The sequence below is a fragment of the Athene noctua genome, chromosome 5, assembly GCF_965140245.1.
Source record: "Athene noctua chromosome 5, bAthNoc1.hap1.1, whole genome shotgun sequence".
In the NCBI taxonomy this organism is placed as follows: Eukaryota; Metazoa; Chordata; class Aves; order Strigiformes; family Strigidae; genus Athene; species Athene noctua.
The window spans coordinates 31,485,542-31,591,527 of record NC_134041.1 but is presented as its reverse complement, the minus strand read 5'-3'; the positions used below and the strand labels follow the sequence as shown (position 1 = coordinate 31,591,527).

At 45.0% G+C, this 105,986-nt stretch overlaps 4 protein-coding genes across 8 annotated transcripts; 3 read left to right on the top strand and 1 right to left on the bottom strand.

Moving 5' to 3' along the window:
• Positions 1-12,528: 12,528 nt before the first annotated feature.
• SOAT1 (sterol O-acyltransferase 1) lies at positions 12,529-42,330 on the top strand. Of its 5 annotated transcripts, none has more exons than XM_074906951.1 (16): positions 12,529-12,590; positions 15,934-16,067; positions 24,166-24,224; positions 28,526-28,674; positions 28,766-28,825; positions 29,252-29,359; positions 31,177-31,459; positions 32,512-32,590; positions 33,267-33,348; positions 34,044-34,089; positions 35,161-35,290; positions 35,701-35,798; positions 36,274-36,372; positions 36,928-37,063; positions 37,865-38,010; positions 38,840-42,330. In XM_074906951.1, exons 2-16 carry the CDS (start codon positions 15,944-15,946, stop codon positions 38,894-38,896), a joined length of 1,656 nt encoding a protein of 551 aa, XP_074763052.1. In that variant the 5' UTR covers positions 12,529-12,590; positions 15,934-15,943; the 3' UTR covers positions 38,897-42,330. The 5 variants fall into 5 exon arrangements, with proteins under 5 accessions (XP_074763052.1, XP_074763054.1, XP_074763053.1 ...); XM_074906953.1 differs by having other exon boundaries at positions 12,549-12,590; positions 15,938-16,067; XM_074906952.1 differs by having other exon boundaries at positions 12,576-12,628.
• Positions 42,331-44,689: 2,359 nt separating this feature from the next.
• On the top strand, positions 44,690-64,911 carry AXDND1 (axonemal dynein light chain domain containing 1). Its single transcript, XM_074907572.1, is given in 22 exon segments — positions 44,690-44,729; positions 46,303-46,381; positions 47,490-47,555; positions 47,628-47,656; positions 47,659-47,723; positions 48,442-48,563; positions 49,053-49,172; positions 49,608-49,755; positions 50,392-50,505; positions 51,089-51,190; positions 51,761-51,929; positions 52,785-52,855; positions 53,303-53,537; positions 56,226-56,451; positions 57,044-57,137; positions 57,823-58,031; positions 58,612-58,708; positions 59,535-59,555; positions 60,917-61,048; positions 62,242-62,333; positions 63,200-63,351; positions 64,742-64,911. Coding segments are annotated over 22 exon segments (2,553 nt in total).
• Positions 64,912-67,573: 2,662 nt separating this feature from the next.
• On the bottom strand, positions 67,574-74,693 carry NPHS2 (NPHS2 stomatin family member, podocin). Its single transcript, XM_074908288.1, has 8 exons — positions 74,417-74,693; positions 72,647-72,750; positions 71,648-71,720; positions 71,258-71,340; positions 70,262-70,465; positions 69,492-69,547; positions 68,555-68,633; positions 67,574-67,852 (listed from the first exon to the last, which is right to left on the bottom strand). The coding sequence occupies exons 1-8, from the start codon at positions 74,691-74,693 to the stop codon at positions 67,574-67,576; spliced, it is 1,155 nt and encodes a 384-aa protein (XP_074764389.1).
• A 2,612-nt stretch (positions 74,694-77,305) lies between these two features.
• TDRD5 (tudor domain containing 5) lies at positions 77,306-95,215 on the top strand. The gene is made up of 13 exons (XM_074908287.1): positions 77,306-77,316; positions 77,786-78,024; positions 79,030-79,434; positions 80,255-80,385; positions 83,182-83,402; positions 84,319-84,525; positions 85,981-86,047; positions 87,001-87,201; positions 88,415-88,576; positions 88,721-88,729; positions 90,584-90,724; positions 93,119-93,335; positions 94,142-95,215. The coding sequence occupies exons 1-13, from the start codon at positions 77,309-77,311 to the stop codon at positions 94,339-94,341; spliced, it is 2,208 nt and encodes a 735-aa protein (XP_074764388.1). The 5' UTR covers positions 77,306-77,308; the 3' UTR covers positions 94,342-95,215.
• Positions 95,216-105,986: the final 10,771 nt, after the last annotated feature.

Sequence of the window (105,986 nt, the reverse complement as noted above, 5' to 3'; positions counted from 1 at the left end):
ACTGTGCTGAGGTTTTGCAAGAACTACACCCATCATGGTATAACTCATAACCTTTTCTCAGCCTCCATCAGAGTGAAGCCAGAGGTAGGGAGACGCAGAATAAGCAGTTTATAGGACTTCTTCACTAATTGTTTTCCTGTCTGATACATTTCTGCAAGCACTACAGCTGCACCACCCTTCCCAAGCATCAGTTTAAGGCACAAAAGGTTGTGGAAGGGTATGCTAATAAGGACATTAAGAATGTTGTTTATTTGCTTTTTTCCATGGAAAATGTTGCCTTTACCAAACAAAAACGATGACAAGTCTCTGCATCTGCTGGGAATTGTAAATTAGTACTCAGCTTGCACAGTGTGATCACTGATAAAGTACATTTGCTGGGGTAATATGAGGTCCCTCAACAGGGCTGGTGATGATTCAGGCTTTTAGGCATTTGTCTGCAGGTGGGTCAATAGGAGTGTTTCTCCACCAGAGTTCCTGGGTTGCCTTAATTCATGTTCAGGAACCTAATGTTTTTTGGTTGAGATCTTACTAGCTCATTGGACAGTGAGAGGGTTCTCTAGTTTGCAGATGGAAGCATTTCTTCCCATGTTTTCTCTCCCTGAGAGGTTTGTAGCCAGAGAGCTGACATTTAGATAAGGCATAGCAAATGCTTCAGAGCACCCTACTATTCTGTGGTACCACCATCAATGCCTCTGAGATCGACCTCATCCCACCTTAGATTCCTCTGATGACTACTGTACTGTATTTGAATTAGAATAACTGCCATGATAGTCCAAAACAAAATAAAGGCTACATTAGCCAGAAAAAAAAAAAATAAAAACAACAACAACAAAAAACAAACAAACAAAAAAAAAACAACCAACAAACCAAACCTTATCTTGTTTCTGTAAGACATGCAGCTAAAATAAGATGAAATTAGAATCATAGAATCATTTAGGTTGGAAAAGACCATTAAGAATCCAGACTTAGCAGTGCTTCCTCTCCATGCTCTTTGCTTCATGTGCTAGTTTCCCCTTATACCTCCTTCACCTCTATCTTCTTGCCTTCTCAGACTGTCACTCATGCTCGGAGTGTTTTGCCAGTCAGTGAGTTCCCGGCACCCTCACTTCCCTTTTCTAAATCATTCTGAAAACTGTTGCCTTCCAAAGTTGCCCTTGTTACAATAATTATCTCTCTGTGGTTGCACTCCTGGTATTGTTTTGAGTTGCACACACTTACGAATTTAGTCTTTGATCTCGTAAGGAAGCTTGAGGGTATAACTTCTGGCAGGACTGGTGCTTTGTGTTATAAGTTTAGGATGGCCTTGTTCTGGACCACTTTGATAAATGCCCTGGCCATGAATGATGTCACGCTCTATGCAATGGTCTTAAATAATTAAATCACTTCTAAAAGTCAAAGTTTGGTCTAAAATATTGTTATTGTTTCATTTTATAAAGTCCAGATCGATTCTTCCTTGGAAGGCTTTTTTATTTGATTATGCAAAAATGCTGATTATCTTTTGAAAGACATCATGTTCCTTCTTCACAGTTATATAGCATTAAATGTCCATGCTTTTCAGCTTCCAGCTTTAGTGTTATTTCTTTAAAAAAATGCTCAGTAGCATGAAACTACTCTAAAGAACAATGTAATTGTACAACTGAAGCAGGAGAAAGCATCAGGGTTTTGTAAGATGTTTCTGTGAATGCGTATCTATGTGTGTGTGTGTGTGTGTGCACAGAATAGACTGGTACCCAAGAGACCAGTATATACACTTGTAATGAAATCTCACTTAAATTTAAAACTTGTTCTTTCTGTTAAGCATGCAAATATTGCCATTCTCTTTGCAAATTCTGCCTCTCTGCTCATTAACAAATCTTTCAGAAAAGACGTAAGCCAAAATCTTCCTCTGATCAGTCTCTTAATGTGTTTTGTGTGGTCTTTATTTAGACTGTAAACTTGCTGAAGTAGGAAATGTCTTATAAAAACCCAACTACACTGTTTCATTTCACATCCAAATTCTTCTCCCATACCAGCTGTGTGTGTTTGCCTAGCAGCAAGTCTTCTGTTAATGAATGACTTGCTCTCATTAGTTTGTCAGGCTGGATACGTAGCCTGTAGTTTCCACTCACACAGAGCAACGCTTGTTCCCTTGTAGCTTCTGGTAAATCAAACAATGAGATATACAAAGCCTTGTGTCTCTGAGTTTGACCTTTGTACTTGTAATCATTAACTAACACAGAATGCCAAAATAATGTAACTAGCTGCTGGTTAACTGTGTTTAACATAAGCAGAATCCTGTGGACTACCTGGTGTGGGGATTGTTGCAGGCTTTACCATCGGCTGCCACTTCTAAGCCTTCTTTAAAAGAGGGGAAAATTAATTCCTTGATCAGCAGAGCCAAATTTGTTGCACTCGATACATTTTTTTTGTGAAGCTCAGGTCTGGAGTGGATTCTCTGACACCTTGGAGGTTTTCAAAATGAAGCCCTGAGCGGCCTCATCTAACTTTGAAGCTGGCTGTGCTTTGAGCAGGAGAGACTGAACTAGATGAGCTTGAGTGATCCCTGCCAACTTAAATTCTTATTCTAATAAAAATTGAGTTCATCTACAGGTTTCCTCCATTCAGAGCATTAATTAAGACTCTGTCCTCTAACTAGGCTGAATTTTTCACAAAACTCATAGGAACTTCTGTCTCTGTCTGATTTGCATAAGATTGGCCAACAGGTTCAAAAGTTACTGTAAAAGCTGTAGAAGACAGCTGGGGCAGACAGACAGACACTTCCTTCCCCACACACGTGGGACAACTGTATCAGCCTTGTTTTCTTAAGAAAACCTTTCTTCCCTTTATGTTTGTGCAGAAAACTTGTCAAGTGTGCATCTAATAGGGCCTGAAGTCATGCTACGTACTCCCAGCTGCAGCCAACCTGAAATAATGCCTCCCCAGAGCCAGCAGCACATTTCATATAGCTGAGGCATTTACTGTGCAATCTGAACTATGCAGAGAAGTTGAGACATTTAGGAGTGAAACCCAGGCATCTTCTTTCTGATAGTCAGAGATTATATCGTTATGCTCGCACGAGCGTATGTTTAAGTCTGCCTGGTGCCTTGTCCGTCTCTGCCAGCAGACACGGGGTGTATGTCTGTTACCTCTCTGTATCGTCCTCAACTTTCTCATACCCGAGAGTGACAGAAAGGGGAATTTGACCTCAGTCTGCTAGAGACCGCCTGGCTGTCTGCCTTTCCCTTTTTGCCTACTCTTTCTTAGGATGCAGTCACACTACAAAATTACCTTGAGTCATCTGTCTTGGAAGTTTTTCCCATGGGTTGCTTGTGATAAAGGGCAGACATACTAGGTGCATTATAATCTGTGCTGCTAGGGGAGACGCTGATATGGTGCAAATCCACTGTGGACTGTACGTGTGTTTGAGATTTCTGTCTACCTGAGCCAACTTCATATCCCTTCCCAACATCTCTTCGGCAAGAGACCAGTTCTATAGCTTCAGTCCACAAAGCCTGCCTGATCAGCCAAGAGACTCTTTTAGCAGCCATGGCAGCAGATTGTTCTGTTTCCCTTTCTCCCACTTTGCAGCAAACACACCTATCTTCCTCTGCTTTTGATGTCTCTGGAAAACATTACTTCTGTGTTCCTGGGAAAGAGCTACAGAGCACTTCTATTTTCTGCCTCACAGGGAAGCAGAAACTGTGAAATTATCAGCATCCTCTGTTTGTATGTTCCCTGGAGCTGTTATACTGCACAGTCTGAAATAGACATCCGGCCCCAGGGATTTGCTAATGATGCATTCAATCTCAGCATGGCACATGTTCATTCCTGGGGAGTTACTGAGTTAGCATTTATAGTTCGACACTTTTCCTCTGAGTAGATGAAACTGTCTGATTTTCCCTCAGCACTGAGGTCTTGCATGTTGGATTCTCTCCTCATGACAGCTTAGTTGGAACACCACCAGAAAGCTTTCAGCCTGGATCTTTCCTCTTAAAATCATAGACTGCAGTCGCATCACGCCAGTGATTCTCCCATAACTTGGTGCCTGATCGGGAGGTAATGGAAAAATGGGGTCTTGTTAGAAACATTTTCAAAATAATAAAACAAAGACTTCTGCACCGAAGATGGGTGTTGGTTGTTATGGGCACTGGAAGCCTTTGACAACTGAGTGAATAAACTCACAGGGAAGCAAGGAGCAAACAGTCAGTGAGGAAAGCTCAAGTGGAAAAACTGCGGGGAGTGAGCATTACTGGTTGTTCAGATGGTGCTAACATGGGTCCTATAGAGAAATGGCAGTGGTAAAGGACAAAGGGAATTCACTCAAGGTCTACCCTGTTTTCTGGTAGGTTTGTCAATTCATGTTTCTCCAGCCACTTTATGCAATGAGGGAATTTTTTTGTGTGGGCAAGGGTTGAACTAACAGGAACACTCTTACTATATTTCATATTAACTTGCTAGTGAAGACAAGACCTCTCTTGCATGGCCTACATGCCTGAACCCAGAATCCCTCTCCTGGGCCTGCCATCTTCAGATTTAAATCCTTTAAACAAGCTCAAGTTTTCATCTCCTCATCTGTATTTCCAAAGCACGTAAGACTCAAGGCACTAGGCCAACAACGGAATAGTGCTGAGCACAAAGATGTTTTTGTAACCACATCAACTCAGCCCAATGCAGATCAACTGCAGCAAACCCTGCAGAATGCTTCACCTCCCAGTGTAGTTCCATTATAACATTCCATTTTTGCTAGTCCTCAGCTGATAGCAAAAGCTCCTTTTTCAGCTTTGTAACTCTGACTTATTTTTTTCACTTTCAGTGAAATGCTGTTGAAAGCTGCCAGAGACTCAGCCGTGACACAGATCTATCTGAATTCAGGGTTTTGGAAGCATTCCTTCATGCTTGTCATCTCCTTCAATAAGCACTGCATTGTACCAAGTCTGTATGTTCTTTACTGCTCTACTTGTTGCTAAGGCCAAAGGTGCCAAGTTTCACTCTGATTCTTTTGGGAGACTAGAAAGAAATCTGGATTTCCCTTCCTTACTCCCTTCCTCCCTCCCTTCCTTCCTCCCTCCCTTCCTTCCTCCCTTCCTTCCTTCCTTCCTTCCTTCCTTCCTTCCTTCCTTCCTCCCTTCCTTCCTTCCTTCCTTCCTTCCTTCCTTCCTTCCTTCCTTCCTTCCTTCCTTCCTCCCTTCCTTCCTCCCTTCCTCCCTTCCTTCCTCCCTTCCTTCTTCCCTTCCTTCTTCCCTTCCTCCCTTCCTTCCTCCCTTCTTCCCTTCCTTCTTTCCTTCCTCCCTTCTTCCCTTCCTTCTTCCCTTCCTTCCTTTCTTCTTTGTTTATGTTCCTGGCCTCTACAGTGTTCTCCCTTACCATCACCCAAAACTTCTTTCCAAGGCAGGAAAGTTGGAAGCCACTGCCCTCACCAGTCCCTCAACTTGTGTAATCAGCAGCGGCCCCTCCTTGGCCGCTTGTTTCAAACACTGCAGCAGAGAGTGAGCACATGGATGGATTCCCTCTCTAGCCAGGTGTTTCCAAAATCAGGGAGAAGCAGAAAGGGGCAGGTGGGAATGGCCCCCTTCCAAGAGGGAAGTTTTTGGCAGGGGAGCTACAAAAGCATGGTATTGTCAGTCCATATCAAGCTTGGGAAGGACTCTCACAGAAGGGAGAGCATCAGGATGCACTGCCTCATTGCCATGGGAAACTGCCAAATAGCTGTCTGGGCAGATTTAGAAATGTCTCCTGCTTGGGACAACTTTGGGTAGGTATCATCTATCCTTGCAGAGATTAAAACAAGCTGGAAAAGAGGAAATGTCCAACACTGTAAACTGAAAACATGTTTTCTTTCTTAGTTTATAACAGAGAGTCAATCTTCCATGGCTTTATGAAGACATTTGTTTCTCCTCCGAGTACTATATCCTGGTTTCACCATATCCTCATATTTTTGGGAGTCTTTCACTACAAAGATTTAACCATTTTGGCATTATACTAGCTGCCATTTCAATGCTGCCAGACTTCTCCATGGTGTTCCCCATGTGCCTTGCAAGTATACTGGCTACCTACATGACATTCCTCTGTAAAATCTCTCCTTGATGACCCTAATGATCTCATACTCCCTCAGAGAGGCTGATCTCTTCTCTACCATAGAACCTCAGTGGTTTTTTCCCCACACCTTTCAAGTCCAATACCTTTCCAACAGCCTCATAATGTTGGTTTTGAAGACAGTCTAAAAGGTTACCAAAAAAAAAAATAAAAATTACAGCTTGTGTACAAAAGCCCTGCCCTAAGAACACATTTCTGTTTCTACAGCTGGGGAGTGGAGAAAGCTGTGGGAATCTCCCACACTGGAAAAGTGAAAAAGTTGATTGCTGCACATAGGAAGTTATTAGTCCCCATAACCTGCACTTTGCAAAGTACAGAATAGGTAGGACTGCACAATTACCCACAAACAACTGTCTTGGGAATCATCCTGGACGAGTCATTCTATAAGTACTAATTCTCTTCCATGCCCATCAGCACATTTATACTGTAACAAATAAATGGGAGACAATTAAATGTTAGAATATACTGGCTTACACTGTTTTCTCCACCAAAGCACCTTAGCAGCTATGAGGAGAGCAAACTATTTTATATTTACTTAGGAAAAAGAGAAAGGATGCACGTTTTTATGAAATACAGAGAGGAAGAGATTACTACTACAGTAAAAGCAGTAAGCAGCCATTAAACTAGGTGTAAAATGTCTACTCTTCCACTTGCTGTGTCTTACCTTCACAAGGAGGGGTCCCAGCTGTGTAACGCAGCTGGCAATCTGTGGAGTCACAAGGAACATCTGCAGTTGCTGCTGTAGGAATGGGAAGGAGACGCTGGCCAAGTTCAGTGCTGCATTTCCACAAAAATATTTAGGAAGCCCTTATACACAGGAGAGTCAATACTAGTAACTAGACCTGTTTGTTCTGGAACTAATCTCTCTGAAGTCACCCTTCCAGGGCTGACTGCACATTTAATGCCATGTATTGCTGCTGAAACAACTTCAGAGACCCTTTCATTGAGGCAGTTCAATATTTTCATGCAGTTTTAATAAGCAACAGAATATGCTGCAAAATAAACCTGAGATTCGTTTGAGCTGGTGTCACAAGGAGAATGATGATAATATTGTTAAACTGTTGTTGGGACACAGGTGAAATTGTTTCTGAGCCTAGAAGAAAGAGAAAGCTGGTATGTCACAGATGTTAAAGAACAGTTTCAGAAAACAGTTCAGCTTATCAGGGTTAGACAGTAGTTATACCTATACGGATTCAAAACCTTTCATCATTTGATGTTTAGCCAGATTAGAAGGATCTTCTCCTTTTGAAATATACTGAAGAAATAACCTTCTCAATTTAAAGAAACAAAACCCCAACTGTTACACCAGCCCAGCTGTCAAGATTCATTCTTTTACTTCAAAAAGGTAGGTAAAGGAAAAATTTTTTGCTCTTCAGAAAGTAATGCAAGTTTCCCTTTTCAGCAGTGGAATCACGGCAATTAAGTTGACTGTTGCACCTCCTGCTTGGTCGTGGCAAGAAGCTCAACACTTGAATTTCTGAGCTTGGAGAGGAAGCCAGCAACCAGCTGGCTGGCAGTAGGGCTTAACTTTTTTTTTAAAGGATGATTTCAGTTCAGTAGCAAAAAGTGATGTGATGTTTGAGTAAGGATACCACTGCCCTCTGTCGAGAGACATGAGATTGTTTCTTTCTGTTTCATCTATCAGCAAAACCAGCAATTTCATTGCTGGGAAAGTAACTGAGCAATAAATTCTTGCTGAAGTCGGAGTTTATTTCCTGCTGCTTCTGTGTTTTCTCCGAAGTTTGCTGATCTAAATCTCTTTCACCAAATATTTTGAAAACTCTACGCCTCATACAAAGTAAAGAGGAGCAGGGTAATCATATGCAAAGTCCTGACATGATAGAAGGAACTGTGAAAACATGAACCAGAGTTTTTAGAAGGCAGTCTTTACAATTTATAAACACTTCAGGCATCCTCAACAATGTGATATCTGCTGGAGTTAGTTTTCAGTTTTCCTGCCAAAATTCAATCACGCATCATCAGATTAGGCTGAAGTCCTCCACAGTTTCTTAAATTTATTTTTTTTTTTTTAAACTGCAGCACTTGCCTGACTGAGTTTTGGCTTCAGTCTTACATTCACTCCATTTTTTCTAGTTATGCAAAAATGGAAACTCATTCATTGCTGCATTTATAACCTGCTTTACATTATGTATCTAACATTACTGTCATTTTGGGGATTTTTTAGAAAGAAAAATATTTAAGTAAAACATGTAACAATATATTTAACCACTTGAGGGAGCTCTTTCATTTCTACATTAGGATGTTACTACTGTGCACACATATTGGGAAATTATAAACCATGCTTTTAAACAGTTTACTATAGGACATACTACACCTTATTAAAATAAGTGGAAAGTATTGAATATGTGGAAGTATTGAGGCTCTTGGGCGACTGACTTTAAAACCAAGATAGAAGTTTTAATGGAATTAATCATTCTGATCAATAAATGCAGGCATCAGAAACAGCCACAGCTACATACTCCCTGACCTGACTGACACCAAAAATCTTGAAATAGAAAATAGTTACACAGGATTAAAAGCAGGCAGCATTAATCACATCCATTTTGAAGGCGTGCCAAAAATGACAGGAAGGAACAGGACCAGGCACAGATTTTATAGGGGACTTGTGAAAGCCTCAACCCTCTGCCTTGCCTTCCCCGCCGCCCCCACCTCTCCCTAACACTGGTCTGTACAGGCCACGCTGCTGTAACCCCAGTGCCTCCCCTGGGCAACACAGGTCCCACCGGTCACCATGTGATGTATCCATCCACTCTGGACAGAACACAGGCCTTCACAGCCAAGGCTTTTCTTTCTATATATCCCTCTTGAGCTGATGGGCATAAGGCAGGTTCAGCCAGTGACAGCTGCACCAAGCATGTCTGCAGTCACCAGCCACAGTGATGGTACATAATGTGCATGTGAGGGCTGTAAATTGTTATGCAGACTGCCTGAGAAGGGGTGGAGAATAGAGGAACACAGAAGAAAGAAAAGAAGACAGACAGGAAAGAAGAAAAGGAAAAGGGAAAGGGAAAGGAAAAAAAAGGAGAGGAGAGGAGAGGAGAGGAGAGGAGAGGAGAGGAGAGGAGAGGAGAGGAGAGGAAAAGGAGGGGAAAAGGAGAGGAGGGGAAAAGAGAAAAGAAAAGAAAAGAAAAGAAAAGAAAAGAAAAGAAAAGAAAAGAAAAGAAAAGAAAAGAAAAGAAAAGAAAAGAAAAGAAAAGAAAAGAAAAGAAAAGAAAAGAAAAGAGAAAAAACAAGCACTGCTGTAGGAGTCAAGTTGCTGCCTGGCACTGGGTAGGTGAGAGCAAGTGGAACTGAAGCAAAAAGTTGCTGTGTCAGGGCCACAGGTTCCCATGTCAATAAATAGGAACGACCACGCAGTGAATCATGCAGGAGTGTTCAGGAGTAGTTGTGGTTAAGCAATCATTGAGCAATGCAACCCATAGGATTAATGTAAAACACTCTAAAAATCAGGATTGCAAGCAGTGTGGTGACAAGCAGAGTAAATGATGTAGCTGATGAAACAGTGCAGCAATTTGGACTGGTGAAGACAATAGCAAATAATGGGCATGAGTGGCAGAAAGCAGAGGTGGCAATGCCTTCTTCCAATTTCTTGTGTAAAGGGAGGGAAGAAAGGTAACAAGAGCTTCACTTTTCACCCTTGAGCTGCAGGTCAACAGCCTCTACACAGAGGGGAGGTAGGCTGTGAAACAGCTCTGCTAGGAAAAGGGCAAGAGACCACTGTGCTGCTTTGGCATGGGAGATTGGTCAAGAGGTGCTAATAAAACCTGGTGGCACCTATCACAGCCTCTTTAAAGCCAAAATAAGAAAAGCAAACTAACTAGCTCTGAAGGTTAGATGCACTTTTCTTTCTGTTAAAGGTATCTCATTTTTCTACCATCCAGAGTTAGGGTTTTACTAATTTGATGAAACAGTTCCATCAACAATTTTTTGAACTTTAGGAAACTTTTGGATGTGGGGTTTTGGGGTTTATTTTTGCTTTTCCACTTGCTCACCCAGCTGATGTTGGCACCACAAGATGCTTCAGTGTAAATAGCTAGCACAGCATTTTCAGCATGAGGGCACGAGTGATCATGTATAGCCTGACTTGAGAGTATCTCTAAGCAGCATTGCATTAAAATTGACTTCTTAAGAACAGGGGCAAAGTTATGTGACAATTCCTGGTGTTATCACCCATGCAGCTATTTGCATTTAAGCAATGAAAGGATTTTTTTTTTTTTCTTTTAATTTTTACAGAGTTTTCTTATTAAGCAGCATGAAAGATGGGTGGTAGGATAATAGTGTGAACACACATTGCAGACTAAATCAGTGTCAGTCAGTGACTCTGCTCTGAGTCCCCACAGATTATCTGAACCAACTTCTGAATAGCTCCAGCAGTTACACATTTAAAAGAGCGTGTCTTGAGCTTGTGTTGGTCAAAAAAAAATTTGTTTTATTAACAGGTCTGATAAAGTGAAATGTGATAGAAATGTTTTAATACCTCACTGCAGCTTCGTACCCTGATTTGGGACAACCTTTCAAGGTGCTCCTGAGTATGTATCATTGACATGCTAAGGCTTGGCCCAAGCCAGAGCTGACCTACAGATCAATCCTGTATATTTTATAACTGAAAACCATTGTGCTAGTAGGTATTGTACTAGGTTATAACAACCCACTTATGCTGATGTAAAAAGTGCTAAAGCATTGAAATATTGAAGCCTGAACAACAGGCCCCAAGCCAAAGCTGCTAACTTAGTATGTAATTATTAACAAAGTATGTAAGCTCGCTAGTGAAAGATGTGGCCTAGAATATAATCAGTAGTGAGGACGAAATGCTGAGAGAATGCATCCAACTTCCCTTGTTTAGCCTCGTTCAAGGCTGAGAACCCACATATTTGGCCTTGTTAGAAACTCCTTTGGTTTCTCCCCCTGAGCCCTGTCCAGGTTTTGGGTGGAATCCAACAGGAGAATGAAATCAGAAATTTTCCGCTCAAAACAACGGTGCCAGCGATTCTGACTTGTTGATCTGTCGTATATAAGGCTGGACCTGCTCACAGTGACTTTGGAAGCCTCACCTACGGGTGGAGGTGCTGTGCAGGACTTCCCACTTGCCGGGACAGGCTCTCCAAATCCTCGCTGTAACCGGGGCTGCCCAGCGACTGCGGATCTGGATGATGGTAACGTATGCAAGTGGTGAGGGATCTTTCTTAATCACTATTCTCTCTCTCATGTAGTAATGATTTGATGCATTACCCTGTATTTTCCTATTTGTTGCTTTAGGTGCATTATTCTGCCTTTTCTTACTGCATGTTTTACTCTGTTACATTATTTGGTTATCACCAGTAAAATACACCTACTCTTTTCACCCTGGTGTCCGAGTTTAATTGGTATCCTTAATCAGAAAACCAATCATGTATAGCACAGCCCTGAAGTCATTAGAAGGAAAGACACATACTCGCCAGTAGGAAATTAGTGGCTTAGTTCTCCTGACTTTAGGAAAACTTTCCCATTTACACGGTGAAGTGCAGCTACCAAGAGGTTACTAGAGTTTGTTTGCTGGTGATGTGTTCTTGTGACTCACTGTCTGTCACAAGCCTGTGTCTGCCTGGGGAAAGAGAGAAGGCGAGGGTGGAAACCCTAGCCTTTCACCCAGATTTTGACCCTCTGGAATGCAGGCTGGGACTGGAAGGAGACCTCTCCAGCCAGGCCCCCTTCTTGGCTCCCCCCTTACCACTGAGCTGCAGCTCACACTCCCCAGGGCCAAACTTGTGAGGGTCAACACCCCTTGCCACAAACCTGCCCTTCATGGGGGGCAGGGGGTGCTTCCCTTTAAGAATATTTGGCCTTGCTGAAGAACCTCGCTGGGGAGGACACATGTTTGTAGCAAACCCCGGGCACCAGGGGAAGCGGTTATTGAGCAACCCTGCCTTCCTTCTCAAGGACGAGGACAGATAAAGCCACCGGGTCCTCCGGGCCTCCCAGCCTTGACTTTGGTGTCCTCCCAGTTCCTTGAAATAAGTTTTCCTCGTGCTGGGGGAGAAGGGGGAGTGTGTGGGGAGTCCTCAGGGCGAGGACATGCCTGCCCGTGGGGGCTGACTGGGCCCGCCCAGGGCCGCGGGCTGGGCGTTCCACCTCCCCGGAGACAGGGGCACCTCTCCCTCTCTTTGCTTTCCGCCTCAAGAGCACCGGGATACGGTGGCGGCGAGCGGCCCCGTCCCGCCCCGACACCTGACAGGGGAGCCCGGGGTGGGGGGAAAGGCAGGAAACTCGGGGGGGCGTTGGGGGGGAGGGAGGAGGAGGAGGGGGGGGTCGCGCCCCACGTGCGCCTCACGTGCCACCTCCCACCCGCCTTCCCGCCGCCCCCGCGCCGCGCGCCCCCGCCCAGCTCCTCCCAGCCAATGGGCGGCGGCGCCGCTCCCCCTCCCTCTGCGCGCTGACGTGCGCGCGCCCCGGGAAGAGGCCCCGGGCGCGAGCGCGTGGCGGAGGCGGGAAGCGGCAGTGTGGAGCCGGCGCGCGCGGAGGTAGTGGCTCGGTCGCCCTGAGGTGACGCTCCCGCGGGGTGAGGGCAGCCGGGCCCCCTCCCTCTGCGGGAGCCGCTCCGCTCCGTCCCGCCGGCGGCTTTAGGCCCTGCCGGCTCCCGGCGGCACCGGCGTCCCCCCGGCGCGGTGCCGCTGAGGGGGCGGAAGCTGTGCCCGGGGCCCTTTCTCTGGGCCGTGCGGCTGGGGGGAGGGGGGCAGCGCTCCGCAGGCCGCCGGGCGCCCTCAGGGCCTGGGGCTTGGGCGGGAGGTGGGGGTGGGTCTCGTCGCTGACAGTGGGCTCCGTCGGATGAGGCTTCCGCGCTTGTTTCCAGGGAGTTAGTGCAGAAGGGAGCTGACTTGGTGGTCTCAGAGCCTCGGCAGTGCTTTAAGCAGCTTCCATTGTTATCTGCAGGTTTCCGTCGTGGTTTGGTGTTTTTTTAGTTTGTTTTTTTTTTTTTTTTTTTCCTTGCTGACTGTTTTGCGCGTTGCGGGTAAGCTGTGGAATGACCTTAACTTTGTTTTGTACCTGCCTGGCTCGTGAAGAGCTCTACTGATACCGAGGACGTAGCACACGGGATCTGCTAGTTCGTGTGATGCCCAAGGGCCGAAGGAAAACCTTGGAGATCCGAAAGGCTGGGATAAGATTGTTATTATTAAGCATAAGCGGTATTGGAGGTAGAGGATGTGCCCTCGCTGTGCTACCAAGCTGTTTGAAATGCAAAGATGTACTTCCTACAGGGTGTTGCCTTTGTCCTAAGGCATGCTTATAATTGCCGATGTTTCGAAAGGGAAGATGGAGAAACTGAAGGGTTTTTGAGACCTTTCACGAGTACCATAACGCAATCATGTCTATAGAATCAGGGAGTTTCTGTTGGGAAATCTGATAATGGGACACATTTGTGGTTCTACTTGTCCTGCAAGTGCCCAGAGTGGGGTGAACGGAGTGACTTTACCAATTGTGAGAGATTTCCTTTTTTGAGGGGATAGTGAATGTTTTGGAGTTTTCCTGGCATGATTGATTTAGCTCTAGCAGAGATTAGAGGACTGGCCTGATGCCCTCTTTACGCATTAATGTGCTGGTAGTTGCTTAGGTACTGTAATGTTACACCTCCCTTCATATGGAAACTAGTCTAGGAAAATGTTTGTTTTCATGATTTCCCCTAGCACAGTTCTTGTTTTGGTGTAAAAAAGGCTTTGTTGTGATCACTCAGCCTATCTGAATTCGGTTATTAAAAAGTTACTCAACCCTTTTAAGTTAATTGCTTTAACTTTTTTTTTTTTTCTCCTTGAAAAACATGATTTTTCCTTCCCCTAACCTGAAACTGATTCCCTTCTGCTAGCCTTTCAGTGAGTTACTCTAACCATGTTGCACTGGAGAGGAAGGAGTGCCTTCTTCACCTCTTAAAGAAGAAGAAAAGTGTATTGAGAAAATAATTATTGATAAAATTGTAGTCTTCTGTTAGACCTGGAAAACCTGAACCTTTAAGGACAGATGTGGCTCACAAGAACAACTTAACTTGGATCGGGAGGCAGTGGAGAGGCTTGCTAGTGGCCCAAGGAGTAGTTTGTCAGTGTACAAATTTTTAAGGCAGCTTCATTTCCCGCTCCACTGTTCTGAGGGCCCTATTGTGTGATCGGAGTGATCCATTCTTATCCTTCAGTAGGGTTTTGGGCATCTCTCTTGTGTCAGAAGAGAAATATTGACATGTTTGCCTGTCCAGGGGCTCCAGGTGGACAAAATGGTGATGTGGCCGTGTCTGTACTGGGAACGTTGTGGGAAGGCTGGGAGGGGGAAAGAGTCGTGTCTTCATGATGGTGACTGACTTGTGTTTAAAGGCAAGAGGGTTATTGAGGAGGGTTACAGCAGTAACAGAGCTGCTAGGTAAGTGGTTATGTCCTGCCAGCCACCTTTCTCTGCTGGTGAGTGTAGTTACTGTAGGAAGATTTACAATATTCTTGCCTGGTTCCTGCTGTTTTTCAAGTAAATGCTTTTTGCATTATGTAAATTATGATAGTATGAGCTATCAGGTGGTGTACAAAGCCAGCTGGGATCTTTGTCATTTTGATGGTCTTTATTTTACAGCTTATAGACCTGGCTGTGATCTCTTGAGGCAGCGCTAGGAGAGGCAATGCTGCAAGAAATAGCATTGGTGATTGAATTAGTGATTTGATGTTTGGTGTTGCAGAAGGTTTTTTCCCCCCTATATGCTGTGATGCCTGAAAGGACAATTGTCCAACTAGAGGGACAAACATAGGAAGCTGAGTTCTGAAAACATTGGATCATAGTCTTATTTCCCTTTTACAGAAGTGCCAGCCTTAGTATTCTGAGGAAATACATCCTTAAATAACAATGTTCTGCCTTCTTAGTTTTTCTACAAGTGCATGAGTTTCTCTTGCCTGTCTCTAACAGCTCATCTGTGCTGGTGTGTGTATTCTGTTCACGAGTAATGTAACACATCTATTTAAGAGTTTGTGCCAAGGTGAAAATATATATATAAAAAAGGAGAAGTGTTTGTTTGAGAATGTGGTTTTATACATGCCAGTGTGGTTTTCTGGGAGTCCAGCTCTGAGAATTGTCTCTGGTTGTAGCTACATCTGAGAGCTTCTTGAGCTCAGGGAGAGTGTGCTGGAGTGTCACTTCATGACCAGATTAAAATCTGCTTCTCCCCTTGTCAATAACAGAGAATTTCTTGTTTTCAGCCTGGCTATGGTGGTTCAGATGTTCCCTGCTAGCAGCTAGCTCTATCCCCAGCAATGACCTTTGTCATTGAATCTGGCGTAGTTCAAACCTGGTTCTCTCTTCCTGTTTTTCCGAGGTTTGCAATGCAACTGTTGTCTGGCCAAACAGAGTACAAGGATCTATTGAGGAAGCTGCTCTTTCACTAAGAGCTGAAAACTTGACAGTAAGGGGCTTGGCTTAGGAAAAATAATGCAGGTGATTCTGTAAAGCAAACCTGCCAGATCTCTCAGAAGACAAATTTTGCTGTCTGACTGACTATCAGAAAGCATTGCATGGGCTTTTTGCCTTTTAAAAATTTCACAAAGGCTTAAGTAACTCTAAATGCTTAGAAGTTCTATAGGGAGAGGAGGGAGGTGAGGAGATCCTTTGGTAGTGGTAGGGGAGCTTGTTTGTTCTTACTGCTTGCTGTAAGGGAGAGAGTGTGTTCCACAGTAAATGACTAATACGAGTGTGTGCTTTATTTCCCCTATCCTTGCTCTGAATTCATAACAGGGGGAAGAACGTCTAACTTTAGTGTAAAGAAGGCTATGTAAATTTATTCTTGAGCAATGTAAAGAGTAAATTAGTTTTCTGTCATTAACTATCTGCTATTCTTTTCTGGTCTAGCTAGGCAACAATGGCAGGTGAAGACTGTGTAAGAAAACGCCAGTCTGGCTCCACTACAACCTGCAAGACCCCTGAGAATGAAGAAACGCAGAGGAGACCTGAGAGTGAGAGGTCGTTTCAGAATTCAAGCAATGGTGAGACTCTTTCGCTTGGGGGATGGGTTGCATCTCTGGCATGTGATCTCCTCTAAGGTGTCCTTTCTAGCTCATGGTTCTTGCATCTTTGCTCTTTCATTTTTGTGCTTGTAGAAAGGCTGCCAAGGTGGAGCTCCCTGTGTACCTGCTGCTCTTCTTCAGAGGTTTAGGTTGTTTGGGGTGCTGTCCTGCAGAGCTTCTCCTCAGGGGCTGTATATTGCAGTGCTTACAGGGATCTTGCTCTGTAAAGAAAGTGATTAATTGTCACAGGACAGATGTGTGTGAGGAGATGCTTTAATGCTTTAAGTGGTACAGATGCATCTTGACAACTCTTTTGAGTAATCCTGGTAAATGCTTTTTCTGGAGACTTTATCTTGCTTCCTTTACAAGCTTTAAGTATGTGACTTCCTCAAGATTGAACAAAATGGTCTTTGACATACCAGGCTAAGCTGGTGTATACATCCTGACAGACAGATGGAGGTAGGATGCCACAAGGAATGATTCTCTGCTCCTGTGAAGCTCTGTTAATGTCAGAACAGCTTCCTTCTATCCAGTCTCAACCTTGGCTGTAATAAAATAGAATGGTAAACAGTTGGGCTTGTATTAATTTGTATTGCGGTCACCTTAAAAGTTATGTGGCTTATAGTTGGCTTTGTAGAATCACTGCTGCTGCCTGTGTCCCATTCCTTGAGTTTCAGGGGTAGTTGTGTGGCAGTATAAGTGGTTTTGCCTGTGGACTCTGTGGACACTGTAACTATCTCTAATTCCTGGGTTATGCCATGCCACACTCCAGCCCAGTGATAAGGAGCTTAGCAATGAAATTGCAGCTTGTTTCCTTTCTCTTCAGGAGACAGAATAAGCAAAAAAGCTAAATTAGTTTATCACAATGTTTCACATGAGTTTCAGTTCCAAACCCGGGTGCCAGTGACTCCAGGACATAATTCTTACTGGTATGCTTCTGAATATTGTCACTATTTCCTAGTACTTCTTTCAACTGAAACAGGAGTTGGAGCAAATTTAAGTTTAGGACAGGTCAGATTTCTTCTTGAAAAAAAAAAAAAACATTGGAAAGAAAGCCATCCCATAAACTACCTGGAGAACTGGGATTTTAAGCTGTTGGTGGTACCATCATTTTAATTGAATCAAATGGGACTGTTCCAGTAATGCTGTTTTTAGAACATTGCATGGAGTTGATGGCTACTTCAGTTATGATTGGTTTAGAAGCAGACTTTGACGTTTTCATCTGTGGAAACACCTTAACTGTTATGCATGAATTTGAGTTCTTGCAAGCTTCTGGGTAAAGAATAAACAGAGCTGTGATAATTAGCACATGATAGATGGGGGTGCCTGTCTTTAAAAGCCTTTCATTTTAATAACTCTGAAATGCAACATAATGTCACTGCAGGTGAGATACTGTGGGTGCATAGCAAGTAAACATTCTGGGGTATATCTCTTGAAAGTGTACTGAGCTTTCATGTGCGTATGTGTGCCTGGTGCATTGGCTTAGACCAGTGCAGTGTTTTAATACAGTACAAACTGCAGTGAAGGTCAGTAAGGAGAGTGGGGAGGAATCCTGGCTGGGTAAGATCAGGTGCCTCTTACCTTCCAGGGTTGCTGCCAGTTCAGCAGAAGTAACACTCAGGTCTTTGTGACACCAGTTTTTGCAGACTCTTTGCTCGGCACAGTGATGGGGGGACAGCAGGAACGCCACAGGGAGGTAGGAGACATGAGTCTGATGCCTGACCACATTATAGGCCCGGGAGGAAGATGCATCCCTCTGGTCAGGAATTCCTCTGTACAGTGGGGTTAGATCAGCATCTCTGTGACACAAAGGTTGAAGCTTTACAAAGCTGAAGTGTCCATGTGTTCCAAGTAGTGGCCTCTGTGAAGGCACAGCTGAGGTGGAAGAATTTCTAAAAAGAAGTAGCTATAGAGTTCTTTTCTCACTTTCTTATACCCAAGCTATTCACTTCTGAATATCGGTTTCTAAGGCATTAGTCCTGATGAGTACAAAGGCAGCGTGAAGCTAATGATCTGCTGTCTGGCAATGTCCTTTTTATAGTATAGCATCCTAACACTGGGTGTTGTGTAGAATTTTAGGCAAGATACGTATTTATTGTGGTCAAGGGATTCTGACCAGGTCAAGATGGTATCTCATATGCGAGTAAATATGTAATGTCTTTGTGGCAATTATTTGTGTGGAAAAATTAAATCACTAATGTGATTTTCCACCCTTGATCCTTCCTGATTAGCAAACACAATCTACTTTTCAACTTAAGAGTTAACATGTCAAGGGCCACTTGACTTGTTTGCAGATGTGTGAACTTTCTACAGAAACTTCTAGGCCACTAATCCCTTTGTCATTAAAACTCAAATCCATTGGCTGATCGGAAATTGCTCAGAGGAATAATTTTAATCTATGTATTGTCTGTAGAGTTACATTAGGTCTGACTCTTCCATTTGTATAGTTTAGGTTATTTTTTTTTCCTTGCCTCGGGAGTGCTTCTGAAAACTGCCTCATTGCTTCAGTTCTAGTTTGGACTTGGGTACTCCTAAATTTATAGCAATGTGAGAATATTCATAGCTTTGAGATTTGCCAGAAAAATTCTTCTGTCCTTTGATGTGTTTGTATCTTGTAATCATTCTGCCTATAATTTCACTTTGACAGAGTAGCTGAACTCCAGTCTTGTATATCACTTTTCCTCCCTCGGTTGGCTCCAGTGTCATAATCAAACAACTAATTTGGTCCTGGCATAGAGTCAACAGGTGATCTAGGCAGCAATAATCCCCTGTCAAAAGCTGGGCTTCTTTAATAAGATTAGTTTTAGGTGTTTTCAGCTGGAGATACCTAAAGAAATACAAAACTGTTCTGCTTAATGGTTTGTTGAGTAGTACCAGTTGCAGGAAAACTTACCTGGAAAGAGCATAATGGAAACTGAGGGTCTTAAAAGGTTTGAGAGGACATGGCTCTTAAGCCTGTATTGGAGTGCCTCTAAATTGTGAAGATTAGACCATCCAAAACAGAAAACTGATGGGTTTGGAGTCTGCCCTTGTTTCCTCAGAAATCAGAAAAGGATTAAAAGTGTCTCTGGGGACTCATCTGCAAACAAGCTATGTGGCATATCTTTGTCTGGTGTGAGTAAGCCTGTTTGGCAACGTTGATCTTAGAAAAGGCTTGTTATCTTCCAATGAAGAGGTTACTATTGATCATTCTCAGTGCAGAAGTTCATGACGCTGCATGAATTGTGTGTGCCTGCTGATAGATGGAGGAGGAGAGAGTTCTGAAACAGGGAGCAGTTTAGAAAGCTTTAGGATTGCTGTATGACTCAGCAATAGGTGTTCATTGTATCAACAGGCTCTTTCTTATGGATTAGTGAATTTGGGATTAAGCTGCTTGAATTGAGTATCTTGGATGTGTTTCCAGGAGGTGGATCAAACACAGCGGTCTTGTCTGAGACGAGCTGGATTCGCGTAATTCTAGGCACTCTCATGTTTTGCAGCCTGTAGGGTTGGGCAAGACTGAGCAGTTTCTTGTAAAGAGCCTGTGGACATGGTGGCATGATGTAGAGAATGCTGGTGCTTCCTCCTGCTAGTAAAGAGGCTGCTTGAGTCCTGTGTCCTTACAGAAACAGCTTTTTAAACTGAATGCCCAACTGCGGCACGGTGGCTTATGGCCAATGCATTCTTTAAGCAGATCGGCTGAGTTGTGGGGGGCAATCTAGTCATAACTTGCCTCTATCTGCTGAGTGGCCAAATAAATTACCATAAGTAAGAATAAGGATTATTAGCATCAAATTATTAACATACGTTGTATTGTAGTAGGTATGGAAGACTTCCCCTCTACAGTAGCCTTGCACTAGGTTGGCTTTAACATTGCTTTCCTTCAGATAACATTTTTGGTGTCTTTAGAGGGACGCTTTGAATCCAGGTATCTGACAGTAATGAAATCCTTCTGCCTGTGTTGCTTTAACCTTTTGAATTGTAAGATGTCTGATCAAGAAATAATGAAGATAATATTTTTAAACCCTTTTAAAGAAGGGCAGTACTGGGTACAGTTTGTATCTGTGACTTTCCATGAAGATCCTGAAGCTAAACAGATCCTGACATCATTAGGGGAAAATGCTTCTGAACTGTGGGTGGTGTGCTTGGCTGTGTCTTTTGAAGCACATGTGGCAATAAACTAAAGTTTGTTCATGTGCTTTTCCTAGCTTTTCTGTGAAGAGGCGTTTTTGTCTTGAATGCTGTTCAAGGATTTAGATAGCAGTAGTCCCTAGGGGTTGTTCTAGATAACTGCTCAGTAATAAGCTTATTGCCACAGTGCAGGAACAGTTTGAGTGGCAATGGCTCAGAGCACTGGGCTGCAGGCAACTTCTGTGGCTGGTGAAGTCACTACAGGCTGGAACTGTAATGCTGCACACGAACCACAGATTTACTCAAATGACTTATTCCCATTTGTGCCCTCGGTGGTAATTGCAGACTCTAGCAGTTAAATAAAATGAATGCTTTTTAACACAGTTAATTTTTGAGAGCTTGCTTAGTAGAGCACTGGCAAGTGTCTTGCGTGGAAGCTGGTTTTGTTGGATCGCAAGCTGCAGCACTAACAGATCGTATGAATGGGACACTTCTCTAGACATCTCAAATGTTACTTACCTGTAACATGTACAAGAGTAGGTTGAAAAAGGGACAGTGAGATCCTTTAAGAAAGATAGTTTGTAAATCTTTTGTGAAACTTAAGTTGCTCAATTTTTCAACAGTAAGAAGTTTTCTCAATCTTCAGGTGATCTTTCACTAGCCTGGTTTCCTATGGAAACAAAGTTTACATTTAAATTGCGAATTTTTAAATTTCTGACTCTTGAACCTGCTTGGAATTTGGGATGTGCAGAGGTGTCACATCCTACAAGGATCGGTTTCTACAAGCCCAAGACAAGTGGTCAGCTAAAGATCTTACCAATGTCTTCTCGGATGGGAAGAGAACACAACTCCCATTAAATTAAAACTCTCCCTTTTAAAACAAACCCTGCTTCAGTCTCCTGTAAAGTTAGCTGCTATTTCATACTAGTCTTCAAAGAAGATTTTCTTCCTTATGACTTTAATTACATTTCCAGTTTTCTTAAGGCACATCCCATCTTGGTTTAAATGCAAAGATGTGCTTGCTTGTCTTCTGCAGCCTCGAGTCCATTTTTGCAATGATGTTGCAACGCTAAAGTGATACAGGGGGATCCAGTGTCTTCAGTGTCAAAGGAAAATCAAGATTTAGATTCTCCATAGTGCACAATTCCTTTTAGACTCGAAATCATGTGATGATTCTCTTCTCGAATGACCTCACACAACAGTAGCAGCTTGCACAACAGAAGATGAATGATTCACGAAGATGATGAGTTGTGTTCTCTGGTTTCTGCCTTGTGATGCAGCTTGAGTATATGAGGTGATGCAACACAGCAGAATGAGTTGTTTTGGGGTGGGATTTCTTCTACAGGAGACTCTGTTCTGGAGAAGAAGCAGTAAGCTTACACGTGGTTTTACTTTGTTATATGAGGTGCGTATACTAAAGACATAGAGATCTTGATTTTTAAAGCCTTTTAAAAGATGCTGTGTTTCTAGTCTAGTCTGTGCATACACACTGGTGTGTGGGTGAATAAAGTGATAGTAGGGACACTGCATACAATTTAGCAGTTATGTCAGCAGATCAGAGGCTGGTCTTGTTCCCTGTACAACCATTAAAGCTGTACATTAGGTATCTGTAAAACTGTAGCCTTCTTTAGGGCCTTGTCACTTAAAAAGGGTGTTTTATTTCCAAAGTGAGTCCCTCTTGGGTAATTATAATAACAGAGGCTCCAAATGAAAGATCTGACAGGAAATACACGGTCAAAGCAGTGGTTATTTATTTTTAGCTTAGCTTACAAAGGAAATAGTGCAGTCCCTTAAGTTTCATGTGTCCTGTCCTCTTTGACCATGTTGGACATTTTCTAGCAACCTTGATAGTCTTTAAGACAGGCAGCTGAATAAGAGACACAAAGAAGAATTTGTGTAGGAAAAGGCTAGTTGTGCTTTGAGTACAATTTGTGTAGGGAAAGGCTTTTTGCAGGAGAAGGCTAGTTGTGCTTTGAGCTCAACAGCTCTGTCTGGTCTGTTTTCTAGCAGGCAAACACAAGGTGGTTCTTAGGGTAATAGTAACGGAGGGAGGGGGCTTTGAATACAATTGTGAAGCAGTGCAGTGAGGAGAGGTGATAATACGAAGGGGATACAGTTCTGCTGCTTGTGGAACAACTTGATTTTTTTTTTTAATGTACTGGGGGAGAGGTGGGGGGAATCCACTTGAAACCAGCAAAGTGCACGAGCTGAGTGGGACAAGGGACTTAGTGGCATCTTACACTCTTCTCTCAAAATGTTTTCCAAAATGCTGCTTTTTAGCAAGTGTAACAGCATGAGGAGCTTAAATGCTGAGGTAATTTTTTTGTCTTGGAGGTGAGATGCTTAGCAACCAGGAATTTTATTTTTGTAAAAACGGATCTTTGCATGCAGCCAAAAACACATGGTGTTAAACAATTTGTTTGTTCTTGCATTACAAGGCTGCTAAGTAATAGGCTGTTTTTACTGGTCTGTTCTTAAGTCTATAGCTTCTGTAGCAGTTTTTATAGACAAAAAATGATCTTCCTGCTTGATGGAGGGGGGGTGGGGGTGGAAATTAATGCTAACATCTGAGCATAACTTCATTGAAGATAGTCCCTTGTTTCATTTAACTCGACTACAGTTTCAATCCTGGAGAAATCTCTAAAGCAGGTTGCACAGCTGGTTGCTCATAGGAGCACCTTCAGACTAGTGTGTATCACAGAAGCACTTGCATTTATTAAAACAACACATTGCATTTTGTGTGTGTAGGCTGTGCACATACAGGGAGGGTGCATTATGAACTGTGATACTGCTATGAATCTGTCTTCTCATCACACAGCAGTGCAACATTGACACCTCTACTGCAAATCTGTTAGCTCGTGCTTCACTGGAAGTCTTACTAGAGAATCAGTTCAGTACCCTCTTTTTCTAAAAGTGGTGATGTTGTCTTAGATACTGAATGTGCAAGTTGTAATGCTGGCCATGTGTTACTGTGTAAGGTACTGTTGTGGCTATAATATAAAGGACATGCACAAGGTAAGGTTTGTTGCTGTCCTTTCACCCTGACTAGTATTTAGGGGGGTGATACTGCTGCTTTAATCTTGCTTTTTCTTAATGTGCAAGACTGTTTTCAGTAACTTTATCTTCTGTGTTGTTGTTCTTACTGGATAAGGGAAACACCAGCTGGCTTGCCAGCACTCTACAACCATTGCAGACATTGTCTTAAAACTGAACTAGTCTGAAATTTGTTTTGTGTATGTTCAGCTTGATGTAATAGAGGCATCTCAGATGTGTATGATTCTTTACATAAAAGAAAGGTGATATTTGAGGCTTTACATACTAGCCAGTGGTATTAGGAATGATAAAAGTCAGATGCTGTTCACAGCATGGTTAGACCTAACTGTTTGCTTAAGTGATGAAACATATTGAGGAGTACAGTCAGACATGTGTAGCCCTTTTGGGGGATGAAAGGGTTGGGAGTAGCCAGGTTTTAACACAGAACAACTATCCAGGTTGCCATTTAGGCTGCCTTCAGAGCTGGTTACTTTATTTTACAGATAGTCTTGACTTGACTGCCTTGTCTGTTGGCAATGTAGAGACCTCCAGACAACCTCATCTTACACCTAGTTCACTGTGCAGAAGATAAGGCTCTGATAAAAGATCAGCCTTGGATATGACCTTCTAAGGGTTGTTCTAATTGCTGCTTCAAGGCTGAATATGTTTAGGGACCTTGGGAAGATTTGCAGAGTTGCTGATGGAAAATAAAGCTTTCGAAAATCCAGCACGTTATCAGCTGCTAACACTTTATAGTGGTGTGATACTCAATGGCTATTTAAAATACTTGGTCATAGCTTATGAATTTAGAAGTCAGAAGCATGAATAAAAAAATCAGTCACTAAAGTACTGTATATTGTGCTTTCTGTGTTTTCAGACATGCAGCTCGCATCACTGAAAATGCAAATGTTAAATATTTGCTTTCCTTCCTTAGGCCGGGTTGATCTTGACCATGTGATAACAAGAAAAATGCAGCTAATAGCAGAAGCTGAGGTAAATATACTCTAATGCTTGCTTGTGGGGAGGAGTGGGATAATTGACCCTGAATGTCTTTTGGAGAGTCACTACTCCTGGAACACAAATATCCCTATTCAGTCATAAGCTTGAGTGCACTGACTTTTATACAGCCCCTCTTTCTCTTCCTCCTCGCTTTTGACTTTGCACGAGAGTAGTATTATCAAATGGAGTTTGGTCTTACTTGACCCCCAATAGGTTGAAGTCCAAAGATAAGAATGAACGTAAATGCCTGTAAATAAAATGAACTTCCTTCACCACTAACTTTTGTCAGTGTGATTGTCAGCTAGCCTGCTTGCATGTTTAGTCTTTAAAATGCTCTGTGTCCCGCTTTCCCTTGAATAATAGGTGGCATGTAGCCTGTATCCCACGGCTTCTGTTGCCCTGCCTGCGGAGGTGACCTTCCTGAGCTTTAGTCAGTGAGCAGTATCTTCAAAGAAAATAGCGCTGGGTGTTTCTAACATAATCTGCGTCTGAGCTGCCATTGTCTTAGGTTATGTTAAGATGATTTATGCCCAAATTAAATGAAGTTAGCTCACAGTGAACTGCACCCTCCTTGTTAACCGTTGTTTGGTAGCACGCATGTTCTTCAGGGCAAATTGTCCTGCACTCTTGCTTCATTTTATTGCAGAGGATTACAGGGTAAAGATGAAGTCATCTAATTGTGCCAACCTTATGTGATTATTAGGGAGTGGATGCTTATAACATGGAGAAAAATTTCTTGCATCTTTGGGATGTTTTTAAATGCCTTTTGCAACAGGTGTGCTGCTTTTTGTGGTGAAGCTCCTAAAATTCAGCACGTCAGAGGGATAGCCAGCTCTGAATTTTATTTCAGATGTTGTCTTCTCTGAATGATTCTTACTGAGGACATGACAGAGCAACCTCGTATCTTTTCTCTGCAGACAAATCAGCCACTGCTAGTCACTGTGTTGGCAGCAGATGGTTGCATGAGAAAGCTTTCACGGTTAAGCAGTTAGCTTAGTAAGCAGTTAGCTTTGTAAGTTCCAGGTTCCAGGGAATGCTAGTTGGTTGCAAGGGGACAATTTGATCTAGGGTTTCTTTCTTCAGGAATGTCTCTTGTTTCTAAATCTTTTTTTCTGGCCACCAGCTTTGAGACATACTAGTCTGTTGACAGAGTGATTTCTTATCTACAAAGAGAATTGAAGAAAACCAGCAGTAGTGCTTTAATTACTGAAAAATCTCCCAAAACACAGAGTTCAGGTTTTAAGCTCTTGAGTTAGGCAGCTTGCAAATTTGTTTAACATGCCTCAAAGCTACAATAATAGCCATAAGGCTAAGTAAAAGCCTCCATCTACTGTAAAATTCCTGAGAATTTGGAGCACCTGGCCCTTTTGCTGTGTGAGCCATGGAACAAAGACTTGGATTGCACTTTACCTCTTAGGTTATAGGTATCTGAGGTCTGGAAAGGTGCTTGACTTCTGAAAAGGGCTGGTCACTGACAACGCCCACTGATTTAAGTGAGATTTATAGATGCTAGGTGTTGCTCATGCACAGAATGTCTCATGCATCTGTCTGAAAATCTGATTCTTTATTCATCCTAAACTGCGTTGAGAATGGTGTGTCCTGTCACTTGATCAGGGCTGGATGTTGTCATATTTCAGTGACTGAAATTACTAAATCTGTTTGAATGTGTAAAATTCTGGGGAACTTTTGCAACTTTATAAGTAAGCTACAGGGTTACCTCCCTCAACTTTCTCTGCCGTCTCATCAATTATTGGCCAGCTTTTTATGGCATAGTATTCTTCTCATGCTTGACCCCCTTTTTTGGTTTTGTAATGATCTGATTCTTTTGTTTAAAACTTAATGGTGACAGCTGATTGGATCTGCCCAGTTCCTTGTCTGAGACTTCAGGCATCCTTTAGGAAACTCCTGCTGGTTAAGTGCTCTCTCTTGGGGGAAGCTACAGCGAGGTCATCTGTGTATACGTGCCCTGTCGTAGTTGAAGGCTGGTGGGAGGTGTGTTCTCTTAAGTTTCATTTCTTTGGTGAGTGAGTGGAATGCACTTGGCTTATTGATCACTAAGAGTTAATCTGGCAATTGCTCAAGTAGATAATTGCCCTTTGAATGGCAGTAGTAATAGCTGATAATATAGCACAATCTGTGCAGTTCTGCTGTACAGAATTGCAGTTACTATAGGGTCTATGCTCTGGTTGTATTTTAATTAATGTAATGAGAACTCATGCCCTGCTCTCCCAATCCAAACACATGTGTCTGATCTCAGCCCTGGAGGGTTGTATTAGGAGGAGGCAATCTCAGCTGAGTACTAACTAAAAGGAAGATGTATCTTAAGGAAGTAATTCTGTTAAACTCTTGCTGAGAGATTAGGCTGAAAGAAGGGGGAGAGACTTTAAAAAAACAGACGGGGTTTTGGTAGGAATTAATGATGCTTTGTTTGGCATGGAAATTTGAGTGCTCCAAGAGGAGCAGGAATTTCTGTTTGACTTCTTTAGTAGGGATAGGTGCATGCATGCTGTAAAAGCAGGCTGTACCAGATTGCTCGGGAGTCTTCTGTTACTGGTTATAGTTCCAAAGAACTTAGTGTTGGTTGTTTTTTTCTCTCCTGTTTTTAAAGTAGCAAGACCACATTTCTTGTGGAGACGATCCTCCTCTCTGCCTCCCAGAAAAGCTAAGAGTAGCAGCTCCTAAGAGCTTCTGCTTCATTAAGGACTCGTGAAGCTTGTTTATTCTATGCTGGCAGCTGCCAAATAGGGCAAGAGTGTTTTTATTAAGTTAAATATTAATCTGCTCCTTCCCCCCCTACTGCAGCTTCAGTTTCAAGAGATCTCTCTGGATCTGACCACTATGGAAAGGAGGAGTGTAGAGTTCTGATGCATCTTGACTTCAGGGTCTTCTGGTTTTATGTGGTCTCATTTCACATTGTCTTGTATTTCCTGCCAGAGAGGTAAACTTGCTTACTGGGCTGTTGTCATGTTATGCAGTAGCTTTTTGTAAGAATACATGATCTGTTAATATATTTTGTTAGCCTACAAGTTTTGCTTCTAGAGGGCCTTTTAACTTAGGTTTTTTGGGTGTTCTACTGTGTAAAATCAATCCGTGTGTGCTTGGAAAATGAAGGATATATCATGGAGGATAAGCATCCATCAGTGGAAGTAGACCCCTTAAAACAGTTGTGGAAAGAGGTCCATGTAGGAAGTAAGCATATCACTGCTGCAGCTTAGAGCTAACAGCCCCTTTTTCAGTTATCTGGCTTTTCCTTCTTTTCTTAGACCTCATGCATATTCCTTTTTAGCAAAATTTCTTCTCTAGCTTTCTTTAGCATAACAGTTAGGCACTGAAACATAAACACCTACTGACAAATGAGCTCAAATGTCACAAATGCCTTTGAGGAGGCAGAAAGCAGAAATACATTTCTCGGGTTTGTTGCTTTTCAGCCTTAAAAATTAGAAAGGAGGCAACAGTTGGGAATCCTGAAGGTGACCAGGGAAACATATCTGTTTAAGTGGCTCATCAGTAAGAAGACTGATGAAATAACATGTAGTTATCATGTAGGAAGACTTGGACCTTGAATCTGTAGGCAAACTTGAAAAATCCCAGGCAAAAGGATGGTCAGACAAATGTTGCTAGTAGACACTTGCATAAAAAACCAAAACACAGTATGTACTTAGATTTGAAGTTATTTCTTGAAACTTGCCTATTTCCTGTGCTGAAGATGTTGTCTACCCTGTCAGAGCATTCTCAAAAGGCTTATGGTTCAGTAACTCAGGGTTAACTTTCAGCTATGCTTCATCACCAGGCTCAGGTATTGGGAAAACCATTTGGCGTCTGAGGACTTGACGTTAAGGAACTGAATTCTCAGAAGTCTTACAAATCACTAGTGGTCTTCTGAAGTGCCAGAGATCTTAAGATTTTTAGATTCCTAAAGCTCTGACTGAAATACAGTGAATGCCTTTTTCTTTCCTTGAGGGAATTCACTTTGCATGCTTTTTTCTAGTCATAAGAATAATGTGAAATGCCTGCCACTCCAGACATGTATGTATATATATTTATATATGTATATGAAGATCAGTGTGTTTACTTTGCTCCTCTGTGTTGCATCTGTTAAAGAAGGTAAACATTAGTCAAAGTTCTCTGGCCTGAGGTGTGTGAACAGGCCAGATAAGCTCCTGATCTTGTCCAAGTTGGCCCTAACTGTAGGCAGATGTTTTCTTGATGCCCTGCTCTGGGATAAAAGTGAATATAAATATTTTATTAAAATGTATCCAGAGAGTTAAATAACTTCTCTGTTTTTACTCTGTCAGCAATTGAAGCCAGCTTTTATGAAGGAAGTAGACAGTCACTTCACAGAGTTTGTTAACAGTTTGGTGGCAAAATCAGCACTCCTGGATTCCTCAACTTCAGCTTCTCACTTCCCAGCTTCCGGCTCAGAGAAGGAACAGCACAAAGCCAAGTCAGTCAGTTTTCAGCTATCCCTAAAACAGTGTTACATTTCCTGGAAGTCTTACTAGCTTTCTTATCTCAAATGTTCTCTTTGTTTGCAGGACCTTGAGGGCCCCTCCAGAACACGGGAAGATCTTTACTGCCAGGAGGTCCCTCTTGGAGTGAGTAACTTCACATTTTCCATTAAATTGACTGAAAATACCCTTGACAGCAAACTAAGTAGCCTTTGCTTTGAGGTATTCTCACCACCACCACCCACAGTCTTATGTTCAAACCCATGTAAACTAATTGTTTAAGCTTCTCTGTTCCTTTCTAAAACACCTCTACTACAGCTTGCAGGCGTCCCTGAATGTAAACTTTAATTACAGTTCTCTCAGTACCACTGAGATAATGGCTAATTATCCTTTGTCTGAGGATGAACTGAGGAGGTGTCGGTGTAGATTGGCAGCCAAATTGTACGTTAACTTCAGCCTCATGAATTGGGACAGCAGTGATGTCATCTTACCTTACTGTGAAACCCTTGGAAAGCTAACATACTGGTGATGTGCTGTGCGAATGGCCTGATAGCATTTGAATCTCTCCCTTAGTGAGCTGTTTGAAGTGAGTCACATCAGGACGATCTACCACATGTTCATCGCTCTTCTCATCGTCTTCATCCTCAGCACACTTTTAGTAGACTTCATTGATGAAGGAAGGTAAGCACCCTTTGGAAAGAAAGGGACCAGGGCTGGGAAATGCTTGCTTCCAGAGCACCAGCGGTACGTGAAACCGCAGAATGGTGCAGAAGAAAGGGGGAGTCCTTCTTTGGGCTGTTGTTGGAAAGGGGGTTTTCAACTTGACATACTTAAAATATATGCTGGGATTCCTGTTGAGGGGATATGGTCATTGCTAGATATAAAAAAAATTCTACAGATTGGTGTATTCCATGAGAATTATGGCCAACACGGTTTGGCCTAATGTGCTGTGTTCATCACAAGGCTAGCAAAAGAGAGGGGTCGTCACTGAACGTGGACTGCTTAAGCTGAATATATTTAATGAAACAGCAGCTTTCAGCTGCTTGTGTTGCTTGAAGGAGGACTGTGTTTAGAAAAACTTCAAATACTTCAGCAGTCTTTCTTCTGTTTAAAAATAACAGTTCTGGAACACAGTACTTAAACAAAAAGGTTTATTTTTATTTTTCTTGAGAGGAAAAAAAATCTTAAGGATATTGGCACAGTCTCTATTAAGACTGTGCTTTGCAGGTAGCCAGTTGTGAGCGAGATTGCAAAAGACTGCTTTCCTCACACTTTCTTATTGCTTTAAATAGTATCTTTTTGGCAAACTGTATCTCATGTACACAAGTAGGATTACATGTTTATCTTGCTGATGATCTAATCTTCAGTGTAAAAAAACCAAAACAAACAACCCAAACCCAACCAAAAAACAAAACCTCTAAACAAAACCAAAAACTAGAGCTGTGTCTTGATTATAATCACTGTCCCTCTTGTCTAGGTATAAGAACAGGCTCATGCACTATTAAATATCATTTAGCTGATCCTAACTTAATAGTGTATGGACATTGGGGAAGAATATGTATTTACCTCTAAAATCAACTAATAGGGCTGTATTCTCTGATTAGTTGAAAAAAAAAAACCCACATTAAAAAAAATCTTTGCTGTATTCTCAAGTAGATCTGATAATTTGAATCCAGTTTGCAATTGAGCCTCTACATAAGAAAAAATAAATTACGTTGGTGTACTCTGTACTACCTTCTCTTCTGACCTTAGAAGAGCTGCTTATGCATAGGAGTAAGCTCTGGTGACTTTGATAGCCAGTAAGATTGAACATCCTTTTGTTTGTGTCCTTATGTTTTAAGTTTGATTAATGAACTAAGGAACCTGGTGCACACTAGTTGGGCATATTTGGACTGACCACCTAATCACCCAAAGCATTTTGAGTGACTCCTAAACTGAATCCACATGGAATACCTACAGATTTCACAAAGTAGAATTAAAGTAGGTTTGTGTGCTAGATGTTAAAATACCTTATGCCCATAGAGGTGGTGAAAAAAACCTCTTCAGGTGTTAAACTCCTGGGAAGAACTGATTCTTAATGTAATAGTGATGATGTCCTGGGAGTGTTCCCCAGAAGCTCTTTTGAACCCTGGTTCAGCCATGGATCATTTAGTCACATGTTTGTTCTCAGCAGGGATAAGCTTGAGCGTACCTTAAAGCACATTCTGATTTTAAAGATGTGCTTAAGCCCTGTGGGATTTGAAGGTAAACTGCCTAACAGCACTGATGGCATGAATCCTTCATCTCTTTTATTTTCTGGTGTGCTTGAGTGTGGTCACTTCAGTCTGCCACAGACAGCACTCTGTTTCTGAGCTGGAGATTGCCCCAATCACTTCTGTCTAAACCATCAAACAGTTATGGTCTGGAAGCTTAGCATTTTGTAGCCACTTTGTGAAGTAGAAGTATTTCTGATGAAACAATGGACACTGAATATTGTCTTTTTTCCTTGTGCCTTCTAGGCTGGTCCTAGGATTTGATCTCTTGGTCTTTGTTTTTGGGAAGTTCCCAGTCGTCTTCTGTACTTGGCTGTGCATGTTCTGTGCCACGGTTTTTGTTCCATACAACCTTTTCATCTGGTGGGCTCAAGGTCACTGCAGTTCCTCCCATCGTGTACTCCGCTCTCTTTTCTATGGGATGTTGTTCACAGTCTTCCAAACAGCTGGGCTTGGATTTGGACCAACCTATATTGCTGTATCATACGCCCTGCCTCCCGCTTCCCGTTTTATTGTAATACTGGAACAGGTAGGTCCCTACCCAGTATCTTCAGAGATACTGACTCTTATGCTCAAAATGGAAAGGGTCCTTCTTCCTAAGGAGTCAAGTGTGGCTTTTATTCATTAAACTAAGCCAGGCCTGTGGAGTTTGTCTTTGACTTGGAGAGACTTATAGGCCACAAGTCTAATAAGAAAAAGTAGTAAACTTCATTTTGACCTGGAAACCACTTGGGTTTTTACCCTGTATTTAAGATTTTACTGTGGGGTTTTTCTGAATGGATTTCGTAGCTGAAATTCTCTTTATTTCTAGTTGTTTTGTGGATGCTGAATGCTTAAAGCCAATTTTAAGAACCTGTTGTGCCATAGTTCACAAGGAAGCTGTAACATTTTTCTTTCTTTTTAAAAAAAAAAGAGTAAGTACATAGTCAACAAGTAGTTCCAGTTTTCCTTTCTGTTCCCAAGAAGCAACTCTTTGTCTTGTAGGCAGAACTTTACTGAAAGTGGAATTTTCTTTTTGGGGGGAAGAGTGCAAGAGTGTGGATGACTGCTCATACCAGTCAGATGAGAGTGTAGGCTTGAAGAATTAACTTTGGACTAGCTCTCCTTTTGGTCCTTCAGTGTTAAACAAAAATCCCTGCTCCACAGTAGTGCACTATTTATGTGGGGAACCACCTTATTCCAATGTAGTGGTAATCAATTCAGGGTGTCAGTTTTAAGACTTTGGAACATACGGACCTATTGAAATAGAGGGGTTTTTGCTTCAATGTTAATATTAATTTGTTAGTGACTTACTGGTGTGCTTCAGAGTCTTTGCATATGCTGTGGTACTGTGAGTGTAAATAAGATGTGTTTTGACTTTCCTGAGCTGTGATTGTTACTGTATGTTTCACCTTGCAGTGTTTTAAATTCAAGTCAGTTAAACAGGTTGATGGATAGAGAAAGCAGCCCTTTCCTTGTAAAAGAAGTAAACTGGAGAGAAGAAAAGATGTTGAAGGTGTTGCCTTAAAATGCTTGATCCAGTCTTTATTGAGAAGTTGGGAAAGTAAGAGTATTAAGCTGATATCCTCTTGGTCTTTACAGGTTCGTCTTGTTATGAAGGCTCATTCATTTGTCCGGGAGAATGTCCCCAGAGTCTTGTCCTCTGTAAAGGACAAGTCCAGTGAGTAATTTGCCCTACCTTTTTTGCCAGCAGTGCATAACCAGCTCTTGTTTTCCCTCCATTGCTTTGAGCTTCCCTCATGAATTGGAGAGGTAGGATTTGAGTAGGTGACTTTGGTTAGGCAGGTGATGGGTTTCTAGGCTGACCTTCTGCATCATCATTTCAGCCTGAACCTTTTCATTTGGTAATAGTCAATGAGCTAGACTGTTGTTCAGGTCTAAGTCATCTCTGTGTCTCAAGTCTTGCTTCAACAGGACTCTTTATTTCTGCTTTTAGGAGAAAAAGGTGTGTAGTGGCTGCCTGCACACCCTCAGTGAAATGGCGGCAATTGTAGAAGCACAGAAGCTCTTTAAGCAAGGCATGCCAGAGCTGAACATGACCCCACGTGTTGATATAGGCTTTTCAGCTTCCCTAGGAGGAAAGGAAACATGATATCAAGGTGTTAGCACTGCACTGCCTGTTAGTCACCCTCACTTTTTATCTATGCTTCATGGTGGGGCAAGTTCATCTGATAGGCATAGTTTGTTTTATTCTCTGCAAATCCCACATCTTTAGTTCCAGACTAAGGTTTTTTGAGGTGATAAGGGTTCTGTGTTGTGAAAGGGTAGTGGGGAACCCAAACCATCGGTAAGCAAAAAGATTGCAGTGTTGGTTTTTTTTCTCCTCCCTCTTCCAGGCACAGTACCTATTCCCAGAATTTCTCAGTACCTCTACTTCCTCTTTGCTCCCACCCTCATCTACAGAGACAACTATCCCAGGTAATGCGAGCAACAGAGCAACACCAATAGAACATTAGTCTAAAAACTGAAGCCAACATTAAGCATCCCTGGATGTGATCTATTCAGTTTCTAAGTTAGAGCTTTTATAAAGATGTGGTTAAGTCAGTAACCTGGCAAGGGTAGGACTTGATGAAAACTCACTCTAAATCTAATAGTATTTTTGCCTTTACAGTTCTGGTTTTATTTCTTTGGGAAGTGCACAAATTTAAGAACTTGCTACTGAGTCTAGTGATAGCACAGTTCCTGCAGTAGGCTTGTGTGTTGTTTGATTTGGTGCTAATAAGCAGCCCTGTCTCTTGAGTCTGACAAAGTAGGCTGAAGGCTTTAAAACTAGGAAGTCCTAAACTTTCTGTACTTTGCTGGGTTGCAATTTGACAGTGTCAAGTCAGCAGCCCTTTACGTGACTATCAGGCAGATCGCCACCACCTACGTAACTGTAATGCTGTCCTCCAGATACTTTTCCATTTATGGAATTGCCGTAGTTCTGCTGCTGTAGTTGAAAGTGAGGAACCAGCAATCTGGGCAGACATCTCTTGGATGTCAGGAGATTAAGAACTCGGGAATTCAAAACCCATTTTTTTTCAGAGTATAGGTCACTAAAATCAATAATTGAAGGAGGTTTTTGCTGCTTTGAGGTCCTATTTAAATATGATACCATGTGTTCTTTTTCCTAGGAATCCCATGATAAGATGGAGCTATGTGGCTACCAAATTTGCCCAGGTGAGTAGTGCAGCTTTCTGAAGAATGCATTGTCAGAGGTCATCTGAACTGTGTTGCTGAACAGTTCTCCCTTTGGCATTAAATCAGTTTACTTGATGTAGCCTTACCAGAAAAGAATACTTTAGTGACTAAAAAAACCAGTGATCTTGTCAAAGGGAAAAAAAATAAAAATCCTTGCTTAAACAAGCCTTTAGACTCCCTTCCATACAAACAAAAGCTGCACGTGGTGGGGAGCGCAGTATCCATGCTCTGGCCCTCTTTTGTTACACTGGTGTATTGTCATGCACTGGCACAGCTACCTGTTGGCAGATATTTGGACCAGTTTTGAAATAACAATGCCTAGAGTCCAAAACTTCAGTGCTTATTTGAGCTTAATGTAGACCTGATCCTCATATTTCTAGACTTGAGTTTCAGTAGCTTCTTGCGGATGTGTTGCCAACTACTGGCTTTGTGTGACTGAAACTTTTACTGTCACACGATGCATTCATATTTTAAAAAGCAAAGCAACTGAAAATAATAAAAAAAAAAAACCCAGAGCGTGAAAAACCCTTTGGCTGCTTGCTCTTTCACAAAAGAGGCTGACAAAGCGCACACCTGGCTTACAGCAGTTGGAATATGTAAAGCAGTGTCTTGCATTTTAACCTCAACTTCTAGAACATGGGTTCATGCTTCAGAGAAAGGCTTAGATGGCTTGACCTGTGAACATCTCCTTTGGGATATTAATCAATTATTTCTGCTCTTGTCTTGGACCTAACCACAGGGTACTTTCTTCACTTACTTTGGCATTGGCTTAAATCTTTTGTCATAACTTTTGAGTTGATACAACTACGAGAAACTTAGAGCTACTATAGTAAAAAAGATAAGTTGATTTTGCTTCTGCCTGTCAACATGCTACAGATATGGCTGTGGCTTACTTTCTGCCTGAACCCTTAGGGAAGTTTATTGGCAGCAGTGTAAAATAAATTGTTGGCTTGTGTTGACAGCGCTGTTCCCCTCCTAGAGCTGTCAAGTGGTGATGTGTTAATTGTGCATTTCTCTTGTGGAGTCAGACTTCTTTTTATGTTGTTCCAGGTGCTTGGTTCACTTTTCTATGCCTACTATATCTTTGTGAGACTCTGCATTCCTCAGTTTCGCAACAGTAGTCAAGAAACCTTCAATCTTCGAGGGCTGGTCCTCTGTATCTTCAACTCCATTCTGCCAGGTAAGACACAGATTCAGGAGTGACTATATCTTTGTGAAAGAGACAGATGGGAGGGGAAGTGCTTCATATGAGATGCATTCCTGACAGGCACAGATCAGCAAAGGGGGTCTTCTGGATAGACTTCAGCATTACAGTGTTAAACTTTAAAATCAGCAACACAAAATAAAAGCTTGGATTTGAATTTAACCATCTTCTAAGTCAGGTTCTAGCCTCTGCAGCAGCCTTGCTATTGACCTCTGGGGTAAGCATGACCTGGTGTGGTGAGAAACTGAAATGCTTTTACTCTTTGTTTAGGTGGCACAAAGCTCATCTGTGTCAGTGCCTGTAACAGTTTTGACTGTGTTATATGTTGCTGCTTATAGCTGAGAAAAAAACACTACAGAATAGGTCTGATTCTACCTTGTTTCTAGGTGTACTGATTCTCTTCCTGGTTTTCTTTGCGTTCCTTCACTGTTGGCTTAATGCATTTGCTGAGATGCTGCGCTTTGCAGATAGGATGTTCTACAAGGTAAGAAGCAGGAGTTAAAATTTACAAAGCTTTTAAAATTTGTTTTCCTAATGAAAGAGAAGTAAGCTGAAGGTTATTTTTACCAAACAAAGCACCCACAGTGTTTTGCTTGTTTTATGCTTTTAGGGCTTAAGTTTGTTGCTGTGCTGTAGAATAGATCTGATTTCTACTTGGCAGTCTGAATTGTTTTTAAGGTAATATACCCTGCAGACGAACAGAACCAGCCACCAGACCTACCCAATAGCTCTGTTAGCACTATTTTTATGCTTTTATCAGCCACTGCAGTTTGGGATAAAATCAAGCTTTGATAGACAGAGTGAAATGTAGAAAGTGAAATGGTATGCATTATTTTGCAGTGCAACTTGTTATAGTAGCTTGGTGTTATTCTGGTCAGTAGTTCTTAACTTGATATCCAAGAATCCTGTAAAATGTTTTATGCTTAATTAGACTTTTACTGTTTCAACTGTGCTTTCAGGACTGGTGGAACTCCACTTCCTATGCAAACTACTACCGAACGTGGAATGTGGTAGTACATGACTGGCTCTATTACTATGCCTACAGGGACTTCCTTTGGGTGAGTAACAAGCAGATGTATTTTTTTGTTAATTAAACATTTAACCACCGAACAAGACCCTACATTTGTCAAGATGCAGCATCACTATCCACTGAGAAGCACAAAGATGTCTTATCTCAGCTGCTGTGGGTAGCCACTGTGCTTTTTAGGGATCCAGTGCTCATTTCCAAGACCTTACTGTGCACAAAATATGGGTCTGAAACATAGCAGTGTCAGGATTGACTCAACAGTATGAACTCCTGTTGCGCTATTTTGAGCTATGGTAGATATTTCATGAGTGGACTCAACCCGAGTATTTATGCAGGACACCAGAAATATGCCTGAAGAAAAACACCTAAAATCCAAGGTACTCTGTAAAGCACTTAGCATTTCATGTATGCATCTTGGCTGGAGCAGCCACCTCTTACCTCAAGTTAAAAAAACCCTAACCAACCAAACCCAAAACAAAACAAACCCCAGCCCCCCCCAAACCACCACCACCACCAAAAAACAATAAGCGATCTTGAAACAGCTGAACTAAAAAGTTACAATACTTGGTATTCTTCTGTCTTCCAGTTCTTTGGTAAGAAGTTCAAAGCAGCAGCTATGCTATCTGTCTTCACAGTATCAGCTGCTGTGCACGAATATGTTCTGAGCATCTGCTTCGGCTACTTCTATCCAGTCCTCTTTTGCCTGTTTATGTGCTTTGGAAGTAAGTTCCCAGGAGAGAGGAGTTGGGTTTGTGGATTTTGTGGCTTTTTTGTTTTTTTGAACAAGTATGCTTTGCTCTTCCGATGCCAGTTATCCATTAGGCACTAGCACGCAGAACTGTTTCTTGTCCAAGAGTTGTAATTGTGGGTCCAAACTTTGTGACTGGATTTTTGCAGCCAAGTAGCTCAATAGCTGTATGTATATACACAGTGGGTTTGCAGGCTTGGAACTTAGAGGAGCAAGGTATGGATGGGGAGGAAGACAGACTGACCACTGTTCATGTGACACTGTACGTATTTTAATAGCGCTGCTTCCTCTTTGCCAAGCTTTAGTTGAATTGCTGCATGTCAGCAGGCTGGAAGTATTCCTTTTTAAAGTCATAGTGTAAGACAAGTTTTGCTTTGCTACTGCAGCGAGGGAGAGAGCCCATTTAGAAGTTAGAGCTCTTGCATTTCATTCTGGATTTTGAGCTAGAATGAGTTATAGGGCTCTAATAAACTCTAGACCACCTCTGCCAGCATGTCTTGGTCACCAGCATTAATACTAACAATACTGATCCCCAGAGGCATACAGTTGGGCCAGGTTGTTGGCAGTCTTATTGGAAGGAAATGTCCGAATCAACTCACAGTATTTGCTCTAATGCCAAGCATAATCAGATTTTCTGGCACTATACTGACCTCATGGAGCAAAGGTTGCTCCAGAGATGAAGTGAAAGGAGGGAAAGATCATGTTAAATCAGTTGGTCTTTGTTTCTTTAATCTTGAGGTTTTTCTGAACAATGCTTCTCGTTTCACCCTTCCAGTGGTCTTCAACTTCATCCTTAATGATCGTCGGAAAGGGCCTATCTGGAACGTGATCATGTGGACATCCCTCTTCCTGGGCCAAGGTGTCATCATTTGCCTCTATAGCCAGGAGTGGTATGCCCGCCAGTACTGCCCTATGGAAAATGTGAGTGGCTGACCCTTTCTGTGGGATAACTGACCACGCAAGTGGCTTGTCCTCTGCAGAAAAGGGCAGAAGTGGCATGAGCCTTTCTGGCTGTATGCTGTATCAGTTCATTAGGAGTTACTTAGTCTAGAAAGTGTAGAGAATCTAGGAAACCTTTTTCTAACAAAAGTGCTTTCATTTGTGCTCTTCTTATGCTGGTAGTACTGAAACTGAGGGTGTTTTTCCCACATTTCTGAGGACATAACCTCACTACTTGAGAGTATGCTAGGCCATTCAGGCTGCGTGAATGGAACTGCAGCCCTTGGCCAATGAGGTCAGGAGAAACTTCTCTAGGAGGCCCACAAAAACTGAGCCTATTGTGTCTCTCCCAAGCTAGAGTGGGTGGCAGTGAGAATTGGTTGCCTATAAATGGTCAGTTTGGGGTTTTGTTGGTGTTAGTTTCTCTGACTTACAATTAATTTTCTTGGCACCAGATTCTGTTGTACTTAAAACTTCTTCTTGTTGTAGTTGATTTAACTAAAGGTATCCTCAGGCAAACTCTTACTTGAAGTTTGATTCCCCTCAGTTAAAAGAGTTTGCCATGGTAAATGACTGGCTTCTTGATACAACCTGCTACTAGACACATTTACCTGATGTATTAGAACTGGGGGAAAGGGCAGGCAGACAGCTTGTGGCTATCACCACACTGTTTAGGGAGGATAAGAATAGGGTTGCAGGATGTGAAAATGTGGTTTGATCTTTCCTGTTAGGGAAGTTTGACTTCAGCAGACCACACCACAGCGGGTGCTGTTTGCCTGTGACTAATTTACTGCCTCTCCATGTTTTTCAGCCCACATTCCTGGACTACTTAAAACCACGCTCATGGTCATGTCATATGAAGATGTAAAAAATAGTATGCTCTGGCTGTGTCATCACAGAAAATCAGTTATCCTCCAAGTATTTGGACCAGTGACCTAACTCACTATGGACTTTTTCTAAGGGAAGTTGTGCCTCCTGATTATTGGGGAGAAACTGTAATTTTTTTAAACATTACTGAGGCAAACCAGTTGACCTGGATTGCAACAGGCTTCATAGGCAGCATCTACTACATGCTGTCCCACTTCGAGCCATTTCCATGCCAGTAAAACATTGAGCTGAAGGTGGAGTCTACTGGAATCCTACTCATCCAGGGATCCCCCAAGCTGCTGCTCTTCTGGACAATAGATAGCCTAGTCAGATTTTTGCTAGTAGCTCATTGTTGGCCTCCGTCCATCTTCCTTAGCCATCCCTTTGCAATCTTTTTTTTCTCCCTTTTGGCAATGGGATGTCTATAATACAAAACTTACATTCTTTGTGATCCTGTCCGCTGCTATGGTGCGGACAAGTGGCAGAGCAACAGGATATTTGCCTCCTTGCTCTGAAAATAGCCAAAGTATTCCTGGATGGTTTTGAACTGTATCTATGTATGTTGGCTGCCTACAGATTTAAAATGGGCAGAGGAAGAGGGGATTATCAGTTTACTTGTGGCTGCATTGGAGAATCAGGTTCAGAAGCAGGGCACAGCATGTGCAGTCCTCATATGACTTTTTACACTGAAAATTTATGTTTTTTCTGTATTCATTAAGTTTCTAACTGACTTAAAGCTATTTTGTTCTCTGAAAGCCTTTGAGACTTGAGGAATAGATTTTATTCTAGCTTTTCCTTTCTCTTGCTCCAGGTAATCACTTTGTTTAACACAATTAACTTGTAAAAGAGCTTTTGTTTTGATTTGGCAGGTGCTTTAAGGTGTACAAGTTGTTAAGGCTTTCTTTAGTGCGAAAGATTTGAAATGCTGCAACCCAACTGTAAGGAAATGCAATCGACTTCACAGGTACATAGTGTGTTCTCATCTGAAATCGCTATGTCCTGTTCAATAAGCCAGGATGTCCTGCTGCCTCTCGCCAATGTGTGTTGTAGCAGCTCCTAACGCAGTCGGTGGGAAATGCGGGTTGAGCCAGTGGCTGGAGACAGAGCTGCTTTTTCATCTGCCTGTGTCTGCTCTCCTGTCAGTGGGGACTTTGGGTGCAGATCAGTTTCCTGGGTAATGCCCTCTTTCTGAAGAGGTAGGACATCCTCCCATACACACTGCTAAAGGGAGAAGCATTATGTGAATTTGGTGTTTCAATATCTGTTATTTAGGCAGAGTCCCCTTCAGTTTTCTTCTGTCAGATGCTAAGCACAACTTCGATGGTATATGGGTACGTATCTCTCCAGTTTTACTGGAACTGTGGCTCCCATTATTGGAGAGGGAGGGTAACCTGGTGGAAGTACCCTAACTTTGGTCACAGGCATTTCTAAACTACTCAAGTGTTCTTTATTGGCACTTTTAGGTGACAGCTTTTCCTTACTGACCCACAGCGTAGGTATTTGATACCAGCAGTATGTTGACAGACTTGTCTCCCAATCCACTTAAGACTATCTTCTGGGTTTCTGTTTTTACAAATCTGAGTCAAAAGTAATTTCATTAAACCTAGGTGATACTTAAACTCTTCCAGGTTTTCAGTTTTCTTTAAGAAGGAATCCCACTCTTTAGAAAGGATGTGTCAGGTCAAATTTGCCAAATACAGTGTTTGTGTATGTGGCTCTCCTCTGAAAATATCTGGTATTAGAACTTGTTTGTTGAAACAGATGGGTTATTTTCAGAGGAAGGAGTTCATATATATACTCAAACTTGGCAGTATTAATATATAAAATCCTGAGAACGAAATTAATTACTTCATCCTCATTATGTTTGATTTAATCTGAAATCTTTCACCATACCTTTTGTGGGAGGAAGGGACAGACGTGCTGAAGTAACTAAGCTTCCTTTTGGAAAAAAAAAAAAGAAACCCCACTCTTTGGCCAAATTTTGTCGCCTCCTTAGTATAGGATGAAATTCAGTCCAGTGCTTTGTGGTGCTCAAAACACTTTTGTACAGATGTAACTGCAGTCAAATAAGGTGTGATGGATTAGGGACTTGTCGTCTTGATGCCTGTGTCAGGTCTTGCTACTGTCTCAGCATTCTAAAATGGAGATCAAATTATGGCACTTTGTGTCGAGTTCTGGTGTTTTCCCTTGCAGCTGGAATTGTCATATTCCTAACAAAGAATATCATCATTTACTGTGTTGGCATTCTTGCTGTTTGAAGTCTGAGGGCTTGAGCATCTGGCAAGCAAAAGGCAACCAGAAAGGGATGCTCAGCTATTGGAACTAGCCTTAGTTTTTGACAAGTTGAGGTTTTTAGCCTTGTAGATCAAGGCATCTGGCAACCATGCTGTCAGGGCATTAACAGTTGGGATTACTTTCAATTTCATGGGTTTTTAAAATTAATTTTGAATGTGGTCTTATTTTCATTTTTCTCGAGAGTGCTGGAGGGGAAATACTAAGTCTTTTGCACACTGTATGTCTAATTAGGCAATTACACCATGTTTGTTTGAGTTTTCATAGGCTGTGAGTGCCAGAGCTAGCAGTATGGTGTTCTGGTCAATAATGAGGATGCTAAGGTTCATAACCTGCCCTTCGCAAGTTCTTAATAATAATACATACTGTGGTCTGTGGCTCTTTCCAACACAAGAACTGTGCAGCTTGCTTCCATGGTAACTCCCTCAGTTTTAAAGTGGGAAGCCTCCAGCTTTGGAATGGCAGCCAGTACAGCTGCAGCTCCTTACTCAGCAACATCACAGAAATCAGTATTAATATGGTGAAATGTGTCCAGGTTTTCACACGGATAACAGTTTGTTCTCAGGAAGACTGCGCAGTCTTCATGCCTAGTACGTCCTTTCTGTTGGGGTATTTCGGTTCCAGGCTCCTGGGGTGAAGCGGCCCTGCGTCTGAGCTGCTGTGTGCTGCCCTGTGACAGCTGTCTGAGCAAGACATGTGCTACGTGCTGTGGTGGGAGGGGGAAATCCTGATGTATTTTTCTAATCAGAAATGGCATGGGTTACATGAATCGGCGCACCCGCTAACGGAAAGCCCAACTGTGTGAGCTCCCACCTTCTGAATGTTTCCCGGCATGAGCAAGCCCCCATGCTCTGCAGCAGCAGGGTTACGAGCCGGCTCCTGGTCTCTCGACCGGGCCTCTGAGCCTTCCTCCTGGTCTCTACTCCTGCGCTCGCAGCTGGGGTGAGAAGCCACCTTTGCCCCTCCCTGCGGCAGCAGAGCAGTGGGTCACAGGCTGGGGACAGCCCAGCAGCCCCCACATGCTGCTGCATGCCCAGGCCCCAGCACCAGCCCTTCCCTGTATGCGACCTGTACCCTGTCCTGTCACGCAGAAGAGCTGTTTATAATCTCCTGTATTACAGCAGTTGAAATATATTTTGCTATTAAGGGAGAAAAAAAAAAAATGACTTGGCCTGTTTTTTTCTCTGAGGCTTCCTGATTTCGGGAGGGTGGGGGGGAGGGAGGTCACTGTGCAAAGGGCATAGGGGAGTGGGGCTTGTGGGCAGGGTGAGGTATGGGAAGGTGGTTGCTGGGGGGAGAGGATGTGGGTCAGAGCCTTGTGGGGCTGGGGGCAGGGAGGGAGGGAGGGAATCTTCCAGGAGGTGGGGAGAGCCCTGTCTTTCCATGGTGATGGAACCAGAGTGGAGCTGCTTGGCAGGTACTGGGGAGCCCCTTTACTGATCCCTGTGTGGGGAGGGTGGAGCTGGGCCATCTTGGGGGGCTGGGGGCTGCAGGCTGGTGGAGGTAGGGTGGCCTGAGGCTAGGAGGTCCCCCAGCCCTCCTCACTGGGGCTGCAAGTCTTCCCCTTTTCCGAGGGCAAGGAGGATAGAGGGATGGAGGCAGCCAGGCTGTGGCAGACCCAAACCTGGAGATGCCAGGCCCGACAGCTGGAGGGCAGGGAGGACATCTCCCTCGGCTGGGTGTGGAAGAAGGAACTTTTACACAAGCCTTTCTTCAGGTCTTAAAAAGAAGCAGGAAATGCCAGCTGGGAAGGGCAGCTGGGGTTTGAGAAGCTGCGTACTGGCCATCACGTCTCCAAGAAGAGAGGATGTCCTTGGAAGTGCTGGAGAGGAGCATGGGGAAGGAGTTGATAACTCTTGGAACAGACCAGAGTTTCTAACCTCTCCCAATTTAATGCATATTAAATCGGAGCTACTGCCAAATGTATATAATCTTGGTGGTTTCTGCCTTTATTTTGGGACTGAAAAGGGTTTGTGTGCCAAGAACTTAATGTGATATTTTCCAGCTGTGCACCACATGCTTTAAAGTCAAGTCTTGTCTGTGTCCTTAAACTGTAGCTGCTATAGAACGGTGCCATTAATCTTCCCACCCTTTCTGGCAGGAATATCATGTACTGCCAAACAGATCTGTTAAAGGGGGGGAGTTTTCTTCTATCAGAAGTTTTTTAGCAAACTTGCATAGTTTCTTTCCAAGAAACCATTTACGTATGCAGCAAGACAAGAAACTACCTGGCAGGATGATTATACCTACACCCTCAGACATAGATGTGAAGGCATAGAAATGTTGTTAACCTCATTAGAAACCACAGTACACAAGGATACAACTGACAGCAAGGCCAAAACATTTTCATACCAAGAGCACTTCATAACGAACATATATTGACAAGGCTGGGAGGGGGGGAAGCTTTAGATAAGAATTCATGGAGATTAGGTAACTAATGGAAATATGATTTTTGCCCATTAGTAAGATATTTTTAAGGAGAAAACGTGGTAAGATTAATAATTGGAGACATACAGTTAAACATATAAAAGAAAGACTTGTTCTTTCTTGCAGTTTGTAGATGGAAAAACAAGCATCCCTATGGAGAATGTAGCAAAGCATTGGGGGCTTCTTCCTGACTGATGTACCTTGTATCAGGCCTAAGGGTTTTTTTCTGCAATAATAACTAAGCAGTTAACCCTGTGAAGCACAAATGTGGGTTTAATTCTGTTTCTAGATCCTTCATTACTGCAGATTTCCTTGGCTAAGCATTAAAATAAAATAAGCCTTCACCATGCCCACAGCTGGAATGTCAGTTTCTGGCCCGAAAGCAGATGGAAAGAAACTGAGGGGTGCCTGGCAGGGAGGCTCAATCAGCAAGGACGGCTGAGGTAGGACTGGGGACTAGAGAAGTTGTACAGCTGACTCGGCGTCCTTCCAGCTTCCCTTTAACAGCAGGATGCTTCTCTGCATGAAGTTTTACTTTTATTTAGGCAATTGCTGGTATTTTAGGGCACTCCTATGTTTGCAGAAAGCCAACGGCTAGCAAGCCACAAGAAAGGAAATGGCTTTATGTAAACAAGGAAAGTTTAGTTGTTCACAGCATCTCTTGGCAACCTGTGTACCTGACAGCTTGGCACAGCCCTGTGACCAGTGCTTTATCTCCCATAGGTGGAAGGTAACTGTTGTTTTAGGATTCACTGAAGAACTAACCACCACTAAAATGGGATTAGCTCCCTGTGTTTTAGACCATGCTTTGGGGTAAGGTGGTAAACATCTTGTCACGGTTTTTCTCAGCCCTGTATTCTATCATTGGTTTTGCTTCCTCTTTCACCAGCAGAATAAATGCTGTTTAAGTTGTCCTGACATGCTATTTTCCAGAGATCCCCAAGCTGAGGAGTAACTCAAGCATGCTTGACCCCATCAGGCCTGTTTCTTCCTCCCTGGAGCACAGTTTTGTTCCAGAAGAGGTTTTCTGAAGCCTGACCTGTGCCAGTAGTACTCTTTACAGCTTAGAGCACTTATGGTCCCTGAAAACCACCAAAACCGCAATGGGATTCAGGGTGAGTGTTTTCCTATCTCCTGTCTTTTCCTGTCCAGAATCATCTCTTCACTGGGGGCATGTGTTCATTCCCTGTGTGGCAGAAGGAAAGTTTGCTGGCCTCCTAAGATAAATTTATCTTACATTGCATTGCTTTTCTGACCATGCCATTTGATGCAGATCCAAAGTGCTGCCTTCCAGTCCCTGCAAAACCTGCTTGCATCCTGGTGCTGCTGCGAAGTCCTTGCAGAGGCTGTTTTGTCCATGCTGCTTTCTTTAGCCCCAAGACAGAAGTAACGACGCAGAGCTTGTTTAGACAGCCATCCTGACGTCTCCTGCTCCTGGGCACATTTCTCGCTAAGAAGTGACAGCCATATGTGCCTTGTCTGCAGGGCTGCCTGCAAACCCCTGCTCGGCTTTGGCATTATCCTAATTGTTGGAACAAGTTCAGACACCTGACAGACCACCCTGTCAGTCTGATAGGCACTAGAAGGTAAGCAGAAAAGGGAGAAGGAACCAGGGTGATGGAAAGACGTTAGAGCTGGAAATGCAGATCTTTTGCTATGATAGGTAGCTGTGCCATCTAATGCGGCTGGATGAATGGACCAGCTGTCCTGTCTGAGTTTGGGCTGGCGAGATTTGAGGGAAAGATATTCCAGGAATAATAAATATAAGAGTTGCTAAAATGAGCAATTCTTGGAACTGTCCTTCCACAGGATGCTCGCAGGGATGCTCTGTGATCCATGATTAAGAAAAGAAACTCTTCTGACTTAGGGAATAGCTTTAAACTTCTTTGTAAATAAGCGATGCTTAATGGTGCTAGAAAGTGAAAAATATTTTGCTCTTTATCAAACATTGGATATGTATGCGATAGGGTGTTGGCAGCAGACATGAAAAATGGTCTTTGGCTAGCAACAGTCAATGCGAGATTAATCTGCATGAAAAAGATAAACTCATCTCTCTTTTTTGGCCCAGGGGAGGGAGTCCTGGCCATAAGCCTGGCCTCAGGCTGAGCAGAACAAGCCCGTGTGGTTTAGACCGGCAGTAAGGGAACAGTGGACTACCTGCGGGGTGGGTTAGTAATCAAGCTCTTTTCCTCTCCTTCAGGGATGTCTCTTACCTGTGCGATGTTGCAACTGGCCAAGAAGCTAAGAAAGCAATGACTGGCAGAAGCTGTTTTCTGAGGGTCATCAGGACCAGAGGGAGCCGTTGTATAGCCCTACATGCTCCCCTGAGTGCTGCTGCTCAGGCGTTTTCCTGTGTGTATCACTAGCTGGGAGAAGGGACATCCTCATACACATGTCCTGGTGTTACCCTGATCATAAAACTCAGCAGCAGTCCTTGCGACTCCAGCCCTCTGGCTCCCCCACTGCAGTTCAGTGTTAGTTGTTTCAATTTGCTTTCAGATGTAGGTTGTTTCTGTCAGGCTCTGGATGCATGGAGTAGAAAAGGGAAAAGCACCATGAAAAGCCTCTACATGAGCTTCCCTCTCCTAGCTGCCAAACCTGTGTCCTCTGTGGGAAGGAATTGGGAGTTTGTGCACATCTTTTAGGCTGATGTTTCATGATCTCTCTCTTTCCATCCCTAACGAGCAGCCCTAGCAGATAGTCTGGTTCCCAAGGAGTTTCACATCTTGAAGAACCAGGGAGTTTTGCCCTTGAAGTACTTTGATCAGTGAGTGATTTCTGGTTCACAAGGGTTTGTCCTCAACTGTTCAGAGCAGGAGGATAAAGTGATGAGAGTCTGGGGACGCTGCACAAATACCTTGCTGTGGGGAAGAGTATAAAAGGGAGGTTGCACAAGTCCCATGCTAATGACCAGGCTATCGTTAACCCTGCAGAGCAAGGTGACCTTCCTTTTCTTTGTCCCTGCTGTGTTGGGGTGGCTAATAGAATTTCCTGTATACGAGTACTGCTTCTCAGGGGTGTTTTGGTAGTTGGACATGACCGTAGAAGTTGAAGTCTGGTTTGATCCCTTGAGGCAACTTCTGGAAGCTTTTTGCTTCTTTATTTTATTTTTTTTGTTTTTCTTTTAGAATTGCTTTCTGCCACAAAGAGCTACCCAGAGCCTGCCAAGCTTACTCTTGCTTTATGCTTGAATAGACCTGCTAGCATCTTGAATCTGACCACTTGGGGGTTGTGGGGTTTTTTTTGTTTGTGATTTTTTTTTTTTCTTCTCCCCGCCACCCGTCCAGTTTTTCAGGCTGTGAATTTTTAATTGAGTTTACTAAGCCTCACCCAATAAAGGCTACTGAGATTCCACTTGATCTCTCCAGAAAACTTAATAAATTGAAAAGTAGGTTCTATCTTATTGTTCAAGGACTAAAATTCTAAGATTAGGGGTGAAATCCTCACAGCTTCTTTGCCATCATGATGTAACAGAACATGATTTTATCATTTCAATGGTCTCCTGTGATCAGCCTCTGGGTGGGTGTGATGTGGGTATGTGGTGGTTTTCTGGCCCCACTAGTAACTTTTAAATCCATTGGTCACTTCTTTGCCAAGTACCATGAGAGGTCTTAATGGGAGAAGGTTCCTACAAGATTTCTGTTGTTAGTGGCAAGAAGAAGGAGCTCCAGCTGGGGGAACAGCTGCAGAAGGTCCAATTCTGTCATTAGGTTCTGGATGCTCTCACCGAAGAGCAGCCCTGTAGACCTGTCTGCCTCTCCAACTTTAATCAGCTTGTACATGGCACAGAGAGACTGCAGGAGAGTATGGGATCCCCTAGCTAGCACTGTAAGGATTGCTTTGTAATCATGTTCTAACATTGGTATTCATTTCAGAAAATACACAACATGCTTGAAGACTGTGAAAAAGAAACATGTTTCAATCCATGTAATTACTACCCTGCATGGAGTTGTTGGAAAAAACAGCCATTTCCTGCTTACAGAGTAATGATGTGTCACTTTCTGGTCTGTCAGAAATCCTTCTGGGAGGCTAGAGGTCATCCAGTGATGGAGAGCATGTTGGAAAAAGCTGGAGTAGACAAGCTAATCAGAGTAACAGGACCTTCACAGGTGGATAACTCACTAGTATAAGTGAGTAAATAACTTCTTGCACCCAGAAAAATAACATCTTGTTTTCCCTACTGTGCTTAAGGTGCCTGCTGGAAGCTAGTTTCTGCCCAAGTTGGCTGCCTGTAGGTCTTGTAATAACCAGGATTTTCTTCTCCTGAGCTTCTTTTCATCTTTGTCTGATCCACGAAGAATAAACATTTAACTTGCTGGTGTAGAAAGTTAGATTTCTGGCAAAAATGCCAGAAAGGAATGCATTCGGTATTATTACTATGGAAGAATGAAGGCAGTAGCTGTCTCAACTCTTCGTTGGGAGATAGGCTGCTGTGTTACAAAATGGGCCATTGGAAGCCTTCATACCCCTAAAAAGCAGATGTCAGAGAACATCTGTACCTTTCTTTGCCCTATTTTCTGTTATTCTTCCTTGGTGGTGGGGAAGGATTTTTGAAAAATACAGAGCATTGCCTCAGAAGGAACTCCAGCTGGAACTGGCAGAGAAACTCCCATGGATGAATAGTCAGGATAGTGCATAACATGTTTGAAAACAAACCTGTGAATGCATGCAGGATGGCTCTTTCCCTTCCCCTTTCTACCTTTACTAGTGTTTTGGCCTCAGAAGGAAACCTACAACAGAAGAAATGAGACCTGTGCTGATCTGTTGTTAAAGGAGTAGGCTGACCAGGCTCTGCAAGGCTGTGATTTTTCTCACCTGGTTTGCCAGCTGCACAACGCACTAAAGCTGATGAAGGCAGAGCAGAACATGTGCAACATCGTTTACCATGAGCTGATTCGGCAGGTCAGCGTGGACTGCATGGAGGGAGGACAGCTGCTTTCGAAGCTCAGGTCATCATTAGCCAACCCTTATTCCCCTCTTGATTCATGACAGCGCCCTCTCGGGAGTGGCATCAGCTATTGCAGATCGTTCCTAATGTCCTGGCCCAGCCAAGGCAGCCCGTAACTTGTGTGGGGTCTGATGCCAGGAGTGAAATAGGATTTCCTTGCCTAGTTTACAGCTGGGGCTAACCAGTCTTTGTTAGGAAACCTGGAGCTAGAAGTCTGTGGCACTGTCACCACACTTGACAGTGTGGGCACCTTATTGGTGTGACATTTCAGTGGCAGTTTTCACACGTAGAATATGGCCAGGGTTCCCATGTTCAGATTACCACTATTTGTAGCAATTAAATTGTTCCAGGGTTATTAAAATCCTCAGTCCAAACACTCAGAAGATTGCCTTCTAAGTACCTTCCTGTGCAGTGAAAGGAAGGGGTCTTCAGATGGTGTAAGAGATCTGTGCTTTCAGGTAAACACCCTTTTTTACTCATTTTACTGCACGCAGAGGTACATGAGTCTCTTGGAGCAGATTCCTGAACAGATGAAGACCGTCTGCAAACAAATGATGGCATAGCAGTTGCAACTCCTCTATTTTAAAGAAACTGTTGGACAGCTGGCCAGGTCTGAATCCTCCCTGATCCTAAGAAATTATCTCTATGCCCTAGGTTTAGTCCATTGATTTTTTTCGATTTTCTAATCTTCCTCCCGTAGGAGCAGGGAGACAGTGTTATGATTTGAAGCAGAGCTACAGGGATGACACCTGAGACTCCTCACACTTTCACTGCACCCTCTTGGTGCCAAATAATGTCAAAGTCACCTCCTTTCCTTAGCACGGTGGAGGTTCATTGGTGGGAGACTGCAGAAAAGGGTTGTTGGTGCAACGTGCATTCATAGGAAGAGGAGGTCTTCAGGATGCCTTTCACACCTACAGTGAGATGATTGTGTTGGAGGAAGAGAGCCCCGTGTGATAGCGTAGGGCCTACCAGTCTGTATTTGCCAGAGTAGAGACTTTTGGGTTGGGTTAAGTTGCATTAAGACTGTTCTCTGCTGTTTCAGCGAGCTGTACAAGGTACGAGAACATGACCACAAGGTGACCAAAGAAGCAGAAAAAGTTCAAGAGGAGCTAGCTGCAGACATGCAGGAGGCTAAGGCAAATGCAAAGTTATTTTCAAAGCTGAGCTTGGGAGATTTCTGCAGCATGCTGGTATTGTTGTCTCAGGGTTGTTGGGAAGGAGAGGTGAGGACTGGTTTCATTCTGGGGAAAGAGCTTGGCTGTTTATGACAAATGCTGTTAATTTGCTATAAATCTTAAACTCCTCAAAGAGATAGAAAGCTGTTCAAAGCATTCTAGTTTTAAGTCATGAAAGTTGCATTTGTTGCTCAGGTGCTGGTATTCCCTTTCCTTCACCCCACATTCACAGCCAGTGAGTTCCTCATAGTCTAGCAGAGCCCACAGCTCTGAACTTCCGAGGGGCCTGTGGATGTCTTCAAGATACTTAAGAAATCAGGGATTTAGGTGGTTGGTATCAGAGTTGTGGTGAGCAAGTAGGCACGCAGATTCACTTACAGGAACCTTGTGTCATGAGGGAAACGGATAGTCTAGTCCCAGCAGAGATCTGTATTCATCCTGATTGGAAACTCACAATGGGAGCATCAACAGAAAGATGTAGGGGATCGCGGAAAAGGACCTGTGAATTTGCAGGCTGTGTGGGAGGTGACTGAAGAAGGAAGGAGGAAGAGAAAATGTCTAAGAAAAGCTTTAGGAATTCGGAAAAAGATGGTAAATGTGAATGAGAAACACAGATGAACATATTTCATTGTCTTTCACTCTTCCAAAAAGCTAGAAGGATCAGCAGTTTTACGAGTTGCAGGAAGACGACTGGAAGAGCAAGTTCTGCTGCTAGCCCAAGAGAGAGATGCTTGCAGCTCAGCTGTGTATGACCTGGATCTGAAGGTAGGTGCAGGAGATCTCTCATACATTGCAAGGTATAAGCCATTAGAGCTAGCAGTCTTGTTCCAAGGGCAGATTTCATCCCAAAGAACAATTTTTTTCAATACGATTGGGTAGTAACACATCTCCTACCTGCCCTAACCTCATTTTCTGAGGTCTGTTGTATTTCACATGTGTGGTTTTTAAACAGAAACTGCTTAATTCACACAGCATTTTTGGTACGGATCTCCAGGTTCCGTGCAGGGAAGAACTTCTGTGAAATTAATATTTCCATTCAGAGATCAGTTTGACTAATAAGTTTCCTATTCCTCACAACTTAGAATATCATAGCCAGATTTCTTACACTTCCTCACAAAATATCATTCTTGGTTAATTCTGTGCTTTCTTGTTTTTGTGTTGTCCTCTTTTATGATCTCCTACTTCATGCCGTTCAAGTCTGGGGCTGTCTTGGAGGCTAGAGATTTAACTGTAAGGAAAGTAGACCCAATCACTTGATCTTCATTTCATTTATGGTAGAGCTCCCATGTTACTGTCAGATGCCTCTCCTCTCAGAAGAAAACAAGGCAGATAATAACGTTTCTTTCAGATAATAGACAGAGACCAGCTGACATTGGTTTGTAGGCTCCATGTCAGTGAAAAGACACTGAACAACGTTCTCAAGCATTTCATAGTCCTCTTGGCCTCAAAGGTAGGGACCTGCCTGTGATAGGTACCTGTAGAAATTGTGTGTATGTGTGATTTATGTAGCTCTACAGGTCTCAGTAAAGCATTAGTTACTTTGGCTTTCTTGGTCCAAATCATGGTCTAGTTTCAAACGAGCATTAAAATTTGAATGAGTTCAGTCTCTGTCTGCTTTTCTCTCTTTATTCCATGTCCCCTTTTCTCTACTTCAAACTTTTCTTTTTTCCTCTGTTTGCCCTTTTTTTTGTGGCTTTCTTCCCTCACCCCATTCCTTCTCTACAAAACCAAAACTAGTCGTAATTAGTGTAATTTTGGCCTCATAGATATGGGGCTGTACAGTCTCTTGGTAGCATACAAGCAAACGAGGAGTCAAGCTCTCAGTTCTAGCATGCCTGGGGAGGGTGAGCCACCCTATTTCTTTCTCAGAGGGTTTGTGAGGACTGTGCTGTGGAATTACAGACATTTCCCAGATCTCTGATATGTACATATCTCAAAATAGCTAGGGCAAAGGGACAATTCCTCCAACTCACATTAAAATAATCATGACAACAGTCTCTTTTCCCACTGTCTTGCCCAGTGCTTGCAAGACACAGGAGACCTGGCTGATCTGCAGGAAGAGACTGAGCAGTTCAGGGAGAGATTGAGTCGCATTGGAGCTGAAATAGAGTGTTCTAAGGAGTCCATCCAGGGAAAACTGCAAATTGTCTGCAGCAGCCTCAACAAGCAGCTTCAATACTTCCACAGCAGTGGCTTGTGAGTGGCCCAGAGGGACCAGGGGTAGCAGTCAGCTCCCTCAACCTTTGCCTTGTGACAGTAGATCTCACTGGCCCAGTGCAAAGTGTGCACTGACTCCCAGGTGTAGTGAGATTTGGTATGGTCTGATATTTGCACGTCCCTCACTGCTCTACTTTTCTGCTTGACACATTTATTTTGATCATAAGGTCCCTAACGGTAACTCCAGTGGGTTTGTGGTTGAATTCAGTGGAGCAAGGATTGTACCCTCCTGCTGCAAACCAGAGTGTCCTTTGTGCAGCTGTCATTGCTGTAACAGAATTCTTCTATTTAGTTTGGTTCATTTTAACTAGAATGCACAGGCATTAGTGCTTCAATAGAGCATTCAGTTCTCTCATGCACAGATGTGAGACTCTGAGACACATGAGGCTTCAAACCCAGTTGTCTTCTGCGTTAAGGTCATATTTTGCAGGCTTTTTGTTAGTTCATTGTGATATTTTAAATAAAACAAAGCATAAATGCAAGTACAAAATGCAGAAATATACACAGCATGTGCATTAACAAAAGACATCACTTTATAGATTTCAATCACAGAGTTAATAATATCTGCATTTTCAATATATGCTTGAATTTGATTTTCATCTTTGCTGGAAGTAACATATTTTCTTAACTGACACCCAATGTTTGTGTTATGTTGAGTGAGAGAATAAAAATCCCTGGCTGAGTAGGGCCTGGTGGGTTTTACTTCTCTTTCAACTTACAATTTGTATCACAAACTTGGTACGCGTAGAGTATATATCTCGACTCTTGGTTTTACCATGGATACTAAAGGAGTTTTTTCTCTCAGCTCTCATCCCTTCTTTTCCTCTGCTCTGGCTCCTCTCCAATGAATGAAAAGCTACCGGATGAAATCCTTCAAGATACCAAGAACGTGATAAATGTAAGATTTGGGGGCATTGGTCATATTATGGAGTGGTATCTGCTCAGCAAATTCCCATGAGTTAACTGAGCTAGCATCTCTGCCCATCACAAATGTGAAAGAAAGCATATCAGCTCAAATCTTCCGTGCTGAAGCTTAAGCTGAGAGTCTATACGTGAGAAATTATAACTGACAAATATCATGGTTTGGTCAGTGCATCAGACTTAGTGGTGCATCTGAGCACTGTCTACCTGACAGCTCTGGTGACTGATAAATGATATTAACCCATAGAAGCACTCAGAATTGTCACCAATAAGGTTCCAGTTCATTGTGCTATCCACTCACTGCAACATCTTTATGCTCATGGATTCCTCACACTTCTTTTACCTGATTCCCATCACCTTTCTGTTGCAGCCAAGGGGTGATCCAACTTTTGGGGGCACGGCAAGCTTGCTACTTTCCTTTCAGATGCTAAAAGAAGACCTACAGCAGTACAGCGGGGAAGTGCACCTAAGATGGATGGAAAGTCTGAGAAGCAGTGCCAGCCTGCAGGAGCACTGGATGGAGTTGGGATAAACAGTGCTCAGTCAACACCGGGACTCTGCTGGAGCGTTGCCTCCACAGCACACTGCCCTGGCAGAAATCAACCAAAGGGCACATGAACTCTACCAGCAATACAATACAAGAATAAGTGGGAATAGCGGTAAGGAATGACCAGTTCTGTAGTTCAGTCTTTCCTTGGGGATGTCAGGAAAGTAGCAGGTAATAAGGGACCAGTTGGTCCCATCTGTTCCGGCCTTTTCCAAAGTTAAAATCTGACCCCCAGATATGTGCTGGGAATCAAGAGCATTCAAGGGATAAACTCCCAAGAAACTTGACTCGCAGTCACATCTAAAAAGAATATCCAAAATTTTAAATGTGATACAGTGCAAAGAACATGCAATGCGGATATGACACGGGGAAGTCATGTGTTATGTTCGGAGAGAGTGTGGGCGGTTTATGATTATGTGGATAACTTACGGAAAAGAAAATAAATGTAAAATGAAAGAATGGATGTTTAAAATGTGAAGTAAAACATCACTTTGAAGATCATTAACCAGATAACACTGTCTCAGAGGGTAATACTTTTTTTATTACCCTATCTCTAACACAAAGTTATCTTAATCTAGATGTTGAATTATCCCGATAAAAAAGTATGTAAATACATGTTTTCTTTGTTGATATAAAGTTATCATGTACTGTGTAAGATAACAAACAATTGTTGGGTAATTTGCAACTAACCTTCTCAACCTTTGCCTCTGCAAGACCTTGACTCGTTTCTGATTTCAGAATTGTTTAATCTCTGATGCTTTTTTAATCATATTATTTCTTTTTAGCGGAGTAAAACTAAACTGAACATGTGCTGTCATGTTAGCTAAGCTGCTTCTCATACTGTCTTCTTATTCTTTCACTCAGGGTTATCCTGTGCTTTTCCCTACATTACCTTACCCCACATGTTTCATATATATTTCCTACTAAAGGAGCTGGGATAGAATGATAGGTCTGTCCATCTGAAGACACAGCTAAAGGAAATAAATATTCCCAGTAGTTCTCATTAAAAAGAGAGATAAAAAAAGGAGGAACGGGGCCATAATTGGCTAGACACCAGCATGACAAAAAGTTAACAGCAGATTATCAGAAGCTTTGATAGTTAGTTGTGATCTGAACAAAGGGCTAGGCAGAACAGCGCAGACATATGATCCAAAATTGCTTCAGCCCGTAAACTCCAGAAAAAGGGATTCTAGCTTATTTTAACAAAGGCTGTGGGAACTGGACTACAGAAAAAAGTATTCTCTTGATCTATAAAAGGCATTCAAAAGGTATTTTGAATGGCTTGGATTCATTTTTGCATTATAATGTAATGACCTTTTAGTGGAAAAGAAAAGGTATCCCTTCTCTTTACATTAGACCTTCGGTAAGAAACAATGAAAACAAAAGACATTATCAAGAATAGGTAAGGGACAATAGTGAGAACGTGGTAATTGTGTCCTGTAAGGCAATGGCACTCAGTTACCTGAAGTATTTATTATCTTCTAAGATCTGATTACCTGGTCTCAAGGAGCATGTGCCAGAAATACAAAGGGTTTGATATTTGATGACAAGGAATAAAGATGGAGAGAGAACAATGAGATATGAGATAGTTTTAGACAGGAGATACAAGAAAGGACTTATATGAAATTTATAAGGTTTGGCTTAAGGTCTTTGCTTTAATTCAGTCTCCCTTGATCACTTCTTAAAGCCTTCACAGCATACTTTCTTTGTGAGGATAAGAAGGTTTTGACTCTGAAATTGGCACTTGGGACTAGAGTGACTTTTCCAGTTAGGTCTTCTCTTTTGCTGAAGATATAAACTTGATTAAGTTTGTAAGATAAATGCAATGACACAGCCCACCTTCCCAAAGCAAGCCTCTATTTAATAAGGATCCAGAATACTGTGTAAGGTCTAGTATAGCCAAATGACATGTAAGTGATCATAACTCAGATTCTCCCTCATCCCATGCCCCTCTGCAATCTACCTCTTTTCTTCTTTGCTCTTAAGATGATGCTGCATGGCAGGAAAACTTTAATAATATCATTCCTACTACTTGTTTTTGGACTCCTGGTCATGAAAAATTCATGCCTGCTAGTGGGCTTCCACAGTGGGGCTCTGAAAGGCTCCACTCTGCAGAGGGTAACCTCTTCCTTCACTTTCTTACCAGTCTGGACATCCCAACACTGCTTCACTGCACTTCTAGTCCAGAGGAGAAGCTAACCAGTTCTACCGCACAGCTGTACAGTGGGAAAATGGAGCCATGCATCAACATCATTCAAATATTTCAAAAAATTGTCACCACCTCCACGTGCTTAACATGCCATCTTTGTTATAAGATATCATGGAGGCCAGGACATCACCAGGATTTAAAAGCTTAAACATTGGCTATCAAGAGCAAGCATTGTTACATTTCAAACATATTCCCCAACATAAAGATAAAATCCATCAGCATGTGCCAGATGAGTGAATGAACAAGTCATTTACTATCTTGTCCAGGTGTTTTTGCACATCTGTGCATACTGTATCACCTGCATCTGTGGAGAATCGAGTTGTAACCGCAAAGCTGTTTTTAAGGGTTACATTAAGCCTTTTTGCACAAGGCAGCCAAATCTGCCAAGACAAGAAGGAAAGTCAGGGCTTCAAATCAAGCCCATTTTCTTTCAGGTTGCTTTCAATTTAGTGCTCACTAAACAGCTCATTCCTAGTCCTAAATGTAGCCAGTTACCACATTGGCTGTTTATCCCTCTTGGCATCCCTCTTTGAATTGTTTTTGTCGGCTGAAAGAATTGTAATTAAAGATTCATGTTTTCTTCCCCTGCAGGCACAGCTAGGTTTTTGACAGCCTTGGTGAGAAGTATGAAAGATTGGTTATTCAAGGTGCAAAAGCCAAAGCGAGGTTCTGGCATGAACAAAGCTGAGCTGTAGGCATTTTATCACAAGATTCCTGGGTGGCTGGCCCAGGTGGATGCAGTGATGAGCTGTATAGGCTCCAGACAGTTGCATGAAGCTGCGAGTGATAAGAAACCACATTTCCCATAAGGACAGATGTGTTAATTGTGTCTAAGCTGACCTTGTACGTTAAACTACACTTGTAAGGAAAGAGAAATGTTCTTTTATGCTGACCCTGGTGCAAGAAACTGGCAGTGGGATAAATGTGATCAGCATGAAGTGTTAAAATGATTGGTGACTGCCTTTCATTTGATTTGATTTGGCAATATCTGTGGAAACAGTTGTTGGCTTCAGTATCACTCCTGGAACATCACTGTCTCCCTCAGAACTGCCACCTGCTTGGGAAATCTTGACATTTGAAGAAAAACCAAAATATGTGATTCATTTACAGTCAGCTCTGTGGGGGCATATTTCTCCTTGTGGTGCTCTACTGTCTTTGGTAAATGTCATCAGGAAATAAATTATTTGCAGAGCACGTGCATAACATATATGTAAGAGATTACCTGCAAATGCCAAGTTTGCCCACAACTATATCATTAACAAAAATGCCTGTCATGTTTCCAGCATATGGTGTACTAAAATATGTTATTTTTCTTGAGCTGGGAAGCAAAAGGTGTCTTTCAGACAGGAGATCCTCAGGTCTGGTGCACTAGAGGTCACTTTGTTTCTGGATTTGGTTTTTTTTTTCAGGGTGGAACCTGGAGAATTTTTTAAGATGATTCAGTGGTGGGTTCTGTCCATGAACAATGAGATTGAGAAGAACATCACACATCTTAACGAAAAAGTAAGTGCAAGACTGAAACTGCTAGGGATAAGAGCACTGTATCTAGTATTCACCCTTCTCCTTTCATTTCTATCTGGCCAGAGCACAGCTGTGAGGAATGCTTGTTTCTGTTTTGACACCTTCTTTCCTGTTTGAGTTGAGTTGTGGTTTTTGTCTTCCAGCCAAAGGAGCCAAGAACTCCTCTAAAAATAGCTGTAAGGTCTCCTATACAGCACATGAACACAATTTTATTGTTGCATCTTTAGGAAGTGTTTCCTCTGGAATAACATTGATATTTCCTGTTCAGAGAGCTGTTTGCTCTCCTCGCTCGCTGTGGTTTGACTTCTTTCTCCAAGGACTGTAGACTAGAGGCTCTCACTAGATTTTTTTTTTTTTTTTTTTTTAATGTTCTCTAAGTGTGGTGTGTGATTTTTGCTTTGTTGCTGTTTCTGGAAAAGAGAAAGTGCCACATGGCTGATAAGCAGCATATGATCCTAAACAATAACTGGGGAAAGGATAGATCCATGATGGTAAAAGAAGTGTTTGTAATGGGAATGAATATGGGAGAAAAATGATAAAAATAAATGGTCAGTTTGCAAATTGAATTAGGTAGGACATTGACGTATGTGAAATAGACTGGCTTCAGGCTACTTGGCAAGACCAGTCATTTATTACTGGTTTAGATTTGCTCCAATGTTTTGTGCAGGTGACTGAACTGCACAGAAACCTGACCCTGTGGCTGGTGAATTTGCTGAGACACATGACTGCAGACCACTTGTCCCGGGAGTGTCCCCAGTGGCAAGAGTCAGACACCAAGATGAATGAGGAGCTCAGACTTCTCAGGGCTCATAAGCTGCACCATGAAGCTGAAGAGCTGGTTGCAGGGATGGGCAGACTCTCGGGTTCTATAGTCAAGTATCAGCACAGGTTTTCAATTTCATCTAAGGAGGTTTTCTCAAGAAAAAAATGTGTAGTGTGCTGAGAGATTGATCATGGCAACAGATCCCATCAATTTGGTTGTCCCTGGATCTTTTTCCAGGTCCTAAATGAACCTTACTGGAATATGTAGGGAGCCTAATAAGATAGGAACACCTAAAGAGAATGGCAGTGCTTGCTTTATACCTAGTACTGCTATAAAATGCTTGCATCTGATTGCATGGGCTCTGCCCACACCTTTGCGGATGACCACCAGAGGATATAAGAGAAGTACAGGCAGTGAGTCTGCAGTCCAGGACACCTGGAGCAAAGTCTGCACCTGATTTGGGATCTGTGCTCACACGTCCGCTGTGGGCTAGTGCAGTGCTGGCATGGACACACTGTCCGGGAGGTCACTGTGGGAGTGGGGCAGGCAAGGATTGCTCTTCTGGAGACTTCTCTTCTGCAGAGGTCTGCAGATAGCTCCTGTGCCTTGCTGACAGCAGCAGGATCCTGGCTGAAGGGAATGAAATATTTGAGGGCACTCCTGCAGGGCTGATGACATTCTGCATCTTTGCAGCTGTTGCCATGAGATTGTCAATGCCGTTGTTCAAAAGAAATGGTCTGAGATGGATTCAGAAGCTGATTTTGAGCTGGAGGAGCTGAATAAGATCAAGGTAAAAGGTGCGTGTGTTTCCAGCTGCTAGGTCTGGGGTAGATGAGACTGCATTTGCTTTGCAAAAGGTGGAGAAAAATATATGTGAAGGTTTCAAGAAGGAGGAAGACTCCCACTACTCTAATGGATTACCCTGGTCCCCCAAGTTTCCTACTGACTCTGCAGTCCTGGAAAGCAAATAAACCTGGGTCAGGCTATGTTTTAATATTTTCCTTACCCCGTTTCTGGGTACATATATAAGGTCTCTCTTGTGAGATTTATTCCATATGAATGGCAGTAGATTCACCTCTGGTTCAAGCTTGCCAGAGCCATGTACATCCAGACTTGAGCAGTGCTTAGGACTTCCTGGAGGTACTTGACGCGATGTACCTCTATACAGATGCAGTTGAAAGTTTTTGTAGTCAAATGACCTACCTACCACCTTTTTATTCTACACTTGGAGGTAAAGCTCTTAACTGCTACCGGTGTAATTGCCAGTTTAGGTGAGCTTTGCCTGTGCTTTAGGAATGTGAGAGGTAGACACTTCTGAAGCCTAAAGCTTTCCTGAGCACAGGGCAAATGGCGTTACCTCAGGAAATGTAAGAAGCTTCTCTGCAGGGATTAAAAATACTTGTGCTTTTGTTCTGTGTTACCTTAGTGAGTGAAAACTTAACCCCTGGGATTTACACTCATTTCTCCCCACATGGGCTGGGGCAGCAGCTGTGACAGCTGTTCTGCACTGGCCTGAGGAGAAGCTTGTTGAAGGAATTAGGTGGTGGGAGTGATTAGCTGGTGACAGGTGCCACGTCTGAGAGCTTGGAGAAATGTATCTTCCTTTTCCTTTGTAGGGTGAGGATGGAAGGGTCCAGGTAGGTCCCTGGAACAGATAAAGACAGAAGGGTGGAATTACTTAACTGACTGAATTAATATAATAACAGCTATTTTTTTCTGCTCAGTAATCCCTAAATGATCATTTTCTGTTATGTCTTTCCAGACCAAGTGCTGTAATTGGAATCAGGCATGTAGCCTTCTCCTTTCAGAGATCAAAGGCACTCCAGTCTCCTTTCTGGATTTTGAAGAACTGAGAAACCTATTTGGATCAGAGGTATATATAGACTGCATTTGCTGTTCTAGGTTGAACCAGTTTGAATGAAGGTCTGCTTCAAAACTTTTCCTTAATGAAGTTCAGTTTAAGGGGGGGTTTCACATGGAGACCTACACGCATTCAAAGCAGCAGCTAAGAAATATGAGGTGTTATGATGAACTGGTTAAAAAATCACAGTGCTTCTTGTGAGGGCAGTTCTAAGGCAAAACCAGAGCATCAGTGGAGCTAGGAGATTTTACCCCACTGGTAGATCAGTTCCCCATGGTGCATGATAGCTTTTGTTTCACCTATTGGGGTGGACTTTGGCTGGAATCCTGGTGGTTGCCTTGCACAGGAGACCAGGCTGAACTACTAGTTTAATTCCTTATGTGGTTAAATGGATGTCTGAGACTGCCTGTGATAATTAGATGTGTTTTATAGACGGTTGGCCTGTCATTGGTCTACTTTCATACAAAAAAGGTTAAATTTAGATGATGAGGAAATGGATTTAGATATATTGTCTTGAACAATTTATTTACATCAGTTCTGAACTCAACCCCCAAGCAAAGTGACGTTATTCATGACTAGTGCTGTAGCTGGTGTGCTGCCTTGCTTTTTCTCCCTGCCATGGCCTATACAAAGCCGGTATGCCACAGTGAGTCCTGCTTATGTAAAGTTCAGTAATTAGCATATTCATTTGTGATTTGAAATGTATTCATATTCAGGACTCTCCTTGCTGGCTGAAGTCCAAGGCTAAATATGTGCAAGAAAAAGTCAGAGACCAGTTAGTTTTGCCTAGGTTATTTGGATGGACAAAGGGACCGTGCTACTCACCTGATCCTTACGGTGCCTTACAGGAATTGCATTGAAGCTTAAGGACACTACCATTTCTTCAACTCAGGAAGAACTTGAAGCTGAAGATGCTAACAGCAGTAGAAAACCCATAACAGTGGAAGAAACATTAGAAGTAAAGGAGGAATTTTCTATTATAGAAATATATATTATATAGTAGCTGCAATATGCTACTTTGCAGCAGGGCCTTTTTAATTATTGCTTGGTGTATGCAATGTGAAACATGGCCTTACAGCTGTCTTGAATGCCACTAGGCTAGAGGTATCTCCTATTTCTTGTTATTTTCTCTCTCAGCAGCAGCCAGGTGCTGGTATGAATTATCTGACTGAGGACAACGAAGCCACTGCAGACATTATCAGATACATAGGACATGACTCCAACATCCACCTAAAATCTCTGAAGTCAGACATTGCATTAGTTACAGGGGTAGGAGTCTCGCCACACCAATGGTTTTAGCCTGTTGGCAGAGATTTGGAGCTGAGTTTTAGCTGTCTAGTCAGACTCTGTTATGATACCCCCTTTAACACTTGTATCAGACCTGCTGGGGCAGTGCAAGGTGCTGGTGTTCTCTCCAGTTCCTCTGTTCTTGCAATTTTAAATAAACATTAACACAGTTACCACAGCTGTGATTTGTCCTCCTGACCCGTGCATTAGTGCCATGGCCCCAGGACTTCCGTGGGACCAGTAACGGGTGATATGTGGAGTCTGAACCAGGACTATCTACAGAAACCACGATGGTGAAAATGGTTTGGTGCAGAGCAAGTGGGAGGAGTTGAAGTGGGTTCAGAGATTAAGGGTGATTCCACAACAGCAGGGAATCAAGAAGTTCAGATTGTTTCGGCCTCCTAGGTCCTTGTTTTCTCCATTTGCCTTTGAGATCATACTCTGGTAAAGTTGCTCCTCAGAAGTCACAGGGTCTGCCTTTTACAGCCGTTCCCTGGCCAGTCAGCCATCCAGAGTGGAGCCTAGAAGTACAGGAATTGTGGATCTTTAGCAAATGGTCACTGGATGGTCCCACTCCTTACGTGTGCTGCATTGCTGAGTATGCCTTGCCCTCCATGCTTTAGAGGTGGGCAGCTGGTGCACGGTGACAGTGGAAGATGCTGGAGCATTTCTTTATGGGCTTTGATTTATTCTGCAGAAACAAATCCCTGGAAATCACAGTTACCTTCTAAAGGTTAGAGTAGGAGCCTTTCAACAGTTACAGAAAAACCCTGGTGGTCTTCTTCAGATGATTAAAAGCTGGTTTATGCCTGTTGGACCCTGGAGGAGCTGCCTCTTTCTGTTCTCTGAATATTGTTTTGTTGTTTGTTTCACTCCTGGTCAGGCTACAGCCATTTCCAAACTCTGTAACCCAGTGAATACACCGTCAACCCAAGACTATGAGCCAGTGAGACTTCCCTGTCTGAGTCAGAGAAGCATTTTAATCTGTTTTTACTGCCAAGATCAGTTCAGTGCCTGAAGGAGCCTCTGGTTTTCCATGTTTTGCTGATACAGAGCTCTTGTCTGCTGTGACTGTGCACTGAGACACTGACACCAAACTAGGCACATGCTGCAGATGAAATGAAGCATTATTGGTTTCACGTTCACTTATAGAAAGTTTTGCTCTTCCCAAACAGAGGGAGATGACTGCCACCAAGTCGTCGACTCCCTTTTCTCAGAAAGAGTTTGAAGCCCTGGCAGTGTTGGAACATCTGCAAGTGCAGCTCTTGTGAGTACTGGTCCTGTACTGGAGGCATGAGCGGGGCAGCATTTCATCCCATGGAAGTGCCTGTTCTGCTCTCTGATAAGGTTTTGCTTCATCCAATATCCATTGGCTTAATTTTGCCTTCCTTCCACTGTGACTGTCTCAGGCCACTGACAGTGATTTATGTTAGCAGAAGACATGGCCCATGTCAGCTTTCCTTCATCTGTGTGCAGACTTTCCATTTTGTGTACTCACGAGATACATTGCAGAGGTGTACTCATGATGGTTTTCTGCAAGACTTCTTAATACTCCAGGTCCTGTTAGCACTCACAGGTGTTATGTGATCACAGCTGAGCACTTCCAGTGCCTGCTAGTGCCTGGGAGCTTGGGAAGTACAGCCATGAATTGTTGTACCTATGTGGGGGGAACGCAATAAAGGGACACCCAAGTGTCTCTGTGCAGAACCACATTAAGGTTTGTGTTTGGTAACAACTTCTTCCATGCTTAAACATCCTTGGGCACTCTGAATTACATTCCCTCATACTTCTTGCTTTGTCTGTGAGCTTGCATTATCCAGGGTAAGCCCATCTCAGCATTGCTAATAGAATTGACTGTGCTCAGTATCTGTCCTTGCAGAGTGAAGATCAGCAAAGACTATTTGCTAGAAAACTCTTGAGTTTTAAAATTAATTCTATTTGCAGGGTTTACATAGATGTGCCATGACATCTCTTACAGATCTTTTAACAGTGCCCTTCTCTGAAACCATAAATGTGTTTTACAGAGTCAGTAAGTCCCACTGAACCCTTCAGTTTTCTAAATCTTTCTTTCAGGTATCCTGCCAGCAGCTGCTTAGATTTCAAGTTTCAGCCTTATCTTTGCTTCTGTTTCAGAGAAATGGAGATCCATGCTCAGAATGCAGAGAAGAGATCTGAAGGTCTTGAAGAGAAGCTGGAAGAAGCTCTGCAAAGAATCAAAGAGCTAGAGAGTGAGCTGGAAAAAGAGGGGAAAGTCACCCCAGAAGCAACTCACAAAGAAGGTCAAGGTCAGGAGAATCAATATTCTGAACCCCCTCCTAGACTCAGAGAAGGAAGCGGTCTTTGAGGACACCTCATTCATCTCCCATTTAGTGCAGGACCTTCTCCTCTTGGGCACATCCCAGGGTTTTGTCTAGACTCTTTGTCAGATGCCAAGCAAGGAGGCTTTTACTATGACTTTGGATCAGGACAGAAAGAACCGCTGAATGTTTTGAAAGAAAGTAATTTTGTTTGATTTGGACATATGACACAGGGCCTCTATCTAGGTGATCACTGTAACTGGCTTCATCTTCCTTGTAAGTGAGTGTTCTCTGTTACCGTCAAGATCTGTTTAGGATCAATTATTTTGGGGTAGAAGAGAAATAACGTTCCAGGTCCCTTCACTCTCAGAGGCCACAGACCTTTTGTGTTTATAACACAGGACACTTCTGTCTCCAGGAGTTATTTGAACACTGCTGACTTACTGATCTTGCCCATATGGTGTGGCAGGGAGTTTCTTAGGTCACATGTTTGTTGTGCGTGGAAGGATTTCTGTGCGTCCTTTTTCAGCCGATTCCACACAGATATAATATATGGCGAAGGAGGAAGAATGGGAATTAAAACTTCTTCCCTTAGTCCTTCAGTGTATCCAGTCTCTCTGACATCAAAGCAGGAGGAGATGCTAATTTTTTGTTAAGGATGTGATACCTTGAGCACATTTTAACTCTGTAGTATTTTTAATGGCTTTGGTTTGTTGTTTTTTCTTTCAGAAAACTCTTTCCAAGAAAGTGTCTCAGAAGTCAAAGCCTGCTCAAGTCCCAAAACTTCTAGCTCTGGCCAGTCCAAGGGATCCAGAAAAACCAAACATTAAAGGACAGCAACGCCCAAGTAGTTTCTTAGTGCCTATTCATAGTTGCATTTCACCCCTGATCCACTGCCGTTACTCCTTACCTACTACCCCAACATTTCTTTGCTATCTCAGCATTTATGCTGTTCTAGCTGGCTCTACCACTTCCACATCTGTCTTGCTTGTCCTCTGTCTCCTCCCACAGCTCTAATATCTTTACAGTTTGTCTTCCCTGTGTAATACCTCGAATTTTGCCTACCCACATCTCTCCTGCCTGTGCACCCTCCTCCCCTCCCCTCATGCTTGCCTCCTGTTTGTGTGCATCAGTCTCTTGCTGCTCTGTCTCATTCTGCCTCATCCCTGTTGGATCATGCAATTAAGTTGTTTGTAACTCTTTCCTCTCCTGTGAAGGATATTTTTTCATGCCAGAGTGGCCTGGTTATGTATCTGATAATGGGTACTTCCTTCATACTCTGGACTTCAGATGATCCAGTTACCAGTTACTGATCAGGACGATATTGTACAGAATTGGGACATATTTTTGTGTGTCTTTGAATCTTCTTCTTTTGAAGGTTTTGTCCCTCTTTCAGAAAGCATGAAGCAGCCTGGAGCTGTGCGTGATCCTGAAGACCTTTCTCAAATTGCTGCCACAGGAGAACTGCCTGCAGCCAAGGTCGCAAAATCAGACTTCAGACGATGCCAGTTCACTGGGATGGCATTTAAATGCTCCATCTCCCTGTGATTTCTGTGTTTGGCATCTGAGCCCCCTGTCTCCCCATCTGCAGCACCCCTACAGCCTCAACAAGCCAAACTGCCCAGTGAGGTGGCCACTTGGGACTCCTGCCTCTGTTGGGTCCCTGACCCGGGGTAGTCTGTATAGTTATAGAGCTCTGCAAGGCCCAGGCTCTGCAGAGCTGACTGGGTTCAACTTGGAAGAGCAGGCAATGAAACTGTCAGGAATCACATCAGTTCAGAAAACCCCTGCCAACTCCCTCAGAGTAAATTATATTTTGGAAACATCATATATTACTAATCCTGAAGTACATTTTAAAATTATGTTTTCCTTCTGCAAGGTTTTTGAATGTAGTATCTCCTTAAGGTAAATTTACAAGTTTCTGCTAGCTCTTTATATGTAAAAGAGAGAAGATCCTGCTGGAGCAAAAGGTGTGTTCTTTGGAACTGAGAAGGCTCTTAGCTATAATTTGCCTTTTCTCTAACTGCAGAAAAGTTACACGTTTGAAAAAGCTGTGCCTGACTTCTGCAGATATGAGTGCAATTAGGGTAACGTGCGTGCACTGACTTCATGCCGTGTGTCTTTTGACAGTCATTTCTCAGGCTAAGTGTTGTTCCTTGAGACATTATCTGTAGAGGTGTTGGTCTTTGATCTGCCAAGGAATCTTGGTCTTCATGGATCATTTTACAGAGATTCAGAAATGCATCCAGAGAAGTGTTCAGAGAAAGGTCATCTGCAGCTCACTCTGTGTAGTATTACGCCCTTTTGCCCTAGGCTGGGTAACAGGGGCATACTCCAGCAGCATGAGAAATAACCAGAACCAGCCTTAGAGAAGTAACTACACAGCTCATGTTCACCAGTGGAAGATTACTGAGCTGTTCCACTTCCCAGAGCTAGTTTTCCATGAGTGGATCACTTCTGAGATCTATTGCAGCCACAGAAGCAGAAGCCACAGCTGTCCCGATGCCCTTTCCTGAGAGGGCTGCAGTGGCAGAATGATTTAGATGTGAGTTTACACCTGGAGATCTGATGCTTATGTGATCACTGAGAAGTTCCCAAGTGGGTTTTTCCCACTTCCCAGCCACTTGTAAGGGGGCTGGTTCGCTGAGTGTCTGCTGTAAAAATGCCGGCAAATACTTGTAGAGCGAGTACTAGGGGAGGACTGAGTGCTGAGAAGGGGCCTCCAGGGAGCTGAAGGGGCTGGTTAAATACAGAATATGTGGTACTTAGTAGAAGTGGGGTCCTCATGCTGCATAGCACTATCAAGCCAGTACGTGCAGGCCATCCTCGTGACACTGCTGCATTTAACAGAAGTATTACCGATGATTATGTGCCAGTGTGTGGGAGCATTACCAGAAGGCAAAGAAGGACTGAATAAAATGAGTGAAAATGGAAGAGTGAGCGACCCCTGCTAGGCGCACCCATGATGGCCAGCTACTGTGTGGGCAAGTAAGAGAAGGGCCACAAAATGCCCTCTACCTTGGCCTCTACGGGCCACCAGCAGCAGATCACTGGGCCTGGGGAGGGCTGTGCAGGGGAGGTCTGCTTCGAAGCAGGGGGAGATGCTGCGTATCAACTAAAAGGGCAGAAGCAGGCACCAGGATTAGAGAAACTGGGTGCAGTGTTATTTCCTCTGAGAGTGCTCTGTATCTTTCCCAAGGGAAAGGATTGCAGTGTCTGTAGGTCCTTGGGCATTTCACATAGCTTTTGGCAGGAAAGATATGTAGGAGTTCTGAGGATTATAGGAGTTTTGAGGGCTTTATCTGTTCCTTCCCCGTGTGCAGAGGCAGCTGCATCAGGCAAAAGTATGACTGTTCTCAAGGCTCTCAGCTGACTCCTCCCCAGCAGTGCTGGATTCCCCCTTGTCTGCTCAGGGGGTGTTGGTTAAACGGATCACCTCTAAGATTTTAAGATGGCCACAAGCTCAGACCTGGTCCTGCCTCACCCCCCAGCGGAAGCGAGCAGCAGCACAGCCTGCCTTTCCTCTGCAGAGCTGATATGCCTTGCAGGGAAGTGCCGAGCCTTAAAGGCTGCCATTTCCTCCTCTTCCTTTTCCTCCTGTTTTAGAACTAGGACTAAACACCTCGGTTGCGTGTGTGTGTCTCTGTGTGTGTGTGTGTGCACGCATGGGTGGTGACTGAAATCCCTCATCTGGGACTACACCATGGGACCCAGCTAGTTCCCTCCTTGCAGAACCACCCACCAACCTGCCTGCATGCTCAGCCCCATCCCATTCCCCCACCGACTGTCGGGCTCCCACCCCACCTGCCCTGCTCTTCAGTTTGGGGGGCAAAGGGCATTTAAGTAGTTAAGGGCAAGTCTGTCCTTCCTGCCAAGGTGATGTGGCAAGAGAGGTCAGAGCCCAGGGGCCAGGCCCTAGGGTGTCAAGGTGCCTCTGGGCCTGTGAAGGTGAAGGGACGACATCCCTCTTCCCTCAACCCCCTGCTCACACATGTCCCAGCCCTGCTCCTTGTGCTCCGTATTTTTCCCTTTCCAAAACAAGCAAGAGGCTTCTTCCATGTACAGTCCACTTTATATTACAGGCCTGGGCTGCCTTCCCTCCTGCTGCCAGACCAGGACCTGCAGGTAGGCTGCCAACAGGCCAGCTTCCTTGCTCCTCTCTGAGCAGGACTGAGCAGAGCCAGTGTGGCAACCATTTCTGGGGCAGCTCTTAGAGCATGGGTGAGTCCTTCTTGTCTTTCAGGCTTTCTGAGACCTTTGTGGTGTCTGTGAGGAGGCTGCTCACTGCCGGAGGACTGTGGGTAGCTGGAGAAACCAAGTTCATGGCATCCAAAGGCAAGGGCAAGATGAAAGCAGCAGGTTTCTCTGCCGTAAGGGAGTGCAGTGCATGGAGGTAACGGAGCTGAGCAGCAGCAGGGGCACTGGACAGGATCTCAGCTGCCATCCGCAGTGACTCAGAAGCAGCCTTTTCCCCCTCGGCAGCAATCACCTAACAAGCAGAGGAATAAAAAAAGGTTTCTGTGAGGCTAGGACTGAGGAGGCATGGACTGTTTATTACAGAGGGAGGTTGCCACCATGAAATTCCCAGGGGCAGTGTGATTTTAACATTCCTGCTCTCTGAAGATCACAACATGTGCTAGACCTCGATCCTCACAAAAGTTTGGGAGCTCAAGTCTAACTTGTTTTTACTAGGCCCATCATGGCTCACAGCTGGGCATAGTCTTGCTGCAAAAGCATAGGAGAGGGCAGCCCCCAAGCTAGGCTTGGGGAGGGCTGCTGGACACCAGTCTTACCCAGGCTCTTGAGCAGCTCAGTGCGAGGGACAGAGCCAGCCTCGGCTGAGCAAGGTGCAGGGTACCTGATGGTGGTGACAGCCCTGAACTGGGCGCCTAGAGGAGAGTGAAATGAGAGCTTCCCATGAAGATCACTGTAGGCCCAAGGATAATGCCAGACCTCTTTGTCTGTCTGTCCTGCCTGTAGGCCAGGTACCAGATCTGGCACCCCACTGGGCTGGCCCAGACTCTTGCTGCCACTCCCCCTGCCAGACACAGCTCTTGAAAAGGAATTAAAGGAAACTTATCTTCCCAGAGCTGTATCCTAGTGTGGAATGTACCAGGGACCTCAAACCACGGGTGGGCAAGGAAGGAGTGGTGCTTTGGAAGGAGATGAAAAGTATTCAGAGTTGGCATACCCGCACTTTTGCCTGTCTCTGGGCCTCCGCTTCCACAGCCAGGGACTGCCGGACTTCAGCAGGCAGCTGCACGTTGTTGCTATGGTGATAAAGGACAGACATCAGCTGGGCTCTAGGCTCTCCTGGCAGCATTGGTTGGTCAATCTGAGGCTTGGAGTGGGCTCATCAGTCAGTCTCTGCAGAGCAGTTCACCCATGTTCTTTGCTCCCTGGGCATCCCTTTTATCACTCTAGTGAAAACACGTCTAGTGTTTCACTCTAGCCTTCTACCTCCATTCCCATCCTTCTTTTTCAGCCTGGTTTTCTAATGACCAGGCTTGTGTGATCACTAGGGAGGGAGCAGAGAGACCTCTTCTCTCTGTGCCTCTGAGGATTAAGGCTAAACTAACTCTTTGTGAGACAGCAGAGAATCCACTGCAAGACTGCTCTCAAGATAGGCACATGAATTTCCTTCTGTTCATAGACTTACTCATTCCCTCTCTTCCATGGCCCTCTACATGATGAATGAGTCCCAGCTTTCTGCATGGGCTTCTGAGTGATGACCCCTTCCCTACCAGTACTAAGAACTTGGGGCCTTCAATCTAGGGTGGGATGCAGAGTATTGGGTACCTGCTGCACCTCTTGGGCTACTGGAATTGAGTGCAAACTCTGCCTGCAGCAGCAGTAACATGGTGAGGAGATTCTCAGCTAAGGATCCTGTCCTGGCTGTCAGTGCAGGAGCAAGCACGATCTTTGCACATGAAAGTTTTGCATGAGGCAGAGGCTGAAAGGGGCAGGGAAATGAAGATAGGGAGAGGTGAGGCTCTGCCTTCTGCAGAATAGCAGCAAGGAGAGAGCCAGAGGCACAGCCAGGAGGCACATCAGGCAGCAGTGAGCAGGGCAGGACAGGTGCTTGCAAAGTGCCAGGGAAGTTCCCTCTACCAGTATTTTATACCTACATTTCTGTTCTCTCCACTTTGATCCCCCAGCAGCCTGTGACTGCATCCAAAGCCACCTGTGAAGAGGAATATTTTTAGAATAGGGGGAGAACACCAGCCCTGCCCTAGGCCCCTTACAGGGAATAAGACAATAATTCAAGGCAGTTAACTGCAGGACTGCAAGGCAGTTTTATTAGTTTTTGTGTGCTATTGTATGAAGTCTCTCAGAAATAAATTTACTTCCCTCACTTTACTTCAAATCTGTCTTTGCCCCAGGGGTTTAGAATGATTTAACTAGTCCATATTGGTTCAAGCGTGGAACCACTTCAGTTCCACGGGACACTCAGTTCCTGACTGGTATCATCATGTACATGTGTTGTGGCCACAAAGACCTGCTGCTGGAGATCCCATGTATACTGGTATACTAGCTTTATGGCAACTCACTCAGGCTGCAGAATACATTTCTCATGAGAATGTCCTCTCCGGGGTACATACTGAAGCAGGGGTATCACAAAGCACTGAGGAAGCTGGTCTAAGTGGTTCCTTCATGCCCCTTGCACCATACTGTCTGCTGCTCAGCATGGGCCCACACTGTGTATCCTTCCCCTAAACTGATCTGAGTCAAAAAACAAACATAAGAAGAATCTACCATTTTTCAGTGAAGGAGACATGTGATATTATTGTACCCTTCCACAAACCAATGTCTGTGATTTCAAGGGACTGGTCAACCGAGCTTCTCTTTAGAGCCTCAGTTCAAGCCTTGCTCTGCTGTCTTCCCATGGTGGAAGCACCTTTATCTCCTGGCTGATGCTCTTCCTCTCCAAGAGAAGTTCAGAGAAGGCTCGATGTGCCAGGAGGCGCTTTGTGGTGGTCTGCACCAGCAGCTGGATAGCACTGGAGATGCTGGTCAGGGTGGTGAGGAGAAGAGAAGCATTTTCCAACCGGTAGTAGCAGACGGCATCTATCTCCAAGGTAACCATGTCTTTGGTCACCACCTAAGCAGAAGACATTAGGGGAGATGGAGCTGGTTCTGACAACTCTAAGGTAGCACAGAAAAAGCACACAATTAAGAGAATGAAGACTAGCCGGATGGTAGTCTTTGTAGTTTCCACCTCTGCTACTGGCTGGCCTTCAGTGTCCATCTCTTCAGACCAGCTGCTGAGCTAGGGACAGTGAGCAGGTCACTGTCCTACATTGTGTTTCCCCACCCATCGCTGCCTGGTCCGTTCCTGTTCTGAGTGCACAGGCTGTGTCCTGAGGTGTGTGCTCAGTTATTTTATTTCCAGGAGGATTTGCTGTACACTGTGGAGGGGAGCCTGGAGATGCTACCAGACAAGGACAGTCCTGCTGGCAGTGCAGCAGCACAGACAACAGGTTCCAATGCAGAAGAAGGGCTGAATTTTTAGCCTTCCATTTTCTGAGCTGTTAGGGTTACTTTAAGATGTTTTTTCGAACTTTTCTATGGGGGGATGAAGGCTGAAAGTGTAACAGCAGGGACACAAGGGGGACTTCTCATACATTCACAGGAATCCAGGAGCTGGGGCTTTGCAAAGAAAGCCCAATGTAAATCTGCAGTGAGATCCTGAGAAGTGGCAATGCTGAACAGTATCTTATGGCTAATGAATTGGTGCTGTGTGACCTGGGACCAGAATCACTATCCTAAGCATAAGCTGCTTTCTTATCATCAAGGCAAAATCAGGGCTGTTGTCAAGCACGTGATCCATCACAGGGAGATGTAATGATAAAGAGACTCAAAAATTAATATAGAGAGGAGGTGTCAGCCATACCTGATGGAAGGGGATCTCTAGGGTTTTGAGGCGAAGATCTACCTTGTGATACGTGTCCAGACAGGGAAGGAAAAAGAAAAGGCCTGTGGGAGGAAGAGAAAGGCAGCTGGTGATCAACAGAACCACAGAAATTGCCTCTCCTTCTCTGGCTGGGGAACAGGGGAGGGTTTGGCATACAGAACTACAAAGGAACAGCAATACATAGGCCCAATTTTTGAGGCTACTTCTGTGATGGGAAAAGCCATTAGAATCTACTGGCCCTAAGAGGAAGGGAGCAAAGACACCCCATTTGCTGTCTGGCCATGCCTACTTGGAGGGCACCAGCATGTGAGCTTTGGCAGAGCATGAAGAGGCGTGACATGGCTGGGAGGGGCTCAGTAAACACCTTACCAGGCCCTCTGGCTCTGCCAGGAAGGAGATGCCCAAGTCGGAAAACGATGGCTCTCTCATACTCCCGCACTACCTGCAAAGGGAAATAAAAGCTTGGCTGGAGAGGAAGGCGTAGGACTGGGGAAAGGGGCCTCACTGCTACCAGAGTAAGTCTGTTCTCGGAAAGCCCTGCAAAGGGAGTATTTCAGCAGGTGTGAGCTACTGGAGTCACCCCTCTCTGAGTCCCCTTACCCACGCAGAGAACCTGGCCCAGAACTGTTGGCTGACCTTGTGTGTGAGCAGCATATGAGCAGCCCTGTGACAGACCGAGATTTGATGAGAGCAGCCAATGTTAGAGCTGCCCAGGGTTTCCCAGGATGAGGCCAGCATTCTCCTTCCTTACTGCTTGGCCAAACCTCAACACCCTGAGCTAAAACTTGCCATGCTGGTTGTTTCCCTCCAAGGGAACCATGTGTGTATGTGTCCACATGTGTAAGATCTGTCCCATAATACTGACACTTGCTGAGAACAAGATGCACATGAAATTCCATGAGAAGTGGGAATCAAAATATGCCTATTTGTAGCCACGCTATAAACCTGAGAAAGGAGAAGGAAGAGAGGAAAATCTGCTATTAACAGATCAATCTCTCAAAATTTGTAATACAAAACCTGTTTACCCCGCTGGTCCTGCAATGCAGCCATCTCTGGGCTGGGTGGGCTGAAGATTATATTTGAAAGTAAACTGACTTGCAGTTTGTTTTTAAAAAGAGAAGCCTAAGCCCCTGCCTGATGATTCTGCAGCAAGAGTAGTTGCTAGGCAGTGGCTGGACCCCTGTGCTGCTCTACGGCAGCAACATGTGATAAAGCATAAGTCAAAATTAATGATGATTTAAAGAACTGTAAATAGGGCCTTACACCAGAACAACTTTATGCTCATGTCTGACACATGCTGAACCAGTGGGTTACATCTACATCACACACCAAATACTAAACCTAGAGAGGCCCCATGACTATTCTCACCTTCATGCAGAACCAGATAGAAATGGGGAAGGTCACTAGGACGAACAGGAAAGACAAGATGGTCAGAAGCCACTCACAGATGCCCAGACCCGGAGACTTTACACCTAGGGAGAAATCCGACATGACCGTGTTAGGAGACGACTGCTTCCAAAATATTGATGGCCTGACAAGTGCCTGCACAGATCAGCTTCAGTGTTGTCCTTTGCCTAAACCCAGTGTATGTGAACAATTTGTCTCTCTCTAGAGCTGTGTTAAACAATAGTCTCTGCCTCAGGTGGCCAGGAGCTGCCAGGATGGACTGACAGATTTTGTCTCTGCTTTACTGGCAGAAATTGAGCCATGCTTCTCCATAGTGCCTTGATGAGAGAGCAGCCTTTAGCTTGAAGACCTGTGGCTACCAAGCAGCATTGAAAGGCTTGGAATGGGCAACTTGTTGGCTGAGCTGCAATCTCAGAAGCTTATCTGCAAAGATAAGCTAATGGCAAAGAGAAAGACTGTAAATAAGAGACAGCTTTCAACATGCACATCCTGAAGTGCCCTTCTCTGTCAGTATCTCAGGTCCTTTTGGAATAGGATTTTAGTCACATCCCAGCTCCCCAGTGCAGTGGGACCAAGCAATGAGATCTCTGATGTGCTTCACAGCAGTCACAGCAAGGTGCTGGAGGCTGTCTGGGGTGCTCAGCCCCAGATGAATGTTACTTCCTACATCTCCCCACAGTGAGCGTGGGTCCTCTCAATCTGGCTGCCCTTTGTTGTGCTCCTGCCTGAGGGAAAATCTGCAGGTATGGCATGAAAATAGATAGATTAATTCTGGGTGTACCCAGACCCAGAAAGTAGACCATGTTTTCCAGCAGTGAAGTTAGCATCCCTGCATCCCTCCCATTCTGGATCCCTTTTAGCCCTTTCATCCCTGCTTCGTTCTGGATCCCTTTTAGCCCTTTCATCCCTGCTTCTTTGCCTTTGGAGCTCTCTGCAGAGCCACCAGGTCCCGAGAGGTTCAGATCCCAAGAACCTGTGTGATCACTACAACTCCACAGCACCACTCACTAGCTGGGATTCCTATAATAGAGACAGAAAGAGGCAGTTGTGAAAAACTGGTTCTCAGAGAGACAGGAGCAAGTCTGAACCTTTGTGTCACTCTAGGGCAGCAGAGCTGCTGGCATGGAAGTAGACAAGTGATGCTGGCTCCTGTAATACACATCCTGTAATACAGCATCTGTGGTAATGCTGGGTCCAAAGAGGCTCAACCATCTTGCCAAAAGATTCACGATGCTCCCTCCTGTCATTGCAGGCTGGGAATCTGCCTAACAAACATACAGCCTGGAGACGAGCTGTTCTTAAAAGTTATCCAGAAGGGGAGCTACAAGTGTGCACCTCAAGAACAGTGCTTCCCTGCAGTGCAGTTCTCTGGGTTGTGAACTGGCATTAAAGCTAACTCCATCTGCCTAAAGAAGGACAAGCAAGAAAAGGAAGAGAATAGAACGTGAACAGAACTGGGGAGCAGTGAGCTGAAGTGTGAAGGATGCTGTGGATGTAACTGCTTGTTGCAAAGTTCATGCTTTGCTAGACTGCGCTGATCAGCCTGGACTGACTGCAGAAGCTGGCTGGGAGGCTGGCTGGAGTCTCCCATTTCCCATCCTGAGGATAACTACATGTCTGTGCCAGGTGGGTGTGATGACACTCACCATGCAGAGAGCAGAGTCATACTGTGACCCCACACAGCCTCAAAAAGCCCATAGCTTTCCGGTCCCTTCCTTCTGTAAGCCATACCTTCCTCCTGCCGCTCGCTGTCCAGCAACGCCATTGCCTCCATTTCTTCATCAGATATCACCTCATCCACGTCCACCACCGTGGACGTGTGCACCCTACCGTCAGTCCCTGCGGTGCTCTTGATCTCCTTTGCTTTCTCCTGCTTTATGTCTCCCCTTCCTTTGCCAGCTTCTCTGCTGCTCTCCCTCTTTTCTCGTTTGCTCTGTGTAGCTGGGGATTCTCTGCGTCTCCTATGAGTCTCTCTGGAAGAGCTCCGAGACCTCTTATCCATCTTCATCTGTGCCAAGGAGCACGCAGCTGCCTGTGGGAGTAGGATGAGTTCGTGTTTGAATTTATTACTGCAGGCAGGAAAACCAGGCAAGGGAGGAGAGAAGGGGAGGTGTCAGATCAAGGAGGCTTGTTGCAAGTTTATCACAGGCTTGTCAGATGTAATGGACAGTGAAGTGAGCAAGCTGTTTCCCAGCTGCTCTGCCCTCATCCTACACTGCTGTGGAGATGGGAAGGAATGTTAGACCTAGACAGGGAGACTTTCTGTTTGTATCTTCCTGCCCTTGGAAATAAACTACAATCAAAAGCACTCAGATGATTTTTAGTAGATGGTTTCTGCAAAGCTGTTGAAAAGCAATATAAAAGTCACTTCAGACATGGGGCTCTGAAGACCTCACATGGTGAAAGAGGCCTGGAACAACAAGCACCAGGGTGAAAAACCTTTGCTGGTGAGAAGTGGCTTAACTTGGGAATGTTTGTAGGGGGTGTTGCACCTCACATTGGTCTTCTCTCTAGAAACTCTTCAGCTGACACAGTGGTGGGATGTTGGCAGCAAACTCCCTCTCTCTATGGTCACCTCACATTTTATCAGGGAGGGAAATTAGCTGGTCTCAGTTCAGCTACGAACTTTCCTGAATGGATGCAAAGCATGGAGGCCATTGCAGGGTTGGACCTATTGGAGAATCTGTCTTCTAAATTGCAAAAGAGCTTGTGCCTAAATACGTCCATAGTTTTCCGCAGCAGGAGTGTGGCAAAGCAAACAGGAGCTTTTTCTTTCCGTGCTGCACAGCCTGTGGTGACATCTGCAGAAACCTCTGCAAGAAACACTTTTAAAGTGTTTTAAAGTCACTGACTGTATTAAAGAAACCAGCACCTGGCTAGAAATCACATTACAGCAAGATGAGGCTAGAACATGAGATGGTGACTCCCCTGTCAACAGGGCAGTGCTGAGCTGGGGGATGCCCAGTCTCTGGTGTGGAGGAGTGGCTGGTGGGAGCTGGGAAGTCAGCCAGGCAGGTGCTGCTCTTGTTTTTTCATGGATTCCTGTTTTATTGGAGACTTGTGGCCCAACCAGAGTCAGGATATTTGCAGGCAGGGAGGGCAGGAGCACAAACTCCCTGCTTTCTCTGCTCTGTCGTGCTGGGTGCCTCGTCAGCAGGTCACCAGGGAAGCGATGGATGGAGAGAGCAAATGGCAAAGGAGAAAAGTTGGGTGTAAATGGGGTGTAATTAACAAATTCATACAGTGTCTATATTTGCTTTGGAAGTGCTCCAGAAACCTTTTTCACTTTGTGTTAATCAGTTGGCCAGCGTGGGGCAGGAGGAGATAGTCTCCAGCTGTTGAAAGGGCAGGTGATGTTTTAAGCAGCAGCAGTAAATGGCAGCTCAGGTCTGGTTTTGGCCAGGCAGCACAGCCTCTAGTTGATTTATTTTCAGAAGCACCATGGCATAATTAACACCTGCAAACCTGCAGCTTTCTGGTTTTGTCTGATGTTTAATTCAACCAATGGGTCCCGACTTCTCTGTCCCCCTGGGATGTTTTTGGCTTTTACCTTGGGATGGGGAGATGTTTTGAGAGCATGTGCTGATGGTTTTGCAAACTTTGCCATCCCAAAATGCGCAACCTCAGCTCCCCTTGTCATATGGAAACTTGTCTGTCTATGGAAATCAACCCCACTGTTGAGTGGGTTTCTCAAATTGTTACCTGAAAAGAGGGTTTGTGCCTGGCGTGCAATAACCCAGTCTTAACACACTCAGGTGAGATATTGTATTTATTCAGGCCTGGGTGCTTGGTGAACTTTTCCACAAATCAAGCACACCAACCGCAAGTTTTCATGCTACTTTTATACACAAAAATCAGAAGTTAGTACTTTTCCATAACACGCCTATTAGATACTAATTTGTTAATGATTATCACACAAGTATAATACAGTTTACATACTGCTTCTAATACTGCACATGCTCAGGGGAAGGGTCTTAACCAGGGGAGGGGTCTTTTTGACCTGTGGGTGTGGTTTTTAGTATTATAATGAAAGCAGTTCACTTTAAGGACACGCAAAAGTTAGTTTCGTTGCCAAGTTAAGTAAGCAAATAGTCACTTTGCCAAGTTGTCAAATAATTCATCCTCAGAACGATTCCAGACATTGTCTTTATGGTCCAGAATGTTTTACCTATTTTCTAAGGTTTGCTTGTTCTTCTTGATCTAGCAGTTGTTCCTATATAAAACTAATCATTAACCATAGCTACTAGCGAATTTGAAGTATAGTATATCAAAAGGACTGCAAAGCTTTAGGAAATGGCCATTGCAACCCAGTTTACCACAGTCTTTGGCCGTGGTCCCTCTTTGTCTGTGACTCTTTTGCAACGCGCTCACTTTTCCTCTCGGAGGGGAAACGTGCCTAACGTTTTTACCGGGCAGGCAGGGGCAGGGGCAGGAGCTCTGTGCAGGCCCCGGGGGTGGGGACAGGCCGCCCCCCCGGCCGCCGCCGCCCCCTCGGCCCTCCCGGCTGCGCCCCCAGGGCCGCGCCCCAGGGCCGGGGGCGGGGCCGCGCCGTCCTCGCGCCGCGGAAGGGCGGGAAAGGAGCGGCGCAGGCGCGGAGCGGCGGCTGCTGGGCGAGGCGGCGCCATGGCGCGGTGCGTGGGGCGCCGTGGCGGCCCCCGGGGGGCTCCTCGGGGGTCCCCCAGGCCCAGGTTTAGGGGCAAAGGAGCCTCTGTAGGCGGCAGTGACCCTGTGGGGCACAGCGGGGAATCCTCAGGGCTGGGTTTAGGGGCGCAGGGGTCTGTGGAGTGACAGTGCCTGGGGCGGGGGTTCAGGGGTGCACAACACGCAGGGGATGCAGTGGTCGTGGGGGCCGTGATCCCATGGGGACAGGCACCAAACGCAGGTGGAGCCATGACCTCAGCTGGGACAGCAGGTGCCAAAGGTTCCAGGGGTGCAGGCAAGGCAACAGAGGGGTCAGTAGGTAATGGCTGTTGGTGAACCTGGCTTGCTGCTTGCTACCCCCACCAGCTTTCAGCTGTTAAATGGTAAAAAAGTCTTTTGTCAGTATTTGTACAGCTGTGGTATGAATTGGTTTTCTGCTTGCTTCTGTTTCCCCTTTAGTGCAGACATGTCGAAGCAGACACAGCTTATGGAGGTGCTGAAGAAGGAGGTGAGATCGCTGCTAATAGCTGCCAAAGATGGCTTAACCCCAGCACAACTGGAGCAGGAGTACATGGCCATGATCGGCAAACCTCTCCCTCTGTGTGACCTGGGCTTCCAATCCACCTTGGAACTGGTGGCAGATATGCCTGAAGTTGTCAGAATCTGTCCTCATGAGGAAGATACTTTTATCCTCAAAGGTAAGGTTTTGTTTCCTTATGGGTGGAGAAGTTTGGAACCACATACTGGTATGAAGTGGTGCTCCAAAATGGAGATGTGCAGGATGAATTCCCAGGGCTTCAGGTCACGTACTTTCTTTTTCTCATAAAGCTTTGTTTAATTTCTTGTCTTTGGTGTTTCTTCCTGTATTTTGATCTGCCTTTTAATGCTTTTCCACTCTCCTCCTGAAGAATCACACAGGCTTCTAGTTATTTTTGTACATTTTGCATTTTGCACTTAGCTTAGAAACTGCAGTAACATTTCTTATATGTACACTAGAACTGGTAAGCATCACTTTTCCTGTAAATGCAAATTATAGCAGGAGCCGGAACCAGGGATGGGGCCTCTGGGGAGAAGCTATGAATGTTGCCCTGTCTGACCCCATGGGAAGTTTAGTATGTATCAAATAACTTTTTTAGTTTTCTTTTTCTTTGGGGAACAGGCGTGGAAGCAAATGGTTGGTGCAAAGATTGGGAAGGGTGAAATGATATTTTTATTTAGAATGCTACAGTAAGACAAGGAAAAGTAATTTAAAAGCATGGAAAAGACCTAGGTTGCTCTCCAGGGAGACCTTGCCTGGACAGGTGGGTGCTCTACAGTGGGGGTTTACAGTGATTCTGGCTGAGGGGAGCAATGAGCCATTTCCTGTTTTCCCAACAAAACGAAACAGCTGGGTTTTCTGTTGTGATCCTGTATCCAAGAATTTGACCTACCTTCCTACCTCGATCTGGATTTATCAGGATGAGAGTGCAGATTGGTCATGGGCTGTTAAAAATGGTTCAGTTCAGTTTGCAAAGGGAGAGGAAAAGTGGTTGGCCTGCTAGAAATCAGCCACGATTCAGCGTGATTGCTTTTGAAGGAGGCACCTGCTTCTGAAAAGGGTAAGGGGAAGAGGAAAGAAAGGAAAGAAGAGGAGCTTTGCCTGTGTAGCGCTTTTAATGGTTTGCTGTTTTGGTAGTCTAATAGTTGACTTCCTTCTGTTGTAGCCATTGCAGATGAGGCCACTAAAGTGATTGCCAAACTGGTTGCCAGACAGAGGAGGTGTGCTAGGGCACGGAAGAGTGCTGCTGCAAAGGCAGATGCTGCTTCTCGCTCTAAGAATCCACAGAGCTTGCCTCAGAGGAACAGGGCTCCCGTTCTGCCAGCGATGGTGAAGGCTGAGCTGCAGGATCTACTGAGTTCCTCACCACTTCTGCTTCTGGACTTCGATAAGGCCTTCTTCAGACGCTTTGGCCGGGCGTTCCAGTATACGCAATATGGGTTTTCTTCCATGTTTGAAGTCCTTGGAAGCGTGTCTGACGTTATTGTGGTTGAGCAGACAAGAGCAGGTTCCTTGCTGATACTGAAGAAATACATGGCAAGTGAGATAGAGAAGGAAGAGTTTCCCCAAGGTGAGGTGATGTGTTATCTAGCTGGAAGCATGTAGCTCTCGCAGCCACTATGGCCAGGCAGCTGTGTTTCATGTGGATGTCGCTGCACTTCCAGTTGCTGGAGTAGTCCCGGTTCCCCTGGGTTTTAGCACAGAAGGGCTGTGGGGTGCTGCAGAAGCAGCTGTCGCAAGGCAGTTGTCTTGGTAGCAGAGGGCTTAACCAGAAGTTTTCTGCAGGTTGCCATCGTTTTTTGGTGTGAGGTGGAAGAAGGGTTGTTTAGCCCATTCAGAGTATGGACTTTAAGAATGTGTGTGTAGGACTGGAATTTCTAGTCATTCTAAGCAATAGAGAAATCCAGAAAGATTTCCTGAATGTCTGCTCAACAGGCTGGTAAAGCCTTTCTGATGCATTTTTTGAGACTGAAGTTTTAGCACTAGTCTGAAAGTAACACTACAGTGTTCCACAAAAGACAGCAGAAGAGACTGCATATGTCCTCAGCGTTCCCATAACAGCTATGAGAGAAGGCAGAAAATCACATACGGTTTCTGCCATATTCCTGACTTACCTGGGGAAAATTCATTTTAGCATCATTCTAGCAATTGATTTAACCCTTAGCATGCTTGCAAGAGCAAGTGTTTTTTTCTTTTGTTTTAATTTATTAGTACAATGAAGGATGCCTTTTGAGTGAATCCTCATGACTGTGGTGGCTGTGAATGCTACAAGGGATGAGGAAAACATCACCAGTGCTTTCAGACTGTCATTTTCAGATGTCTTCTCTTTCTGTTTAATATGTAACACCCCATCAGTCCAACAAAGAATAACAGCTAAATTACCATCTTAGCAGCACCACCTGCAGTTGAGATGCCTCCTTTGGAACCCAGCTGTGAGACAGAGAGCTTCCACCTGGCAGCGGAAGAGAAGTCAGAGCCAGTGGAAACACAAACAGTAAATTTGGGTGATGGCCTCAAACAAGTAAGTGGTTGGACAAGCAATCTGTAGCTTTTTCATGTCTTAATCCAGGGGGTGATACTCTTTTTACCGCTTTTGTTTCTGTTGAGTTTGCCTTGTTGAAGCACTGCTGCTTCCAAAAATTTTTGTACCTGTTTTATTTGAGTATGGAGGTGACCAGACTCATCGTGACCCACTACATAGCTTTATCTGCCCTCCACGCTAGGTCTTTTTCTTGTCTCTTTCTGATCTTGAGATCTGTGTTGCAAATCATCCGAGGTCAATTAAGTGTGGTCTTGCTCCCCAATAATAGTGGTGATTTTGGTGTACTTACTTGTAATTGGACTTCAATAACTTTGTTCTGAGACTAGCTATGTGGAATTGCCCCTGCCGCAGTAGGCAGGGCTTAAGCATCAATCAGTTATGTGACAGAGCTGGGGAATGGTCCTCAGAGACCTTGATCCCTGCAATCTCAACTCTGCTATTTGGTTGGACTTCGAAAATGTTGATTATTTTGTTGTTGTTTAGCTGTAGAAAAGGATGGAGAAGAACAGTACAGAGGCTCTGAACTGCCAAAGCTGATTGGAAGAATTTGGTTGTGTCCCCTCTGTTTTTTAATTTTGAGCATCTTTAGGCCTTCTTTTTCTAAGGAAAAGCCTCCTCCTGAGTTATTCCTCTGCTAAGCTTGTCTTGTATCTGTGCAGTTGGAGCACATAGGTAGGGAAGGGGTCCCAGGATTTCTTCCTGACTTTGGTGTTTTGTTACTGATGAACTTGGAAACCTGGGACTACGAGTTGGACTTTGTGAGGCACTTCATAAATACACTTCAGAGATTTTTGACAGGCTGTTCTGATTCTTTAAGGAAATTGTAGTTTGGTGTGATGAACTTCACAGGGAATTCACCTAGATCGAACAACTTACCCTTGTGGGAAGGGTAAAAAAGGAGGGATGTGGTCCGGGTAGCCCCAGATTTTTGTTCTTCTGTGTTGCAGAGGGAACCTGTTTAAAGATCCTAGGAGGATAGCTCTTAGAAGATGTTTGTACAACTAGCATTTGTCTTGAAACACTTTGTTGTTTTGTTTCAAAAATGCCCTAAAGAGGAGGAAGCAGGTTGGAATGTGTTTGTTTGGGTATGCAGTGAACATTTCATTGGGATGCTGCAAGATAGAGGGGAAAGATGTGACCTGATGCCCACCCTGTTGCAAGGTGTCCACGTATCCAGTCGTGAGAGGCTGGTAGCAGAAGTGTTGTAAGGGACAGATGAGGGACAAGGGCTGAGTCAGTCTGCTCAGCCCAGAGGAGGGAAAAGTATATAGAGGTGCTGCTCTCAGCTTTTTCTTGCTGCCCAGAGCAGGAGAAAAGGTGTCATGCACACCACTCTTGGCAGCTGCCAGTCAGGTTTAGGACAAGGAGTTAACCAGGCTTGCAAGCCATACCTCTTGTAAGCCTAGTTTTACAGTTTGTCTATTGGTTTATCTTCTTATAATTTTGTTGCACTTTTGTGAACATGTTTTTAAGTACACACCTTCTAGGTCTTTCAAAGAAATGTCTGTTGTCGCTACCCATGTGTGAGCTAGATTATAAAGGTTCTGTGTGCCCTTAACAGTCTGATGTAAAGAGCATTCTCAGAGCAAAACTGTTCCTTAGAAATGCCACTACTCATGGGAACTTCTTGGAGGAAATCCATGAAATGTAAGGATTTTTTTAGAGGTGATGCTGTGGCTCAGGCAAGAATTCCCTCAGTTGCCCTTTAACTCAGAAATGTTAATTCACTCTTTAACTTAATGTTTTAGACAAAATTTTTAACTCCTAAAAATTCAAGGACATTAGCCCTTGCTCAGTCTGCAGAAGGAGAGACTCTTACCTGCTTCTTTAAAAAGCAGATAAAAGAGCCAGTATTGCAAAAAAACATGGAGTTGAATTTAGCCATATAAGCAATGGGGTGTGTGCTGGAAGACAAATTTCCTATACATTGCCTGATGTATAATGCAGTGGTAACTTGTAGCATATTCACAGTGTGTAAAATGGAAAAAAAATTGACTTCTGATCACTGGAGGAGTGCTGTTTGTTGTTGGCACAAAAGAAAGCTCCCGAGGCAGTGAAAGTAGCTGATGTCTGATTAAGGTTCCCATCCACACTAGTTTAACTGCTGAAAACATTATTTCACTTGAAGAACAACACAAAATTGTAAGCTGTGCTAACAGCTCACTCATGGACAAAATTGTCTTGAGTGAGAAAAGAACCAAATTTGTAGGTTTTGTTTGGTTTTATCCTTGGGAAATAACTCTAGTGTGAATGTGAGATGCATTTGTGCCTTCTGTCACTTTTGAATCACTTTCAGAGAGTTTTTCTGGTTCAGTCACATATTCTTTCATGGTCATCAAACATAGAAATAGCATTTTCTGGGTAAAATCCAACAAACATGGGTTGTGTTTGGTTTGGGTTTTTTTGGTGAGAGTTTTTGTTTTGTTTGCTTTTTGAGCAATAGCCATTCAATACTTTTGTCTAAATATGTGATGTGACTTCAGTTCCTCTCCTTTATTCCTTGCAGGAATATGGGCAAGGTATTTTTGTTGCACCTCTCTTTACACTGGAGGGAAGAAAGAAGGAAAGGAGAAAGGGAATGTGAAAATGAATGCTTCTGTCACAGGGAAAATTTTAATCCAAGTTTGTACAACTTGTTGGGATTCTCTGATATTCAGTAATTTGCAGTTTCCCAGGAAACCAAAACTATTTTTTTACCTTAATGGAAAGGCCAGTTGTGTGTGTTCGGTGCACGACGACACATCTGAGTGCCATCTTCCTCTTATCCCTTCGTAGCCTCAAGATTTGGAGCAGTCACTGTTATACAAGTTGATAATGACTCCAGAAATCCCCCCAGATGCTGTTCAGGACAGAAGCCTTTGCAGTTTACCACCACTGGAGAGAAGGTGCATGGTGGGCGTCTTTGTGGAATTCATCATCTCTCCTAATCAGTTCTACATCCACATCTGCAGCAGAGAAACATCTGATAAACTGCAGAATATGATGATTGAGATGAGGTGAGAACATGCTGTGCAGATTTAGTACTACTACTCTTTGTGTGTGTGTGTTTGCACTAAGGGAGCAGGACTCCCAGCTGTTAGTTATGGTCGCTGCTGGCTTGATCACTTGATGCAGAGATGCCGGTGCCGTACTGAAGCACGTACTCATAATGCTTACCCATTCCTTTTAACTAGCAGGCAATAAGTGTGGTTTAATAGCAGTTCATGGTGGTTTAGCTGTGTCTGAGACAGTCCTCAACTCTTTAAAAGCCTGGTAAAGTTATGGAAAGGAACTTTAGTGTTCCTTTGCACCTCTCTGTTGGCTGTGCTAGTGTTGTTAATGTGCTCAGTTAAGGCTTTAACTTCCATCTCAAACATGTACCAAAAGCAACAGGTCATAGGCCTTTGTCATATCTATATTTGAAAGCAAAGCCTCATCAATGGCTTTGTGTCCATTGCGTTATACATTTGGGATTCTGTTCCACCATGACAGTGCTACAGTTGCTGTTAAGTGCGTGCCAGATTAAATGCTTGATATCCCTGGGGTATGTATAAGTGTGATTACAGACTCTGCAGACAGATACTGTGAGCCAGTACTCCAGAACCCAGATCATAAAAAGTACTGACGTGTCAAGGTATTGTTAAAAATTAATGACTACAATGAATGTATTTAGCCTCTGATTAATCCCCGTTAACTTTTTTGTTGGACCCCAAGAATATCATTCAAATGTTAGAAGTTTGCATTTGCATGTTTTATTGTCATTTCAGTTTAAGTGTAGCAGAACAGAGGTGTAAAGCATCTATTTAAAAACAACTCCTGAAAATTCTTGTCATGGGGACTTTGAGAAATCAGGATTCTTCTGAAGCCCTGTATATGTCTCTTGTTCATCTCCTCCATCCTGCCAAACACAGTTTTTTGTTATGATCTTTGCAGGCACTGTTACTCAAATAAACTTGTTTCTGATCGTTACATCATGCCTGAGTCTTCAGTACAGCCTGGACAGCTTTGCTGTGTAATGGTCTCAAAATGGTGGTACCGCGTTATCATCCACCGTGTGATCAATGACCAAGAAGTAGAGGTGTTCTACCCAGATTATGGAAACCTCAAAATTGTCCGGAAGTCTTGGCTGAGATTCCTCAAGTAAGTAAATTACACACAGGTGACAGATTCACAGAATACTTGAGTTTGGAAGAGACCTCTGGAGGTCATCCTGTCCAACCTCCTTGATCAGACAGGGCCATCTAGAGCAGGCTGCCCAGGACCATGTCCAGAGGGCTTTTGAATGTTTTCAGGATGTAGAATCCATGACCGGTCAGGGCAACCTGTTCCAGTGCTTGGTCACCCTCATGGTAAAAATGCTGCTTTACAGCCAGTTGGCCCCCAGCATGTACTGGTGGTGTGCCTCCCCAAGTGCAGGACTTGGTTGAACTTCATAAGGTTCCTGTCTGCCCATTCCTCTGTCCTGTCGAGATCTCTCTGAATGGCAGCATGACCCTCTGGTGTATCAGCTGCCCCTCGCAGTTTCATATTGTCAGCAGACTTGCCGAAGGGGCCCTTCAGCCAGTTCTCAGTCTGCCTCAGTGTCTGCTCATCCATCCTGTACTTCATTAGCTTCTCTACAAGGATCTTGCAGGACACAGTATCCAAAGCCTGGCAGAAGTCAAGGTAAACAATCCCCCCTGCTATCCCCTAACCTACCAGGCCAGTCATTTCATTGTAGAAGGTTGTCGGATTGATCAAGTGTGACTTGGTGAATCCATGCCAACTACTTCCAGTCACCTTTTTGTCCTTCATTTGCCTGGAAATGGTTGCCTGGATTACTTGTTCCATCACCTTCTCAGGGATCAAGATGAAGGTGACTGGCCCATCTTTCTTTGGAAAGACATCCCAGTGTGCAGATGCCCTAGAAAGGATCTGAGAGTTTATTACATTAATGGTGCTTGCAGGTGTTTCCTTGCTTACATGCTAATGCTCGAGGTGATGTTGTTTAAGACCTGTTTGCTGATTGCTCTGGGCCCTTTGCGCATCAACCCTGTCCTTCACTCCTTTGGGCTAAATCTTTCCCTGTTCCTGCCTTCATTCTTCAGACTTTCCTCTTGCCACTTTCTGTCACTTTGGGGCGAGCTCCCTAATCCTCCTTCCTGGGTTCCATGAGTGGATGTAAACATCCTCCTGCACAGACAGCACTCCAAGTGGGATGCATTTGCAGTGTCAGAGGTACTTGTTCTCTGCAATTCAGTACCTTTTCCATTTTGCTTCTTCCCTCTCGTTGGCCTCTTTGTGCCTGGCTATTGGCATTCTTTAGTTCACAAGTCATTGCTCTCTGTCCACACCTTTGTAATCATGAGGGGTTTTGATGGGAAGATGCTTGAGTAAGGGAAGGTATAAGGGACCAGTTGTTATTGCCATTTCTGCTGTCCCTGTTCTCTGGATATGGAGTGCTTTCCAAGCTGCTGTTGGGTTTTATTCCAAGCTAAGTGCAAAATCCAGTACGTGCCTCTAGTCCTAAATTGATTTTAAAACCCAGAAGAGGAGGAAATTCTGCTCTTCTGTCTGGTTTTGCTGTAATGGTGATGGCTTTGTCTTGTGTTGTAGGTGGTGCTACTTGAAGCTCCCTGCTCAGGCCATCCCATGTTCCTTGGCCTGGGTAAAACCTGTGGAGGTATGTGTTCACATGCACTTTTGTTTATTGACATATGTATGAGAGCTATCAAGTAGATGTCGGCTTTTTCTCCTGATAAGGGCAAACATTCGGATTAATTCAGGTCCCATTGATGTTTACAGGTTAATTGCTGCTCTTTCATTGTTGAGTAGAGTATGACTGTGTCAGTCTATCTGTCTCTGCAAGTGATGACCCTTCTGCTGTCTATCTTTTCTTTTGATCAGGGTATTCTTGCTTATATTGTTGCAGAAACAGGTAGCTACTGCTAAGCAAATGAGCAAGCTTGGTTTTTCCCCTGCCAGTAGTTCTTCAGGATCCTTCTGAAGCCTTAGTAGCTCCATCCCTGTTTTAAAAATTTCTTCCATGACAGAGCTTTAAGTGAGTTCGTTTGATGCAGTCAGCATAGCCAAAGAATTATAGAAGACATATAGTTCCTCTGTGCTGAGAAACCTCTTGGTCAAGAAGCCTGAGAAATATAATCTCTGAAGGAAAGCCTGTCAGCAGAGTTGTTTCTTATGTATTTTAAAGACATTTATTTTTTAAAAATTATTTCCTCTGTTTTTTGAGGGTTAAAGAATCACAGTTTTCATTTCCGTGAGGCTTAGCAGCTTCTTAAAAACTTTTGATAATTTTAGCATTTATAATCACATGATTCCAGGAATAAAAAAAAACAAAACTGTATTTTAGGCAATTGTTATAAAGCCACTGGTGAATGCCATCAAACCATGTTTGGAAATAGGTATTTAGGATGAAAGGGCATTCCCAGTGTAACTAGCATTGCAAGCGCTGGGTAGTTTTAGGTCAGTGCTAGGAAGCTTGTCCACCTGACTTTCCTGTATTTGTCCCTAGCCTGACCTATCTTATCGCCTTTTGACAAGTGCCCCCAAAGGAAAGTCTCAGGTGGTGGATGTGGGTCTGTTTATTGTGCCTTTACATTCTTGTTTCTTCTTCAGGGTACCTGGTCCAGTGCAGCAACTCTCCTCTTCAGGAAGCTGTGTGGCTCCAAGATACTTGTAGGCATTGTGGATGAATATGTGAATGGCATTTTGCATCTCTTCCTGTGCGACACATCCACTGAGGAGGATGTCTACTTCCACTATGTCTTGAGGGATGGGGGATGCGCTGACATCTGTGCAGAGAACACTCCTTCCCAGGTCAGGAGGGAGGCACGTGCTGCTGAAAGGAAGGGCAGGGAAAGAAAGGATCGATTGGGTGCCTGTAATGGGAAGATCTCTAGCTTGAAGAAAGTAGTTTTGTGAAGAGCAAAACTGGTACTCCCTGCTATCCTCTAACTTACCAAAAGCTTGCTTTTTGATTAAGGTGGAGTCTGATGGTGCAACGAAGACATTTTGGTTTTGTAGAACTTAGTATTTTCATCCTGTTTTCTGACAGTGGATTGGAAGGGGTTTGTCTTACCCTTTTTTTAAGTTGTTGAGCTTGTTAGAATTGCAGATTCATCTGAAGCTGGTGTACATCTTGTATAAATAATTTGGAAAAGTAAAATAGCTACAGACGTTCTCAGCCTAAGGGCAAATTGAGATGGAATTGGAAGGTTGTTAAGAGATGTGTTAGTTACTTGTCTATGTGTTGTTAATTCCAGCAAGTTTTCCTAGTCAGAATTTAGGAGGCCCCTGAATCATCCAAACGATGAGAGCAAGCTGATCAGATTTCTAGTATCTCACTTAAAATAATGTTACATAGTGGCAGGGGCAGTTGAGTTAGGACAGGATAGTTAAATAGTTTTAGCTTTCTCTGCTCTAGACATTGAAGATTGGTTATGCCATTAACAAACTGAATTGTCTGTGGTTTAAAAAGCCTTATACTTTGCTGGTGAAATGTACAGTGCTGGACAGCATAACCATGGCGGATTGCACGTGATGCCTTGGACAGATGTTCAGGTTGTAAGGCAGTGCAGAGAGCATTTATGATTTAGGTCCATCTGTGTCATTATCTAAATGTCTCAGCTCAGTTTCAGTAAGAACTCTTACTGAAATGAAAGCACTTTAAAAGGTACTGCCTCAATTTTGTATCTCAGCAGAAATTCAGGCTTTCCAGCCCAGAGTGCTTGTATCTGTTGTTTTATTCAGTAGATGCAAAATGTTTGTTTTGACAGGATGAGGTCCTATGATTGTATTTTTTGCATGTGTGTGTGTCCCGTTTTGGGGGGAGGAGGGCATTGCTCAGTAGTTTTGTTGCTGGGGGGAGGGGAGTTGATTTTTTGGTAGTAAGGCAATTTCTGCAAGGATTGGAACTAACTTGTGGGTAGTGTGCTTCTTCATAAAACCAGTTAGAAATTTATTGAATCCTTTTTATTCTTTGTAGCATGGGTTTTTTTATTATACTGGGGTTTTTTTTTGTTGTTCCTAGGGATTTGAGGAACTGAATCCTTCAGCCTTGTATGTTCAGCCCAGTGGAAAGCAGGAGAATGTTGAACTGGTGGAGCCAGGCCTTCGCTTACAGCGGGAATCTCCAGGTGCAGATAGTGAAACAGCAACCTCAAAGCAGGATGGGGATGAACTGTGTGACCAGGTGGGATTTTTGGCTGGGGCGTAGCTGTCGTTGAATGAAATTGGTCTCAGTGATCAGTAGACTTGTGTTGGTTTAGTATCATGCAGGTTTTTGTGGAGTTGTTTTTAGCTATTATAAAAAGCAAGCAGAACCATAATATAAAAGCAATTACATGTGGACCATAAATACATCTCTAGCTGCTTGTCCTCTGATCCTTTTGCAGACTTCAGGGAGTCTAGTGATTTCTCTAACCTCCCATATGCACCGTAATTCTTCAGTTACAGAGACAATGGACTCTGAGAACTCAGGCCAGTAACAGATTCTTGAGATCATTTTGACTTAGCACTTTCATGTGTTTTTCTCTTGCATCTCTGGGGTTTGGCAAAGATGTGTAATAACTTGGGGTACCAGTTAAATGTGGGAGAAGACCAGAACTAGTGGTATATTATTTGCTTTAAGAGTCTTGCTCATTCTAAACTTACCTGAAAGGAAGCGATTTTCAGTCTTGGTTTGTTGCAGGGGGTAAGTTGTATACAACTCCACTTTATTAAAAAGATAACTCTAAAGGCGAATGATAGCCAGATCTGAATACTGCTTTACACCTTTGGTTTCAGAGTATGTTCAACAGAGGAGCCCTTTGCTATTTAACAGATGGAGAAACTGATGAACAGAGGGGTTAAGCAGGGAGTAAAACCCAGGTCTAGAGTGCAGTCTAATGTGGTACCATTAGAAACACCAGGAACACTTGTCTGCAAGTGACTGTCCCTGCTTTTCTCTGTTATCTAAATTATAGTATTTTCATGACATATTTTACTATAGGGGCCAAAGCATGTTTTAAGTAAATGTCAGCTGCTAAACACTTCAACAGTGGGCCTGCTCTGCAGCTGTTTCTCTGACATCTCTGAAGAGTAACAGCTAGTGTAATTTTTGTAACTTGTAAAGCAGTCATGTTACCTTGGTTTTGTTTTACCCAACTGTGCTTCTGTGCTAGAGAAACTCTATCTATGTATATTTTGGCTCTTAATGGCTTTGCACATCAATATATCATCTGAACTGAAGGGCACAAACCACCATCTTTATGTATTTGAAAGAAATCAGTGACTGCAGATCTCTGTGTATTGTGATTATTTTTTTTTAATGGAAAAATCAGGACAGTACCCTAACTGTTTAACTGAAGCAAGATCCATTTATGTAAATGTCAGACATAGCTGGTGATTTGGAGACTAGAGGAATGTAAATGCATCCAGATTTTGTCATGTCTCATTTCAAGGGTCTTATAAAAATCCTTTTTCAGAAACTGCAGTCATCTAGATCTCTCTTGTGTAAAACTAAACATTTTCTTCTCTGCTGTTCTGGTTAGCTGTCCAAAGTGTTTACTTCTCTTCCTTGGTGCATCACTAGCACAATCATCAAGCACAGTTATAAAATGGCTCAAAGTGTTTAGAACTGGAATGAAATGTGTCTAACAGGACACGTCTTACTGCTTAGCTGGCATTCTCTAGTAACTTCTCTTAAGCAGTGGGGAACTCCCTTTGCATTGTCCAATCTTAGACTTGTCAGAATTAACAACTTCCCCCCCGCCCCCCCATCCTTCTTAAGTGCAGAGTGGCTGGACACTCTGGTATCAGCTCTGCTATGTTAGGACATTTCTCCATAGTAACATTTCTCAGAAGGCAGCAAGCAATAACCAGATGTTAAACACCAAATGTTTAACCCAAACATTGCTCGGATAAAACTGTACTTTCCAAGTGGTAAGTTTTACTGTGGAGAATTTTAAATGACAGTTTCTTGTTCACATTATTTCCTGTCCTTCCACATTCTTTCTGTCCTTTGCAAGTAGCCCAGACTTCTGCAGATAGAAATGTTAAAACTTCTAAGCAGAACAGAAAAGCTCCTTTGTGTTTCTCTCAGTTAAACTCTGAGTGAAATCATCTGATTGCTCTGTAATTTACCTCAGTGCACCCTGCTTTCCTCTGCCCACGCTAGCTGTACCTTTTCTTGCTTTGTCCATCTCCTTAATGATGGCAGCTGTCTGCTAAGGAGGAGACGTGGGATGATACGCAGCCACTTTTGGATGAAGTGAGTGTCCGAAGAGCAACAGATCAAGACCCTGAACTTGTGCAGGAGGATACAAGTGAAACTCCTACAGAGGTTATGGCAGTGGTTAAGGTAGGGGCTTTTTTCTCAGATATTGCTGCTGAGAGATTATTCTTGTATTGAGATTATTTGAATAACCCTTTGATCGCTTTGGCCTAGATTATTTTTTAAAAAGTGACTGGCTGTTAGCATGGGCTCAGAGCTGTATGTTTTCCTCATTGCTATTGTTTCTAGTGTTGCTGATGATCCACTAGTGCTCCCCTGGCACGTCAAGGTATTGGGGAAACGAGATGAAACCTGGCCCTTCACTACTCTTCTTTCCCATCCATTCACAGTCCTCAGGGTTACTGGGAGTTATTGTGGGGCTACTCTGGATCACGTGGGCCTCTTCCTGAGTTAGGAGGGTAGGTCTGGGAGGGCTGCCTTTTGGGCTGTGCTTTGAGACATTGTGTGGTGCTAGTGTCACCACCTTGCTTCCTTAAATAACGGGTGGTGATGAGTCTGACAGGGCACACGGCATGACCTTCTGCAAATGCTCCGCTCCGGATTCAGCGGGGAGCCAATATCTCTCAGGGTTTGTGGAGCCACAGAAGGCCTTGACGAGCTGGAAAGGGGCACGTGCGTACAAGGTTTTGGATAATGACAGCTCCTTTTACATCTGGAGGTTGATAGTGGCTGAGAAAAAACACCTTCTGGAAGGATGAGGGGGAAGGTTGATTCTCAGTCTGGAGCAGAGCTGGAAGAGTGGGTGTCTCTGGGGAATGTTGCCTGAAAGGGATGGAGAGAAAATAAACTGGGAAAAGGGACCTTGAGAGAGTGAGACAAAAGGAAAGCTTCTAGTAGCAAGCGCAGGGATAAGATGAGATGAGACAAGATGGAGGCAGGTGGGTAGGTAGGAATAGGGTCCTTGTGAACAGACTTAAATGCTCCCCTGCAGGTATTAAACTTGAGTTTTCAAGCCTAGGAATTGCCTGACAGGATCAGAGAAGTCCTGGGCATTTCCCTGGCTGTGATTCTGTTAATGATTTTAGAACTGACAAGAATTTCTGTTGAGCGAAAGTGTGGGATGAAAAAATCTTGTCTATAGACGTTAGGGGGGAAAAATTCACCAGTCAGTTAGGAGGACAGATAGGAGGATTTCATTTAATTGATTCCTGCTGATCTCTTGGCCTCAGGGTTTTGTGGCACTTGCAGCATCACCAAGTGGTATTCCCTCCTTTTTAGTTTTCACTGCTTGTTTTCAGTGGTGGTGGTGTTAATTGTGTGAATCAGGAGGAAGAGTAGATACTGCCTTACTTCCTGCCCTCACAGCACTCTCTAGGGTGTCTTGTTTGCCTCTTTTGTAAACTGAACAGCCTTCTTTTTAAGATCATTTCCATCCCAGCTTTTTCCAACACTAACAGACATTTTTAATGTCTGCCCTTGCACCCTGCCTGTTTCTGCTTTGACCTGGCGTGGCAGTGACACTGCCTGTCCCCCAACAAGGATAGTGTGGGTGCCAAGAGGAGATCAAGAACAAGGTTAAAAGATTATTATTGTCATAACGCTCTGGTTTTTACTGCATGTTAGGCAGAGGTTTTCAGTGGGCTGGTGGTATCAAGCTGCATAGTTGGTTAATTGGACTCCAGTGATGCCTGTCACTCAAACTACTCTGTCTTGGCATCCTGTTGGCACTGAATTTCTCCTGCCCAGCTATGTACCTCTCCTTGCTGCTTCAGAAGCACCTCATGATCCCCTTGTGGGGGGCAATTTAAATTGCCTCAATCTCCTTGTGTAAAAACAATAGTTCTGTTCTGGGCTAATCCTCTGAACACGCTCTCATCAAACAGTGAGGCACCTCTGGATGGTGATATGCCCCTTCTGAAGATGGGTGCCTTTCTTCTGCTGCCTTGACAACAGAAGAAGCCTAGAGAGCAAACACCTAATTTTTGAATAATGAACAGCTTGCTTGGGCAAGGTGAATTGCTGTTTGTCTGGTGTTTTCACTATTTTTCTCTTCAGTACAGGAGTTAACAAATACAAACATTGTCTCTAGTCCCTGTCCGTGGCAGAGACATGGGTAATCATCCTTGAAACTTAAATTTCATTTGTATTCTTAAGCAAAAATGCAGAGGAACTTCCTCTGACTCTGTTCCTACTCCCTTGCAGAAACTCCCACTGTCGTTATCATCATTTGTTCTGTGTGGGACTGCTGAGAGATGACCCAGCTGTTAATTCTTTGCTAAGACATGGTGATTTGTATCTTGTAATTATCTGTCACTCTTTTCAGCTTGCTGTGCAGGAAAAGCTGCCCTTTGGCCAAGGTTGTGAGTAACTAGTTTTTCTTTTGGTTTGTTTTTTTTAGTCATCCAGTTGCTGACATTTCAGTTCTTTGTGGACTTTGAGAGATAATAAAGATCAGGGCAGCTAATGAACTGAGTGTGCACTAATCACACCCTGTCCTGAGTTTTTTATATACATTTTCAGACACCTCGTTCTCTTGGAGAGTCCTCAGTGCCTGCTGTCTTATCCAAGTCAGTGGAAGACACTTACACCTCCTTTATGTACTCCAAGGAACCAGCAGAAATGAGCCAAGATGACCCTGATCAGATAGAAAGATTTTCCAACAAGGCCCAACTTCCTGAAGCTGTACCTCCCTCTCTTCTACTTATGGCAGTACCGTTTACGCTGGACAACCCTAACAGTATGAATAGATTCGTCAGTAAAAGTTGAATCAGTGGAAAGCTGAGCAGTCTGCTGCTGTGTTATGAGCCTTGCAGTCACTATTGGACTGCTGCTGCTTCTTTGCTAGAATAGATGAAAATGGTGATGTTTCTGTGGGATGGAGATGTGACAATAACAGATGGCTGGATGCAATGCATCGGTTTGACCTTTGTGCAGCAAAATGAATTTTCTAAGTGCTTAATGCGAAAAAATGAATTGAGGCTTATTTATCTCTGATATTTGTTGTCTTTTCTAGACTTTCTGCTACTTTCATGCAGAAGTCTGTTTCTCCACTCCATACTTTAGGCAGTGTTCATTTCGTACTGAGAGTCTCTCAGTAATCTCCTAGCTGTAAGGGACAAAAGCATTTTTAAACCTTTTAAGGTCCCTCTGGGGGTGTTCGTCTTCCAAATGATGAAAGAATTTACAACACCCATGTGAGAGTTGCCCAGTTTGAGGTAGATTAAGTGATTTGCTGAAGGCAGTGCCTGTTTGTTCCTTGGGGCAGGGCTGTCTGCCCTCTGGAGTGGAGGCCCAGTTCTCCAGACAGGAGCTACTTAATTCACATCTGATTTCCCACCTCTGAGGAAACAGGGGTCAGCACTGGGAGGAGAGGGAGAGAGGCCTTTGGATTGTACCGTGTTGGTCTCATCAGATAGGTGTGCAGTCCAGTCCTCTTGCCGTGACCTGGTAAGGTCCAGGAAAAAGGGGTTTTAATCTAAACTGGAGCTCTTAAAGTTGCCAGTGTAGATACCATCTTTCTTTTCTGTGCCCCTCCTTATGCAGATGAAGAGAAAATGAAGAACAAAGACCTTCTTGGGAGTCTGACAGTTTGCCCACGTGGTGCCAGCGGGCTGTCTGACCAAAGGCCATCTCAGAAACTCTACGTCCCTCCTACCACACTGTCTGCGGTGTTGGCAGCTGCACGCTTAGCCACTTCCAGTGACTACTTCCACTGGGTCCCCAGCCTGAGGAGGAAGGTGTGAGAAGAGGGGAGAAGCTGGAGCAGCTGCGAAGGAAGGCTGTCTAGAGCAGCAAAGGCCCTCTGCACGATCGTGCTGTCATTTTCTTTGTTCGGAAACATTTAATCCCTTGAAAAACTTGGAATCTGACATATTCTCAGATGTCCCCAGTTTTATTTTCAGGAATAGTTTGGTTGTGTTGTACTGGCGTTGTCCTAATTTATTGCTCTTTAATGTAATGGTTCAGGAGAACAGCTATGTGTCACACTGTGAGAGATATATATAGATAAATTATATATACCCATTAAGTTTAGGAGAGGGAAACTGGCTATCTGTCCTTCCTCCTTCAGTGCACGTGCAGTTTTGATACTGTGTGGGGATGTGGTTTTGAACACAGTGGATGCTCTACACATGCTTTGCTGTTAGAATTGGTGGTTGTATCCCAGCTCAGGCCTCAGTCCATGGAGATTCTGGTAACTTGCAAAAAGAAGCCTCCTTCCCTAAGACGACGACACTCTGATTTGTTGGAGAATTGGATGGCACATGCACAAAGCATCAGGAATCCCATGTTACAGCGAATGAGATCTGTAAAGAATCCAGTGAGAGAAAGCTCGAAGCGTGACATTGGCTGTGTCTATGCAGCTACTTGCCTGGGGCAAGAAATCCTCCTGGGCTTGAGTTTGCTAATGCAGAGAAAAGCTGTGAAAATAGAAGCGCTCTGGGTATGGATGCTGACGTTCAGCTTCTTTGATGATGAGTGCCAGCATTCTGTCATTCCGACTGTTCCTTGGGTCTTCAGGGGCTTCAAAGGCCGCTCTGTGCCCCCCTGCAAACGTACCCGAGGTATGCTTCACTGCAAACCACCAAGAAAAGTGTGAGGTAAGGCTTAATGTTAATATTGGAATGGATAAAAGCCCAGCCTAAGAAGCTTATTGATTGTACTACATGATCTTTAAAGCTTTCTTTCAACCCAAACCATTCTATGACTGTTTTGGTTTAATTTCAGCATTTAGGGGTGGTTATGGATCTGAAAGGGCCAAAAAATGCAGAGAGAGAAAGAAAACGTGGGTCTTCTTAGGAAATGACCATGTGGAAGGCTAATGAAGGAGCTGGAAGTAGAGAGGTGTGGAGCTGTGGCTTGAGCAGAGGCTGTGCAGCCCTGTGGGAAGTTCAGATGTTGCCTGAGTTCTCTGGTCCCGTGTTAGGGTTGGGGCCTTGTGCTGCAGGTATTTGTCATCTGGCGCAGGGAGCTACTGAAACGGAGCTGAGGTTGCTCGGAGCTGTCTGGACGACGGAGGGCTTGTCCCCAGCACCACCCTCTCTGCTGCAGAAGTCCCTTGGTTTCAGGGAGGTGAGAAGTGGGGCTAGGGTGGGGTGTCCAGAGGAGACCCCCACATCCTCTCACCTTCCTGTCCTCGGCTGCAGCAGGAGCTAGCGGTCTAGAGGAGCACACCCTGTCCCCATCGCTGCTGGGCGGTGGCTGAGGCCAGCTCTGGTGGCTCAGCTCCCTTCAGCCTAAAACCCCTCTCTTGGGAGGGAGGGTTCTGGGAGGGTGAGAGAGGTGAGGAGCAGAGGAAGCCTCTGCTGGGTGAGTGGGCAGCATCCCCCTGCGCGGCTGGGGCTGCCTCTGTCCCTGGTCCCTGCCTGGGGCACAGTGGGTACCTTGGCTTCCTGGAGGTGTCACTGGGAGCTTATGGGGGTGGGTCTCACTGCTGCTCAGCATGGGCTGTCCTGGGAAATTGGGGATGGGGAGATGCTGGTGGGGTCTGGAAAGCACGGGTGTGGATGCTGGGAGCCCGTGTGTGTGCAGAAAAGGAGCAGGCAAATTCGTGAGAGGGAGCCAGCAAGGGTTGAGCAGCATCATGGCATCCCCTGTGACTTGAGAGCTCCCTAATCTGCCAGTTTTTGGAGGGAGGAGCTATGACCTGCTGCCTATCGCCCTTTTTGCATGGTGTCCCTGGGTATCTGTTGGAGGCAGGGTACTGGGCTTTGCTGTGATCCCATGTACCTTTTCTGATGCTTAACTGGTCAGGGAGTTGTTGCCATTCACGTGATGTCTGCAAATACTTGATCAGTTCTCCACACCCTTCCAATCAAGAGAAAAGGTGTGTGAAGAGCTGAGCCTGGACCCCCTTGCCCCCAGCACCTGTGGGACAGAAAACCCACCCGGAGCTGCTCGCCTGCTCCAGGATGACCTGGGCTGATCTTCCCAGCCCTGCCGTGGCACCTCCCTTCCCAGAGCAGCTCAGGTCATGTTTCTCCAGTCATGTTTCTCATGCCCAGCGGGTCCCTATTTGTACATTTGTTGCTTAAGGCAGTGGAAAAAGAGAAAGACGCCTCTGGGACTGGAAAGTGATGCTGTATTCTTGTTCCTGCTCCAGGGCATGGCTGTTCCAGATAATTGGGGTGAACCTGAGCAAGCTGTGACATTTGGAGGGACCCAATCCCACAGGGTTGTCCAATGAAAAGGAGGGGGATGTTCCTCCATGCTGTGCCAACCCTGTCTCTACAGGTGTCACATCCTTCTAGGAAGGCCTGGGGGTACCCCCATCCTTCTTGAGGAGCATCTCCATGGGGCACTGGGGGCCCTTTCACTGTGTGGGTGCCCCTCATCTTGGGGTGACTGTGCAAAGGGGTCCTGCTCCTCCAAAGGAGAGCAGCTTGGGGTGCAGCTGCCTTTGTCCCCAGTTTCCACCTTCCCTATAGCTATGGGGCAGCTGTGCTGCTAGCAGAGTTTGACTGGGAGTCCTCAGGGGAGAGGACCAAAATGTTTAGAGCAAATTAAAAATTGAAAGGCAGCACAGCTCTGCAGCTCTTCCTAAAAGCTGGGGTTAAGCAAAACACCGGCAAGGTGTGCGCTCTGGGGACTCACTAATGGACTCAGGCCATGTATGGGGTCAAGCCCCCCAAGGTGTGGGGAGCAAGGGTGGGCAGCTCTCCTCCCCCCTGGGGTGCTGTCATTTCGGTGATGGGGTTCCCTTGGCTGGGGCCGTGTGTGTGAGAGCAGAGCTGAACCAGGGCTAGCTCAAAAAGGGCCCCAGTGCCCCCTGGCAGCCCCTGGGCATGGGTGGGCCTGGTAAGGGCAAGGAGTGATGCTCTGGGTAGGGATTTTGTTTTTGAGGGTGAGGGTTAGAGAAGAGTTTCTCCTGGTGTCTGTGAGCAGCTGCCTGGCCGTGGTGGTAATCGGGTGCTGTAAATTTTAAACGGGCTGTCAGGAAGCATTTGGCTGGTGGGGAGGAGGCTGGAAAATGACAGCTCACTTCAGATGAACAAAGTGCTGCGGAGGCAGCCAAACACCCCCCCTGCCGGCATACAGCCAGGCTTGGCAGGAGCAGAGGTTGGGGTACCTGAGCTGCAGGCTGGGGACATGAGCGGTCCTGGCCTGGCCCCTGTGGTGGCCTCTGGGACTGGTGCTGTATCAGCATGGCTGAAATTTTCCAGATCGATGCATTGGTCCATCCCCTCCCCACCCCTCTGTACTTTTCGGTTGATCCATGCTTTGCAAAGTGGGGTTCAATTCAGCAAGTCATTTCAGCTTAAAAACCAAAATTGAGTGGTGGTGACCCCAAAAACCTTTTGTCTTTTTATTTTAAGATGTTTTTTCAGATGGAAATGGAATCTTTTCCTGGTCTGGGAAGTATAAAAGGGCACTCAACCCTGCATCAGATAGTTTCACTTGACCCATGAGTAAATGCTTTTCTTTCCTCTGACCTGGAAGGATTTCTTTTTTCTTTCCTTTTGACAAGAAAAAGGAAAAAGCCAGTTCTTGGTACAGGTCGCTGCAAAACAAGGTCTGGAGCTGCAGTTAGGTTTTCAGCCTCAGCACTGTGCCAAAACCCATCAGCTCTTCTGCTGCTCTTGAGCACATGCACCAGTCCCTGGAGTGACTTCCTTTTTCTTGCAGTAAAAAGCCCCACTTTGCCCTGCATTTTGGTGGGAGCAAACGTCTGCTGGCAGGAGAGCAGCCTCTGGCCGCTAGGCTTCAGGTGAGCAGAGACGGGGACAATGGTTGTGCCTTGCTGGCTTCTTGGAGGGTGACTTGGTGGCCACCCCTGGGATGGTTCATGCCAGCTAACTTCCACTTCATCTCTTCAAAAGCCCATTTGAGGGGGTTTGGGGGAGATGCCGAGATGTTCCTGTGGGAAGGAGGATGGAGACCTGGGGCAGCAGTAGTGTTGCTGGAGCATCCCTTGAGTGGGAAACGTGGTCAGCGCTGCCTTTTTGTTGAACTGGGGCTGTGCTCTGGGGTGGGCGGAGCTTGGTGCCGGCTGCGAGGGTCTGTGCACCCCATCCTGCAGAAATAGGGGCTGCGAGTGTCCTGCTGAGCACGCACTCGCATCGGAGTGAGTCCTCCCATCTCTCCTGTCTCCACCTCAGATATGGCTGCTTGGTTGTTGTGTCCAGTATCAGTGGCACTGCTCCAAGTGCAGCACCCAGAGGAGAGGGAGAAGGATGGCTCCTTACAGGTGCTGTGCAATGCCTTGAGCTTGCAGGTGGTGAGAGGAAGGGCTGAGCAGTGCGTGGTGTGGGCTGCCCTGCATCCAAAGTTTAGGGCAATAGAAGTACCAGCCCATGGGACCAGTTGGAATTGGGGCTGTTGCTGGTGAAACTTCACTGGTGCTGCTCCTGTTGTCAGTAGGCTGGTAGGGCAAGTGAGGAGGGCTTAGGACAGGTGGGGTTCCCCACAGCCCCTGCTGCCCTTACCCCACGTGTGTGTGGGCTCATCCCTTCCTGCTGCCAGGAGGTTTGTTTTCTGGTTCACCTCTTCCAAGGCAGAAGCTGATTGCAGAGGGGTTGTGATCTCACTTGTGCTTTTAATCCCACTGCTGTCAAGCTCCATTAGGAGGTTTGGCATCATCTCGCTACCTCTGAGGCTGGGCTGCTGCTCGCCCAGCCTGAAATGAGGACAAGCCTGGGCTATGCTGGAGCAGGCAGGGGCTGGGCAGGCAGGGATGTTTTAGGGGCCATCGCTGCCCCCAGTGCTTCCGGCTGTCAGAGAGGGGCTGCAAGGAAGTGTGAAACCAGCTCATTCTGGTGACCTGGTGACTTTGGGAGCTGGATGGAGAGGAGCTGGGGTGGCAGCAAGCACCGTTCCCCAGGCATTGAGGGCTTGAGGGATTTGACAATCTTTTGGCATTGCAGCCTCGGCCCGCGCTCTTCTCCACACCAGGAGCGCAGCTGCGTTTGGGTAAACCGCTCACGACCTCCCGCCACAGCACATGCGACTGTGTTCACACTGCCTGCGGCCGGGCATCCCTCCCCGCGCTGCCGCATGCGGCTCACAGGGGCTCAGCAGGAGATGAAGCAGCTGGAGAAGGTGATTGCAGGAAGGGGAGCTAATGGGCCAGCAACTGGGGCTGAGCATCCTTCAGACACGTGCAAAACGGGCCGCACAGCTCAGTGGTGGGAGGAGAAGGTGCTATTGCTCATCCCCACGCCAGCCACCAATGCCCCACGAGCAGCTCCCAGGATTTCCAGGGTGCCAGCGCTCCACATGCTGCAGGGAGGCTGGGGGCTGCCTTATGCCCAGCCTGGTTCATCATTCCTCTCCTGAGCTTGTTCACAGCAGTTTTGCAGCTCTGTCTGCTTGCAGGTACCTGGGAAGGAGCTGACACATGACAAGAGCAGGATGGTCATCAGAGTGATCACTGGGGTAATGTCTTAATTTTCCTCAATGTCTCTGCCAGCTGTGGCTGAGGAGAGCAGAGCTGGGCTCGTCTACCCATGGCCAGGAGCAACCAGCGCCAGGGTTTGGCACACTCTGCTGTGTTGATTATGGCCAGAGTGTGGCTTTGAAAGGCTGTGCAGCCAGAGTGGCTGGAGGGGGCTCTCCTGAAAAAAAAAAAAAGAGGGAAGAAAACCTTCTGGGGGCTGCCACCACAGTGGAGGTCTTCAGAGCTGCCCTGTGCTGGGGCTTAGGATTGCTGGTAGAGACTGGGTTAGCACCTTTGTGCTCCCTGCCCTTCGCTGGTGGCTCCTGAGCTTTTCTCTGGCCAGCTCATGAGCCTGGCTTCATTCCCGTGGGTTTGCCCTATGCTGCTGTGTCACACAGGGGGCCTGTGGCTGACCCCTGGGAAGATGCTCCGACCAAACCACAGAGCTTGCACTGCCATGAGCCTGGTCGGTGAACACATGGTAAGGTTACACTTGGCTGGAAGGAGTTAATTTTCTACTCTCTGTATTTCCTTCCCACTCCCCTGAGCATCACCCAAACTACCCCTGGGGCAGCTGTGCTGGACTTGTCCCCACAACTGGCACTGGCCCCACTTGGAGCCGTGTGAACCGCAAGTCCCACAGGGCATGTTTTCCCTACAAACCCAACGCCGCGGTTGTGCCCAGAGAGATCGATGAGCTTCTGCCAAGCCAAGCAGGGCTGCAGCTTGGCAGGCAGAGAGACCCCTCAGCTGATCAATGCACCGTGTTGCCTGAGCAGGTCCCTGGCTCTCGCAAGAGCTGGCTGGCATCACCTCCCTGGTGCCCCTCTCCCCTAACCAGCGGCTTTTCCGTGGGCATGGGGGCAGGGCAAAACCCCTAAGGTCGGCTTTTCCTAGCTGGAGAGCCCTGGGTTGCTCACACAGTGCAGCGTTTCTTTCCTAGCACTGGGAAAAGCTGCTTGGCTCCATCAAATATTTAGGCTTCGTGTTTGCAGGAGGACGGAAGGAAAGATACGGCTCATGGCAGCACTGGCGAGAGCAGCGGTGCTTTCCCGTGGGACCCCCATGTTGGCTGGGGAAAATCCTGCCTCCTTACAGGCACTGGGCGAGGGGGGATGAAAAGGGGTGGTTTTTAATTGGGCGCTGTCATTTTCAGAGCCATCCCAGTGGATACAGCTGATGCTTTTGCCCCAAATATTGACCCTTTTCCCCCCTTTGTTACCCCAAATTTGCCCAGAACCTTTGCGAGGAAGCCTGCCTTCTTTTAATGGCTCACACTGTGTCTCCCAGGGAGGATGGACCTGGAGGGATGTGTTTACCCAGCTCAAGGGTAATAGTCTCAGTTTTAGGCTGAACAGTCCAAAATGTGACATGGGATGTTTTTCCCACATCTTGACTATCTGAGGGTAAGGTGAAGTGCGTTCCCACCCCCTGGCAGGGCTTAGGAGCACACAGCTAAAGCTCAATGTTGCACACTTGCTGCTAAACAAGGAAAATAACTAAGACAGATGGTGAGCAGCCAACTTAAAAATTGCAGCAAAGGGTGAAAAAAAAAATAATCTCCCCTGATAGCTCCATATGTGACTTTAAGTGGCCCATAAATCAGAAAAAGCAGCCCTGGCCTGGGGCTGGGAGAGCCTACTGTGTGAATAGCAGGCAGCCAGGGTGCTTCTGGGTGCCTGGCTTTGCTCGTGCTGCTGCTTGTGCTGCCGGTGGCTGAGAGGGCCTCTTGGCACCGGAGACGTGCAAAGGCTTGTGCACCCCAAGGGCTGCCACAGATTTCCCTTTGATAGCTTCAGGTGCTGTGTCTGGGTCCTCTCCAGCTCTCCCACCACTTCCCAGGCCCCTGGGATGGAGGTTCTGAGGCAGCTCAAGGAGGGAAGTCAAAGAGGCTCTTGGGCAAAGTTCTTGCTCCCAGGCTAATGCTCTGGGAACGCGATGGGTTAATCCTACACTGCTGCCTAACTGCAGTCTGACACTGTAAACCCCCGGGAGGGGAGGGGGAATAGTCATTGTATCTCTGGATACACACAAGAGCTGAGCTTTAATGACATATATCTTTGTTTGGGAAGGAGACAGCATAACTCTTGCCTAACGACATTACCCCAGGCTCGTTCTGCGGAGACGGATGCCACTGCGACAGGCAGCCCTGTGTGTCCCCCTGTGTGTCCCCTTGTGTCTCGTGGGCAGCCCTGGCCCTCACCACCCGGCTTGGAGCTCCTTGGCATCGCATGTGATGGAGAAATCCTTTTTTTGGGGAATGCAACCTCCCTTGACCAGCTCCCAGGGGGAAAACGACCATCTGCCCCATTAAATGGATGCACCGGCTCCACAGCAGGTCTCTCCTCCAGCCCACTGGAATAGGGGGGTCTTTGCAGTGCCCTAAACATATGAGATTTGGGGGTGTGCAGCTGCGCAGAGACCTCCTGTGCCACAGACACATGAGCACGGGCAATTCCTGGGTTGCACGATGGGTGCGTTCCTGGCCGCCTTGCTCGGATAACGGAGAGAGGTTGGGGGGCTGCTGGGCAGCTCCTGCTGCGTGTTTCTTGTACCGTTTAGCTCGTTTTCCAGTGCTTGTGCAGGCAAAAGCGAACCCACCGAGGTGTATAATGACTAATCCACATCTGTCGGAATGCGCTGAGGAGGGGAAAGCTGTGCATTAACTCTGCGCTCCCCAGAGCCTTCCCCAAGGAGCAGGCAGGCTTAGGGGTGGCGATGCGCTCCCAGGGCCACGCTGGGAGGGAAGAAGGTGCTGTGAGGGCATTGCAGCACTGCCCTGAGACGCTGTAATCAGCTCTGTGCATGCTCCTACCCCCCAACGAGAAACACAGGAGGGTTGAAGGTTGCTCTGGGTGACTCCCAAGGTCCTTTCCATGGGCTAATGCCCCCATTTACAGCCCAGCAGCCCTGTTCTTGTGTGCACAAAGCAACTATATAGCTTTAAACCTGTGAGGAGCAGGCTGGATGCTGGCAGGGACGGCATTTTGCACTGTCAGGCTTTTTCTGATTGATACAGCCACCCTGGACTCTGCTAAAAATGAAAATAAAAGCAAAATCCAGCATAGAACAAAATAAATCCCCATGCCAGCAGCCGCGGGTTCAGCTCCTGAGCATCCTCTGGCATCAGCAATTTGGGCCAGTGGAAACGCTTGCTTGAACAGGAAGGAAATTATTGATGTGCTGAAGTGCAGGGGTGTAAGGTGGAATAGTGCAAGGGCACCCACAAGCGCTGGGCTTCAGGCACCCTCTACATCTTTGCAGTGTGGCTGTGGCTGTGTGTGCACAGTTTTGCAGGTATCACTGGAGAAGGACCTAAACAAGGATTCACTGCATTATTTAGCTGAACAAATAAGGGAGTGAAGTATCAGTGTGCAGCAGTGAAGTCTGTGAGCTTAGATTTTTTTTACAAGAGATCAAAACCAGAAGGGAATAAAAGTACTTTATGGTTTTGTTTTAAAACTACTCAGTAAAATCCTTTTCAGTGCTGCGAAGAAGAAATCTCATAAAACTCACATGAGCTTCCCATGCTGATACGAGTTTAGCTGCAATACTTACAAGCTTTAAAGTCAGTTGTGCACGTGGGTACTGCAATCTCGGAGGGCTGCAGAGGGGGAGATCCCGGCAGGTTTACAATGCCTTTATTGCTGGGGTACCTGTGCACCCAGGGCCTGAGCAGGCTGAGTGGCACCGAGTTGCACGCTGTGCCCCAGAGGTGGTGACACCGAGATGCCATTGAGGCAAGGATGCTTTGCAGGTGCTTTGTTTCCCTTGCCCCAGAAGAAACTGAAATAAGAACTTGAAAAGTATTTTGGATCAAACTGCTGCTTGATTCACCAGCAGTGCTAGCCCCAAGTATTCCAAACATGCCAGCTGGGCTTCCCAAACCATGTGTTTTATTTAAAACCACATCAACTGAAAAGAACAACTTTGGGTTTAATTTTCTTCCCCACTGCAGAACATCTGGCACTCCCATCTCCGAGATTTTCTCAGCCACCACAAAGGCAGAAATCCCACCTTTGGAGTTCTGTTTGGTCACCCATGCACTACTTTAAAAAATAATGAAACAACAACAGGAAACATAGCTTGGGGGGGAAAAATGAGACTGGCAGCGAAATCACGCAAGCCAATAACCCTGCTCACCGGAGCGCTGCTGTTTCATGTTCACTTTGTTGTGATCTTCTGCAGCACCTGCCTGCTTTTGGCCAGAGCCATGGGGGTGATGGAGGAGCACGATCTGGATCTGGGCAGTTTCAGCCCGGCGTTAGCCAAGTGACTCCTTAATCCAAAAGAAACTCTTTTCCATGTCCATCCATGGAAACAGCAACATGTCAGATCCTGAATTAGCTGTAATAATGCCTGACGAGGCATTACTTTCCAAGGGGAGAAGCAGCTTTTCCTGTGTCCTGGGCTGTCACCACCTCCTTGCATCCTGCCCAGAGCAGCCCAGGAAATTACTTCCTCATTTTTCCTGGCCTCTTCTTCCTCTTCCTCCTCGTCTGTGCTCGCCTGGATGTCTTTAATTCCCATACCTTCAGCAGCTCTGAAGCCCAGCTAAGGGAAAATACATCCCTACTACCCTACACAGAAATACTTCACGTGCTCACTTTTCTCGGCACGATGCTTCTCTGTATTTACCAGCCCTCTGATGTGCCGGAGTCAGTAATGTGGAATTCTTTGTCGGTAGGGGAATAGGGAGGCTTCCCTCCCAGCCCGGGCTGTGTGTGCCATGCAGCCCATCGCAGCCAGCAGCCGCTTCGATCCTGCGGCACGGAGGGTAAGTGCTGTGACAGGAACCACTTATCTCGCCTTTGCGTTTCATAATTCATCCTGCCCTTTTGCTAAAGGCGCAAAACCGTTTGCATTCAAACGAGTGTTTATTTCCTCCCATCTCAGCTCTGCCGCTGGATCCCGGGGAGAAACCAGCCGGTCAGGTTCCTGGCACCGGCAGCAAGCTGCCATGAGGGCTGGGCTGAGATAACTGGGAGAGTGATCTGTGGCCAGCAGGATGCCCTGACTGATGGCGAGGGTGATGGAGGAGAAGGTGAGTGGTGTTTTCTCCCCAGCTTTACAGCTTGCTTGACAGGGAGGAAAAGTATTGGTGGTGTCCCTTACAGAAAAATTAAGAAACTGAGGCACAGGAGGGTTCAACCGATTCACTGTAGCATAGGTCTTGCATTAATCCAACCAAGCTGCGCTGCCTTGCAGCGTCTCTCTTGCCCCATAGAGACCAAAAGCAGAGCGAAACAGGCGAACACATGTTCCCGCACAGTAATCCTCGCAACAGCCAGCTCACGGTGCAAGGCATGAGATTTGATTATCTTTATCGTAGCTCGCAGAGGCGAGCGGCTCTCCATTTCCGAAGGCAATGCCAGCTGCAAGCTGCACCTTCCCCAGCTTAAACTCTTGGTTTGGAGCTTCAAAGCTTCCCTGCAGCTGAAAACACTTATTGGGGGCAACACCTTTCCATGTGCGTGTGTTTGTTTGGGGCCACGCAGCGATGGGCTGAGCACAGCCATGGCACAGCCGGCCTCGCACTGGGAAGCTGATGTGTGCTAAAGGACAGCTCTGTCTGACGAAGAGTCATGGGGAGGGGGGTCACCGTGTATGAAAAGTAGTGGGTAGGCTTGGCATCCCCCAGCCCCGGCTCGTCCCTCTCACAGCAGCGTGATGGATTTTTCTTCTGTCTGTTGGCAAGCACCAGATCCTGCCTGTGCTGGTGGCCAGAGGGGTGTCATGACCTGGGATGTGGTGGGATGGATCAAGCAGAAGCTGGAGCCTCCAGACCCCTGGCAGGGGGCTGAGGCAGAGGTTGCAGCAGCACTGGGGACACTGAGGGGCTCGGGAAGGCGGTTTGGCGCGCCCTGGGGTGTTGCAGGACCTGGACTGGGAGATGTTGCAGGTCTGATAGTGGCCGGGGTGCTGCAGGGCTTGGCTTTGGGGGTGCCCTGAAGGGTACCTGGGAGTATGGGGGTGCTCAGGGGATGCTGCCAGTGTGTGCTCCCCCCGGGAGAG

Coding starts and splice junctions, on each gene's coding strand:
- TDRD5 (XM_074908287.1), top strand. Junction 83,403..84,318: donor AATATGATGATTGAGATGAG/GTGAGAACATGC, acceptor TGATCTTTGCAG/GCACTGTTACTCAAATAAAC. Junction 84,526..85,980: donor TCTTGGCTGAGATTCCTCAA/GTAAGTAAATTA, acceptor CTTGTGTTGTAG/GTGGTGCTACTTGAAGCTCC.
- NPHS2 (XM_074908288.1), bottom strand. CDS start 74,693: ATGAAGATGGATAAGAGGTCTCGGAGCTCTTCCAGAGAGACTCATAGG. Junction 71,721..72,646: donor CTATCTGGTTCTGCATGAAG/GTGAGAATAGTC, acceptor TTCCCTTTGCAG/GTAGTGCGGGAGTATGAGAG. Junction 69,548..70,261: donor GCATCAGCCAGGAGATAAAG/GTGCTTCCACCA, acceptor TCCTCTTCACAG/GTGGCTTTGGATGCAGTCAC.
- SOAT1 (XM_074906951.1), top strand. CDS start 15,944: ATGGCAGGTGAAGACTGTGTAAGAAAACGCCAGTCTGGCTCCACTACA. Junction 29,360..31,176: donor GACTTCATTGATGAAGGAAG/GTAAGCACCCTT, acceptor TGTGCCTTCTAG/GCTGGTCCTAGGATTTGATC. Junction 38,011..38,839: donor AGTACTGCCCTATGGAAAAT/GTGAGTGGCTGA, acceptor CATGTTTTTCAG/CCCACATTCCTGGACTACTT.